General features: G+C 47.4%; 5 protein-coding genes across 9 annotated transcripts; 2 read left to right on the forward strand and 3 right to left on the reverse strand.

The window, feature by feature from the left end:
- Positions 1–5,544: 5,544 nt before the first annotated feature.
- On the reverse strand, positions 5,545–15,660 carry CD8B (CD8b molecule). Its single transcript, XM_008501899.2, is given in 8 exon segments — positions 5,545–5,819; positions 6,726–6,827; positions 9,184–9,534; positions 11,924–12,033; positions 12,035–12,103; positions 12,564–12,612; positions 13,721–13,880; positions 15,589–15,660. Coding segments are annotated over 8 exon segments (1,188 nt in total).
- Positions 15,661–28,079: 12,419 nt separating this feature from the next.
- On the reverse strand, positions 28,080–36,232 carry KRCC1 (lysine rich coiled-coil 1). The gene is made up of 7 exons (XM_030450893.1): positions 36,229–36,232; positions 35,238–35,344; positions 33,125–33,226; positions 32,876–33,047; positions 31,882–32,130; positions 30,229–30,343; positions 28,080–28,845 (listed from the first exon to the last, which is right to left on the reverse strand). The coding sequence occupies exons 1-7, from the start codon at positions 36,230–36,232 to the stop codon at positions 28,080–28,082; spliced, it is 1,515 nt and encodes a 504-aa protein (XP_030306753.1).
- Positions 36,233–44,190: 7,958 nt separating this feature from the next.
- On the forward strand, positions 44,191–66,245 carry SMYD1 (SET and MYND domain containing 1). 2 transcript variants are annotated; one of them, XM_008501863.2, is made up of 10 exons: positions 44,191–44,613; positions 52,180–52,356; positions 52,954–53,167; positions 54,666–54,796; positions 56,710–56,748; positions 59,622–59,814; positions 61,939–62,031; positions 62,706–62,869; positions 64,119–64,287; positions 65,726–66,245. In XM_008501863.2, exons 1-10 carry the CDS (start codon positions 44,477–44,479, stop codon positions 65,882–65,884), a joined length of 1,476 nt encoding a protein of 491 aa, XP_008500085.1. In that variant the 5' UTR covers positions 44,191–44,476; the 3' UTR covers positions 65,885–66,245. The 2 variants fall into 2 exon arrangements, with proteins under 2 accessions (XP_008500085.1, XP_008500086.1); XM_008501864.2 differs by lacking the exon at positions 56,710–56,748.
- A 755-nt stretch (positions 66,246–67,000) lies between these two features.
- Positions 67,001–71,034, reverse strand: FABP1 (fatty acid binding protein 1). The gene is made up of 4 exons (XM_008501865.2): positions 70,766–71,034; positions 69,579–69,751; positions 67,681–67,773; positions 67,001–67,156 (listed from the first exon to the last, which is right to left on the reverse strand). Exons 1-4 carry the CDS (start codon positions 70,830–70,832, stop codon positions 67,106–67,108), a joined length of 384 nt encoding a protein of 127 aa, XP_008500087.1. The 5' UTR covers positions 70,833–71,034; the 3' UTR covers positions 67,001–67,105.
- A 5,578-nt stretch (positions 71,035–76,612) lies between these two features.
- Positions 76,613–85,434, forward strand: THNSL2 (threonine synthase like 2). 4 transcript variants are annotated; one of them, XM_030450568.1, is made up of 10 exons: positions 76,613–76,718; positions 76,969–77,054; positions 77,325–77,552; positions 78,506–78,700; positions 78,994–79,146; positions 79,811–80,041; positions 81,100–81,248; positions 83,764–83,889; positions 84,813–84,952; positions 85,071–85,434. In XM_030450568.1, exons 3-10 carry the CDS (start codon positions 77,330–77,332, stop codon positions 85,297–85,299), a joined length of 1,446 nt encoding a protein of 481 aa, XP_030306428.1. In that variant the 5' UTR covers positions 76,613–76,718; positions 76,969–77,054; positions 77,325–77,329; the 3' UTR covers positions 85,300–85,434. The 4 variants fall into 4 exon arrangements, with proteins under 4 accessions (XP_030306428.1, XP_030306430.1, XP_030306431.1 ...); XM_030450570.1 differs by having other exon boundaries at positions 83,875–83,889; XM_030450571.1 differs by lacking the exon at positions 78,506–78,700.
- Positions 85,435–141,357: the final 55,923 nt, after the last annotated feature.

The following is a 141,357-nucleotide window of genomic DNA, read 5'->3' on the forward strand; positions in this document are numbered from 1 at the left end:
GTTATAGGAATGTGGCAAGATGTGGACCAAAAACTCCAGTATAATGTGAAAATGGTTGATAAATCAGGATAAAATGATTGAAAACGATGAGGAAAAAAGCTGTAGAAGTGGTACAACGAGGCAGTGGTGTTGTTACCTTGTGTAAACTGTTCTGTTGAAATGCTTTATGAATTAAGGCCTTTAAAGTGAAAACTTCTAGCTCAAATTAAGCCAACAGGAGACAGCAGGAGGAACTGATCATAAAATCAGTGTTCACAGGAGAGAGAGAACAGGTCTGAGCTTTTCTTTTGCATGGTTAGGACTGGCTGTGGGGTGAGGTTGGTCTGGTTTAGGTAAACATAACTTATTAAAATAGTTCTAAGGTTGGTCCTACTCTGCCTAGAAAGAGCTTGGTGTGTGGATCTGCTTCATGTTGTAAAAATGCAGCTGATTATTTTATTAAGTATTAAAAAAACCTTAAATTTGGAAGAACTTTGTTTCTCAGGGAATTTCTCTTTCCCAACCTCTTTGCAGAGGAGGGGAACAGCAAAGTGTTTCTCCCATTCATTTTTTCCTCCCAGGTTTTTTAATCAGCCCCTTGGCAAAAATACCAGAGATACTCCTGAGTCTTTATCTCACAGCTCCCCCTTGGAATGGGGGAGTGTGACAGTTCCCATCTGGAAGGTCTCTGGGGAAAATCCTTGGAGAGATGATTTTAGGCTGTGAGAAGCTGGAAGCTGAACTCTGGCACCCCAAAACTCAGGCTGATCTGTAAATCATTACCTTTTCCCTTACCCAAGACCTCCTCAGACCCTCATTTTTATCTTCAGGAAGGATTTTCACTTTCCTGAGACAAGGAACTGGAGAAAAAACCCTAAATGTTATTTAATCTGACTAGAAACATCGTTTTATTGGTTCCTCAGTTCTCCATTGCAAATGGGGTAAGGATACATTTACATCAAATACAGACTCAATCAACATCCCTCAGGTTAATATGCTAAAAGTCCTGCTTAACCAAAGCAGGTGACAAAGAGTTTTGTTCTTTCTTGCCTTTGTTCCTTAGCCACTCAAAGATTTCTTCCTGAAAGCAAGAAACCCCCACCTTCCTTGCTCAGGCAAAACTCCTGCTGAAACTTGGGCTAACAGGAGAATAAGGATAGCGAGAGGGAAATGGTGAACTTTATAGCCCCCAGAACTGTACAGATTTAGAAAGCAAGGCCCTTGTACCCAAATTTACCTTCTCAGTGTGGCCTTGTGTTAGATTTAACAATAAAATCTCCTAAGAGATACAGGGCACGATAAAAGAGGGTGTGTTGAGTGAGGGCTTTTATTTCTAAGTCATTTTGCAGCAAATTCCAATTTTGGCTGCATTTTTAAAATAATTATTACACACCCTTGAGCAAAGATCTGGCTAATATCCTTATTTCTCATCAGCTTATCGCTGATCCATGCCAAGGGACCAACCTGTTTTGTTTTTTTTTTTGCTTAAACCTCAGAGCTCCATCACAGGGAACAGAGATGGTGTTTGGCCTAGGGAATTAATTTGAAAGATTCAGGTTTTGGAAAGAGCTGTGCTTTAGGCTGAAGTTCACAGAATTAGTGCCTGCTTGCTGTCTGGGTGTCTCTGCTCCATCTTGTCTTCTCAAACCTTGCCAGGGTAGAATGCATGAGTAGGAGCATCACAGAGAATGCAGAGGATGGGTTTATCCTGTGACAGCTCCCAGAAGATGGTCCAGAAGGTGCAGTTCTCTATATGTGTTGGTTTAGCAGGCTGGGTTTCATGTTGGGCTTCTCTTTTGCAGGTCTAGAGGGAGGAAAGGTTTTGGTTTGCTTGGTTATGCAAGGAACAAGAAGGCAATTAATGAATATCTACTGGTTTGGCTCATTAAGCCTTGGTGTACAGGCAGGGACCTCCAAAAGCAGGCTGCAAAGTGTCCCTAAATCCTCTTCAAACTGGTGGAGGACCTGCAGCATTTCAACTAGAGGCAGCCAGAACTTTCTTAAGATGCACTGTTAATTGTTACACTAATATAAAAAAGAAGAAAAGGCTTTTCAAAGCTTTGCCTCCTTCTGCACACTCCTGTCTTCTGATCAGGCTTTTTTCCACGCTCAGAAATGAGAAGGAGCTCAGGGCTTTTTTGGAAGCTGTTATTAATTAATAAAGACTTTTTCTTGTTGCAAAACAGTTTCCTGCAGAGGAGTTTAAAGGAAGCTTTCTAGGCTACCAGTGTATTCCTAAAATGATCAAAATTACTGGTCTCCAGCAACTGATAGTTTTATGCTGATTTAATGAGTTGGGGATTTGGCACCTGTTTTCACTGAAGTTTAATTTGTGGTGGAAAATGAATCCTTCAGCTGCCAGCAAGAATCCCAGGCCAGCTCCTGAGGCACTCTTTAATTGAGTGAATTGCACTATTAACTTCCAAGGAGCTTCGTTTCAGTAAGTGGGAACAGCTCAGAGCAGCAGGAATTTCCTTGCTAAATAAAACCTAAAATGTGCTACAATTGCTCAGCCCAGCACTGTGTCACCCTAATGCTGCCCAAGGAAAGGTGTCCTGGATGAGATGATTTCCTGAGGCTCTTGTAACCCAGCTGCAGCATCCCTGCAAAATGGAAGGGCTCTGCAGCCTGGTTTTCCCCTTAGGGACAGAAAATCTTTGCACAGGGCTGGCAAGAGGCAGGGAGATAAGTGAAGAATGCGAAGCCCCGTCCTAAACAAGGCTGCAAAAAGAGCTCTTTGTTATCACTCAGCCCTTGGAAAGCCAGGGGAAGATCAGAAGAGCTCTGAGTATAATAAATATCCATTGTAAGGACAATAAATATCCATTCCAGACAGGTAGAAGAAAAAGCAGGTCTGTAGGAGTGGTTGTATTCTGACATATACACAGAGAAAGATTGCAGCCGAAGGACAGAAGTTCCTCTGTGCCTCTTTTCCTCAGTCTTATTATTCCAGCACCCATTTCTAATCTTTTTTTCTTAAAAAAAATAAAACAAAATTGTAGGGGTCCATTTTCTGTTAATGTAGGATGAGGGAGACATTGCCAGCTCATCGTTTCCTTCTGAGTGATCATGTTAAAGTTCAACTTAGAAACTGTTAACTCTTTTCCTATGAAACCCACGTACATAGAAGAAGAAATTTGAATTTATTCCATTTTAGAGACACTTGATTTGCAAAAACAGAGGCTGCAAAGTTGGAACAATACCAAAACTTGCTTGCAACCCAGGTTTTACAAGTGCTAGCCCAGTGCTGGCACTTGCTTGCCACAGGCACTCCCTGCACCCCCTCCCAGAACTGCAGAGTTTGGTTCCTGCAGAGCAGGTGAGGTGAAGGAACCAGCCCCAAGGAAGTCACTTTGCAGCAGCAAAATGTGTGCTACTTGCTGGCAAAAGGATTTCTTGTTTTAAGCTGGCAAATTGCAATTCTTATTCTGATAGTGTTGTCCTGGTGACTCAGGATGATGAGTGGGTTGGGGAGGCAGGAGGAGAAGCATAAAAAAGGATTCCTGTCAGCCCTGGAAAATAGCTTTAACTCTTAAGCTATATGTGTCTGCATTGCTGTTTCTTAGGATTGTCACCTGAGGCTGCATCAGCCTCTCTGCTGCTGTTACTTGGTGCCTGGGGGTGAAACAGAGGTGTAAAGCCATGGGGCTTTTGGTCCAAAACTGTGCAGAAGGGGGACTGGGATGCAATAGCCTGCAGCTAACCCATTGGCTTGGGCTGAAGGTCCAGTAATGAAATCAAATGAAGGGATGAAATTTGGTCACCCCCGGGCTCCAGTTGGAGCAGTGCACTGGGAATGCTCAAATGTGGTGTTAGTTATGAGCATCATGTGATACACAAAGATTTTAGGCTGCCACAAACACCTCCTGTCCTCCTACTTAGTACTTACTGCAGTGTCAGTGCTCAGTGATTTGAATTACACAAAATTAAACAAACAAAACAAAATTAGAAGAGATTCTGATCTCTCTTCCTTGCTCTTAATTCATTACACATCCCCTCCTACCCACTGTATATCAGGTTTTTAGGATTTTTAGGTCACTTTTTGGCACTTGCTTGCTTTATCACTTGAGGGCAAGATGCTGCTGAGGTTTAAGGAAAAAAAAATCAACAACTATCACTTGCTAACCTTTTACATCTGCATCTTTGTCTTCTGGATTCTAAGATAAAAGAGAAAATGTTTTTAGTTCAAAGAGACTGAGTCACAGCTTGGAAATGAAACCCTGTGGCAGGGTAGGGCTGGCATTCCCTACCAGCTTGAATGAAATTTTCATGTGAGAAGCAGCAGCAGGGTCAGCCTGGGAACACTGAGTTATTTTTCCTGCTCTCTCCAGTAACTTTGGCATTTTGCTGAAATTCCACTGGCAGCAATTAATTTCTACACCAAGCTGAACCCTGCTCTTCCCCATTTTAGCATCTCTGCTCTTCCTTTGGGATGTATTCAGCAAAATACAATGTCCAGACATTAATTTTAGCACAAAGTAAAAAATAAAAAAATAAAAAATCTTTCCTTGAGGGCTCAGGCAGAAATTAATTGCAGTTAATGGCTTTTCATTGGTAATTCACAGCAGCATTAAAAGGCAGAAAAAAAATCACTGAGGGGCATTTGTAGGTTAACAATATTGCAGGTCAGCAGGGGATGGTGCTGCAGATGGAGGGCTCTTGGCTCCTGGTGACCTCAGAGGGAATTTGGGCTAACTCTGGGTGCTTTGCTGCATCATCAGCTCTTTCCCTTGGGGAAGAATGATTTCTGGCTGTGCTCGTGGGTGCTTTTTCAGGTTTTCCTTCTTATTGCTGCAGACTGCATTAGTATCTTTCAAGGCAGGAAGATGCTGAAAAATTATACCTTTTAAAAGTGGGTCAGCTGGTAAATTTGTCTCGCATCAGCTGCAGGTGGTGGGGTCAGGGAGGATTTAGTTAGTTAGGGTAATTTGGCAGCAAAACTCTTTGGTGTCCCAGGCAAATGAGCTGAGCCAATTTAATGACAGGAGTGGAACTTCTGGGGGTTCTGAGCACTCCCCAAAGGAAAGTTAAACTGATTTCTGCAAGCATTAAATTGATCTAAGTGCAGCTGTGCTTGCTGCTTGCTGCTTGCTCAGGGTAATTTAAAGACATTTCAGACATGAAATTTCACCGAAGGACTTTTTGCCTGCTTGGAGATTTTGCATTCCTGCTTTAACCAGAGCAGTTTCCCAGCCTGTGAAATTCAGCTGCTTGTTTGGTTACAGCTCAAGCTGTTCACAGGAGTTTCAGCAGTTGAATTTGCAAACCCTTTCTTGCCCCCTGATGCATCAATTTAAGAACAGTAGAGCCAATGCAGTTGGAGAGGGTAAATTCTCTCTATTTATAATCTTTTTTTTTTTTTTTTTTCTTCCTTCTAGTGTAGGAATTTATACTTACTTCTCAGGCTAAGCCTGCTGATGAAGAAAACAGGGACTTTGATTTTTTTTTTTTTTCACAGTGGTCCTTGGATTGACTGATTGATCCTGACCTAAAGGGGTGGCCAGAAGATCCATTCCCCTCAAAGACAGGGCTGTGGTTTGGAGCTGGAGGAATAACTATGGGGGTTTATGGGTGAGTCTTACACTGGCACAGTGTGATGGTGATGAGGAGCAGGAGGGAGATGTCCTCTCCTTCTCCTTGGAGGTGGTCCAGGACAGGAAAGTGATGAAGAAAACAAAGTGAACCATCATTGTCCTGGTGGACCCAGAATACACCAGTGTTCTCCTTGTCAGTCAGACTCTCCAGCTCCAGCCATTGTCCCTCCCGGGGGGGTGTGATGATGCTGCTGTCACAAAACTTGGTTCTCAACTTGTCCTTCTGGCCATGGATCCCAGGGCAGCCTGTTGGGAGAGACATCCTCATGGGAACAGCTCAGGAACAGCCACATCCATGGGGTTCTGAGTCAGAAGCACAGGGATGCCATGCTGGCCAGGGGATCTGAAGGTTTTATTGGGGTCCTTGCTGGGATTGAGTATGGAGGGTGCTCAGCAATCAGCCACCCAGGTTTTAAAGATGGGTGCTGCCCTCCAGAAAAGCCTCTCAGCTGCTTTCTCAGGGATGTTGCCTCCTCCCAGCTTATCTGAAGTGACTCCCAAAAAACACAGGCTGCTAAGCCCCCTTTCTCCTCTTTCCCCTTCCCTCCAGAACCACTTTTCTGACTGGGTTCCCTTCCCGGAGTGCATGAAGCTGCAGCCACCCCTCTGGCAGCCCCACGCTGGCTGAAGTGATGTCACCTTTGCCTCCACAATTACTGAGCAAACCTCAAAGCTGACCTTTTAAATTTTCTTTTGATTTTATCTTTGACTATTTAGCCCAGTTCCTTGGATTCAGTGGAAGGGCTTTGCTTGCCCCTCTCAGTGAAGGTGATGTGCAGCCCTGTGTCCAAACTCACAGAGCCACAGAGTGAGCAGAAAGAGCAGGGCAGGAGACCTGGACATCTTCTCCAAAGGGATGAAGGGATGTCCCTGGGATGCCACCATCCAAAGGTACAGGATGGTGCAAAGGAACAGAGAGGATCCTTCTCACTTGACCTGGGAGGCAGCATTGCTGTGTGGAGAGGATGTGGTGTCATCAGGACCCTCTTGGGTAAAGAGACCCTGTTTTGTTTGTGGCAAAATGAAAGGGGAAAAAAAAGCCCTATTTTTTTGAAGAAAATTAGTTCTAATCCAGAATTTGGGCTAATTTATGGTTCAGGGTTCTTAATGGCACCTCGAGGATTTTGCTTTTACAGAGCACCATGAGCCAACCTGGTTCTGTCCCTTTCTTGCTGGCAGCTTTGCTTTTGGTGATGCACCACATGGGTTTTGGGGAGCTTGGTGCCAGAGTGGTCTTCAGAGGCAAAACATCAACTGCCCCTGTACTCAGCTCTGGTGAGGCCACAGCTCGAGTCCTGTGTCCAGTTCTGGGCCCCTCAGTTCAGGAAGGAGATTGAGGTCCTGGAGCAGGTCCAAAGGAGGGCAACCAGGATGGTGAAGGGACTCGAGCACAGATCCTATGAAGAAAGGCTGAGGGAGCTGGGGGTGTTCAGCCTGGAGAAGAGGAGGCTCAGGGGAGACCTCATCACTCTCTACAACTCCCTGAAAGGAGGTTGGAGCCAGGGGGGGGTTGGTCTCTTTTCCCAGGCAACTCTCAACAAGACAAGAGGGCACGGTCTCAAGTTGTGCCAGGGGAGGTTTAGGTTGGATATTAGAAAGAATTTCTTTACCAAGAGGGTGATCAGGCATTGGAATGGGCTGCCCAGGGAAGGAGTGGATTCTCCATCCCTGGAGATATTTAAAAAGAGCCTGGATGTGGCACTGAGTGCCATGGGCTGGGAACTGCAGCAGTAGTGGATCAAGGGTTGGACTTGATCTCTGAGGTCCCTTCCAACCCAGCCAATTCTATGATTCTATGATAAGGAGGAGAAGAGGATGTTCAGGATGGCACTGGCTGCAGGGAAGCTGTCAAACAGCAAGCAGGAAGGGCTGGAAATTTTGGCTTTAAAAATAGCCCCATCTGGGATGCCTCACAAAGTTCTGGGTCATCTGGGGGGAGTGGGGGCCTGACCTGAACCTTACAGTGGCCACAGAAGTTACCAAGAGTTTGTACAAGTGTTAATAAAACAAAGTACCAGGCAAACAAGAGCAGAAGCCTGAGGAAAGGAAAAGGAAACTTTCCTTCATCTGCTTTTACTGCCAGGCACCATCTCATCAGCATTGCAGGAGATCGTGGGTAGCAAGAGATTTTTAGTAGCAGTGGAGAGGTTTTAAGGCATCTCTGGTACTGTTCCATATTCAGGTTGCTCTATTCTTTGCTCAAAATTGGATTTTTTTCCCCTGGTAACATGAAGGTAAGATTTATTAGGGTGTATCTGAATTGTAATGGAGAGCATTCATCTCCCTGTAAAGTTGGAAAATATCCCAGTCATGCCTTTAGATAGCTGCACATCCAACTGCTCAAACACCACTTATTCATAATTTTTGGTGATTCAGAAATGCATTTTTTTCCTGTTTCTTTTCAGGATAGAAGTTCCTATGGAAACTTCCATTTTACCAGAAAAGGTGAGATTCCAGGAGTCTGGGATTTTTCCAGACAATTTCTCCCTTTACATTCTAATGGACTTGAAGACAAGGAATGTGTCTTATCTTGTGTACTAAAGGAAAAAAGGAAAACACCCAGCAAAGCCCTCCCTGAGCACCTTCTGGAGTTCAGTTTTAATTGGAGTGTCCTTGGTGGTGTTGTTTTTCAAGCCTGTTTTTCATGCTTTGCTTTGCACGTAGATATGAGCCCTGTTGATCAAAACCAGTTCTCCTTTATCTTAACTTTTTGTTGAGCCGCTGAGAATCCAAAAGTGATTTCTCAGGCAGCTCGAGGTGCAGGGCACATTTGTACAAAATAAAACAACAGAAAGCTCAGGGCATTGGGGCTGCTTTAGATCCAGCAGCCATAGCTGCATCTGGGTTAAATAAGTTATTTTTTCCCCCTAAAAACCTGCAATGAAAGAGCTGAATCCTATTTCCAGCACTTTATTTTTTCTCCATCACCTCCTGCTCTATGACCAAGGGGGAAATAGGCTGAAAAGAGCAGCTGGATGGCCTGGGGTCTGTAAAGCATCATTTCCCCCAGTGCCACCTGCAGACAGCTCTGATTTCTGGTTGGAGCTCCCCAGTGGTGGTGGGGTGTGAGCTTGGAGAAGTAAATCCCATTTCCATCCTTTATTTGAAGGACAGGCTTAAAACTTGCAGTCAGACCCACCAAAGAGGTGCCAGGGGTGATGTCCTCTGGCCTTGATGCTGCTCTTGCCACTTGGAGGGAGGGCAAGGATGAACCAGGGCATGGAAGGAGCTGGGAGCTGAGCAAGGAACATGTCCAACCTCTCACCCTAAGTGCCACAGGGGATGAGAAGAACACAGGGCACATGGCAACACCAGGGCCTGGGGGGCTTTCCCACAGAAATCCTAAAACACCAATGCAGTGCTCAAGGCTCGACCACAGCAAAGCAAATGCTGGTGGAAAAAACCTGCCACTTGCAGCTGACCTAAAATCTCTCTGTTTTCTGTGTTTTCTGCCTTACCCAGTCTCATAGGTCTCTGCAGAAAAACTCCAGAGCCCCAACCCTGCATCTCAAAATGGCAAAGAGCCAACCAACACACATCACCCCTTGCCCAGGGGACCTCTTTTCAGCCTGCTGGTGGCACATTTTTGAGCCCTGGGGGTGATGTTTACCTACAACAAGTCGTGTCCCAGTGCCCAGGAGGAGCTGGGAGGACTGGGAGATGGAGCAGTAGTAGGTGCCATTGTCTGAGGTGTGGAGGTGGCTGATGTGCAGCCTGTAAGAGGTGCTGGGACTCACCCTGGGGACTCCAAGCTTGTTCTGGTTGGTGTCTGTGCCATATGTGGCTTTGCCCAAGGGGCTGGAAAATAGCAAGAACTCACAATTTTGTCTCTCCTGGCTCCAGCAGTACCAGTACACCCCAGCAGACCCCTTTTTCAGCTCACAGAGGATTTCTGTTCTGTTGTTGGCTTGTGCTAAAATATGCTCTGGAGTCTGGGATAAAAATAGATTCATACAGAAGCCTAACTAAAAGGAGACAGGAATAGAGAGCTATTATTTTCTTGTCATTATTTTCTTCCATGCTGAGCACAGATTTTCTTTGTGGGCTTAAGAAGATCAAATAGTCACAGACCAGGGGGATCATACAAGCAAGACACAGCAGCTTCAATCAGGATGCTCCCCATACTTCTCCAGAGGCTTTTTGGGTGCCTGAGCTATTTTTTTGTCAAACCTACTTCTATAGGTAGAGTTTGCATAGTAAGCAGTGATTTAGGGAGGGGGCTCAGTGGCAGAGGGATGAAGGGAGGATTAAGAGGTGTCCTCTGGGCTGGGAAGGGCATCCCCACTTGCTCCCTCCTGCCCTCTTTTTCTCTTACATTTTTGGTGACATTTCACCTCTCTTTCAGCAGATTTGTTTTGAACCTCTTCTCTTATTGGCCAGATTTTTATTCTAACAGATGCAACACTGATAAATGTCATCTCAGGTGCATAAAAAGACAAAAACTGTGCAAAGCATCTCAAAACGATCCAAATTTATATTACTTTTCAGATGACATTATTTTTTATGAAGTTTCAGACATGGGAAAAGAGAGGGAGGAAGGGAGGGGTTGTGGTGGGGTTGAAAGCCTTGGGCTGGCATTGTGTTGCCCTGTTTGGGTTTGCAGCTTTTGTGGAAATTATCTGAGATGTCTTTGGCCCAGGCAGATGTGAGCAGTGTCTGTGTGTGAGTGAGGATGTGTCCTTGTGAAAATGATAGCAGGTAACTCGTGATCCTTTCTGCTCAGCAAACAGTCCCACAAAGATGAAGATATTCCAAAACCACTTGAAAAACAGCCCTCTGAAGATAAGGATTCTCTTGCATCCCCTGACTGTTTCCCAGGCCTGTTTTTAAGCTGTGCAAAAAGCTCCACAAAACAAAGGTTTGGCCTTTTCTCTTTTTTTACCTTAAAATGTCCCTATTCCTTCAAAATCCCGAAGCTTTTTACAGTAGTGGTAGCAAGCAGCCTTGTACAGCCCTGCAAACTCAGTCGTGTGGGAATGGATTTGCACGAGCACAAGAGTAGCTGAAGGCTCATGGCCCTGATGTCTCCCATGTCCCTTTTGGGGACAGGCAGAGAGGGGGGATCTGGTGACTGACACAGGTCCAAAGCCTTCCCCTGTCCCTGCACTGGTGACTCCCTGGCTGCAGAGGAGCAGGCTTCAGCCCTAACATTGCAATGCTGAAATTCAGGTGTTGTACAGCAGCAGCTGCAGCATTTTCACCACATCCTCTGGTTCTGCCCCAATGTAAATGTCTCCTTATCACTAAAATCAATAATTTTCAAGTTTCAGGCTTCAAGCCTCTCAATCCCTACCTTTTGCTCTGGCAAACACCAGGGTGGCTTTTTAGGGGATGAAATGTATGCAGCTGTGGGGTGTGGTGGTTTCACTGTCCCCTGAGGTCTGACTGCTGGATATAGGAAAATCAACCCCCCCCATGAAAACCTTTTTCTTGAGCTGCTTGAGACATTACTAGATGAATAAGAAGGCACGAGAGGGGATCCTGGAAAACACTCAGCTCAGCTGTGAGCCAATGTCCAAGCTCCAGCTGGGTGAGTTAGGAAGGAGCCAGAGCAGAAAAGCTCATCCTCAGCCAAACCCCCCAGAAACCTCCCTGTTCACTTTCCTGATGTCCCCCTGCAACATCCTCGAGGGGACAACTTGAGCTGGCAGCCCCATAGAGACATTTAGCAGGTGTTTCACACTCTCAACACTTTCCATTTGTCCTGTACAGTGTAATTCTACCACTTTGTTGAGACATTGCCTGCATATATCCAGCCCAGAACCCCTTTAACCTGTCTGCAATAAGCAGAAGGCAGCAGAGTGTTACAAGACACCAATTTTTTTCTATGTCTCTTGGGAAACATTGGGTTCCTGGGTAGGTTTAGATATAAATTTGATGGGATGTCAATCACCTTTGCATTACACAGACAGCTGCAACTTTAACTTCTCCATCAGCAGCTTCCCACAGTCCATCTGCACTAAGAGGGTGCAGTAAAAGCAAACTCTGTGGTGTCTGTGCCATTGTATATTGCTTTAGAATAGAATGGAGTAGAATAGTGTAGAATAGTACAGAATAGAAGAGTACAGAACAGAATGTACTATTTCAGTTGGAAAGGATCTACAGTGATCAGTTAGTCCAACTTCCTGACCACTTCAGTCTCACAAAAAAACCTAAATCATAGTATTTACCAAAAGGTAAAGCATTGTGTCTGAAGTTCTGCTCTGATAGGTAAGAATATCCTGTAGATCTATACTACTCCTGTATATTTAAACTTGCATCATCTGGATGCTGCATTCCACATGCTGGAGCAGAAAGGAGGAGAGGCTCCTGCATGATTTCAGCTGCCTTAAGAGATTTGTCCCTCTTACCTGGGATCTGGAGGCAGATGCAGAGATGGAGCCATGGCTGGGCCATGGTGATGGAGTCAATGATGGGGTTTAGTGCCAGGTCCCCCCTTCCACAGTCACTTCTTGATTCCTTCACCCCAGGACGTTCTTCCCCAGCTCAGTGCAGATGCCTCAACAGCTGCCAAACAGCATCTGCCACATCTGCACCCAGAGCCTCAACCTACAGCTTCTTCTGTCCAGGTGTGCATCAGGGTAGCAGCCCCATGGGTTTCTCCAGCACCATACAAGATCCCCCCTAAATCCACCTTAGGAATTAAAAAAGCCATATGGTTGTTTTCTTCAGCAGAATCTTTAGCAGGAGGTATTTTTTCTTTGGGCCTGGAAAATGCTGAATGCCAAACTAGTTCACCATAAAGCAGAGGCATCACAGGAAACTTTGAAGCCAAGAACAAGTAGCCTCAAACAAATTTGGTGGTGAAAAGCCACAAAATGAAGGAAATTCTGCTGGGGCTCCCCATCTTGCTGCTTTGATAGTTGCAACAGTGCATGGCTCATATGCAGTGATGCTTAAATGAGAGATAAATATCAGAGTGGTTTTGAAATGTCTTTGGGAAGGAGAGGTTTGAAACACTCAGGGTGTGGGATCCAAAGAGTGAAATACATGATGTGAACTTCCATGGGTGAACTGGTGTCAGCAGCCTGCAGCATTCCTGTGTTCAGGGAGAAAATAAGAAGATAAATTTTTTGTAATCTTTATTTTTTCACTACCCCTTGGCTGCTAAGCAGAGTTCAGTGCTGTTTTATTCCCACCTTGTGCAGATACTCTTGGTCCTCACAAAGCCTCAACATCTCCCAGCAAAGGGGGATTGCCCAGGGGGTCTTAAGTGACACTGAGAAACCTCCCCTGTGGTTTGAGCTGAGCTGGCAGATGGACAGGAAAAACGATATTGAATCTTGTACAGTGACATTTTTTTGTCCGTTTCATCCCAGATTTTTCCATGCTGCTCTAACACGTCCCCTCCCCATGTGTTTAAAATAATTTCCTGCTTGAAGAGGGTTGTTAACCACCAAAAGCCTTGCCACCAAGGGCTCAGCTGCCAAAATTTATGGTGGGCTGAAGTGCTCCTTAACTCCTTCCTGACAGGAAAAAGTAATTTTGGTGTTTTCAAACACACTGCAATGCTTTTAAGCTCTTGTTTTCAGAGCTGAGTCCCTGGCTGGGGGGTGCAGCAGCAGCAACCTGCCTCTGCCCTGCTTACCTCCTGCTCACCTTTCCTCTTTTGCTTCACACCACTCCCGAATCTGGATCTGGACCTCCCCAGAATGGGGTGTAGGCACCTCTATTTTTTTTTTTTTTTTTTTTTAGGTGAATGTTTCCTTGATGAGCTGAGCTTGATATCCCTGGCAATGGCTTCATCTCCCTTTTCTAGCTGCTGCTGTCACCTGGAGCATCTTCTGGCCTCCTGGCCAGGACCAAAGTGCTCCCAGAGGTGGCTTTCACCACCATTACAACCTGGGACACTGGGTATGTTACACTGGGCACCAAATACTGTTGTAATGCTGGTAACACTGGGTTGCCTAAGCAGATATATTGCTTTTCCTAAGCAATTTTCTCTCAGGAGGATTCTGTGGGACATTATAGCAGCCTTAGAGATGATTTACTGCAGTGTTTTTACCTACAGGATGTCTTCTCTAGAAAGAAAAAGGAATATTTGTGATGTAAAAGCAGTGTGTGTGTGCAGAAACAGGGATTCTTTTTAAATTTTTTTTGGTGGTGTTGTTTTGAAGCTGCTGTTTATGTGCAGTTGAGATATTTACCAGTAGCCAAACTGTTCTCAGGGCTTGAAGGTGGAAAACATTTTGGAGGTGGGATGGCTTTGTCTGGCTGCCTATCTCCAACAAAAATAAAAGCACTGTGGGAATGTGCAGACGTGCAGCTGCTGTTTATAACATCCCCACACTGTTTGGGGCTGCTGGCCTGGGAAGAAAATTAGGGAGGAAAAAAGGGTTTAAGTTGAACTAATCTGTTAATACAAGCAAGATCTGTTGGTGACCTTGTTGGGGTACAGGAGCTCCTAATCAAAAGGAGCTAGATTAGGGCAAGATGGAGGGGACTGCTGAATATTAGTGTATTAATGTCATTAGGCTGCAATTTAATAAATTTCTAAGGGGATTTTACTCTTTTTCTGAACTAAAAGACAAACACTTTGTCCCTAGCCCAACTATCTCCCTGCACCACATTCATGGTTTTCTTGTGGGTCTCCTCCTTGCCCATCCCAGGGGGAAACATTCCCCCCTCTTCTTTCAGCCCACAACCCAAGAACCCCATCACACCAACACTAATTTGCTGCTCTTTCACCACCTTCATTATGTTTTCAACAACTTTATATTTTCTCCCCGTGATGATTTTCTTACAACAAAGTATTTGCTCTCAGGAGCAAAGCTTTTGGGTAGAAGGGAAGGGCCTGCAGACAAGAAGCAGGACCTGGCTGGGGTTTCATCTCTGCTCTGTTCTCACCTCACAGCAGAGGTAATTGCAGCTGGGCTGTAAATGCCAGGCTGGGGAATGGTTTCCATAAAAACAATGAAAAATCCATTCCCTCTGTGCTTCCTGGGATACAAGGGTTGAATTTTGGAACTGATGAGGGCTGCTCAGCCTCAAACTCAACCAGTACCAGCTCAGCCAGTACTCAGTACTCAGTACCAGTACTCAGCCAGTACCAGCAGAAACTGGAGGTAAGGGCTTGCTGGGGATAAAGGGCTGCTGGATGGAAACTCCTCAGGACTCACACAGCCACAAATGAACTTTTATTTTTTTTTTTTGCATTTAAGTTTCTGGAGTATTTAAGGGAGGGGAAAAGCAGCAATGAGGAGGACAGCATTTTCACTGAGTAACATGAGTACTGCCTTTTTTCTTAGTGTAATGGCAGGAGAAAAATCAAACAGGTCGAGTTTTCTTTTCTAAACTGCCCCAAGCTATAAGATGTGGTTTGTAGGATGAGGTTGGGGGGGTTCACCTGCCTTTCCAGGTGAAGATTTCCAGCTGTTTTCCAGCTGGTACAATACCAGAGTCAAGGTTCCTGACACATCATGGGGTACCCCCGAGGTGGACACGAGTGTGCATTTGGCTGTTTTGTGGCATGGAAAAATGCTGCTTCTAAAGTCCAGAAGCCAAAATGGGATTAAACTACAAATTCTATAAATTTTCCTGCCATCTCATCTCCCTCCAGCAACTGATATGTACTTGGAGGGGCAATCTGGAGGGACCACACTTGTTTCAGGTGTCAACTGTGATGTCCCCCCAAAACCCAGGTACTAACCATAAAGTGAGGAGATCATGGGGGGGCTTAGAGACGATGGATGCCGAGGGCCCAGGCTCCAGGTCTCCCTCTTCAGGGCACCTGGTGCAAGCAGCAGTTAGACCAAGCAAGTAGTGACTAATCTGGGGCCCCCCTGAAACTGATAAGGGGCAGAGCAGCTGCTCCCATGTGATTTTTGCCTCCCTAATCAGTGCCAAACAGGATAAGAGAAGACAAGGTCAGTGTCCCTGGGAAGACAGGAGGAGGGATGCAGCACCTGCAGGAAAAAAGCCACCGAAGAAGTAAGCAAAAGTGTTATCAGTCACAAACAACGTTCTGCCATGACTATAAAAGGCCACCGGGACGAGACCTCTCCAACACCTTTACCTCGAAGGTGCTGAACCTGCCAGACCTCTTCGCTGACCGTCTCCAGGCTCTCGGGACCATCAGGACATCCATCCAAGGATTGGTGAGATCTTATTCCCGGGCTCTTACTTCTCCTCTACGTCTCTTCACCCTTTCCCTCGTCCCTTCTCCTTCCCCTCCCCGGGAGCCACCGGGTCGCTGCGGCTGCCCGCTCGGCTGCAGCTACCTGTCCCTACCTTCCCTTTCCCTTGCTACCAGGCTCAGCATCCCCCCGGGGGGACTTTTTCGGAGGGGTGGGTTGCGGGGTTGCAGCCTTCCTCTACGGGTGGTTGGGTGGTGCTGTGTTATGGTAGTTTTGCCCTGAGACGGAGCCGTTCTGTGTCTCGTTCCCCTGATGATGATGAGCGACATCGTTAGCAACTGGAAGCTGGAGCAGTTTGTGCTCCAGAAATGTCTCCCTCCAATTTGGTCTCCCGGGTCTTTCCAAGGCCCGGAAGCGTACCAGCAGCTGTGCCAACAGTGGGAGAGCTGGGCGGAGGAGGCCAAAAAGCCCAAACCCACAAATAAGTGCAAGAAACGTGCGGCTTTGCAGGGTTTGTTGATGGTGAGCAGGGAGTTGTCTAAATTGCTGAAGGAGGCTCTCCAGAATGTGCAGACTTTGGAGCAGGCCAAGGTTGAGCTAAAAATGGAGGTAGACAACTTGCGGGCTGAGGTGCAGGGTTTGTGTGGGGACTCTCTGAGGAGTGCGGTGGAGATCACCCGGCTGGAGAGCAAGCTGGGCTATGAGAAGCAGAAAACGGAGGAGCTGGAGAAGGAGGTGGGGAAGTGGATCGGGGAGACCCACGATGCGCAGAGTGCGGTGCGGGCGGTCCTGCAGGACGTCCATCGGGACCGGGGTACTGGCCCGGATCATAAGGTGTGTCATGCCAAGATCCAGGAGCTGCAGGCAGAGCTGGGGGTGTCCAGGGGTATCGTGGCTGCCATCCAAGGCAAGCGGAGCCGGTTCGGGAATGGGGAGGGGGAGGATTCCCTGGACCCGCACCCGCCTCACTATGACTATGAGGATGATGTGTGGGGTGCCAACGGCCCCACCAGGCCATCCCCCTATGCTCCTCTGCGGGAGGAGGTGTGCCAGCTGCAGGGAGGGGAGGTGGAGGCTTCCAAAGCTAAAAAGAGCCCCCCTGATGAGCCGGCCAGCCATGGCCCTCTCCAGGCCATAGATACTAACAGGGCTGTGCTCTGGTTCACCCCTGAGCAGCTCAAAACAGTGGGGAAGATGCTGGGGCCGTTGACAAAGGAGACAGCAGTGAGCTGGCTGTCCAGGGCACAGCGGCTGCCCAGGTGCCAGAGTGGCAACTCAGTGAGTGACCTGATAGACGTGGTGAGGAAGTGCATGAAACCAGATGATTTTGCTGCTCTGCCGGGGGACGTGCAGATGGAAATGTCCAGGACATTGGGCACGTCTTGTCGGCCGTGTTGAAGGTGTTTTTCCCGGAGGTTAACCCCTTAGTGCTCTTCCACCAGGAGAAGCAAAACCCAGAGGAGCGTCCGGATGCTTACGTTAACCGTAAAAAGATGCTCTACCAGATGGCGGGGCTGCCCGGCTCCAAGGAGTCCCCCCTTGATTTTGACCGTCCCGAATTCAAGGAGCCACTGGTGGTGGGGCTGACCCCCCCGCTGCGGGTAATCGCGGGTGGGGATGCAGCCAGGAAGCCGTTGTCAGAGCTGGAGCAGATCCTGACCCAGAACTTTGAGCTGCAAAAGCAGGCGTTCCCGGGGTACATGTTGGGGGGAAGAAAGGGAAAACCTCAGCCATGCCCTTCCAAAATGGGGGGGTGAGAAAAATGCAAGGAGACAACCGAAAAGATTCTGATGGCAAGGGTGGTCTGGGCAAGGAGAATCAGCAAGGGCTGAGGTTTCAAAAGTCAAACCCTTGGCGGGCCGAGCTGAGGAAGCGTTTGATAAAATACGAGAAGCAGGAGGATATCGATGGGTTGCCGGACGCGGAGCTGTTCCGAAAGCTGGCCTTGCATGAGGCCAAAAAGCACAGCAGCTCCAACCCGATGACCCGGGGTCTAAGGCTCAGCAATAGGGCTGCCAGGCACCTGCACCGCCCTTTTTGTGGCACCGATTAAGACCGATTCATGGGGGCGCCCGATAGTTTGATGTGACTATCGAGGAGGGGTGCTTGGACAAGTGATGTTGATTGACACTGGTGCCTCTTATTCAATTTTGAACGTGGCCCCCGGCAAAGCCGGGCTCTTCCAAACCTGTGAAATCATTGAACTGCCAGGGCCAACAGGCCAAAAATCCTCAGTGCCCTCACAGGGCCATACCCTTTGAAATTGGCACTGCCAAAGGGTCTGAAAAATTTGGGAAAATGGAAATGAAGGGTAAGCCAGGAATTTTAGCCATCTCTGCCCTGACAAAGATGGGGTGGTGGTGGACCTGGCAAACCAATCGCTGTTACACTGCCCTCAAAGTGCTGTGCCTGTCATCCCCGCGAGCCACAGGGTGATGTCCGTGAAAGCCCCTGAGCTCCTGGTCCACCCTGAGTGGGAACCTCGGGTGAAACGGGTCACAGGAAACGGTTCCGTCAGGTCTGGGCAAGGAGCAAACTGGACCTGCGGGGCAGATCGATGCTCTCGTGACAGTCAAGGGGCCGGATCCCCTCCTCAGCCACAGCCCCAGTACCCGGCTGAGGCTGAGGATGGTTTGTGGCACACAGTTAAGGCTTTGCTGGAAGCAGGGAGTGGTGGTGAGGCAGCAGAGCACCTGCAATGCCCTGGTGTGGCCCCTGAGGAAAGCTGATGGGAAAACATGGAGGCTGATGGTCAACTTCAGTACCCTGAACTGCATCACCCCCTTGCGGACCTCTGCCATGGCCAAGTACCCCGACATCATGGCTGCCATCTCCCAGGGGTCAGAGTGGTTCTCGGTGCTCTGCCTGACCAGCCCATCCTTTGCCATCCCCTTGCACCCAGACTGCTGGCACAAGTTTGCCTTCACCCTTCAAGGGCAGCAATTTGCCTTCACCAGGGTCCCCCCAGGCCTCCACAACACCCCTGCCATCTGCCACGCACACATCACCAGGATGTGGGAGAAGCTCAGACACCGGGGGAGCGTGGTGTCCTGTGCTGGTGACATCCTCATCCACACCCGCACCAAGGAGGAGAACCTGGAGGTGCTGGCAGAGGTGCTGGAGGCTGTCCACAAGACGGGCTTCAGGATCAGCCCCACAAAGGCCCAGCTGTGCTGGAAGGAGGTCTCCTACCTGGGGGTGACCCTAAGGGAGGACGGGCGCTCGCTGGAGAAGCGGAGGGTTGAGCTAATACAGAAGGTGTCAGCACCAGCTGATACCACTACCCTGAGAGCCTTTCTGGCTCTCCTGAGGTTCTCCCGTGATTTTGTTGAGGGCTACGCAGAGAAAGCTGCTCCCCTCTGCCATCTCCTGCGTAAGGACGCCCCATGGGAATGGGGGCCAGAGCAGGATGAGGCAGTCAAGGCTTTAAAGGAGAGTGTGGCACAAGCCCCCATGCTGGCACGTCCCCAAGGGGACAGACCCTATGTCCTGCAGCTGGCCACCACAGGGAGGGGACTGCAGGCCACCCTGGGCCAGCAGCATGGTGCCACCCTCCTCCCTGTGGCCCATGCCTCACGCCTCCTGACACCAGCAGAGCAGGAGTTCAGCGACTATGAGAGGGAGGCATTAGCACTGACCTGGGCTGTGCAGCACTGGGACTACCTGGTGGGGTCAGCCCCGGTGGTGCTGAGGACCTCCCGCACCCCGGTGAGGTACCTCTTGTCAGGCAAGAGGGACAAATGTCCCCTGCGCTGTCCCAGAATGGCCAACTGGGCTTTGGCGTTTACTGACAAGGGGGTTCGTGGGGAGGCGGGGGACCCATCACCTGGGGCTTACAGGGTGATAGTCACTGGAGAGAGGGATGGGGAGGAGCCAGGGGGACCCCTGGCCGAGCCCAAGCTGCAGCGGGCACCCCTGTTTGAGAGCAGCCTCAGCCTGGAGGAGGCCAAGGAGAGAGGTTATGTGGTGTGGTTCGTAGACGGGTCCAACTACTACGAGGGAGGGGTGCCCTACACGGGCTACGCCGCCGTCAACCGGGCCACTGGGGAGGTGGTGAAAGGGAAGTGCCTGCCACACTCCATCCAGGCTGCCGAGCTGGTGGCTGTGACAGCCGCCCTGGAAAACACGCCGGCAGACCAACCTCTGGCCATATTTACCGACTCGGGTTGGGTGGTGAGGGCAGTGCTGGAGTGGCTGCCCCTCTGGAGGGACAGGGGCATGCAGTGTGCTGATGGCAAACCTGTCACCTATGCCAAAAAGCTGCTGTACCTTGCCAGGCTGGCAGAGCAGAGGGAGAGGCCAGCACAGATCATTAAGGTCAAGGCCCACAAGAAGGGAACGGAGGAGGCCAAGTGGAACAAGGAGGCTGATGCCAAAGCCAAGCAAGGTGCAAAGGAAGGGCTGATGTGGAAAGCCAGCAGGCCCTCGGAGAATGGCCCTGTGTTGGTGGCTCCCAGTAGGAACTGGGAGAACGTGGACCTGCTGGGCTTGCAGGCTCAAGACCCCAGCATCTGGGAGTTAGCAAAAGGGAGGGAGTACAAAGGGTGCAAGGTGTGGAAGGACATCTCAGGGCTGGTCCTGGCACGGAGGGAGGGGTCAGACTTCCCAGTCTGGGTGGTGCCTGAACTCCTCCGGACTGAGCTGGTGGCCCTGGCTCATGAGCAGGGGCATTTGGGAACAGACAAGACCATGGTGAGGCTGCAGGGTGCTGGGTGGTGGCCCGAAATGAGAGAGGATGTGGAGAGGTATGTCAGCAACTGCCTGACCTGTGTGGCAAACAATCCTGATGCCAAACCAACCAAAGATATCCTGGGCCACCAGAGGATTTCTGGGCCGTGGAGCAAGTTACAGATGGAATTTATTGGCCCCTTGCCCCAGACAGCCCAAGGGAACAGGTATTGCCTGGTGATCAGTGATAGCTTCACCAAGTGGGTGGAAGCGTTCCCGGCTCGAAGCAACACAGCCAGCGCAACTGCCAAGATCCTGGTAGAGAATGTCTTCTCACGGTGGGGTGTCCCAAAGGAGATTGACTCAGATCATGGCCAACGTTTCATTGGAGAAGTCACAAAAGGAGTGTGCCAAGCCCTGGGTATCAAGCAAAAGCTTCACATCACGGGGCATTTCCAGAAGCCCAGCTCAGCAGAAGGTACCAACCAGCCAGTGAAGACAGCGCTGAGGAAGCTCGTGAACCAGCAAAGGAAAGATTGGGATCAGAAGCTCCCTCTCATCCTTCTGGCATTACGGGGGGCCATGGCATCTCTAGCACCTTCTCCCAAAAAGATGTCTCCTGCAAGAGATCTGAAGCTGCTGGGACACTGGTGGCAAAGAGGGGAGCCGCCGGATGAACTGCAGCCCCGCGTCCTGATGGACAGGTGGGTCCAGGATGTGCTGAGGACGGTGCTGGCTATGTACCACCACCTGGCCTCGGTGCAGGAGACCAACATTCCCAAGATGGACAAGCAGCTGGGAGTGCTGCTACGTCCCATGGAGTGGAACACGGGGGATCTGGTAACGTATAGGGGGGTCAGAGAGAGAAACCAGGTGCTGGCACCCCAATGGCTGGGGCCCGTTAGGGTTGTGAACAAGGCCAGCTCCTCCATGTACCAGGTAGAAATCAGAAAGGGGTCAAAAATGCAGGAAAAATGGCTCCATTCTTCACAGTTAAAAGCATGGAAGGGAAATTAACGGGGCTGGAGAGCCCGTCTTTTGCTTATGTTTTGCAGATAAAAGAAAATGGAAGGCGATTGTGACCGGCGGGAAGGGAGAACTTCGTGGCATCACCAGCCCTGTTTGTGCTGCGGGGAAATTGCTTTGAAATCTGTGATTGCAGGATTTGCTTTGCTTTATGGTATGTGCATAGTGCTGAGTCCCCTGCGTGCCCAACCCACCCACCAGCACCTCAGGCAAAAAGCCAGTCGTTCCCACTTTGAGAGACACCCTGATACATGGGCCATGGCCCAGCACAGGGTCAGGAGGTACACAAAAACTGAGACTGATTGGCCCTGGTCTCAAGCTCACATAAAATACACGGGAAGCATGGGATTGAATTCTAACAAAGGTTTAAATTTATCAACGGTGGTTATACACGGGACAAAGGTGTTCCAGGAGAACGAGTGGAGCTGGGACAGTGTAAACAGAGTTCCACTGCTGCTGGGGAGGGTGGGACAAGAGATCAAGGTAGGGTGCAGGGTTATTAATGGATCCACTCACCAGCGGGTAACTCAAATCTCTGTAACCGAAGTAAAAACTAAAAAGAATCAGAAAAAAACCTGTGCTATGGAAAAATTGGATTGTTGGTGCAATTTTACTCTGGTCCAGCCAGTCTTTGTGGTCTGTCTCTGGGCACAAAACAGTGTGGGGCTCTCCTTTAAATTTATGATTAGCACCACAACACTCTCCCTTGCTGCCTTTAAGATCTCAAAGTGCCATTTTTTGGCCTGGCACGCAGCCCAATATGCTGAAGTTGGCAACCAGGTAAAATTGGAAATCAAATACTCCCAAGAAAGTGTAACTGACCCTTCGCTAATCAATGACACCACCGTGATCATCTCGGCCCCTAATGGCCACAAGTGGGTTGTGCCAGTAAAGTGCCTCCGTGAGACCAGAACTCTTAACAGATCTGAATTAAGCTCAGAGGCTGCATGGTATAATCAGGATTATGGACACTGCCAAAACCTAGTCATAAACCTCCAGGTTTTGTGTCGAGGAGATTTGAGCATAGAAATGTCCTCCGAGCTTGGTGGAAAGTGGTGGATAGGAGGCCCTGGAGGATTTAAACAAGAGTTTACCATCATTGCTGTCTTGCGCCCTTTTGTTTCCAAAATAGGCCCTTATGTGGTCAAGAAAAATCACATCCAAGAGCTGTTGACCGGGCCCGTCCGGTCACTGAAAAAAGTGGTGTTGTCCCTCTCCACTGTTAACATTTCATCTGTCAGACCACACTGTTCCCCCTTCCTCTCCACCCTCCACACAGGCTGGCTGGCGTGGCTCCACAGCCGCTCCATCCAGGGGTCCCGGGACAGAAGAGACCTTATGGCCACGGCGCTGGGAGGAGGAGGTGCCGGGCTGGGAGTCCTCAATAGCATGAATGTTGAGGTCTTGGCCAACAAATTGGAGGCTGTCACTTCGGGTGTGCAGAGCCTCATCAATCCCCTGAATTCATCCCTGGCTGGCCTCGGGATGGGCCAGTGGCTTGTGGCAGAGGTGTTGCCCACCTGGGAACAAATGACTGAGAAAGACCACCAGGTGCTGTTGCGAGCACTGGGCGTAGAGCAAAATAACATCTCCCTTGCTCTTAGCTGCATCCAGGCCCAGATGTGGGTGCAGAGTGTTGTTGCAGGTATCCTGAGAGATGGTGACAACGGTGTCCTCCCCACCGAGATTCGAAAGATCGTGTGGGACGCGGCCACGGAGAAGGAGCGGCAGCTCCAAGCCTGGTGGAGGCTTGTCAACTTCACCCACGACCAGGCCCACAATGCAGTCATCGCCCACGTCCTAACTGTGGCAGAGGCTCACATCGAAAAGGTTTACCCCATCGTGGCCCTGGGGGTTAACACCAATGGGTCTGTGGTCTACCCCCTGGACCACCGTATGTGGGCGAGGGTGTCTGGTGGGAAGTGGCAGTCGGTAGATTTGGAAGCCTGCATTTTGGAAAGGGGGCTGGGATTCATCTGTGAAGACGATGCCCTTAAGGCAAGCGACGTTTGCTTTGACACCAAAGAAGGGGTTTGCCACTTTGAGATCAACCCCCAGAGCAGCAACAAAACCGTGTTGGTGTATGTAGGGAAAGGGTGTGTGTGCTTTAGAACCATGTGCAAACATGTGCAAATTAACGAAGCTTATAATCAGACCGTGTTTAATGACTCGAATATGTGTGCTTGCAATGTAGCTATTATTAGAGGCTGTGATTTTGTGTATAAGCCACCTGTGTTTACTAGCCAGTTACTAATCAGAAACTACACCCTGTATCGTAGTATCACCCCGACCCCCATCGGTATGGATTTATCTCTTGTGAAAGAAATGTTAGAGCATGCCAGTTTACAGCAGCTGTTAGAAAATGCTAAGGCAGAAGCCAAAAAGATCCTAATAACTGTACATCATGATGGCAATGTTATAAAACAGGTAATGGAACGAATTAAGAGGGTGGGAGAACACCACTGGTGGGAAATTTTCTTTGGCTGGTCCCCCACGGCCACTGGCATTTTCAACACGCTGCTGCACCCCGTTGTAGTTATACTGCTGACCCAAATCTGTGTGTGCTTTGCCATGGTAGGGACTTGTTACTGGATGAGGCAGGTGAAGCTCTGCATTGACAGCCAGGTGCAAGGACTGGGGCTGGCCAAACGCCTCCTACCATAGTCAAGGGCAAGACTGGGTTGGCCTCTGTGTTTGCCACCAAGAAGAACCTCTAGCTCCGCTGTTGGTTGCAACCCAGTAGGCGTTGAGCGGTGGGGACACATGCCATGCCAGACCTTGATGTGTGGGATGGCTTCCTCTGTATAAGAGGGCCATCCAGGAGGGGAGGACAGGCCAAAAAGCCTGCAGTTGGCATGAATCAGAGAATGGTTGAGGTTGCAAAGAACCTCTTGAGATTATCTAGTCCAAACTCCTTACTCAAGCAGGGTCACCCAGAGCAGATAGCCCAGGACTGTATCCAGTTGAGTTTTGACTGTCTCCACAGATGGAGACTCCACAACTTCTCTGGGCAAGCCTTTTCCAGTGTTTGATCACCCTCAAAGTAAAAAAAGCAAGAGTTAGAATAAGTAATTTGTCTTTGAACTTATGTGAAGAAGTTGCTCTTGTGTGATTTAAGACTCCTGAAGCAGAGGAGAAAGGGAGAAGGAAAGCCAAGGACAGTGTCTTTGGAAGAAAAGAGAAGGGAATGTGATGCCTGAGTGTGGAAAAGCACCCAGTGAAGATGGCAGAGGTGTTACCAGCCTCAGAGACTTGGAAAGATGGTAGAAGATGAGCAGAATGAAAGACTCTGTAATCACCTTGGACTTACAGGAGCTGAATCCACATGAACCTTTGTAACAACCATCTCTAGGTTCCCAAGACTCCCAGAATATCTGGCCAATATTTTGGTGAGATCTTGTTTTTGGAGCCTGGACATTACCATTTTGTTTTGCTTAGGTGTGCATATACTCAATAAAAGTTGTCTGTTAGAGAATGAAGTGTCTGTTCAATCACCTCCTGCTCCCCTGCTCACTGCTCAGGCTTGTAAGTTTGGCTATGCTAGTTAAAAGAAATTCTGGTAAAAAGAAAACAGGTGGGTTTTTTTCCACATTTATAGGCCAATTTTTCTCACTTGCAGGATATTCACTTAAGCACAAAGATTTCTGCCTTGAGATGAAGAGTGAGGCTCTGGGCTGGTGCACAAACCTGCTCCCCTTTTTCATCACCCCCTGCCTCTGGATCCAGGAGGAGCTTTTAAATATACAGAGGGGGGTCTCAAACAATTCAAAAACATTGGCAATTTAAAAAACTACATTAGCCACCTTGTTTCCAGCTCATGTGTCTCATCTCATATCAAGGTGCTGCTCTCTCTAGAGATGTGTGTGTGTGTGTGTGTGTGTGTGTGTGTGTGTGTGTTATACAGGCAATAAAACCCTCTGTAGCCCAGGCTGAAATAAAAAGATTAGAGTCCTGGCCTTTAGCCCAACAGGCAACTACTGGGCTAGCTCAAGAAATGAGATAAAAGTTTCTCACAAATGCTGGGCTGTGAAGCAAAAAGAATCCCTATTTTGGCCCAGCAGACCTTTTTTTAAAAGAGTTAAATATATGGGTTTCATTAAGACACTTTCCCTAAACAAAGCACACATGATAACTGAGCTAATGAAAATGTGAATAAATAAATCACTGTCTAAAACACAGAAATCCTTTTTTCACCCTCCAAGCACCACAGAAACAGCTCCTTCACCCTTGGGTTAAAGGGTTGAACTCTCCCCCAGCCCTCCAACCCAATTCACCTGGGAAAGAACCAGTGCCTGGTACCCTCTACACTCTGCTGCTCCCCATAACGAAACCTCACAGAAAAAAAAAGTGGTTATTTTGGTTAAAGCACCTCTCTTACTCTCAAACCTCGTATGTTCCATGGGAATTAATTTCCCTGTGAATAATTACCCTTTAATAGAAAGCCTTTCCCCTGACATCTGTTTTGGGAGCCTGGAGAGAAAAAAGGAATCACAAAAAATTCACATTATCCACCCTTCAACCCCAGACAGTGTGGGCAGGGGGGGGGGTTACCCCCAGGATGATGGTTGAGCCATAGGGAAAGGGGTTCCTACCCCTATACCCAGGTTGTAGCTGAACAACATCCATGTGGCTGCTGGATGTGGCAGCAGCATCTTTTGCAGCTGCAATGAGCTGCTGCCCTCTGCAGAGCCCACACATGGCTGGAAAGTATGCAAAAGTATAAAGTCCCCCCCCCCCTCTTTTAGTGTCATTTCTTTGTCACCACAAAGCAGGAAGGGCTGTGTTCATGGTAGCAGCAGTATTGCTGTGGCTGAGATCAGGTGCAGCCTGGGGGAAGGACCTCATCTGCTTCTCCAGATGTTTCAGGAGATGCCATGAAAAGTTTTACCCAAACTTCCCTGCTTTTCTGAGCCAAACGAGTAACACAATGTGATTTATTCCCTCGGTGGGTTTTGAGAGTTGGTTTGACAGCTAAAATGCTTTGGATGTGGGACAGATTCTGGCTGATGTTGATTTTTCTTGAGCTTGTAGAGTCCCAGAGAGATTCTGTGATGTGCCAGAGCTCAGCATGAAGGGAGATGCTTGATTTATTCTGCAGAGCAGACTCAGGAAGGGATCAGACATAAATCAGCCTGGCTGAGCAGGGAACATGAATAACCCAGGAGGGAGCTGGTTTACTCTTGTTAGTGGTGAAATGACTGAAGTTATATCCCACAGAGGGAAATGCAGGGAGTTCTTATGGCTTCCTCATTTTTCTTGAAAAATGAAAGACAATAGAAACAATTTACCATTTTGAGAGAAATCTATCATTGGCATGACTTGAGTTTGGCAAAGCTAACACAAGACTGTAATTAGGCCTTCAAAATACCCTTGTTCCTCCAGCTGCTCTCACCAGGGCACCAGAGTCACAGCTACCTGAAGGAGACCAAAAAGACACAAGGTTGCTTGGAATAGTGCAAGCTTGAAGGTTCAGGGAAAAACACCTCCCTCCCTTAAGCTTTCAACTACATTTTCCTCTTTCCCAGCATCTCTAGAAATAATGCAAAGGCCACCCTACATATCCTACGTATGTCCCCCTTTCCATCCTTCAAGATGAAGGCTTGTCCAGTATGACAATGAACATCCTGGCTGATGCCAGCCCAGTAAGAACGGAAAATGGGAGTAAAAATTCCCTGTAATTGGCAATATGCAATCAGTACTTTAATATAACCCTTTGCTTGGCTTTTTCTTGCAACTCCAGCAAATTCTTCTATTTGCTAATACTATTCTAGCCTTCCAAATGCATTCAGAGGACACAGACATGCTTGCATGGCAATATTCTCTGCACTTAGTGTGTTTTCTGCAAGACAAAGGTGTTTTGGCTGTGATACAGGACTGGTAATATTTTCAGAAACCTGTATGTGGTCAGGCATTACTGGGAAGAGGAAAGAATTCCTGGCACACATTCACATTTGAGCACTACATGCTACACAGGAGCAAAAGGTTCCTTCCCAAAGGGCCCTGAGGCCTCTGCATCACAGACACCACTTGACACGAGCTACTTGGCCCAGGAACCTCATTGCAAGCACAGATGTTGCTGCACCTTTTCTGAGTTTCCTAAATTAAACTAAATCTCAGGATTACAAGGAGAAAGATCCACTAGACAATGTATATTTGACAACCAGTTGCATGTTTAATATTTTAATACTTTTATTATTTTAATATTTTACACTCATAACTGGGTGACAACCCCAAACTGAACCAAACCTCAAAAACCCCAATAGCAAATAAGATCTGGAATCAGCAGCTTTTTCACATTCTCCTTTTAAGTCTGTCATAGAAATGGTTACAGACGTGGCTGGGAACACTGCAGTGACCTCATTTACCTGGCTTGTTTATGTACTTTCCTAGAAGAATAATAGAAAACTCAAAAGGAGGCACCATGAATACCAGAAAGGATCTACACATTTTGGGTGAAATTTCAACAGGATTCTGTGAGCCACTGACCCTTATTTATGGCATATTTCATAAGAGATTACAGACTTTGAAACTCACAGAACTGCAGTGGCTGCTGTACAGCCATGTAAGAGGAATAAAACCTGATGCCTACCTACTGCCCCAGAATTTCAGAAAACAGGCTTTTTTTTTTTAATGTACTAGACTGGAACAAGAACTTCTCTTAAAAACCCCAAAAAAGTCACAATATAACACAAAATGCTTACTAACAGAATCAACTTCTTAAAGCTAAGCAAAACCTTTAGCAATATCCTAAGACAGATTCATCCCAAAGCAGCTCCTCTTCTCTTTTGACATTTATCTGTGACTTTTTACCCTTTTTTTGCTGCTTCATCTCTTTCTCAGCAGGGTTTTCTTTAGATCTTCTATAAGGTCTTGATGTCTTATCATTTACCAAGTCTATCTCAACTTTAACTCTCTTTAGCTTCTCACTTTCTTTTCCAAAATCTGCACCTTCAATATTTTTCTTTCTTTTCTGCTTTGTGGTTTCTTTCTCATGCTTCAGCTCTTTATTGGTGAATTTTGTGTCCTCAGAATGATTTACCTGAAATTTCTCTTCCTTTCTGAAGAAGGTGGTAGAAGTTTCAGCAACCATACATTCAGATTGTGCAACTGATAGGCTGAAGCTCTTCTCTCTGATGGTGGCCACCTCAGAAGCTTGCTCTTCTTTACAGCATCCCGTGTTGTACTGACAATCAGGAGTATTTTCTGGAGCAGATGGCCAGCTTGGAGATTTTTTTTCACCAGTATTTGTAGGTGACTGGGTTTCTGAGAAAAGGTTGTAGTGCTGCACTTGGTCACACTTAAAGTCTGAAGATATAACCTCACCAAGGTCACTCCCTCCTTCAGTGCTTTTGTCTTGAAACTCTTTCTCTTCTGGCTTTCCTAGATACCCTCCTGGCTGTAGATATCTGGCTTTCTGAACACTAAAGTAATCTGTTATGTCACCTTGGAAGGAGTAATTTGTTTTCTTTGGTTCCTTCCTGAATCTGGCAAGCACTGCTTCTCTGCATAATTTGGATAGAAAGTGTTAGTTAATAATACAGAGCAATTTGCTTAGCATCTGTTGACTAAAAAAAAAAAAAAAAAAAAAAGTCATATTTCCTAAGTTAGAGAAAGAACACATTCCAGGTGTGCTGTTCTGCAATTGCTTGGATCCTGCTACACACAATTGTATCTGTAAAGCTGGAGTTACAGGGAACAGACTCTGCTCTTTGTCACAATTGAAAATCTGGATTAAATCAATGAAGAACAAATGTGACATAGGCTGCTCCAAGAGTAGGACGTTTTTAAAGTGACTGCAGACATTTTTAACACTACTTTTTTAGAAAGAAAATTCAAGATTGTCTCTCATTAACTAATCTCAGTTAGCAGCAGATAAGCAGCAGTTGCATTACATACCGACAGTCAAACAATAAACTGTGCAACTCCACAGCAGACACAACCCAGAATAAAGACAACCAACCTGGGGACTGAAAAACCCCAGACAAGATAAATGTGCTCCCCAGTCAAAACCACCTATCTGTTTTTATTCTGTGCTCCCTTCCCTCAGCAAAGTAGTTAGGTGACAAAGATATCCCCTGTGGAAGGGGAGCTCTGAAGACACTTAAGTATATCTTGTTCTGTCTTAATTCACCAGCTTTACACATTCATTTTGTTAAACTAATAGACAGGCCTAAACTGTTGACTAAACAAAACATTTAAAATCGTCAGTCTCTTGTGGTTATATTATTATTGCACCTTCATTTAAAACTTGTCTCATCACAAGGCTTCCCACGTAAGCACTTCTGATATTTTGCCGACCTGCAGAACAGTTTGGAACAAAGTGAATCTGAAACCCCCGCAGCATCCACTCTGCAATTGGCAGGGTCTGCGAGCCCTCTAGTGGGTGAGAGGGAAAGCACAGGAGCTGCTCTCTAACCCCAAAATAATCTCCTGCCAAGGGTGAGATGCACGTTGAGGAATCCTGAAAGCATCACGGTGGAGGGCGACTTGGAACTTTGGGGGATTAATATTTTCTTTGCACTGTCAGTAGGAAACTTTCAGTTCAGATCAGTTCCTTCTAGGTTGAGCATGGAAGATTCTGTACCAAACTAAGTGCTTCCAACCCCCTGAGATCAAAGTAGGAAAACTGTAGAGGTTTCAGGGTCTTTCTCTTGTGGGAACACCAAGACTGAATTCCAGCCACAAGTATGATGTGTAAATGGACAGTGCCCCTTTGAACCAGTAAACCAAACAACAAGGAAACCCCCTGACCAAAAACCAAAACCATACAAACCCCCCCAGAACCCCACGAACCAGTTAAAGTCACTTAGCAGACAACAGGGCTAATGAAGAAGTTTGAAAGTACAAATGGCAGTGGAATGATAACAAAAGATTTTCTGACTTACTTTTTTCTGTGTTTAAATCCTTGCATGTGGGACTGGTAGGTTTCTATAGATGCAAGTATGATGTTACAAACAGGGCACAGGTAATAACCAGCCCCAATTGCTGCAAAGAAGGAACCTGCAGGTTAGAGGGACTGCAAATGAAAGGCAAAACACAAAGCACATCACAGTCCCTGCCCACACAACTATCCCAGCATAATGTTCCCATAAACAGCATTTGCAGACAGATGTAAAGTCTCTGCTGCTATTTTACACTGGAAGAATGTTCATGAAGGGGCTGGCAAGGTGTGCAGTTGCAGTGCAGCCATGGTTTAAACATTAACAAAGAGTATTTCAGGTGAGTGAGGCAATCCAAGGGAATTCTGGTAAACTATTGTCCAGTGATGATGAGAATGAACTGTACTGAAAAATTAAATACTGTTTTTAATACCTTTCCCAAAGCAAGCACCACCTGACACCAGCCAAGCCAGTCCAGATTTAATTAAAATAAGAGCAGCTTAAACATTACCTGCTCAAATGTTCATGCAGTGTTGGTTCAGCCCTGCAAAGATGTTGAGTTGTCAATACTGTACTTTATGAATATGGTATACAGAGTTTTGGGCAACTATAAGGTGAGGTCAGATGGGGAAAACCTCTGTGTTTTCTAGGCTGTCCTTTTCTCCTCTCCTACAATCTCTGTCATTCACAGACCTAAGTGTTCTGAAAGTGGTGAATAACCATTCCCTGTGGAAACCCAAGAGCTTTTTTGTTTTTTTTTTTTTTCCAATGGGCTATTTCTTTGCACCAGGACTATTATTTTGCTAAAATTATAGCATGAATTAAGGAGAGCTGTTTTATAGTGACAGTGACTTCTGACTCTCAGGTAAGATTCTGAATTCCTTGCTAAAGAAATGATTGACAGCTCTTTTGCAGAGGACCTCAACATTAAAGGAAGTTACACAGCAAGAGGGCCTTGGCTTTGGACTCAGTCTATGAGCTGGACACAATCCTGATGGAAGGATAGAGAGCAGTAACTTTAGGAAACAAATTTCCTTTTGTGGGAAATGTGTGAAATGATTACAACCATCTTAATGAATAAAAGATCAAGGGAAGGAATTTTACCAGTTTTCAATTATTTAAAGAATGCAACAAAAAGGAAACAAATGATTCGATTCTTGTGTCTGCTGCTTGTTCTGTGCACAGTGAAGAAATACATTGTGGTCAGAGAGAGCTGAATTCAATGTTAGTAGAAGGTTTTAAGATCAAAAGTATAAAGATCAAAAGTCTTGGGATTTGATCCTTATGGGGGTTATGCTTCCAGCAGAGATGGTCTGTCAGAACAGGGTGGATGACCATCTTAAGAGCCACACAGGTACAACTGATCATGGCTTTGGCCTTAGGGGACTGGGCTATTTTCTATGATACTTTGTATTTGACTGCAGAACTTGTTAAGGACTGGATTGGGTCCCCAAATCAATGAGAAACAGTTTCCAATCTACTGATGTCAGAATTTTAGCAGTTCATAGGCAAAACAGAAAGGAAGAAATACGTTTATTTTGAAACACAAGAGAAGACTATAATTTGCTTGCACACACCAGAGCAGTTCCTTGGACAAATGGGAACCAAGCCCTTGAGCTACATTCAAGAGACTGTAACATTTGCTCATGTTCTGCTTACCATTTGTGCCAGATTCCACAGGGATGGCTTTGTCTCCCAGTTCCTCCACCAGCTTCTTCCGTGCTTCATTTCTTCTGTGTTTCTTCCCAGTATAATGCTCTTGAGCCACAAATGGATTATTGAAGGGAGCACAGCAGAGCCCACAGAACTTTTCTGGATCATTTAGGTTCAGCCTTGTGTTGGAGGATGATGAAGCTTCATCAGCTTTTGAAGGCAGCAAAGGTTTCTCAGCCCATGGCTTCTGCAAAGCTGGAGATGTGGAAGCAGAGGATAAATCTTCTGACAGGACAGCAAAGGAAAGGCTAAAATAATTCCATAGAGCAAAACAGGTGACTGCAAAACTACAGAGCTGGAAAGAATAACAGTCTGCTGGGTGAGGAACTACTTGCAAAAGATGACAAAACATCTTGGTCCTTGAGAGGATTTGAAACTACAGCCAAGGTAAGGAGGACAACCCTGGAATACTCAGAAACCCTACCATTAGATACCTCAAAATCAGCTGTGGGTGATGGCTGGTCACCCTAGATCTTTATAGAGTCCAAAAAAGAGACATTTACCCTGCTGCAGATGATTCAGAACATGTACACAATGCTACACTTCTAAATACAGGTCAGCACTTGTACAAGATAAATGCCAGTTAAATGCTGCTTGTAGACAAATAGTTTTTTAATTTCTTATCATGTTAATTTGTCAGAGCAACGTCTTGTTGGGACTGCACTGAATTCTCAGAACTACAATAAACACGTTTCATTAATCAAAACAATCAGAAATACTTGCTTTTAGTTTCAATGAAAGACAGGCAATTTGAAAGCAAGGTTCCATGGCTTGCACAGGGTAGTAGTGTCTTTGTGTATTCAGCTAAGGAGTTGCCACAAGACAGCTCCACAGCTTTGGCAGAGCAGAAAAGACATGGCAAGTGTAGGAAGATACTTCTCTATGTGCCTTTCAAAAAGTGACAGAAAAGCATATGCAAAGCAAGCCAGTCAGTTCTTACCAGGAACAGGCTGCATGCCCTGGCTCTGTGCCAGCATGTTGGCTTGCTCTCCTGATAGCTGCTTCAGCTTCTTAGCATGGATCCTTCCCAAGTAGTGAGACAAAGCAACAATTGGGGAAGTAAAAAACTTATTGCAGAGATTGCAGTATTTGTTTTTGTCCACTATTTCTGTCTGAAACCAAGCAAGGAGAAGCTCAGTTACAAGCACTCACTGAAGGACACAAGGAATCATTTTATTTTATTTCTCACCTGAGAACTGATGCAATCCATTTCTCTCTGTTTGCCATGCCTCTCACTTTTCTCCCCATGGGTCTGGATGTAATGCTGAACTTTCTGAGCATGCTTTTTGCCCTGGGAAGAGATTGCAATGATTGCTGTTCAGCCTGAGGAAGAGGAGGTTCAGGGGAGACCTCATTGCTCTCTACAACTACCTGAAAGGAGGATGGAGCCAGGCAGGGGTTGGTCTCTTTTCCCAGGCAACTCTCAATAAGACAAGAGGGCATGGTCTTAAATTGTGCCGGGGGAAGTTCAGATTGGCTATTAGAAAGAATTTTTTTTCACGGAAAGGGTGATCAGACATTGGAACGGGCTGCCTGGGGAGGTGGTGGACTCTTCGTCCCTGGAGACATTTAAAAAGCGACTTGATATGGCACTCAGTGCCATGGTCTAGTGACTGTGGCGGTAGCTGATCAAGGGTTGGACTCGATGATCTCTGAGGTCCCTTCCAACCCAGCCTATTCTATGATTCTATGATTCTATGATTCTCTTCCAGTGCCAAGCAGTGGTATATCCAGTCACTGGGAGGGACTTCATTCATCAAAAATGCTGCTTTCAACACCAGCCAAGTTGTAATTGTATTAAGCAGATCCACAAGCAGACAAATGTCAGCTCATGTAACAATACTATGCTTTAATCAATAATAGGGTACTTAGCATTACTCACAAGATTTTGCCTCAGGCAGACCTCAGATTCATTTACCCTCAGCTCTCTGGGGAATCAAAAATCCTGACACATTGTCTTAAAAACAGGGATGCTAAAATAGGGAAAGGAAGGAATGCAGCCATGCTACAGAGCAAGTCTGTTGTGCTTCTTCACCACTAAGCCTGGAGGCTTGACATCAAGGCCATCCAGTGTCCTGACACAGAAGAATGACAGGCAGCACGACTCAAGTTACCTTCCTAAATAAGAAATATTGTCTCCCCAGACAGACAGTGGAGAGAAACAGGTTCCCCTGGAAGTTGTGTTGAAATATTTCCAGCTTGTAGTCAGTCTGTAGAGATTTCTACACCCTTCTGTTGAGGATACACAATGGTCCAGGTAACTAAAATTGGATGTTAATGAATGCTTCCCTCAGATACAACTATTTTTAAAGTTTTAGGTGTGCTCTCCACCCCTGACCTTCAAACTCTTGCACTTGTAATGCACTTACCCACATGCCACACTAAACAGTGGTAACCTATAAAGCAAAAGAAGTAACTTGCCTTCTCTGACCTGAAGCTTTTCAGCTGTGTCTTAAGGATTCTGAGGAGCAGAGCAGGATATTATAACAATATTATCAAAGAGAAAGGGGTTCTATCACACTTGGCTAGATAATACAACTAAGAAAAACAAAAAGAGTTATTCCAACAATTTGATTTGTAGTGAAGTCAGGTAGCAGCATCTATCATCCTCAACTAGATTTGGATCCAAGAATCAGGAAATCAAACTGAAGGCCTGAACTCTGTGAAGTTCTGACAGCACAAATACTGCTGAAGTTAAACTGAAGTAAGTAAATACAACATCTTGAAAGACCCAAGTCTTAATAATGTGACTAGCAAGAAAGATTTATGAGAGCAAATGATATTTTGAACTTCAACTTTTTTTCAAGATGAGAAGAAAGCCTTCAAGATTCAAAATGAAGTTTCAAAATTAAGCATGCTTGCCAATGTCTTCAAGAGTATTGCAAGGCACACAGTTGTTCCAGCAAATGCCTTCAGCACAATTCAGACAACCTGCCTCAAGCAGACACTGGTGCCCAGAGCAGTATGTGTGTGTTTCACTGCATCACCTCCTTCCTCCAGCTCTGCCCTGGTGCCACACACATGTTCTGGCTCATGTGGTGCAGTTCTGCTTCAAGTCCCATAGGCAGCATGACCCAAACATGCTCAGTTCCTTCTAAGATCATGCTGCAATATGCAGATGTTTGCCTTTCACTATCACTGAACCCATAACTATCACAGCATTCAAGTCTGCTTAATGTCTATGCCTAGCATAAGCCTTGAGAAACACACTATCACAGTGTTTCACAACACTGAGTAGAAACCTCAGATGAATAAACCAAAGCCCCAGTGCTTCCTAAGAGAAATTCTCCTTCCCAGCCTACCTGATAGTGGGACATCCTTTGGGACTCAAACTGCAGCACTGCCTTGCAAACCTTGCAGAAAGTGTCAGTGAAAAGGTCCCTTCTTGTTGCCTCATCTAAAATGTCATCTAAACATAAAGAGGCAAAAATCAGTCAGTAGTTAAGTGACATATACTCTCATGTGTTTGCCTACACAAAACATCAGCCACTTATATTTTCACACACAACACAAGAGGAAGGAACTGATGTCCATCCACTGAACTGCACTGTGCCTTGCTGGGGCTTCAAAGCAATGCTGTAAAGCCACCTGGTCCTCACACAAGCACTGCTCTCCTCACTTGGAAAGTTCTATTACAGAAGCATCTACTTAAAACAAAGAAGACAAAGGCTCTTCATTAAGTTTTCAGTCCATTCAATGAGGGTACAATGTCAAAAATACAGCCTAAAAAGAAGGATTTTAACTGGACTAGATCACAGTTAGTTAAATGTAGGAATATTCCTTGAGGAAGAGATTTAAAGAGAGTCTGGGAGTAGCTCAGTACATGAGACAAGCTGAGACCTCCTGGCCTAAGAAAGTTGTACCTGTGTCCCATGTACTGATTTACCCAGTTCAGTTATATGGGAAAAAAACAGCTCCAGTGCCTTGTTTCAGTTTTCTTTGCCCTGTTCCCAATTAACTCATGGGCTGTATACACTTCAATTCACAGTAAAATTGGCCCAGGCTTGAAGCAATTCCTCAATAATTGTATGTTCAGACACATTTCACCTGGGGAGGAAGGACAGCCTAATTAAGCACTCCCAAGCAGTGCCAACATTATGTCAATTAAGAGAATTAAACACATCCTTCAGAATAGCACAGCAGTGCTAACAAAACTTTACAAAGATAAAGCTACATCATCACCCCTGTTCCTTCTCCTCTTAATACACTTTCATTCATTAGGAAAACCAGTTTAAGTCATATTGCTTTAAGCTCATCTCTACTACAGGCTGAATTTTCAGGGAGCAAGTTTACCCATGCTGTTATACCACCAAATCTTTTTCTGTGCTGACAGACTCTAAAACTACCTGTTTCTTTTTCATCCCCAGCATGTCTCACTTTAATTCTAATTAAGCCAGAAGTTCACTTTTTCGCATCACCCTGCTCTTGAAAATAAGCCAACATTAAAGAAGTGTAAAGAAAACATAAAGGTAGATGCATAACTAGGCAGTTCAACTAAAATGTGCCCTTCAAAGTTAAAGGGAAAGCACTGGGGAGAGATTTATGATGTCTTAAGTGAGCTTAAACCCTCTAAGTTTACCCAGTGGTCCATCCTGGATGCCACAGGTGGAGCAGATGGCTTTTTGTGAGCTTTGCACACAGAGAGGTTGTGGGCAAGGAAAACATTGCTGCCTGGGGTCTCAAGGCTTCCTGAAACCCCTAAAGGCAATCAGCCTTCACTGCTAATTCTAATCAGTTCTCCCTTGGCCCCTTTCCAAAGCAAAGCCCATGGGAATGTGGAAAAGCAGAATCAAATACTGTGTAGTGTGAGCTGCAACTCCAAGTAACAGTGCTAAGCTGTGGGATGAGCAGTTCACAGATGATGAAGGAAGAACTAGAAGCTACTGAATCCCTCGTGTGCCCTGGACAGCACATTGCTGGCATCACTGCACTAGTAAAAAGCTTCTTAAAAAAATGTGCATGAATTTCAGTGCAAGCTGAATGACATGTGCATTAACTGAGCCAGGAGTGTGGCTCCAGTGGATGTTTGAAACAAGGACTGCTTTGACAACCCAACAGTAGCACAGGCATCCAGCTGGAAATCCATCAGCAGCTTGATGGGCACTGAGAAAACCCAAGGAGTGGCAGATGCAGAGACCTTTCTCAGGTTGTCCATGGCTATCATGTCTTATTGCTTTAGAAGTTCAAGGATGTCTTTTCAACTTGAAACCTTTGCTACCTCTTTCCTTACTATGATTAGGTTAATTGTAGAAGAATCTTTATGGCATACAATGTAAGAAAGACAGAGAAAAAGTATTTCCTCAGGGCAGTATAAAGGTGGCAGGAAAAATACTAACATTAATTAAAATGTCAGAGAACAGGTAATTTAAAAAAGCTTGTTCAGCCCAGGACTTTATACCACTTGATTAAAAAGGAAATGCTCCCAGCTTTAGCCTATTATTAATTTTTCTTTCCCAATTCTTGGGGGTAGAGAAGACAGAAAAAAAGCAGAATAATGTAGTAAAGAAAAAGCCTAGGCTAGACAAAGCCCTTAAGGCAAAGGTATAAAGTTTCAAGTTCAAGGTACTGAACCCACAAAATGACACAGCCAAATTCTTCCAGTGCCAACAGCAAGCATCACATTTTTATGAGAAATGGATGGATATCCATGAATCATGTTCAACAACTGCAGGTCCTCAGGAGCAAATATTAACCCACATCTTCTCATTTTACAAACCCTTTCACATGGCTGTCTCTCAAGACACACCAGGACCACCACAAGCAATGGGGTTAGTGAATTTTACCAGACTACCGCCTGTCAGCCCCACAGAAACTGAGGCTGCATGCTGCAGCCTGTTCCAGCTGCAAAATAAACCAGGTTAATTTACATCACCTGCACCACATCATTAATTTGCTTTACTCTGCAAACAAGAGAGGCAGGAGCTTGCACAGAGTCAGTTACCTCATCCTAGTTGAGTGGCTGGAACTCTACATGATGTGCAAACCCTATTGTTTGTCATCAGGAAATCATATTCCAGCTCAGGAACAGGATGAAAGATGAACAAAACCTTGAATGCTTGGAGTATCAGCTCTCAGCTGCAGGCAAACAGCATCCCTGAAATCCAGTCACTTTTGGTTGAGGGAAGCACAGCCACAGTACAGTGAGAGGCAGAAAACAGTCTTGGAAATAAGCTCAGATATCCACCTCTATCCATCTTAGAAAGGGGAGGTAAACATAACAGACTTTAAAATCCTTATAAAACACACTGAACTCTGGTATTACAGCTCTGGATTCCTATACGAGGAACAGACATGTTTCAATTCCTCTAGCTGGGTGAAAGGCATTCCTCCAAGGAAACAACACTGTGGTAGCATTAAATTCCAATTTTCTCAGTGAGTTTAGTCATTGAATCTCCTTTCAGATTACTTTTTGTTTTGTTTTCAAAGCTCAGGAGATTGTAAAAAGATGAAATGCCAAACTGGACTCTGTTGTTAAGAAATTAATATTGTTAATGCCAGGACTGCATGTTTTATCACTCAAAGAGTAAATTTTTTTCCCCACATAATTCTATAACAAGTTGACTTTCAAGCATTTACCTGCACCTTAGAACACTACATATTATCACAGATTTGATTAAGACACATAACCAAGCCTGAACACATGGGGGATGCCTTTGATGCCTACAACTACGCCTGGGAAACAGGGGTTAAACCTGGCCCAAACCTTCTCACATGCACAAACTAATCCAAAAAAACTGCTAAAAGCCCTGATGGCCAATTGAGATTCTCCCTGACACAAAACAGAAGCAGCCTACAATTGCTGTGAAACACAAGCTTCCTTTTGCCCAGAGTGAGCAGTAACAAGACACTTAGCCTGTTCTTAGTGCAGAGGAAATGTTTTAAAGCATTAAGACTGAAAGGATAGGATATCAATCAATACCAATAAATTCCAGATGTCCCCTTTTTGTAACATAGTTCCTTGCATCTCTTCATTCTTCTCCCCTTTGGTCCATGTCCTCTTTTTTACACCACTCTGTCTGCTCATCATCACACTGACCTCTGCTCCCTGCATCCTCTCACACCCACAAGGGTTGGGCCAGCCTCTCACAGCTCAAGCAGACTGAAATCAGCCATTCTGTTTTTACCAGAAGAAAAGTTGCAGTTTTTTTTTTTCTTTAAAGTGTCCAATCAATTTCTCTGGATTTCAGAAGAGAGATCTGATTTTTAAGAAATTTCTCTGAGCATAGTTTGATCCAGCTGTGCTTTACTTCTGGGAAGAAACTATCAAAAATATGAACAGGGGGCAACAGAAAGCTGATTAAGGTACTTGGTTCCTTCTGAAGAAGAATCTAATATATTAGACTTCTTAAAAACTGCAGCATAAGATGCAGTTCTTAAGAAGACCTCCTTGCCAGGCATTAAGCTATTTCTTTAAAATAAAAGACCCTTTCCCACTCTGTCATGGTTTATCCCTCCTTGGGTTTTAAGAATAGATAAGAAATACAACTTCCAATCCCCACTTTGTAAACTCTCAGGTTAAGACAAGCTACTTACCCTTCTTCCTGCTCTCTTCTGAACCATAAAAGCTCTCATACAACTGTATGATAGGAGTTTGTGCAATGTTACTTCTCAGCCTGCTCTCAGTGCTATTTGAGACAGGCTCCTGGAACAGTGGGTGAAGAACCTGATAGTGAATTGGTACCTGACTTCCCCCCCCTGCCTCTGGTAAGTGAAGATGTGTAGAATAGAAAAGGAAAGAGAGGGGAAAATTAGTAATTTATAACATGGGAGAGCTACATACTGAGCCTTGGAAAAGGCTAACTCCAGATAAACTACACTTTTATAGGTACCAAGGGTTTTTATCCTGTTGCCACAGAGCTAAAAGAAACCCCTTAGGGTAAACCAAAGAAACAAAATCCCCAAGGGGTAAATGTGTGTGGAGAAATTAGCAGGAAGTGTTGCCACAAAGTTCCAAAATCAAAAGTTAGAGCTAATTTTGTATATAAAAAAAGAAAACCCCCTCTTCTGAGCAGGCTATCAAACCAGAAATTGCCCAGAATTCCCAATTCTATAGCTCTGTTTGACACAGCTATGAACTGACAAGCATGACCAGCAATCCTTGTTGTGTTTGGCTCATGACAAAAACCTGTACTGGCTATGCACTAAAAATAAAGGGGTGAGCTACCTCTAAAGACTGAGAATTTAGGAAAAACAACCTTCAGAACCTTGAAATCTCCTGAAATTCCCAGGAGGTCAAAGTGCTTTTAAAGGCTAATGTACCACAACACATTTTGGAGTTCAGGAATGGGACAATTCAAGAAATGTGTGGGGAAAAAAATGGATTTTAAACCTAAACATAGCAAGACCACATTCCTAATGTATTCCTTTGATGAGCATACATACTCACATTGCTTTTTTCCTCCAGAAAGCTGACTGCTTAAAATAGCTGTCAGCTTTTTGAACAGAATGATCAATTCCACTGGGGCTATTTCTGTTCAATAGGACTACTAAATTTAACTGAAATGGGGAAATCTGCCAGCAATGGATGTTTCAAGTATGTAGCAAAAGCCCATATTTATGCATTGCTGAGTGTGTGTCTTGCCTTTTTTAAAAAAAAACAAACAAAATAAACCCCTTGATTTTTATTATACAGCTTAACAGTCAATGCTTACAAACCACTGACCAAAGCCTTGCAACATACAAGTACTGTATACCCTTTTTGAAGGGCTTGGAAGCCCAACAGTTTGTTGGTTGAGTGGTGGATTTTTTTGGTGTGGGGGTTTTTTTTGGTGTTTTTTGTTTTGGTTTGGTTTTGTTGTTGTTGTTGTTGTTTTGTGTGTGTGTGTGTTTTATTACATTTCATGAGAGATTCAGCAGAGGACAAGGGGAGTTCCCATCATTTCTCAGCCACAGCCTTAAGATTCAATCCCAGGGCTCTCTATATAACGTGTTTGGTGTATAATAGCAACCTGCTTGTCATCTTGCTGTCCCAGAAAGAAGAGATGAAGCTAGTGAAAGACTTACTTGCACCGAAGAATTAAACACAAACCTTTTACGAGCTGCCCATCAAGCTGCTCGGACCCATTCCGGATTCCCTGCCTTCTCTTTCCACACTGCCAACTTTCTCACCTCATTTCTCACTTCATTTCTCTCCCTCTTGTGTTCCCGCATTTTTATCTCAATTTTGGTCTCCCCTGCTCCTTTTTCCACACCGGCATCACTGAGAACCGACTTCAGTTTGGCGAAGGGAACAGCACCACGGCTCCTCCCGCCGATTCCTCCCGGACCCTCTCGCCACCTTCCCTCCCTCACAGCCCCGCGGTCCCCGGTGGCTCGAGGTGTCCGGTCCCCACTCACCTTCACAAAGGCCACCAGCGAGCAGAGGAGCCGGGGAAGCCTCTCCAAAGGCTTCGGCAGCCGCTATGGCCCCGGTTCTGCCCTTAGGGAGCAGCCCCCGCTCCTCAAGCCCCTTAAGGGCACCGAAACGCGGGGCCCTGAGGGCCGGGACACCTCAGAGAGCCCCGGCGGCCGATAGCTCTCCCGTAACGAGCTCCTCGGGCGGCTTCAACCCTAATCCTCTCGGAAAGACCCCGAGGGATTCACTGGAACCCCTAGACCCAGCCCAACTGGACCCAGCCCGCCCTCACGGCAGCTCTGCCGCCGGACCCGCCTCCACCTCAGGCGCCCGCATCCCGCCAAACTGAGGAGGGACCCCAGGAACCGCCTCGGAGCTACCAGCTACTGCCTCCTGACTGCCCAGTATCTATCAGGTACCCATATCACACTAGCATTTACCTCAGAACTACTAGTCATTACCTCAGAACTACTAGTCATTGCCTCAGAACTGCTAGTCATTGCCTCAGAACTGCTAGTCATTGCCTCACAACTTGCCTCAGAACTTCTAGGAACTGCCTAGCACAGATTGCCCCCCCCATATTTTTTTTATTTTAATTTTTCTCCCCAGTGCATGGCTTGTCTGAATGATGCTCACCGCAGGAAAGGTTAAATTTGCTTTGGGTAACTTTTCAGAGGGCAGCAGAGGGTGCTGTTTGCTCTCCTGTTGGGCACTTACCCCTCCAGCCCAATATCCAGATAGACTCAAAGTGCAAATTTTTTTTTTTAAATTATTTTTTCTTCTTCTTCTTTGTTTTGTTGTGAGCTTTTTCTGTAATCTAAAAGGGTGAGTGATACATTGTATTGGTGCACCACTGCTGTCTGATTCTGTAGACACCTTCTCTGCTCTAATTCAGTAACCTGTTGGGTATAGTTGGCCACTTTGAAAAGATATATTGTTTGCTTTATTTCTCAATTTATTTTACTATATTTTTGTTATCATTTCCTCTTCATCCTTCCCTTCTTTATTCTTTGCTAACTCGGAATCAGAAACAGTGTTCAGTGTGATCAGCGTCTGAGTTCAGTACAGTCACACTCCAAATCAGTTGGGGTTTTTTTGAAAAAAAAAAAAAACAATAAAAAATTCAGCACCTAATTTTGAGATGCTTAGATACTGCTGGCAAATATAGGTGTCTAAAATGCACTTACACACAGGGGAGTTAAACATGATCTCACAGGTGGGATCTCACAGAGCATCCTGACAACATACATCACTCGCATAGAGCTTCTCAATTAAAATTGTAATTCCTTTTAGTGACTGATTGCCTGTAGTGACTTTTCTATGCTGTGCAGTGTAAAGGCTGGGAGGTTCGTGCTTACAGCTCTGCAATGGCTCTGGACTTCCTCAGGATGAGCAGAGGAGCCAGGTTGTTTGGGGAACTTGGCTCATAATCACATGAGCTCCTGGATCACCCTGAATTTATAGAGATGTGGACTGATAACCTTTGTGCTTGGCACACGCAGGCAAAGTATAACACAGGATGTTTGTGCTGAAGTGTGTTTCTGTACCTCATTCACAGGCAAGGAAAACTTCCTGGAGCTTTTAGCAGAGTATGCTGAGCTGTTCTGTGACTGTCTTGGACAGCATGACTTCCCACTGCCTTGGCAAAGTAAAGCATTTCTTTTACAGTCCAGGGATGCATAGGGATTGCCCTCTTCATTTCTCTGTACCTCACTTTCCCTGTGCAGAGTCCCTAAATCAATGTTTGTCTCAAAACATCCTCTCTGGCAAAATGGATGTTGTTCTTGGGTGGGGTTCTCATTCAATCCACCACCTGGGATCTGTTCTTTCAAGGAGAGAACCTCATTTGGGTACCCACCCTGATAAACTGGACCCTGGTCTCTCAAGAGCAGCCCCTCCTTCAGTGGTCATCCTGTTAAGCAGGACACTCCCCTTATCTGATAAGGGACAGGGGCAGGCCAGCTGTTCCCTGCAGAATGCCATCCTGTGAGCCATGGTCACTTTGTGAGATGTGACAGTGCCATACCCACCTTGTGAGTCGTGACACCCTGTTAAATCAGACAGGTTTTCCTGTTCAGCAATGAGGTGTGGCTGAGGTTTGCCAAAACTGATATCTGCCCAGTGCTTAGAGATCCAGGAGGAAAATATCACCGGTTCTCTTAGAAGTGGGGAGGTGAAATTATCAGGAACCAGCCCCATGAAGTGCTACTAAATGATAAAAAAACGCTGAACAGTAATCTGGGCTGGGTTCAAGTTCTACAGCGGGGTTCACTTTATACTTGGACATCTGAACTGCATCACCCTGAGCTTGCCCTGACTGCTGGGGTAGAGAGCAAAGGCTTCTCATGGGCTTGGTCACCCTGGTGCACCCTCCTTGTCTACCGAGGTGGCTCAGATTCCCCCATTCCCTCCCCAGGTGAGCACTGGAGGTGGAGAGAGCCCTCAAAATGTGTTGCTGTGTCCAACAGTTTTAGAGCATCCAAATTCGTGTGAATATCTAGGGTGTCCTGCTTGCTTCTGCAACCTGCACTGAGCCACTTCTGTCTTTCCAGCTCCTTCCCTGCTGCTCCGTGTGCCCTCTGCCACCAACAATTGGGAAGTGACCTCCCCTTTTCCAGGCTCTGGTGGTGACAGAGGATGCAGACAGATTTAGGGGGTGTGTTTCTCTGTTATCCCAGCCTCTAAATATGCCATCCATCTCCTAGAGGGTAAAAATAACACAGCATTGTTTAATTTCTGGAAAAAGCCAGATGACTGTGGAAGAGGTCAGAGATATGCGTACCAACCCTTCTTGTCCCACTGTCTCAGCTGTTGCTTCCTGAGAGACAGAAGCATGTGGCTGCTAAAAATATCCTTGCAAAGAGAGTACATTCTCTCTCCAATGGGAGAGTATAAATTAATCTGAGTCGTAACATACACAACTGCCTGTGGCTGGGGGAAACTATTCCAAACGTTGGTTTCAGAGAGGGGTTTCCTAATGAAGCAGGAAAAGCCCCAATCCTGTGCTCTCCCTGCATAGGTTGGTGACACTGAGTAGGGGATTTTCACCTCCTGCCTCTCCTGCTCCCACCCCCTCTCCCTCCTATGGGAAACGGTGTGGCCAGGGGTGGGGGGAGGACAGCCCTTTTATAAGTTGAAGTTGACAGGAGTAAGAGGAGATTTGGGTGGCTCTGACATACCCACCTCCCAAGCCTTGAGGTCCCTGGGATGACCAAAGGAGGAATGGAATCAGTTGAAGTGTTCACCTCTGAAGGCAAAGGAAGGGGCTTGAAAGCCCAGAAGGAATTCTTGCCTGGGGATGTCATCTTTGCGGAGCCAGCCTATGCTGCAGTGGTCTTTGATAGGTAAGAGATAAGCACTTCTGAAACACAGAATTAAAGCCATCTCAATGCAAAGTTTCATCTGGTCAGGTGGGTAAAAGTTTCTGAGTGTCTGGACAGCATCAGAGAATTGTGCAAAGGGAAGCCAGGAGCACTTCTGTGAAGATTCATTCGCAGCTTAAGGTGAATCTTCTTCCCAGGGCTCGGATCAGCTTTTAAGATTTTAATCTGGTGCAATCTGCTTCCAGGCTGGGATCTTGCAAAGTTCTTGGTGCCATCAGCTTTTACTGAATGAGGTGAAAGTTGCCTGGATTCAGTGCCTTACAAAAGTGGACCCATGTTGTATTCTGCTGAACTGCCAGGAGTAAATGTCATTCAGGTACAGAAATCTCAGGCTGATTTTACTGAAGGGTCCCATGTATAGTTCAGGATAAAAGTGAGTTATATTATGCATTGCTCACATGTTCCACCTCCCAGCTGTACATGCAGCTTCATCAGCTGCTGCCTTCAAACTAGAAGTTAGTGGGGATTTGCAAGTGATACTGTTTCAGTTAAAGAGATTTTAAATTTATAGCTAGCTGAGTGAACTGGAGACAAATTTCTGCTTTAACCCTTGCACGAGGCCAGTTTTAAATTTTTGTTTACACTGATATAGCCAGAAACTGAATTCTGGTGCAAAAACACTTTTCTTTTCTGCTGCTTTTTTCAAGGGAGAACAATATTTGTTCAGCCTGTGCTGCTTGGTGTGCCCACTTCTGCCCTTCAGGTTGGCAGAAGATTCGTTGGAAGTTGAAAAGACACAAAGAACAAATTTCTATGTTAATCTCCCATGGGATAATTTTAGAATAAAGCTTCAGATATGAATGGAAGTTGTTCAACCTTCTAATGTGCTGAGAACAGAATTTGGCCTGAACTTTTAAACCAAGGAGCTAAATGTGAGCTGAAGGTTCTTCTAACAAAGTCTGGGCTGCAAGCAGACCTTGTGCTGCTGTTTTAATTCAGGTTATCTTGCAGCTAAAGTTGATTCATACTACTGTGTGATCTGGCAACAGCACAGAACTAGGGATGAAATGGACAGCTCAGGAAAATAGGTTGTTTTTTTGTGTGTTTCATTCACTTTTTCCTTGCCCTTTTACTTTCAGTAAATGAACATATTTATGAATATTTGCAGTAGCAGCAATGACACCTTTTAGTTTTTGTTTAAATATGTCATTGCAAAAGCTCACTTTAAAAATTCCCTTTTTTATTTTAATATGTTTAAGTCTTGACTTCCTAAGTTTAGTTACAGTAGTTGGTGACAAAACCATCTCTCCTTGACATGTCCTTTTAGGTCTTGTACTTCAGTTTCAGTAGCTGGAATCTTGCTGTGATACTATATTTGCTTCAGAAGTGAGACTTCAGTCATCCTTACCTCTCTGCTTCTTCTTCATGCTGCTGTGCAATAATGAACTCTTACCCTCCTGTGGCACAAAGGTTTAGTGTCATTTGAGATGTCCCAGAGTGTCTGTGACATCCTCTTAGGGCTGACAGGTACAGAACAGGATTTATGAGAATCAAACCTCCTCTCAGACCAGATGGCTGTCCCTGCAGAGCCTAAAATAACAGCAGGCTCCTATCTCCAGGCAAGTGAATCCAGCTCTGAGAGCCCATTAGAGACAATGGAGCATTATAAAGTGCACTGAACACAGACACCTGACTGGGTGAGCTGAATGCTTTTCTAGATCCCACTGAGCGTTTTGCTGGGATCTCTACTTTGACGCTAGGGCACACCTAGGTGTCTAAATCTGCAGACTGCATCCAAGCCTGGAAGCCCCTGGAGATCCCTGAAGTCATTCAGACAGGTGAGGGGTTGTACTCTTCAATGCAGTGATAATCATCTGAGCAGCAGTTCCTCACCTGGTCCCAGAGACTCCTGGAGTTCATAAAACCCAAAGTGAAGCTAAAAAAGGTTCCTACAGACATCAGCCAGCTCATAGTTTCTTAGATTTCCCTGCCAGGGTCTGACTCACAGGGCTGACCCTGCTTATTGCAGGAGAGTTGGATTAGATGACCTTGAAGGTTCCCTTCCAACACAACCCCTTCCATGATTCTGTACAACCTTTTGCTTAACAGAGTGGACACCTAGCACTGACTGCTTGTTCCACCTGAACTAGAGGTGGTTGCTTAGGGAGAGGTTGAATACTGACTGAAAGGAGCTGCAGAACTCAGTGGGATGTCTGGTATTTTGCTGTTTGGATAAAGTACAGACATGCTCTCTGGTCTGTGTTTGAATCAGCTTTGCTGCTATCAGCTGAAAGAGCACTCAAAAAACATCAGTGTCAGGGCCACTTCGCCTTAAAGTAGGTGCAGCAAGTTGGCAACATATCTTCCCAAGGAATTCTTTGTCTTTGTTGTGGTCAGTTTTTGATTTGCAAAGCTCTGGTGTGGCATTTAATGGCCTGAAACTGCACCAGGGGAGGTTTAGAAATTAGGAAGAATTTTTTTACTGAAAGAGCAGTCAGGTGCTGACCCAGGCTGCCCAGGGAGGTGGTGGAGTCGCCATCCCTGGAGGTATTTAAAAGCTGTGTAGATGAGGCACTTCAGGACATGCTCTAGTGGGATGATGATATATGTAAATTTTTGTTTATTTTGGTTTGGTTTGGTTTTTTTTGTTTGCTTGGGTTTTTTTTTTGTTTTTTTTTTTTTTTTTTTTTTTTTTTTTTTTTTGTTTTTTTTTTGTTTGTTTTTTTTTTTTTTTGTTTGATGTTTGGACTTGGTAACCTTAGAGGTCTTTTCCAACCATGACAATTCTGTAATACAGTGATTCTCAGATTACCTCTCACTGCAGCTTTCTCTAGCGCTTCACTTACATGCTGGGGTTTCATCCTTCCCTCCCTCTTCACTTATTCTTTCAAGAGCCCAGAACTCTTTTTTTCACTGCCACTTTCTGGGATGATGATGTTCCCATCCCCTGGGCTCAGTGTACAGCATGTGACCTTCTCCTCTGGCATCTCAGTTGGCTCTCAAGCCTGTCAGTTTTTATTTCCTACAGGCCTGGAGATGCCTGATATAGCTCTGTCAGCCTTCATCAAGAAATGGTTTGCCAGTGGAGTTTGAGAGACACTCATCAAGGCAAAGAGTGTCATGTGGCAGAAAGCCAGGATCACCTGAAGATCTGCTTGATGAGTGATGTGCAAGCTGCTAAAAACCTGAAGTCATGCAATTTTTTGCCCTTCTTTTTGATGTGTGAAGCAGGCTTGAAATGTTTTCCAAGGGAAATGTGGAGAACTCTGTTGTTCTAGCTGAGAAGACCTAGGGAGGTAAGAAAAGCAAACTTTTCCATAACAATATGGCTATGAAAAGATTATGGAAACAAATCCTTTGGGTTGACACTAATAAAAACTGAGAGCTAATAGGATCATATTCACATGGTTTAAAATTTTCTGGGGGTTGATTTTTTTATTATAATTTCATTTGTTCAAAAGCTTAAGTAAAATCTGAGTGAAAACCTGGCTTTTGTAAAGGAAGCCACACCCACACCTCTTTAAAAAGAGGCTGAAAAAGCTTGTAATGAAAGACTGAAATAGAATAGTCTAGCATTTATCTAAAATAAATCCTGCACTCAAAGCAGGCAAACTAAGATGTGTCATACCTGACATTTTAAAGATAAAAGTACTAAGCTCCAATCCTCTAAGGTCCAGTCCTCTTTGCAAAGGGAGCAAAACTGTTCTTGTGCTAATAATTCACCATTATAAGCATCCTTGGCAGAAGCCAGCCACCAAATATCTCCCTTTCCTTTCACTGCTGAGAGGGGTGGGTGTGTTTCCTTAGGCTGTTGTGTTTAATGAAGTCTTCCAGCCTCTGCTGGGAAAGCCAAGTGGACTTTGCCTACATCTGAGGCTATTCTTATGCCATCCCCTGTTGGACACGAGGTGAGAACTGCCCAGCCAGACAGTAATATTTATGAAGCAGGTGGACTTAGGTGTAAGTCAGGTCACTTGTGTGTGTCATCTGTCATGGACAGAGTAGAATAAGCTCACATCAATCAGTCTGTGAGCTTCTCACCATCTCCATTAGCTCTTCAGGGAAATCTTCCTTTCATTCCTTTGCACAACAGCCATCTCCCCTTGCTTTTTCAGATCAGTGCATGGGATGTTGTGGGTGATGGGTGGGAAGTGGTTGGGCAGATGTTCAGTTATGCATGTTTTAGGGATGAGGTTAATGTATTCCTGTCCCTTCTGTCCTGGAAGGTCCAACAGATCTTAATCCATCTGAATCCAGTACAAGCAGTCACAAGAGAATTTGTTTCTTATGCTTTCACCAAGAGCCATGCTTGCTGGGCCATGGTTTAGTTGACAGTGCTCTGTCACCTCTTGCAAGTGTTGGCTGGCACATTGAATTATGGCTTTTGTGACTGTAGCTATGCCCAGGATTAGCAGTGGTTGTGCTCTTCATCTATGTCAAACCAGAGGTTCTGAGCCCCTGAGAGTTCAGAGCAGTTGACACTCGGATGAGAAGCCAAGGAAACCTGAGGCTCCCAAAAAAGCCATTTATTGAGTCAATCAGTGGCACCTGCCCACCAAGTCAGTCCTAAATCACTGACCTGGTGGGGTTGGATGGACAGGAGACATCACTATGTATGAAAGCTGGCCAGAGCTCACCTGTGTACATAGACACAGCAGAAAGCAGTTGTGTTGTCCCCATGTAAAAGCAAAGGAAGCCAGTCCCTGGGTCTGTAATGTCCAGACCTCTAGGGCTCTGGGGAAGGTGCCCTATGTCACCCCAGAAACCTTCAGTGCTGCCTTGCCATGCAGCATCCTGATCCTATGGGCATGGACTGCTCTCTCTGCAGGGAGATAAACATCCACCCAGGCCACCTGGAGCCATTTTGTCTTGTAATTAGGACTTTCTGGGCCAGATCAGGGATTTCCATAGGTTGGGAGATTTAGTAACCTCTTGTTGCTCCCCAATTCTTGGAGGACTTTAAGCATTGCTGAGAGGATGACAGGGGTGACTGTGGACTGTTGCAAGTCTGTGGTGTCCTCAGTGTTGTTTAACCTCTGGGAGAGGTGATACCAGAGTCTGCTGTAAGGTCCAGTCCTGGAACCATGGGAAAACCAGGGGAAAGCCCCACTTTGCCAACCCCATGTAGGGTTCTGGCTCTGGGACAGCAGGAATTTACACAACTGCCCAGAGGCACCTGCAGGATTTAATCTGAGATATGGAATGATTTTCAAAGAGAAGCAGGGTCAGGCAGTGCTCCAGCAAAGCTTGTTGAAGATTTAGGCAATAAATCTCAAATACCTGTGTTTTCTGATTTTTTTTTTAACATGCCAAGAGTTGAGCCCAAGCCTCCAGAGCCTTTGTAACCCACATTATCAATAAATCCAGTCTTCTTTCAAACCATTTCTGAGCACAGAGAATCCCTCAAGGGTTTTGTGAGAGACATGATATTTCTTGTACCTGCCAGTCAGATTTCCTAGGAGTAATTGTGTCTGCAGTTTCAATACCATGTTACCTGCTCCTTCACCTCCTCAGAAACTCTCACAAAGCTTTTTTTTTTTGGTGCAGTTCTGCCTTTCCTCAGGGCCAGTGGGGAGTTCCACCAGCTGGGTTTGCTTTGGAAACTCTGGGCACTCTATGAGATGAACAGCAAAATGCAAAGCAAAGCCTTCAGTGTTTTTCTGTTTTCAGAGAGTGACTGGGGGGTGGTGACAAGCCCCTGTTTTAGGTCCTGGGTTTTGCTGTACCATATTCCCCTCTGACCTGTCATTTCTCTGAACAGGGAAACTTCTTTAACTGTCTTTTCACTTTGTGACTGCTCCTAAAGCAAGCAGGGCAGCAGAAGGGAGTCCCATTCCCTGCACACAATCTCTCCCCATGCTTCCCAGCACACTGTAACCACACTGGTTTTATCTGCTCTCTGGCTCTCCTTTACCTTACAAGGAGTGTAATCTCCTTGCACTTCTCTGCCCCTCTCACTTGACAGCTGACAGAGCACAGCCTCACATTTCTCACCAGCTCCCAGCAATTTCATTTGGCTTAATGAAGCTGGCTGCATCCCCCTTCCCAGACATGTGCTCCTCCCTGCTCCATCCTGGATGCTTCCCCTGTGCTGGCTGCCTCCCATGCACCATCACTGCTCACTGTTATTTTCCAAACTTCATTTTCACAACATGGTTTTGTCTACTATGGGTCATCCTGCTTTACAGCAATGGACTTTTCACCCTGCAGGAGTCAAGGCACAGGCAGAATTGTACCAGCAGCTCACACAATACTGCCAGAGGAATGAAAATACATTTAAGTTTACTGAGATAGGCATAAATATGCAAATATATGTTTATATAAATCTGCATAATGAAGAGGCAGGACAGTGTTGTGTCCGGGAACTCTGTGGCTCTGACTCCTACCTGCACCACATGGTCTCCTTATGTGGTCATCAAAATATTTTTTATTTCCTTGTGCCTCAGTTTCCTCACTATGAGCTGTGGGTGATGACAATATTCCCAGGTGCCTCAGACCTTCACTAATCCATGCTAAACCTCTGTGTGGAGGCACTGGGACCAGGAGAGCCCCAAACCCACCTGGTCTGGGTATCTCCTGATAGTGGAGAGCCAGGAGACATGTACAGTGACCAAAGGAAGGAGGAAAAGGCATAATCCACTTTGTGATGAGATCTACCTTGAAGGAGGCAGTTTTCTTGGTTTCCTCATGTTATTTCCAGCACAGTTCCAACATTGCCAAGTGCAATACCTCCAGTACACCTCCTTTGGCCCAGTGACAAAAAGAAAAGCCGAGCAAAGCTGCTTTGTAATCCATGGAAACATATCTTGGTTTCCAGCAGGTCAGACACAGGTTTCCCTGTGCAGCCTCTTTGATCTATCACCCATCTTCACATGAGGTCTGCTCACTGGCAGATTATTTCTGATGTATATTTTTATCCCCACAACTTGCCTGTGCCTCAGGAAAGCTTGGGAGAGCAATCAGGACTGCTCAGAGCCAGCTTCCCATTTGGTCCCTCTCACCCAATGTTTTCCTAAGCCTGTCAGCCCATGGTTGATGGCCACTGCTCTATTTTGTGACCTGGCTCATGCAAAGCCCAGAAAAACATCAGTGTTCAGGAGGGGTTTCATTTCAGCCAAAGTGGGAGATTTTTTAGGTGGCTGAAGCTCTCAGCCTGGCTCTTTGCCTTCACATTCTTCTTCATGCTCACCAGAGCTACAAACTCATTAGGTGTCTGCTTTCTGCTCAGCAAAATGTGTGGCTGGTTCTTCAGCACGGGCCAGGCAGAAAACAAAGCCAGGTAGAAAATCCTATAAACAGTGGTGTTGGTGAGGAGGAGGAGCAGATGAGCTGCAGACAAGAGGGCTGAGAGCTGGGGAATGCTTTATTCCTGCCCACCTACAGCCAAACAGAAAAGCAACAGCACAGGGCAAGTGTAGGAGGATGAAGTTGGGTGGGATGTTTCTCTGTCCTCTGAAAAATCCTTGGGGGGGTCCATCCTTAGTGGGTGTGGGGAGACCAGGGGTGCAAAGCTGGCAGAAGAAGCCTTGCTGGGTGGAGCTGTCCCTTCACCAAGGCATGACTCAATGGGTCCTTCTGTCCTTCCAGCCTGACACAGGTCATCTGCCACACCTGCTTCAAACGTCAGGAGAAGCTCCACCGCTGCGGCCAGTGCAAGTTCGCCTATTACTGCGACAGGACCTGTCAGAGAGCAGCTTGGCTGAACCACAAAAATGAGTGCTCTGCCATCAAGAGGCATGGCAAAGCACCCACTGAAAACATCAGGTGAGAGCTGGTCCCCCCCCACCTCCCCTGGGGCTGAGCTGGCAACCTGGAGACAGTGGGAGAGGACACGGCACCCTCCAGAGGGTGGTGAGGAAGAGGTAGGTGAAAGGATTTGGATGGGGTGGAGGAAAAAGCCAGGAGCATCCCTGATGGGATGGGGACCTGGAGAAGCACCTGGAACATGAAGGGGTTGCATGCCTGCTTGGTGAGGCAGACCTGCCTGGGGCAGCTCAGGAGGTGTGGGAAAACAGGGAGGGGTGATGGGGTGTTCCCCAGTTTGCCTACAGGATGCAGTAGTTTGGATTCACATCCTGGCTCCATCACAAGAAAATGAGAGGAATCCCCAAGGACATGGGGAGGGCTGTAGAGGAGGGCTGGGGACCTGGGGTCTGTAGCACTTCTCCAGATGGAAACATAGATGTTGAGGCAAAGCTCTGCATCTCATTTTCCTTCAAAAACCTCTGGATGGTGCTCAGCCATCAGCCACCCGATGCTGAGCCTCTCTCACCCTGCCTGCACGCAATTTCCCACCCATGAAACGAGTTCTGATGGTCCTTTGGGGGGTGGTGCTAACAGCTGGGGGTCTCTCCTGGCCAGGCTGGCTGCACGCATCATGTGGAAGATAGAGAGGGAAGGCAGTGGGCTGTCAGAGGGCTGCATGGTCTCCATCGATGACCTCCAGAACCACGTGAACAGCTTTGATGAGGAGGAGAAGAAGGAGCTCCGGATCGATGTGGAGAACTTCCTCGAGTTTTGGCCACCCCAGTGCCAGCAGTTTGGAGTGCAGTTCATCTCCCACATATTTGGAGTGGTACGTTGGAGGGGTTGGGGAGCAAAGAGGGGGCTGATTTTAGTGCCAGCTCCCCAGAGAAAGTCTCCCACTGGCCTGAGCTGAGGATGCCTGAGTTCATCCCTCTCTTGCCAGTAAGAGGCCATAGGATTTGGGGTGGCTGAGACCAGCATTTGCTGCAGGTGGTTGGAAAACTGCCACATTCCCCATCTGCATCACTTCTGCACTGACACTGGGAAACTGAGGCATGGCAAAGACAAAGTCTGAAACATTTTATCTGTCTAAAGATGCAGGCAAGTGGCTTGCTGAACTATGGGTGCTGCATTGTCATCACAAGTCCCACTGTGCACCTGAGGGAGCTAAGGAAATCAAACTGAAGATATTTTTAGTAATTGTATATTGAATGTATTTGACTGTAACAGAACAGTTTTAATATATGCATTAATGCCCAGAAGCCAGTTCAGGCTGAGCTGTTCTGCCCCCAGTGTATCTTGGGCTGCACTGACCCCTCAGCTGAGAGGCCAGGGAGAGCTGAGCTGAGATGCACAACCTGCTCTCACCTCTGCTGATGGTTGTTGGGGCAAAGAAGTTGTCCTTGCCAGCACAGGGAGGGGACACAGCATCCCTTGGTACCCACTGGGTACCAAATCCAGTCCACTGGGTGCAGGGAGACTTAGGTACTAGTGACCAACAGAACTTGTCCATGGAGATGTAAGGGAGTATAAGTAAAGTACAGAATCAGTTAAGAAAGGAAATAAAATAATTAAAATGTAAAATAATTGGCAGCTGAGTTAATGATTTCCTTTGGTTTATCATATCACACTTTCTTGTTGCAAATATTTCCTTTGTTTATGTTTGCAACTAAAAAACCTGGCCCATTCATATATGATAAAAATGTTCTATGTAGAAAACTACAGTAATTTATTCTTGGCACACATACCACCCAAAACCAGTCATTCTGAAAATCATGTGGGACTCATAACAAACAGTAGTAATTGGGTTTTGTAAGCTCTGTGGGCTACCCAGTGTATGTGACCAGGATGAATGCAGCTCTCAAGGTTAATTTCTGATACCTGTTTTAGTAAGTGTGAACTTTGGTTTTCTGCCTGGCCTCTGCTTAAATTGCCTCAAATTCACTTTCCTTTGACCTTTTTCTGAATTATTTGCAGGAAGTGAGTTTAAGGAAATTAATGTCAAACCAAAATTATCTTAGACATCCCAAGTGAATAAAAACAGCAAATATTCTGCAGGATTTGCTCAGCTTTGCTCTGAGTTGGTCCATCTGCATGGGTCCTGCATTGCTTTTCTTCTGATGTTTTACCCCAACTCAAGTTGCAGTTTCTTCAATTACTCTCTGCAATAGTCTTGTAGGAACTCCTCCTTTCTCCTCAAACTTTGGAGATGGGATGCTGCAGATTAACCTCTTCCAGAGCATCAGTGGGAACTGAGAAATCCTGACTGTAGCCAGGTTCAGCTGCTTCTCTCTTAATGATTTTTCCTGCCTGTGTTTTGGGACTAGATCAGCTGCAATGGGTTCACCCTCAGTGACCAAAGAGGACTGCAAGCTGTTGGTGTGGGAATCTTCCCCAACCTCTGCCAGGCCAACCACGACTGCTGGCCCAACTGTACTGTCATCTTCAACAATGGCAAGTGAGTGGATGTTTCTTTCCTCAGGTGCAGTGGGGGTTGCATGAAAAAGGGCAACTTGGCAGACTCTGTTGACCCCACAGTGTCAGATCCCAGCCCTAGAAAATCTATTTATTCTTTTCCTTCTCTAGCCCAGAAAAAAGTAAAAAGAAAAAAAAAAATCAGGATTTTCTTTCTGTAGAGGAGCTGTTATCTTTCTCATTATTGTTGTCTTAAAGATTATTTTCTGATGCACAAGAAATAAATAAATACATGAGTTGTGACCCCAAACTCAGGAAAGAAAAAAAGGATTTTTCCCTGGTTTCTGTGGGTTTTGAAATCAGACTCAAAATAGGTAGAAAAAGTACTAAGCAGCTGCCTACATCTCCCCCTGTAGTGTGGCTTTATTTATAAATAGTTAAGGAACAACTATGGTTAAAAAATTTTTTTTCCTAAGTCCACAGTCCAAGAGTTTCTCATAACTAAAGCTTGCAATCAGCTGCACATCACCAACTGCTGAAGTGTTTTTAACTATCCCTAACACACTCCCTTTGTGAGCAGGTACCATCTCTATTAATCACTGATTAACTCTCTAGCAATGGTATCTTAATGACTGTTATCTGCAAACCAAGTCATGTGCAGGTGCAGGATGCTCTAACCTGCTGTGCATCCCCCATTCTCAAGCCCTATAAGAAAATTTCTGTGGGATGTGTGAGATGGAAAGAGATTAAGTTGGAAATGCAGGGATGTTTCAGCAGAGCTGAGAGGAGAAGCTGCTGCTCTCTGTGCTTGGGGCAGCCTGTGGGAGTGATGTTCTGCTCTGCTTTTCCCAGCCTTCTCCCATACCAGAATGGATAGAACTGCTGATCCAGCAAGTTGCATTGTTTGCAAGACATTAACTGAGGGAAACTGCTTGCCAAAAACTTCACAGCTACAGGATTTTACCCTAATTTTCCACCAGGTCTTAAGATTTTATAAATTCCTTTGTTCACCAAACTTTAATGCTCCAGCCTCCCCTTCTTTAACACATTGCTTCTGCACTCCAGTTCTTGCTGCTGGTTTTACCTGATAAAATTATGCCAGTGTTTATCAAGCAGCTGGTAAATGAGCAAAGAGAAAATGAAACTGCATTAGGATGATTGCCTTGGTGGGAAACTGGAGTCAGATCCAAAGTCAGATTGGAGTCTGTGCTCTGATACCCAGTTGCCCTGGATCAGATCCATAGTGGGATGATGGAGATCCTCCAACCAGCCTGAGAAGTGGAGGAGGTGACTAGCAGTGACTGCAGCCCTGAGTTTCTGGGTGGTTAAGTAGAGGGATGACATTTTGTCAGCCTGGCAGCTTGGTGGAGGTCTCATAGGTATCCTGTAACTGAGTTTGAACTTGACCATCTGGTTACTGGCCAGGTAGGCTATGAAGGTTTCTTGTCTTTCTGTGGAAACGTAATAATCAACTCCTGTTGTTGGAACTGAGCTCTCCATCAGTGCTCAAGGCACAACACAGGACTTGAGGACCCACTGAACTCACCACAGAGCCCAGTCCTTGTTGCTGATATCCCAGTATGATTTTCACTTCAAGTTGTGTTTTATAAAACATGATACTCACGTTAGTGGAGTCATTGCTGTGCAGGACAACCAACCCTATTGCACCTGCCCAATGGTAGAAGCAGGTTTGGTTCATCCTCTGGATGAGACCACCCTTAGAATCATGGAGCCAGGAGAGTTCTCACCCAAATCCATCCATGGACAATTTGATTGTGGTAACTTGATTACGGTAGCTGCATGGCAAACGTGAAGCTCTACATGAACCAGGCACCAGGAGCCCCCTTGCCCCCTGTCAGGATGGTGTCCTGATGCCCTACACCAGCACCCAGTGTTTTGTTTTTTTTTGTTATACTTGCACCTGTGTAAACTGGAGATGTTTGTTTTGTCTTTCAGTCATGAGGCTGTAAGATCAATGTTCCACACACAGATGAGGTGGGTCAGTCTTGAAAGCATTCTCCTCCCCCTTGCCCTGTACCCCTCATGCCCCATATTAATAGAAAAGCTGCAAACAGCCCAAGGGGCTCCCTCCATTTGCAGAAAATTTGACTTTCCCTATTTTATCAACTTCTACTCCTCCCCTGTGTAAAAACCCCACTAAACCCAAACCTCACTTAACTTTGCATTTTGTAGTAAATTAAAACAATAGTGTAGTAAATTAATTTTGTAGTTAATTAATACTGTAACTATGTCTCCCACTCTAAATTCCCTCCCTGACTTCCCACCCTCTCCCTTTGTTTCCTCCCTGTCAGTATCTCCTTTTTCCACTTCTCATTTCTTCTCCCCTGACTATGGCAAGAGCCATGAAAGTCAGAAGGTCTCACCAATCTCGTGCAGCCCAAAATAAAACCTTGCATATTAGGAGATGAGAAATGATTGCATTACTGACACACTAAATAGTCCACGTTTCTTTTGCAACCAGCGGTGCCCATTGAGTGTGTTTAGCACAGTAGCCATACCCTGAGATGTAGGTTTTATCTTTTTGTATCATAATACGTGATTGATGTTTTAACCCTTTAATGATGCCACCATTACCTGATCCCAACTAAAGAATGTATGCAAAAAATAAGATGTATGGAAAAAAAAAAAAGGATAAATTCTCTGCTTAGCTCACTCTGCTTGGTATATAGTTTGTCCTGTTAAAGGAACACTGTTGTCTTTAAACTCTAATTTCAAGTAATCACTCAATTTCCTCAAATAAGATGTGAAATACTTCTGAAACTCTCTTTTTCTCTATTGACCTTACTCTGTGCATAAACAGAACCATAAAACCAAGGAAATAAATTCCAATTCTGATTAAATTTGCTTTTTTGGGGCAACCTGAGTTTTGGGCTATAGGGAGTGTGTGTTTTGAGGTCCTTGGTGCTTGGGGCAGACACTGGGGGAAGAGCAGGAGACAAGCTTGATGGGCTGCTCTCAGCTGATGGTGTCTCTTTAACTGTAGCATTTGGAGTATGCTGTGTGTTTCCTGTCTTATCCCAAATGCTTTCCATTCCCTCCACACAAGGGATGGCTGCTTAAAATATCCCAACAGTGCTTAGTCTGTCGGGGGCATCATAAAAGTCAGAGACTGGGTTTTACTTCTCTGGTTGCATGGCTCACTTTAATGAGGGTCTCGTTAAGTATGAACAGGAATGTTTACACATTTAAACCTTTCTGATGGGAACTGCTCTTTTTCATGCACTCTCTCCCAGAGTAATGGGTTGCACATTTCTCTGACTGGCATTTTCCCATGTTTGTGACATTAATAGCTGCCTGTCATGATGCTGGCATGTTTAGTGATAATTTTTTTTTGAAATATGTTCTTGATATGATCTAAAACCCAGAGAAGGTCAAGACCAGCCCTGGGGAGTAGTTTTCACAACATTTTGGCACAGCCATAAGGCTCAGAGCTATGCCCTTGGTGCTGAGAACTTGTCATGGGAATTACAAGGAAATTACAATCCCTTTGCACCTGAAAAAGTCATGTTCTCCCCAGAAAGCTTTTAATGCCCCTGGTGAGACCTCTGGGTTCTATGCCACTTGTGCTTTTGGTGAGCCTTTCCTTGAGTCCCATCTGAAGCCCCACATGTTCAGGTGGAAGTCAGCAGCTCTGTCCCAGGTCCATCTCATACATCAAAGATGCTGTTGGGCTCAGGAGAAGGATCAAGGCACACACTGCCCATGGTGGGGGGATCCCAGGACAGATGCACCACACTACAGTGAGATGGTAGGGTGGGAGATCAGCCCCTGGGAATGGCTTCATTTTAATAACTCATGAATATTCCCAGCTGCAAAAATATGTTTAACCAACTAACTGGTCTGAGCAGAAACCCCAGGGTCAGTGGTCTTATTTCTAACAGTGACAGAATCACTAGTAGGTGGGGGAGTAGATGGGCACAGAAACATCACCTTGGAATTGGCATTTGGTGGAACTTTTTCCTGCTCTGGCCAAATTTTTCAGCCAGTTGTGCCTGTGCAGCTTCCACGACAGAGATGTCCCAGAGTAACTGGAGATTTAGCTTGTAGACTGAAAGAGCAAGGGAATAGTTTTGACTCTCCGTGTTATTTAAGACCTTTTGCAGGGAAAGACATGAGAGAAAAGCAGGTGCAGAGATCTGCCTTTCCAAAGGGATGTCATTATGGATTTGCTGTGGATTCTGGTTTAGTAACAGAGAAAGGTGGTTTCCTTGGGGTTTTTATTAGCAATATCAGAGTAAATGGGCTACACAAAATCCTGAGAATTGTTTCTAAGCATTTATTTACACGGGAGAGTGAAGAGGATGAGGACACCTCTTACCCAGCACCCAGAGGGAATTTGCCTTAAGTTTTCAGAGTGAAAGTGATTCTGAAAGCAGCACAGCCTGGGAGCTGGGAATCTAGCCAGGGCTGTGTGAGTGGCGTGCAGAGCAGTACTTAAAAAAGTGACCCAAAGTCCAAACTCAGCATTTTGCAAGGCTTGCTGGGTGTTTCTCATGGCAGAGCTTTCCTCTGGCAAGATCTGCTGCGACATAATAAAAGTTTATGTCTGTGTTTATCCCATCCAGATAGAGATGGAGCTGTAATTTGATTATAGCTCTGCCCTTCCCTATCCCTGCCAGGGACTTGCAGAAGGGCAGGACAAGCTGCTCTGACTGGGTTTTTATTCTGTATTCAGTGAACCAGACAGCTGCCCACTGCTTCATTGCCTCCCTGAAGAGCTAAAGCAGTCCCCAGGGCTGAGGGCTCACCTCTGCAAGGCAGGGGCAGGATTATCCCTGATGGATCTACAGCTGCACTTTTCCTTCTGCTTCTTCTCCATGACCCCATCTCATCTTGTTTGCATGCAGGATCGAGCTGCGGGCACTGAACAAGATTTCTCCAGGTGATGAGCTGACTGTTTCCTATGTGGATTTCCTCAACCTGAGCGAGGAGAGGAGAAAGCAGCTGAAGAAGCAGTATTACTTTGATTGCACCTGTGAGCACTGCAAAAAACAGACCAAGGATGACCTGATGCTGGCAGTGAAGGAAGGGGAAAACAAGGTATGCTTTGTCCTGCTGTCTCCAAACCTAGAGGCGTTTGTGTCTCCTCCACCAAGACATCTGTGTTCCTGTGACCATGGTTCCTCCACCTGGGGACACTCTTAATAGCAACACAGATTTTGGCAGAAGCCTGCCTGACAAATGTGAAAAATGAAAACCTGAACCTTGATTGAGCACAACACCATTTGGAGCCCATCATGGAAGGGCAGTTTAATCCCTATCATGCTACAAACATGCAGTTTTTAATTTAAAAATGCCTTCCAAAGTTGCCTTTAAATCTAACCTAGCAGTCCATCAACAGGCAGAATGCTAAAACTAGTCCTAGAAAATTACAGCTAGAGATAAGAAAAATGCTGGTGTTCAGATTGTGAAGGTGTTTTTTGAGGAACTGAAAGGGAATCAAAGTTCTGAAAAGAAGAAATGAAAATTCATTGCATGTGATTCAGTGATACAGACTTTCTGTAGAAGTCTTTTTGAACCCCTCCTCTAGTGGATGGCATAAAAAAAATCTCAGCTCTCATTCAACACCTCTCATTGATCTGTGACTGAGCAGTGAGATGCACCCTCCCCTTTTCATGGGAGATGAGGAATGGGGCCAGTCTTTCTTCAGTGGTGTCCAGTGACAGAGAAGAGGTAATGGGCACAAACTTGAACATAGGAAATTAGATCTAAACGTGAGGAAAAACTTCATAAGTGGGAGGGTGGCAGAGCACTGGAACAGGCAGCCCAGAGAGGTGGTGGAATCTCCATTTCTGGAGACATTCAAAACCCACCTGGATGCCATCCTGTTCAACCTGCTCTAGGTGAACCTGGCCAGGCAGGGGGGTTGGTTTAAATGATCTCCAGAGGTTTCTTCCAGCCTCTCCCATTCTACAATTGTGTGATTCTGTGTGATTCATGGGGTGCTCTGCAGCACCCAGTGGGAAGGTGTTCACTTTCAGATAAATATCCTCCACAAGCTGAAGTGCCTTTGTATAAAAAGCCTGTAACCATGCAAAGTGCATGATCTCCGCTATTAAAAATCCATTCCATCCACAGACAATGTGTTCAGCCTGACCTCACCCACAGAGCATGTCTGCTGGCCACTGGCTCTATCACATTCTCTGAATTCAGGTTCTCTTGCCTGAGAGCAGCAATGCTCACAGCTGCCTGGAAAAAGTGCTATGAATACATGCCAGATTGACAGCTTACATCCTCAACAGCTGCTCCAACCTTCAGTTTTTACCCCTTCCAAAGAGTAGCAAAGTTCCCAGTGTTGATACTGGCAACAGGCTGAGGGGACTGATAAATGCAAGAGAGGATTTTTATTAGACAAATCTGCTGTGGAAGTGCTGGTTAATGTATCTATTCTGGGAGTCTTTACTCAGAGTGATGTGATTTACCCTGATGGTAACATTGCCTTTGGATGAGCTCTGTGCACTGGGACACCCTGTGTGCTGCTCAGAGAGCTGCCAGAATCTGGTTAGCTGTGATAATTTCTGTCTAATAATATAGAACAATAAATCATGACACATTTATAGGGCCCATGGGGGGTATGTGGCTCTGGAAAGCTACTGGTTACCCTTCCATACTATGCTTTCAAAAGCTTCTCCCAGCTAGCTGGATTTCACAAATTCCTCAAAAATCTGCTAGACCAGGTGTGGGAAAAAAGGCAACAGGACAGTCCCATGGTCCTGACTGCAAATCTTTAGGACCTTTGTTGCAATGCTGGGTCTCTCCTTCTGATCTGCACCCAGAGGTCCTGCCTGCCTGCTGGGCACATGCCAGTGCTCTGGCTCTGTCATGCACCTTCAGACCAGGCTCTCTCTGCAGGCTCCTGGAATCATAAAGTTGTAGGCAGATTTCAGATTTCCCATTAATGACAAAGAAGGTGATGGATTCCTGGGCTAGACTAGTTTGCAAATGTGAATTTGGAAGGCTCAGAAAAGTGGAAGATGAATGATGGGGTTGGATAAAACAAAGTTATATTTCAGCATCAGATGGAGGAGGCATCTAAATTAAACACTAACCACTAAAGCTGGTTAGTGTTTTGCCAGGCATGCCTAAATGAGCCTCCTGCCCTCAGATACATGTGTGCATCAGACAATGTGTTCTCCTCACTGGTTTTCTTAACATTGTCCCCAGCCCTCTGCAGAGACAGTGAAGGAGGTCATCCAGTTCTCCAAGGACACTCTGGAGAAGATCACCAAGGCCCGCATGGAGGGACTTTATCATGAAGTGAGTCCTGGTACCATTTCTCTCTTGCTGTAGATGCACTGCCAGGGAAAGCAGGTCTTATCCCTCCTTATTTCAATGATTTAAGGATGAAACAACCCCCCCCCATTACTGTAATCTGAATATCTTCACCTGCCTCCTGCTCTCTTGGCACTCAAATTGCAAAAGCTAACAGAGGTTTCTGCCCCCTGTAAAGCATGATGGTGTCTGAGACAACATCCCAGCCTGGTTTTGTTCATAGTGACAATATAAAGAGATTCAAGGGGTGTCCAACACCTCTGATTGACACAGGTGCTGGACCAAGGGCCTCCTGGGCACAAAACATGAGTTTGCAAACAGTTGACTCTGCCAGGCAGCCTCATAATACTGAGCACAGTGAGTCTGGGAGGGGGACACAACATTCAGGACACTTGCCCCATGCATTGAGCTGTGGGCTCTGTTTGCCTCTAGGCTTGAATTTGCTTTGGGAAAAGGCTGCAGCCCCCCAGAGCAGAGATCTTGGTGCAGCCATGAGACAGCCAAGCAGGCAGGCATGGGACAGTACAGCTGGGTGACTCCAGGCTGACTTGTTTCCAGGACTGGTATGGACCCTGTGACCCACAGGGCTTTGGTGTGGCAGATTTGGGCCTAAATGTGCTCTGACTTTCCCTTCCTCCCTCTGCCTCCCCTGGGCACAGGTTGTGAAGATGTGCCGTGAGTGCCTGAAGAAACAGGAGCCAGTGCTGGGGGACACCAACATCTACCTCCTGAGGATCCTCAGCATTGCCTCCGAGGTGCTCTCCTACCTCCAGATGTTTGAGGAAGCAGCTGACTATGCCAAGAGGATGGTGGATGGCTACATGTATGTCTGTGCCCTCTTTTTGGCAGCTCTCTGTGGTTAGGCAATGTGTTATGGGAAGAACTTTCTTAGTCTGCTCCCATCAAGGCAGTGATGCTGTCAGACTGGGACCAAGTTATATCACCAGGGAGAGTGAGATCTCTTACTAAATGCACAAGAGGGTCCAAACACCTTGACTTACTAAACTGTAAGAGGCAAATTGTTTGGGTACAACTTTTATTAGCCTTTTGATTTTGTCTCAGAAGCATCTCAGGGCTGTCCTGGTAGCAAGACACAGAACCTGAGTGTAGGACAGAGAAGCTGTCACTGCAGGAGATGGTCTGTTCCCCTGCACCCTGCAGGAAGGAGAAGTTACAGAGAAAATGGAAAACAGTGTCAAATGGTTGTCACTCAAGAAATCCCTTCCCTCTGGAATAAGACATGGATTTTTGTCTTAGCTAGTTACTATGCACAGATCCTGTAGTAAAAGCTCAGTGAGAATAAATCTGTGTAGGGTTAGTTCACATTGATCCAGGACAAACCTCACAGTAAAAGTGATGTACTTTATTATTGTTGAGGTTTTACTACAGGACTGATGAGTATCAAAATTACTGCAGTATTTTTCTTCTTTGTTTTAAGATCTGCCAATTCAAAATGCCAACAATGCCTTTAAAGGCAGGTTTTCAGGTAGATGCAAGCAGCTTCTAATCTGCCTGAGCTTCTAAAGTTGGGTGTAGAGGCCAGGATTCATTTTGCTCCCCTTGGGTGACTGGCCATAGGGGAGTGATCTTACTGTCTTTGGAGATGAGGATGCATCTCCAAGGACTGTAGTGAACATTTCTGGAGTTTCTGGAACCACCTGTTTCTGTCCTCACTTCGAATGAGAAGCTGGTGGTTTTTTACATTCTTGATTTAGGCACTTTAATGAGCACCTCAATGAGCTGTCTGCACTTCAGGGTCTTGTTTGGTTTTGGTTTTGTTTTTTTGTGCCAAAATAATGACATTGTCCAACCCAGGTGTCCAGCTTTCCCTGTCTGCAAGTGGTTCATCCCTTTTCACACCAACTCATGTCCTTGTATAACTCATGCCCTTGTGCAGCTCCTGCCTGCCTCTTTCTAAGCAGGGCTGCCCATTTTGGTGGCACTGAATGCAATAGGCTCTTCACTTTAGTCAACAACCTGCTCTTTGGCAAACATAATCCCTGAAAAACACTTGGGAACTCAGATCTTTCCTGAACTAAAATTACTCAATGCTTTTTTTTTTTTTCCCCTAGGAAAATTTACCACCCCAACAACGCGCAGCTGGGGATGGCCATGATGCGGGCAGGAGTGACTCACTGGCATGCTGGTCTCATTGAACTTGGGCATGGCTTGATCTGTAAAGCCTATGGCATTCTCCTGATAACCCATGGACCTTCCCACCCAATCACCAAAGACCTGGAGGTAGGTGTCAACTCCTGTGTCATCTCTGCTCTCTGTTGGGGCAAAATTCCACTCAAGCTGGAGAAACAACCCACCCATGAGAGCTAAGAGAAGCATCAAGTACCAACTGCTTCTCACAAGCATGGTGATTTTCTTCTCTAGATTGGCACAGTCTGCTGGGAAAAATGCATGTCTCTTCCTATGGGAAATTTTCATCCCTGAAACACAGCTTTATCCTGCATCAGGGAATACACTAGGAATGGCCACTGAGCCTCTGAATCTTCTTTAAAAATGCTGTTTCCCAGAACAGAGCCTCCCAATCTTCCAACAACTTGGCTGCTCTGCTCTCAAATGGATGGCATTACAGTCTGACATCAACTTATATATGGTGGATGTTCCCTGGTTACCAGCTAATTGTCTTTATCAGTGTCCATTCCTCTTTATTTACCACCCCCCCACACCTTCTAATATTCAATGTATATTTCCTCAACAGACTTCTGGGTGTATTACCTAGCTTAGGGTCCAGAGCTGCAGATCCCAGGGAACTGCTCACCTGTGTTGAACTCTTTACAGTTCCATCTGGAGATCTAGAATTTCTTTAGCTTTTAATTCACCTATTATGACCTGTTGTATTTGCAGCATTCTCCTTTAGTAGCTAAAAAAAATTACAAGATACCAAATGAAATCCTTTACTGATGCCTTAGTGCCCATTATAACAGAGCTGTAACCTTTTAATTTTATATGATCAGAAAAATTATCACCTAGTACCTCAAGCCAACCTGTCTATTGACTGTTCCCCTATATATAGCAGAGAGTGAGACCCCAGCACCTCTGTTTCTGGGTTTCCCTTCCCCCTTAACATTAAGAAGAATATAGGGGATATATGGCATATGCTTATCTCTGTGCTCCTAATCCAAGGGTGTAACAAACAGGCAGGTATAAAAAGGCTTCCTAGAATCCCTTCTGAGCCCCTGCAGCACTGGGGATGACTCTGCTCACCATGAATCCTGGGATGCAACTATGACATGGTTGAAGAGGGGCTGAGCATCCCTCTCCCCTTCTCCTGCCTTCTCCCAGGTGAGGTGACCCCCATCCTGGTGATGGATGACACCAGGGGACAGGCCCAGGATGTGAATGGGAAGCTCCCTCACTCCCTGGCTCTGTACAGCATCACCTCTGTGATCCCAAACCTGCATCAGGTTTGGGAGCATGAGGCTTCTCAGCAGCCTGTGGAACAGCTCAGGTGCAGGAGATGCTTTCTTTATAGAGATAGAAAACCAGGTCTGAGAAAGCAACTGGGTATCTGTGTCCAGTCAGCTTTCTTCCTGCTAGTGGGACACCTTGGTTAAGTCATAGATGGCCTAGAAGATCCCTGAAGGGTTGTCTGCATTTTCAGGCAGTTGTTTTTCACTTGCTTTGAGAATCCCTTGTGTCACAGGTTTTGTGATGTGTCCCTCAGGTCATGCGTGTCCAGACGGAGATGGAGCTGCGCATGTTCAAGCAGAATGAGTTCATGTATTACAAGATGAGGGAAGCTGCCCTCAAAAACCAAAAGATTCAAGTCATGCCTGAACCCAGCAATGAGACCTCACCAAGCCTCTTCCACAAGAAGGAGTAAACCTTGAGCCTGACACAAATTCATGCCTGTGGGATAATATCGCACCTGTGGCACCTCCAGATGTGGGAATGTGATATAGGAATGTCATATATCCATAAGGATTTTTCACAGTAGCACCAGTCTGGAAGCATGGACCTGCTGGGGCAGAGTCCTGAAAAATCTTCTGAGGGCTCAAATCAGAAGAGATCTTGGAGCAAACAAGATCCTTTTTCTACCACTAACATTAAAAATTGAAGCAAAAAACCATGTTATAATATCATCCACATTCTTACTGGAAGCCTGATTCTCTTTACAGAAATCCTGATCCTGAAGTCTATGGTTAAATTTTGATTGATTCTTCAAAGTGTTTTTTTCCCCATCACTTCCTTGTGATGATTTCTCTTGCTGGTGATGCCTATGGGTGGTGGAGTGGTTGACCAAGGGGCTGTGGGAGTGGGAAGCTGGTTCCACAAAGTGTCATGGACACCTGTGGGCATTGAGTGCAAACTGAATAAGACCCACAGAGGATGTTTTGTGTGAAGTGATGTTTTGCTGATGAATAACAGGTGAAAAATTACTCTGCAGCTGACACGGGTGCAGCATCTAATGATGGGAGCTTTGGAAGCATGACTAAACAGTGTTCCTACATCAGGGTAAACTAATTAGGGTAAATCAGTCTCCTTAGTTAAAAATCAGAAAATGTCTGCAGCAACGGCAGCAGATGGACATGAGAGGAGTCCCTGCCATCACTGACATTTCACTGAGCCCACCTAAACCTCCCTATCCTCTGGCCTTGCCAATCACCTTGTGGGCACTGTGGCCATGGTGAAAGGGAAACAGAGACCTTTCCCTGCCCAGTTCTCCTCTTTCCACCCAGCCAGGGCAGCTGTGGGTGCACAACACACCAGGACATCCCCAGAAGGATGCTGGCACCCATCCCCAGGGAGGGGTTGGAACAGTGCTCATCAGCATGGAGCACATCTGAGAGGTCACTCGTGGCTCTGAACCTGCTCCCAATCCCAGCTCTGTCCATTGACCTCAGCATAGCCTTGGCTCAGCCTACTGCCCAGTTTCTGCCTGGGCTTGGCAGGAGTTTTTGGAGGCTTGCTTGAGTTTTGGAGGCTTGCACCTCTTCACAGCAACAGTGTAGAGGTTGATGATAACAATGAAGAGGCATTTAATACAAATTTTACTTTAATGATTACATTTTACACAGTAAAATGATTGGTGTGTGCAGGGTCTCTAGATTCTCTTGCTGATTCTCTTGTAGGAGATGTCTCCCATGGTCACTGTCTGAAAAACAAATGGAAAGCATTAGCTCTTCATGGTGCATGCCTCCCAGCCCTACTTGGAAAGGATCTGGTTTTGCAAATGAAAACAAGACTGGTCTCCAGTCTGTGTCATATAAACTGGATAACTAAAGCTTGGATTTCTTCATGAATAGCCCCAAACAGGTAGAGATAATCTGACAGCACTCAGCTGGGATCACACTGCTGCATCTCTCTTCTTTAAAAGTGCCAGGCCCACCTACAAACTTACACATATGAGAGGGTGAGAACATGCCCTCGTTGCATGAAGCTTTGATCAGAAATGCCTGCTGAGGTTTCAGACAATACTTTTTGCACCAGACTATAATAAAAAACTGCCTTCAGTGCCTGGCCAACTGACCATCTTTGGCTACAAAGCCAGAGTGTGCCCATGTGCTTGCCTCCAGCACCTCTCTAAGGTCCCCCAGCATCTCTGTAGGATTTGTAGGGCCCCTGAAGGCAGCTGTAGGCACTGTTTCTTCAACCATTACTCCTCTCTTCTGCACTTACATTGGTGATGATGTCTCCATTGAGTTCAGTGACAGATTTCAGCCCTTTCAGGTTTGCCACCAGCTTGTTGTTACCCTCCATCTGAACAACAGCCTGGAGAGAGGGGAGGAGACAGAGAGATTCCTGTTAAACCATAGCAACCCTGACAACTGAGTTCCTGTCCCTTCTGCAAGCTGTTTGGAGCAAGCTGCTCCCCTTGGACCTTTCCTGAGAGGAGGAGACTTGTGCTGGTGGTGACTACCACACGGAAAGGGTATGGATGCTTACTTTGGGCTGCCATACCTATATCTTTCCCCTCCAGAGGGTGGCTCCTGCACTGTTAGATGCCACAGCAGGGATCCTTGGCATTACACCAACATGAGCCTGGGGGAGAAGAAGGCTTTTCACCCTGCCTATGTTGATGCCTCCCTGCAGCCTTGATGATCCTGGGTGCAGCTCCAAGGATCAAGAGGATCTGCATTCCTCCAAGGAGAGGACAGTAGAATCACCTGAGCTGGACCAGGACATGACATTGTCTCCTCTCCAACCATCCACCATTTCAGCCTCCTTCAGGTTGGGGTGATGGGAGCTGGGAAACAATGTGGGCCTAGGGGGAGTTTCAGTCAAGGTGGGAAAGAGTTTAAAGGAGCTTTCAGAAACACAAAAGCTCATGGTTGGAAAGCTCTCAGGGGGATGGGCACATCTGGTGTGTCTCTGACCCCCCAAGGAGCTCCACATCTAAAAAAGCTCCAGGCAAATCAACACCCCCAGGGCAGCTGTCACTGATCACTGAAATTACTCAGATAAATAACCCAGCAAAACCCACTTCTGTTCATCTGTTGTCCAGCTGTTAGACAGGTTCACCTGCCCTTGAGCTGCTGATTTATGGAGGGTGAAGCTCTTCTAATTGCCATTTCCCCCCCATAGTTTATCCAGAAAGGACTTCAGTGATGCTGGAAATTGTGATGCAGCCAGCATGGCTATCAGAGCCCCAATCAGGGACATTCTTTGAAGTGATCACTTCTCCTGCTTTCAAAAATCCTTTCAATACCACCTTCTCCAGAGGCAGAGGAGAGACAAGGTATTTGCCAGTGGTGCTGTCTTGGTGTTTTATGAGCCATTAGAAACTAATGTCCAGGAACAGGAGCTCAGCTCACCCAATTTCAAGGGTGATAAATCCTCACCTTGCCAAATTATCTCACCCAGTGTAAACAGAAGCAGTGGATGAAGCTAGAAGGGAAGTTAACAGCCTCTGGGACTTAAAAGGAGATTTATTGGTCTAGAATTCATTGGCTCACTTCCCTGTACTACCTTCAAGTCAACAAAATGAAGATGGGGCATATTTTGTGTTGCAACATGACAGAAACTCAACCCTTTACCACCCCAAATCTTTCCTTTTTGCTTCCTTTTGCTATCAGAAGGATTTATCAAAGCATCACTACTCCTTTCTCTAAAGAGGCTATTGAAATGCTGGCCTCCAGTGTTTTCCCAATTGGCTATTAAAATAGTTTTAAAAATGCAAAGCTTCATCTGCTGGCTGGGGAGCTTGTGTGGTGTTTTGTAATGATGAAGAGGGGAAGGTGGGAACTTCAGAGTCCCAGACTCTGAGTTTCTCAGGAAGGTGGCTCAGAAATGGAGTGTCATTTCCAGAAATGTGTCCCTAGGAGCCTTCCTGGGGACCCGCAGGGAGCAAGGCAGCAGGTCTCACATCTGCAGACTTGGTGCCAGCCCTTCCCATTAAATGAAATCATGCATACAAACAGAGAGACTGGGGAATCACTCAGGTCTTTTCCCTGTGTCAGCTCTAACACCTGTGGTCTGACCATTCCCTTTGAATCAAGTGCAGAAGGAATGGTTGAAAAGGAAATTTAATGTCCCTAGACCCTGAAACCCTGGCAGAAGAGGAGCTGATCCCTCACCTTGACTTTCTCCCCTGTCAGCATCTCCATGTCACACTCCTCCCCAATGGTGAACTCGTTGTGCAGCACTTTGGTGCCAGTTGTCACGGTGACCTTGAACTTTTTCCCATCCTGTACAATTTCTGAGATGCTCTTGATATCCTTGCCCTTCTGGATCTGGTCATCAGGAAGCCCTGCTCAGGAAAAAGAGACATTAGGTGGGCCTTGAAGCCATGGGTGAGCAGATTGTTGCTGCCAAATGGATGTGGTGGGGTTTGAGCACCCACAGCTGGGAGGATTTCTATTCTGGTAGGAAAAAGCCTCACAAGGATTATGGTCCCTTGAAGACCACATGGCCCAGAGTCTGCTAGGGAGAAAGAATAACAAATACTTCATCCTGGGGTCTGTGTGGGAAGTAAATTTCTTTTTTGTTCCACTGCTCTGGCTAGGAGCAGAACAAGCATCAGAGGGAAAGAAGAAACCTTCTTTTGCTTCCTTCATTGAGAGGCAAGCAGAGAAAATAGAGTAAATCAAGGTAGGAGGAAGGAATCAAGTGGGGTTTTGATGAGACTTACAGTCCCTCAGACCCAGTTCACTAAAGTCTTCTAAAGCCTGAAGCTTATCTGACAGGTAAAGCCCCCACAGCACAAGACTGTGCAGAAGCAGAGCAAAGCCTCCTGAATCCCTGTAGAACCATCCTCCCTGGCAGGGATGCAGGTGTAAACCTGGGTGGACACATCCATCATTAAGCACATAAACAACTCGATCATTTTTCTGATAAATGGTGGAACTGGGGGCTCTGCAGCAGTGCTGAGCAGCAGCCCAGTGGGCTGAGTGAGCCATGTCCTGCTTGCCCTCAGATTTCACAGCCTGATGGAGCAGATCAAGGTCCTGCAGGCTCATCACGTGTGTGCAGCACTCCTGCTCTGGCCCAGGGCTGCAGGACCTGCTGGGATTGTGCTCCTGCAAACCACAAAGTTTCCCTCAGCATCTCTTGACCTCCAGCCACCAGCCAGAGAGCTGCTTCCCCTTCCACTTCGAGACCACAGCTCCAAGCACCTGCATTTGTAACACACAAACAACTGCAAGGTGACAGAAGTAAGGAAGCTGAGAGGTGTTTTCAATCAACAGCATCTGCACAGCTGGACTCCCATATATCAGTGGGATGTGAGCAGGTAAAGCAGCACACAGCACAGGGAGGCACTTACCAATGGCTTTCATGAAAGACTCAAAGTTTTCCTGGGACTGGAGCTCATACTTTCCAGTGAAGCTCATGATGGAAAAGATCTCTGTGCTTCCAACACAAGAGAAGGTGCCTTGCTGGCAAACAAAGCTTGGTTTTATAAGGGTTGTTTTTCCTTAGAAGTTGGTCAGAGGTAAGATGTTGTAATTCTTTTATGGCCATGTTCAAATATTAACATAAAACTGGGCAATGGTCAGTGATAAATTTCTCTCCATTTGACAGAACTCAGTTTACAACGTGGGGGCTGGGGAAAAATAATCCCATAAATCCATTTTATGTAGGAAGCAACGTGGCATCCATAATCAAATGATAAAAATATAATTATGCAGAGATATTAATTATCAGGAGAACAAGCCAGTTTATCTCATTGGCTTGCAGTCTGGAAGTGCACATCTGGAAGAGGAGAAGATGGTGGAAGATCATGGTGTTCCTTGGAGATGACACTGGTGGGGTTTCTTCTCACCAGTGTGTCCAGACTGGGTGTTTAGCACTGATATGAAGAGTGGAGGCTGAGCACAGGCAGGGACTGACTTGTTCCCTCCTTCAGATGCCCTGTGGTCCTCTGTAATGGTGGGATTTGGTGTGAGCCAGATGTAGCAGTAGTCACTAAATCATCATTTTCCCTTAAGGAAAAGGCATGGCTCAAAATAAAATCCTGGGATTGAACTGGCCCAACCTGAAGACTGCAGTTTAATTCAAACTCCACCAGTGTGGTTTTGCCTTCAGACAGGGATTTGTGTGGGTAGATGGACCAGTGACTCATTTTGGAGCCCAGTGCTCCTGATGCACCAAGGACTGATGGATGTGGGAAAGCTCCAGCTCTCCATGGTTCAGTTTTCCCCTCCCATCATCAACCAGAGGAGCCTGGAGTTGAGGTTTTTGTTCATTTTCCAGTGAAATTCACTCCTGGACCAAGCACATCTGACCACATCCCATAGCTGGGATGATGCCCAGTTCTCAGGTGCAGTCTAGGGAGAAGGGGTGGCTGCTAAATCAGGAGATCAGGAGGGAGAGACCTTTCCCAAGTGACCTCAGGCACTTGCAGTACCCTGAATGCCTCTGAGCTGATGTCTAGATGAACCAAAGGAGAGAAACAGGAGAAACATCTCATGAGTAGTGTCCCAGGGCTGCCTGCCCTCCTCCAGCTTCTCCAGAAACAGCCTTCTTGACTAAGGTATTTATAAATACTTTCTATTAGCCAAGAGGAATCCCAACTGAAGTGCTGGAAGGAGCACCTGGTATTTTCCCTGACTTCCCCATCTCAGCCACTGCAGACTTCCCAGGACCACAAACTCCACATGAGCTTGAAATGAGCTAAACCCACCATGTAAAGAGACCTGAGGCTAAGATAGCAGTTGGAAAAAGCTCACCAGGTTTTTCCCAGAAAATTCTAAATGGTTCTCATGCCTAATCTGGGCAGCTGACCCACTTAGAAAACCACCAGAAATGGGGTGAGAATTCCCTCTGGGTTGGACAGGCTCCTAAGGTCTGGATGCCACCCACCAAATGCTAAAAGGAGAATATGGACCCAGGTTATTTTCTGTGGGTATCTCCCCCCCTCCTTGCTTACAGGGGACAGATACACCCCTGCTCCCAGATTCTATGCACTGGATATATGGGAACTACAGATCACTGCGGGCAGGTTTGGGAATGCAACCAACTGATTTTTGTCCAGTGATCAAAAATAAAACCTCTTTGTTTCATCTGCAGCTATTCTGCTAGACTTGTGTTCATTTATCTCCCATAGTAAAGAAATGCAGAAGTTCTTTATTTATATATATATATAATATATGTATTATATATTTGTATATTATACTTTTTATATTTATTATATATCACACATATATATATATATTTGTATCTCTCTCTTTCTATCTATCTATCTATACATAAAGCAGCCTTGCAGGATGAAATTTGGCCAGGATAATTATTATCCATCTAGACCTGCTGAGCAAACAGCAGGTGAGATTAAGTTTATCTCAATAGCAAAGTTCAGAACACTTGTACATCTCCCCATCATAATACAGGATCTTTTAAAACATAATACAGCACTTTCCAGGACCAAGAAAATGCACTTGATGTGCATTAACACAAGGGAGAGTCAGCTTACCATTGAAACTGAATGCATACCATAGCCTAAAATCTGGACTTGGTTTGTAGAAAGAGGAAAGACATGGATCATTTGCAGAAATTATAGAGGAGGCTGCTCCTCATTGGAAGCCAGCAGGTGCATCCGTGCTGAAACTGTTTTGAAGATAAAGCAGAGCATCTTAGAAGCTTGTCAGAAAAAAGGACACAAGTGTTTGACTTCTGACTTTTGCACCTGACTCAAAGACTGGGACATGCAAAACCTCTCAGCTTCCTCCTAGCCGTGGAGGTATCTGACTGCTTTGTGTCCTGATGAGATGAATGAAACACAGCACCTTTCCCTGATTTTTCTCTTTCTTAGAACATCTCTGGCAGTCTGCTGGAGGCTGTCTGCAACTTCCAAGCTGCAGACATGCAAGCACCAGTTCATATTGGTTCAGATTAGATATGCCACTATCAGAGCCTTGATAAGGCTGCCCAAAGCAGCAACTTACACTGAGCTCTGCCATTGATCAAGCTTCTACTTCATGCTGAAATTCAGCAAAGGGCAGCCCTCGGCCCTTGTCATCTTACTTCAAAGGTCCCAAAGGGAGGAAAGGCTCAGTATTGCTTCTCTAGGGTCAAGACTCAGTTTCCCTGATAGCATGAGACCTATTGCTGCCTTAGCTTTGCTCACCAATGATGCCTGTGGAGCAGAGCTTTCTATCAGATTTAGAAAGAAAGCCACATTTGCAGTCACAGTAGGGCAGCTTCATGCACTGAAATTAATTTACAGTTGTAGGTTTCTACCTTGTATCTCCTTGATGTGAGGCTCAAACAAATTATCCTGAGTGTTCATTTGCCTGTGCAGCTGCAGACACTCTCTGCAATCTTTCTACCCCCTTCCTGCTGTGGTTCTGAACCTCACTGATGTGTGGGTTTGCCTCTGAGAATGGCAGAACCAAAGTAGTTTTATTTCTGGCCAAGACTGTAAAGTTTTTACACAGATTTCACTATTTCTCTGTGCAAGTTGATGCTTCTGTGCAGCAGAGTGGAGAGGGACACGTTAACTCCTTCATCCACTCCCAGCAACAAGCTTATATATTTTTATTCAGATGACAAGACATGCATAAAATTGGCACTGCGAAACCCCAGAAATCCTTATTACCCCCTTACTGGCCCTGCCTGGTGTTGCTTGGGTCACTTAGAGCTCTGACAACTTTTGTTTGTGTATGGTTTGTAGGCACTACCCAGCTCATGGGAAGGGTCAGGACTGAGAAGACAAAGGGGACATTTTTTTGTGCTTTCCAGGCTTATGTGATATTTTAAAATTAAATTTGACACATTCTGGTCCTGGTTGTGAATTAGGGTCTTTCCATGTGCCCCCCATTCCAAGTCCCTCCCTGGGTGTAAGCTCCCCAGACCTTCAGGAGAGGTGGGACAGGGATGGAAGGAGGGTGATGAAACTCCAGGATGGATTCCAGAAGATGGGGTGAAGGTGAAAAACCTCTTTCCTCCTTCCATGAACCCCGGAGTTGGCTCAGCCCACCCACCTTCATCACCTGGCACCCTGCTGCAGGACATTGTCCATGCCTCCTCTTCAAAAGGGGGATATTTGGAGGGGTGCTTCCTCTTGAAAGGTGTCGCTTGAAATCCCGGTGGGATGGTTGAGGGTCCGCGGCCTGAAAGGTGAAGGGGGAGGCAGTTTCGTGCCTCTCCTCGGCAGATGAAGGGCATTGCTGCCATCTAGTGACACGGGGACTGATGGTGGCTTTGGCACAGCCTGTGGTCCCCAGTGCGCCCGGGCCTGGGGATGCCCCAGGTGCTGCTGTGATTACCTTCGAGTGCTGCAGCCCTCTGGGGAGAGCCCCGGAACTTGTTTTGAGGAAAAAAACCCAAAACAAATTGGCTTCTCACTGCTGTTCGTGCTCTTCTGCTTCCTTCTTCCTCGCCGGGCTTTGGTGGGTGGAGAGGCTGAAGAAATTGTTTCTGGAGGGATGAAAAGTGATGCAGTATGAAAACCCAAAAGCAGCCTGAGCTGGGGTGTGCACATGGACAGCTGGGTCCAAAGAGCAGGAACTGCTTGGAACCTCCAAAGTCGAAGTGCAAATCCCAGCAGGAATATGGAGGCAGAAGGTAAAATCAGATTAATTAAAAGCTGTTATGTTTTCCAGCTCTTGGTCTGTTGCTACAGTGGTTAACTCGAGGTGATGTGTGGGGATAACATTAAAGAAATGGCTCTTTAAACATGAATCCATGGAGCCTGCAAGGCCAAGCATGAGAAAAGCCCTCCCAATAAATGGCATTGCCACCCCAGGGCATGTCCCAGGTGCTCTCCCTGTGCTCACCCAGGACTGCCACATAAGCAGCCCCCACCATCAGCATTAACTAAAGATCTCATTAGTGAGGCCACCACCACTGACAGACCCCAGGCACAGATAAAGCTTCTGCAACAGCCTTGATGCTATTTCTGTCTGGGAGCCCAGAGCAGCAGGTATCCTGGTATAAGCCTTTTTTAATTTTTTTTTTCCCCCAGGGTTTCTGGATACACACTAGAGGGACATAATGCTGAAGCCCCATCCAGCCTGGCCTTGAACACTTCCAGGAATGGGGCAGCCACAGCTTCCCTGGGCAACCTGGGCCACTGTCTCACCACTCTCACACTAAAGAATTTCTGAGATCTGATTTAAATCTACCCTCTTCCAGTTTAAAGCCATTTAAAGCCAAGATACACGATTAAAAAGCTGCTCTTTGTTTACTGCTCTGCTACAGCAGCCCCCTTCCACCTTCTGCAACACCATCATGGGCAGCTCTGCCCAGAGCCTGAAATTTAACTTCTCCTTCCCACTGAGGACCTTGCAGGATCTATCCCTGTTCAATGCTGGGTGCAGAAAAGCCCTTTTCCATGGTGCTGCTCAGGGCAAGAACGGGATCACTCTCCACCACTGACTTTTCTCATGGCTCCAGTTACTTGCTGGAGTTAGAGACAACCCAAGCTGGGTCAGACACTGATGCTTGGGCAGGTGACGTGTCCCTTCCTGCAGATGTGAGCTTCCTGACCCACAGCTGGCTGTAATCACCCATCCTTTGTACCCTGCACCCAGCCTTCCTGGGCTGAAGTCCCCACACATGCCCCAGCAGCACACCCTGCACTGCACCCTGGGCTCCAAGAAGCCATCAGCCCTTTGCTGACCTTGCCCTTCAAAAAACTTACTATTTAATAAATTAAAAAGTAAGGAAAGAGGTCATGGCTCTTCCCTGCAAAGGAGAGCTGAGGTTTTTTTGCACAGCACCGTGCATGTTCCCACTCCCTCCCGTGCCTCAGTTTCCCCACCAGTAGGACAGGGCTGTTCTGAGGTCCCAGACTGAAAATGTGGCTTTGCACAGCTGAATTACAGACTGCTTTTTGTTGAAAATTTCTCACCCAAACCCTGCTTTAAATCTCAGACACAACCCCAACCTCACCCTTAGATCTGGTGGCTCAATGCCTTCCTTAATCGAATTCTGAATTTCTGCAGGGTTTTACTGGAGACAACAATATGCCCCGTGCCTGATCACCCTAAAAGCTTTCTCCTGATCTTTAACTCACTCTCTCCCCAGCTGCAGCCCATGCCTGAGGACATCAGGAGGAGCTCAGCTCCCTCTTTCCCGCATATTCCCACTGGCGGGATGGCTGCCGGGCGGAACATTGGCTGCTTGGTACGGGGAGAAGTTTTCCGAGAGCACAAGTGCAAAGGGTGCCCGGGCTGGAAGTGGCTTTGGAGCTGCTTGGACACTTCCCTGCCTTCTGCCTGGGGCCGGGAGACCCGAGGCCGCGCCGAGGGGCTGCAGCGTTGGTCGGAGTGCCCGAGGTGGGGAAAGCCGGGGGGGTTTCAGGGTTTAAGGGTGAGAAGGGACCTGTCCGGGCAGCAACTGCGGCTGCTCGGTGGGATTGGCAGGAATCCGGCGGATTTAGCTCTGTGCTTCCGACACGGAGTTAAACCCTGGCTGTACTTTAACCCCTTCGTAGAAAATCAACCAGATGGGGGGAAAAAACCAAACCATAGCTACTATTATTATTTATATATATATTTATAATCTAAAACTCCAGCTTTTGCATAGAGCCTGGAAGGGACGTGACGTGGCTGCGCAGAGACTTCTGCATCCGCAGGGATTTTGCTCAGCCCGGGAAGCGTCTCCGGGGCAGGGTGGGAAGGGCGCAGGCAAAGTGGGAACTCGGGAACTCGGTGCAAACCTCGGGCAGGATTTCCCCTCCCTGCAGGGGACTCTGCCTTCCCTACCTTTTTTTTTGGGGGGGGGAGTGGGGGCTGGATGGGGAGGTATGAAGTGGTTTCCTCCCTGAGAAGCCTCCCTGTGTCCACATGGGAACTTTCTGGGAGAGCCAGGTTGGGATGTGGGGTTGCTCCCAGCAGGGGGAATGCTCCGGGGTGCTGGCAGTGACTGTGGTGTCTCCTCAGCACCCATGGAGTACATCAGCACCCGGGGGGGCGTGGGGGCCGTCGACTTCGAAGGAGCCCTGTTCTCTGGCTATGCACCCGATGGGGGCCTCTTCATGCCCCGGAGCATCCCCTCGCTGGACAGGGACACCCTGCAGAGATGGAGCAGTCTTTCCTACCGGGAGCTGGTGAAGGAGCTGTGCTCCCTCTTCATCCCAGCCGAGCTGGTCCCACGGAACACGCTCAACGGTGAGCCTGAAACACGGGGGGAGATGCTGGCAGGGTTAGGGATAAGGATTTTGGGGTGTCAGATGCACCTCCCCACCTTCTATAGAATGCCTTGGGTTGGAAAGGACTTTTAAAGGCCCTCTAGTCCAGTCCTCCCCCTGCAGGGAGCAGGGACATCTTTAGCTAGATCAGGTTTGCCAGAGCCCCATCCAGGTGCTCCCCCCCTGACCTTAAATATCTCCAGGAATGGGGCCTCCCCCACCTCCCTATGCCATCTTTCATCACCCTCATTGTAAAGAACTTCTTAATGTCCCCACCTTCACCCCCTCCTCTTCACAGCCCCCTGAGGATGGAGCTTACAGCACCATTGCCTGCACCTTCCTCTGCCCCATTCCCCTCTGTCACCTTGCTGGGACTTGTCACATTCTGGAGAAGGTGCCAGGACGTGCAAACAGGGATTCTGGTGTCTGAAGAAGTGATGGCTGCTGCCCTGGTGCTGTCACTGCTGGGGCATCTCCTGCTCTGCCGGGCTGCAGACCTGCACTCCCACCAGGGCTTTCTGTTTCTCCATGTTCTCCCTAAGAGGTTTTTAATGTTTTTAACATTTAGCAGCTATCACTTCCACCAGAGGGCAGCTGTAACCTCTGTCTCAGCATCTCCTTGTGATAAAATTCGAGTTTCCTCTATGCTGTATTTTAAACACAGTTTGCTCTGATTATGTTGAATGTCCCCTGGGGTTAATTACCATAGGGCTATCAAAGGCAATAAGGCTGGGCTGGTTTACTCCTAGTAACTAAGAATAAATTGCTGGGTTTTCTGTCACTCCTCCAGCAACTGAGCATCTTTGGTTCTGCAGAAAAATTCCCAGGAGCATGAGGAGCACAGATGCAGGAATCAGAATGGGTGTCAGAATGCAGGTCAGAATAATATTCTTCTCCCTAATCTAACAGCCCTTTTCACCATTTTTCCTCCAGACCTGATCAACAGGGCCTTCAGCAGGTTCAGACACAAGGATGTTGTCCATCTGTCCAGGCTGAAGGATGGGCTGAATGTTTTGGAGCTCTGGCATGGGGTTACTTATGCATTTAAGGATCTGTCCTTGTCCTGCACAGGGCAGTTTTTACAGTATTTCTTGGAGAAAAAGCAGAAGCATGTCACTATTCTGGTGGGTGAGTATGTCTGTGTGTGTGCTTGGAGAATTTCTGGGCAGGTCTTTACACTGAAAACCATCATCCCATGACTGTCCCAATAGATGCTTTAGGGTCGTATTGCTTTGTGGGTGGCTGTGGTTTATCTCCTGGCAATGCCAGGGTGGCTGTTCTAACCAAAAGCACCTCATGGAGCATCTCTGCATCTTTCTCTTGAAGTGCAGTGATGCAGGTTTGATTGATGCAATTGATGCAATTGTTTGATTGACTCAACAATTGTTTGCTTTTCTTGGTTCTCCCTCTCTTTGAAACAGGGACTTCAGGGGACACGGGGAGCTCAGCCATTGAGAGTGTGAGAGGACAGAAGAACATGGACATCTTTGTTCTGCTGCCCAAGGGGTTCTGCACCCAGATACAGGAACTTCAGATGACCACTGTCATTGAAGACAACGTACACGTCTTTGCTGGTTGGCACTGCTGTTAGTCTGTCCACTTATGGCCCTTCTGTGTCAAAACTGTGACCATGAAAGTCTCAAGATGCTGATGCTTTAGCAGCTTAAGCCAGCCACGTCACTGCCATCATGGTCACCAGACATCTGGCTAGCAGGAGCCCATAACAAACATCCCTAGTCCTTTGACCAAGGGGCTCATGGCTTCCTTTATTCCTCAGATCAGAAGCTGCCTCCATGCAGGTGTTGAGCTTCACTGAATTCAGCACCATTTCTTGGCACTAAGAGGATCAAGAGTCACCCTTTCCCTTTGTCCCCTCACATGGGTAGTCCATCCTGTACTGCTGTGCTGTCCTCATGGTTAGGAATCACCACTGGGTCCTCTGTGCAGCCAGGTCTCAGCATGGCATCTCACAGGGGATGCAGGTGTTTGCTTTCCAGGCAAATACACACTTGGCATGAGCAAGGCTCCAGAGTGCACTGTCTGCAGAAAGCACCCAGTACCCACATGGTGCTCCTCAACCCTGGGCTTGTTCAGCCCCTGAGGCAGATGGGCAGCTCAGGATATCCTTGGCCACAGCAAACTCCAGGCCTTGAGATTGACCCTAATTTTGAGCAAAAATACCCAGTGCCTGGTGTGCTGATGAGGGCAGATCTAACCCTTCCTCTCTCCTTTTGACAGCTCGTGGGAACAGTGATGAAATCGATGAGCCCATCAAGGAACTGTTTGCTGATGTTGATTTTGCCCAAAAATACAACCTGATGAGCTTGAATTCAGTCAACTGGTCGAGGATTATGGTGCAGATTGCTCACCACTTCTATGCTTACTTTCAGTGTGCCCCATCCCTGGATATCAACCCACTACCAGTGGTGGAGATTGTTGTGCCAACAGGAGGAGGAGGAAATATTACAGGTGAAGGGGAAAAAAGGTTAGATAAGGAAAGATACGGAATGCTGTGACCTATGGACTAAAAGCACTTTGCAGATAATGGTACTGCTATTTATTAAAACACCCACTCTCTGGTAGGATTTCTTCAGAACCTGCTGTATTCTATTACTCATGCATGGTTATTACTCATTCAGGTGTCACTGGTGATTTGCAAGGTGCACAAAATCCCAAACCACCCCTTTGATGCTGACTGTAGCTATCTTGAGGATGGGGACGTTAGAAGGACAGCATGTACTTGATGCAGAAAAGGGAAAATCCTGTAGCTCTGATTTCCTAAGTGAGACATTAACAGAGGTGTGGAGTCCTGCCTGGTCCTACTCTGGTTTGTACAGTGAAGAGAATCCCTCTTAATTGCATTATGACCTTCTAAATGTGAGTCCTTGATTGCCTCAACCCCAAAATAGTTTTATGAAAGCAGTAGAGGATTTGATGCACTCAGCTGCATTCACTGCACTGCTGCACTGCCCATCTGAGGGCATTAATAAGTTCCAGAGGCCCAAAAGCTTCTCTCTTGCTTGAACAGCAGCTGCCTGACCATGGGTTCCCTGCCCATCCATCTTCAAATGTGCAGATGCTCAAAGGTCAGTGTTTGATGGCAGATGGAGCATTGCATCTCTAGATTTTACAATTATAGAATCATTGAATGGTTCAGGTTGGAAGGGACCTTAAAGATCATCCAGTTCCAACCCCCCTGCATGGGCAGGGACACCTCCCACCAGACCAGGTTGCTCCAAGCCCCTTCCAACTTGGAACACTTCCAGGAATGGGTCATCCTCAGCTTCCCTGGGCAACCTGTGCCAATGTCTCACCACCCTCACAATGAAGAATTTCTTCCTAAGATCTGATCAAAATCTCCCAGCTTAAAACCATTCCCCTCATCCTATCAGAGAGTCCATGTGGGAATGTCATTTGTATCTGCTTCTGAACTCTATGGTCAATAAGTTTGTAATACAACTTCTCTGCCAAATTTCAATATTTCTTCATGAAACGTGTGGGGTTTTTACTTGGTTTTTTTTTTCCAGCTGGCTGCATTGCCCAGAAAATGGGTCTCCCAATTCAACTTGTTACTGTGGTTAACAGCAATGACATCATTCACAGGACTGTTCAGCATGGAGATTTCTCACTGTCAGAGAGTGTGAAGCCTACATTAGCATCAGCCATGGATATTCAGGTATGTCATGAATTGGCCAAAATGGGTAAATACAAAATAACATCCCTTTAATATTTTTTTTCCTTTGTGCTCTGTTTTAGCCAGTTCATGGGAGCAGAATTCTGCCACTGGCCATACCTCTCAGCAATGCATTCAGAGGTGTGACTCATATTGAGCATTTCTGCTGCAGACTGAGAGCTGAGATAGATCAAACACCTTCTGCCTCACTTTTCAGGGCATGACTTTGCCATCTTAATTGTTGAATGTTGGGTTTCTGGGGCTTCGTTGTGTGCAAGGTTAGCAAGGGGGGGACATGTTCACAAAATGTGACACTTGGAAAATGATAAATCCCATCATGTCTCAAGGGCTCTGTTGATGCTTCTGAAAGGCTTCACCAAGAGCAAGAGAAAAGACCAGGAAGGTAGGGAAGCCCAGAAGAAATGCTTCATCTGTGGCCATCTGCAGCTTGCTCAGAGCAAAACAAGTCTCAGCAGGCAAGCAAAGGCCTCAGAAAATGAAAAGTCATGGAGGTACAGAAACCAGACACCTGAAAGCAAATACCTCCCATTTCATACCTACCCTGTGATTGACAGTGACTGAGTCTGCTTCCAAGCAAGTGACCAAACAGTGAAACACTTGGTGCTTTATCACCTGGTTTATTAAGCTACTTAATGTTCCAGAAGCTGTCCAAACACATTGAGAGGACCCAGGACCTCAGAGGAGCTACCATGTTTTGCAGTCAGGAAGTCATCGTGCCCCTGTAACCAGGCTGCTGTTCTCTGCAGCTTGGCTTTGCTCCCAAGTCATGAATTTGGGAATCCCCTCAGAGTTCAGATGGTAGCTGGGCTTCTCTCTTGACCTGTGTCCTTCTGCTAGCACTGGTCTGCTGAGGAATCTAAGCGTGTGCCAGACTTGGGGATCATGAGGATGGGCAACCAGGTGGGGTTTTGTCCAACTGGATTGGTGTGTCCCTCTATAGCTGCATGGGGACATCGTTGTTCAGCTCACATCTGAAAGATCCATGCAAATATTTCTCAGATCATTCATGCTGGAGGGGAGTTCAGGAGGTCTCTAGTTGGGACCTGCTCAAATCAGGGTCATCCTTGAGGTCAGACTGAGCTGCTCAGGGCTTTGTCCAATTGGAAAACCTCAAGGTTGGAGAGCACACAACTTCTTTGGGTTGCCTCTTCTAAGCTTAACAGAAAAACCTTTCCAGTTAGGCACTAACTGAGGAGTTGAAGATGAAGAAGAAAGTCTTGTGTGGATGAGCCCTGTTTGGGGCATTCCCCAGATGTGACTGGAGAGTGAAGGGGAAGGTCTGGATGTGGGAGCAGTGGAAGGAAGGTCAGGAGAGAGGGTGTCAGGAGGATGGTGCTGGGGACACATCTAGCAAGTCATCAACATCCAGACGTGCCAGCATGGAGCTTGTCAGGACAGCCAGGTTGGGAAGCAGTGGACAGCCTAAAACAGGGGACAGCCTAAAGCAAAGGGCAGGCTACACCCAGACCAGACTGCAGATTACAGGCTTTAGGCTTTGGGATATGATGGTGGGAAGATGAAGAGCAGGACTGGGGCCATAAGCCAACCAGATAAGGACACAAAAGGCTGAGTAAGTTCTTATGAGTCACCAAGGTAGGACAGGATGGTGAGACAAAAGGTCACAGGCACTGTCAGCTGCTGCAAAGTATAAAGAGCTCATCCAATCTCATCCCTTGAACCCAAGAAAAGTGAAGAGAACTCTCTAGTTTGTGTCCCTTGACCTGTCCCCCTCTACAAAGTATCTTGGCCAAACCACCTGGATGAGTGTTTCTTGGTGCTTGTGAGCATGCAGGAATGAGACAGTGAAGAGTGAAATGGGTTTGGGACCCCTCCCTGGATGGTCTTGCACCAAGTTTTGCTGCAGTGTTGCAACACTGATTGCCACACAGCCCTAGAAGCCAGCCAGGCCCAAGATGTGCCTGGCATGTTCATAAAGGTCAGCCCTGCAGGGATGTCTCGTGAAGTCAGGCTGGAGATGGGTGACTCAGAGCAGCATCTGCAGCACTCAGTAAACAGCTGGATGTTTCTGGTTCTGGGGTGTTATTAGCCCAAGTTCCTCAAGGTGATTGTACAGGTGTGGTCACAACGTTCATGCATCAGTTGTCCCTTCATTAGTTTTGTGGTTTTTTTTTCTAATCTGATGGTCATTGCCAGACTGCTCTGACAGCTCAGAGGTCTGAAAGACATCGTGTTCTTGGGATGTAAGTGTAGGAAGGTTGAGTCTCCATCCCTGAATATGTTTAAAAATCACCTGGATGTGGTGCTTGGGTGCAGAGTTTAGTGGTGAGTCATCAGAAACTGAGTTATAGGGTTAGGATGAGGTTGGACTTCATGATCTTGAAGGGCTTTTCCAACCTGAAGACATCAAACCCACCCCAGCTTCCACCAAGACAAATGCAGCAACCCTGCTTAGACACCAGAGAATCCACATGGGCGCTCTCCTCCTGAGCCAGAGGCTCCCATTTCCAGTGCTCACCTGTTGTCCTTGTTATCCCAGGAGCCTTACAACATGGAGAGGATCCTCTGGCTGCTCTCGGGCTCCGACAGCCGCCTGATGAAAACGCTGATGGAGCGATTCAGGGCATTGAAAAGCCTGAAGCTGCCAGAGGATTTGCACAGAAAGGTCAGTTCCTCACACACACAGCACCGTGTGTGGGCCTGTGCAAGGAGATTTACCACTACCTATTGTTTTAAAATCAATTTTGTAGTTAGTAAAAAAAATCACAGAGAGTTTCCAACCAAAAGTTGAAGCATGAGGCCAGTTTTTATATCAATGTGTGTGCACAGAGATTAGAAAAAACCCTTTTAAATTATGCTTTTTTAAAAGAAACACCTTTTTTTCTTTGCAAAACTAATTAAAAAATGCCTATAATTATTTAAGTAGGATATGAAACCATCCTTGGCTGCTCCAGTGCCAGCACAGGCTGTAGCCCAGGGCATCATGCAGCAGGTGCTGGCGCAGGTTGAGTGCGGACTTTGGGAGTGGGGCTGCTGGGTTTGGTGCTGAGATTCATCCTCAGTGTTCCAGCAAATGGGAGCATGAACACAAAGCTGAGAGAATTCAAGAGCAAACCAAATGTTTGTGTTGTGAGGCTCTTGGGGCCAGATGTCCCACCTCTTCCCATCCAACATGTGCTGCCCCCACAGGGCATCCTTCGCCCAGCGCTCGCTCCTGCTGGCACAGCAGTAAAATACTGAAAAAAACTGCATTATAAAAGAATAAAGAGCTGTTACACTGAGGTGAGTTTTACAAGCCCACAGAAACTCCCAAGGAGCGTGCAAAAAGCAGCACAGAGCTGAGGAGTTGGGTTGTGAGCTCCTCTCCACCCACACTCCCAGCACCTGGGGATGGAAATCCCGCACTTGCACCCCAGCCCCGTGGCCATTTCCAGCACTTCCCCCAGCTGCAGGAGCAACCCCTGTTCTTCTAACCCCTGGAGAACCTCCTCCTCCAGCCTCCCTGTATGGAACTCTCTTGCTGAGTGCCTGGCTGGGATGGTGTTTGGTGGTGACCCCTTGTGCAAACCTCCCCATATCTCCCTGCAGCTCTCCCAGACACTACGCTCATGCTCAGCCTCTGATGAGGACATCGTGAGAGCCATGCAGCACTGCTGGGAGGAAAACCACTACCTGCTGTGCCCTCACTCTGCTGTGGCTGCTCACTACCACTACTCACAGCCAGAAGGGTAAGGACAGCCATGGTTGGGAGCATTAGGGAGCAGAGCATCACTTCTCCCTTTGCTCCCACAGGATCTCCAGCCTGGGTCATGCTTCAATTCCAAGTTTCCTTGTTTTCCTTTCCAGCACACCCCGGTGCTGCTTAGCTCCAGCCTCTGCAGCCAAATTTCAGGATGCATTGCTCCGAGCTGGCCTGGATCCCCAGCTCCCCCCTGACATCTCTGCTTTGACAGTGATGGAGACCAGGTCCACTCCGCTGGAGAGAGGCCAGGACTGGGCAGAGGTGCTCCGGGAGAGGATCCAAGCCAGGGCACAGCAGTGGGAGATGTCAGGGCAGGGAATCACTCAGAGCTGAGCTGCCAGGGCATGGCTGGCTGCTGCCTCCCATGGCTTGTTTTCCAGGCACAGAAGAGCCCCAGGTATTGCTGAGAGACGAGCTGATGCTCTCCATGCAATGAATTATTTGGAAGAACACACTTTGCTCTTGACTTAAGTAGACTGTTTCCTAACATTTTCAGTAAAGATTTCTGCAATTCTACCCCCTTTTTCCTACCAATTCATAAAAAATGATTGAAACTCTGAATAAGCCTGCCTGTTCCATCATTACCAGCTGTTACCATAGAATCCTGGAATGCTTTTGGTTGGGAGGGACCTTTCTGATCATCCAATTCCAACCCCCTGCCATGGGCAGGAACACCTCCCACCTGGTTGCTCCAAGCCCCATCCAACCTGGACTTGAACACTTCTAGGGATGGGGCAGCCACAGCTTCTCTGGGCAACCTGTGCCAGTGTCTCACCACTCTCATGGTGAAAAATTTATTTCTCATGTCTAACCTAAATCTACCTTCTTCCAGCTTAAAACCATTACCCTTTTTCATATCACTGCATGACCTTGTGAGAAGTCCCTCCACAGCTTTCTTGTAACCCCTTCAGGTACAGGAAGGCCTCTGTAAGGTCTCCCCTCTGTAAGGTCTCTCCTTCTTTATTACAGAAAACTGTCTTAGCACCACCCACAGGCAATAACTTCCAGGTTCATCCAGGGATTCCAGTCCTGTGCTGGGATGTTCAGCCCAGCTATCACAATTACACCTGAGATGCTCAATGGAGAATGAATGCAGGGCATTTAATTTAATTTAATTTAATTTAGTTTAATTAATTTAATGTAAGTGTCAATAATCATTCCCAGGCATCAAAACTTGCCTAGTGATAGTATTAAATATCAGATGCTTTCCTTGGACATTTTTATTTTAAGCTGCTTTCTAGTGCCATATCTCACAGCTTTTGGTCCTAGTCCTAATGAAGGCTCTTCCCAGGCAACTTCCACTGAAACAAATAGGAAATGGGAAATTCCCCTGAAACTTCAGGTCTTTCAATACCACATTCCCATCATATACATATAAATATATAAATACCTCATGTGGGAGCTGCCTCCGCAAGCCATGCATCTGGCAGGAATCTCTTGTGTCTAAAAAAGGGAAAAAAGAATAATTACACCAGGGGGGAGGAAAAATCCCCCTTTGCCATAAAAAAAAATTCCCCCTTTGACATCAAAGGAAATCCCATAATGGGAGGATTAATTTGAAGGTTTAGTGGCGTTTAGCGGGGTAAAAGTAAATTCTGTGAAGTGAATCAGCATGGGATGCTGCAGAATGTGTGGGAAGAGCAGGAAGCTTTCCCTGGGCTGCAAGCACCTTGCTGGCAGTGGGGCAAACTTTTCCTCAGCTCATCCCCAGCACAGCTAGCCCTGTGCCACCTCCTTCCATCCCACCAAATCCCTGCAGAACAGGAGGGACCTGTGATTGTGCTGAAGGTCAGGTTGGGTGGGGCTTGGAGCACCCTGGTCCAGTGGGAGGTGTCCTAGAATGGGCTGTGTTGGAGGGGAACCTTCAAGATCATCAAGCTCCAATCCCCTGCCATGGGCAGGGACACCTCCCACCAGACCAGGTTGTTCCAAGCCCCATCCAACCTGGCCTTGAACAATTCCAGGGATGGGGCAGCCACAGCTTCTCTGGGCAACCTGTGCCAGCGTCTCACCACCCTCACAGTGAAGAATTTCTTCCTAATGGCTAATCTAAGTATTCCCCTCTTCCAGTTTAAAGCCATTACCCCTTGTCCTGTCACTACATACCCTTGTAAAAAGTCCCTCCCTAACTTTCCTCAGTCATTGGAATGCCATGAGTGGAGTGGTCCATCCCTCCCTCTTGCTTGGCTATTACGTCCATTTCCATCTTCCAGCTCTGGGCCAACCACCCCATGCCTCCCATCCAAGGAACTGATTTTGAGGCATTTCCTCTGCTGACCCCGGTGCTCCTCCTGCTCCAGAGTTACTTTTGTGGAGTGGGAGAAGGAGTTTGCAACATGCTGAATTATAAACCAATGCTTTAAAACATTGTTCTGAAGGTTAGAGAGTTGAATTATTATTTATAATGCCCTGGGGGTGCCATGTAATTTATGGACAGGTATGAAGACAAGTAAGCACTTAGACATGGGGGTGAGCCCAGTGGAAATGCCAAGATAGAAGGATAGATAGATGGATAGATGAAGATAAGATTCCTGGCCAGGAGAGCTGAAGGTTGAAAAGCCTGCTCTTATAGATATCTGCTGTCCTAGGGTAATGCCTACTATCCCAGTACTCCCACTCCATAAAAAGTCACCTCAAATCTGGTGCAAATGGTTTGTTTACTCTTTTTTAAAATTAATTTATCCCAAGTGCAGAGAAAAAAAAAAAAAAAAAAAAAAAGAGTTGCTTTGTTGTTGCAATTTGCTGCTAGGCATTCCTATGTGTGCTAATGATAAGTATTAATTAAATAGCTGGCTGTTGTCTTTTAAATGCAGTTCTTTCAGGCTGTAATTAAACACAGACACCCAGCCCTTTCTGTCTGCATAGAAAGAGGCAGGCAGGCCTCCGGAGCTCTGCACTTCTTTCCTTGTAGCAGGAGAGAGGTGGAAAATGAGGCAAAACCAGTTCCCATTGAAAACTCACCACCCTGTACATGTCCTTCACGGGGAAAGAAAGCTCAAGGAAATTAAAAGGAACGCGACTTCCAAGATCCCAGCCCTGCAATCAAAGTAAGTTTATATGCCCTTAAGATTTTGCAGCTTCAAACATTTTAAAGGCAGAGGGGATCACTTTGTTTGATCTCCAGCACAAGGCAGGCTGGTGAACATCACTGCTGCTTTCATCCAGCCCAGCAATCTTCTTGGCTTCTGAATATCTCAATCTGAAGAGAGGAACCCATCCTTCTCACTTGCATCTTAGTTTCCAAAGTTTTGTTTTGTTTTCACCCTGGCTGTGAAAAACCAGGCACTGCTCTAAATCCCTGTCCCCCTGCTTCTCCTGTGGTCAATATTAATCTCCCAGCTTCCCAGGAAGCTCCCACCTTCTGCTGCCCTTTCTCCTCTGAGGCTTCAAATAGACACTCAGCACTGAAGCCCTCTACAAGTGCTAATAAAAAAAAGTCAGATGCTTACATGACAGAAGGCAACCCCTAAATAAAGTTTGCCAGACATTTGTGGTGCAGGATGGCACCTACAGCCAGTGTTATTCCTGCCCTCTGAGGCAAATGGGCTTCATTTCTCCCAGCTGGTGCTGGTAATCAATAAATACCTGAGGTGACATTGGCCATGGGCTTCATCACTTAGAAGAGAATCTGGGGAAAATGCAGCTCACCTGGAGGATGCCCTGGTTGGTCCTGGGCTGTGAGGTTTCTCCTGCAGCTGCTGTGAGGGGTGTGTGGGAGGAGAAGAGGTGCAGGGGGAATGGATCCCACTTCATCTGGTTACCCCAAATCTGCATGTCAGCCCTGCTCCTCCACAGATGGCAACAGTGAAGAGCCTCAGTGCAGCACTTTAATTTTTAAATGAAAACATTTAAAGATGTATTTTTGTCATTTATAACCTGAGATCTACAGAGTGTGCATGATAAATACACAGGGAATACAGGACAGCCACATTGTGAGGGGGTCCTTGATTTGGGGCAGTGCAGCCCTTCAAGCCCCACGGGGTGATGCTTCTCTGGCTTGATGCTCCCCACCCATTCCAGAAAACAGCCTTGACCCTTTTGGGGTAATTCAGGACAAGGCTGGGTTGGTCATGGGCTTTTCTGTCCCCGTGACTGGGATCCGTCCTGTGGGTTGGGTGCAGCCTGATGGGTGCCCATGGGGAGTGAGAGGAGGTGGTCCGGGCTCCTTCCCTGGTGATGGGAGCACAGGGCTGGGAGCATCCTTTGGGGCTGTTGGTGTTAGCAGCATCAGAAATGGCTCAGAAGATGATTTTCCTCATTAATTTTTGTTTTAGAAATGAGGAAGAGGAGGAAATGAAAAGGAAAAAGAAAAAAAAAAAAGAAAAGATAGCTTGCATTCAGAATTTAAATATTTAATTGAGGAGGAATTTGGATTTGTTTAGATTGTAAAAAAAAAAAAAAAAAAAAAGGCTTTGTTTCACCAAAATAGAGCTGATGTTAAGCAAAAACTTCAAAAAAAGTTACTCTGAGCTTAAAAAAGATGAGCCAAAAGGACTAATTTCTAGTCCAAATGGTAAAATTGTGTGTGGTTTTGGGAAAGGAAACAGATTTAGACATTTTAGAAATCTTTATGATACTGTATCACAACAAAAGTGATATGGGGGTAGAAAAAGTGCTGCTTTCCTGGAGCAAAAGGGCTAAAGAAGAGAGGAAACAGCAGCTGCCCTCCATGGTCCTGTCCTTGCCCTGACACCCCTGAGATCACCCCAAGCACTTTAAGATCACAAGATACTGAAAACAAAGAGTTTGTGTTATCTTTTTTTTTATTTTTCTCAAGTTCCCTGCCTTTTGGGGTTCCCAAAGCCAAACAGTGTTTTTAGAGCAGGTTAGAAAACATTTGTTACAGAAAGCAGCAGAGAATCACTTACTATGTGGCTCCAGGAGGGCGATGCTTTCAGAAAAATGGCAAAAATAATGATTCCTGGGGGAAAAAAATAAATTAAGAAGTGGTCAGCACAGGAGGAGAGTGATATTCCATGCAGTTCTTTGCTATCCATCTCCTTGTTCCTGTTTTGGGCCTCCTTGAGCAGAAATCATGGTGGGTGCTGGCACAGCCCCTTGCACATTGAGTGTGCAGTGGATGCTGCAGCCAAGGATGGGGAAGGCAGGAGGGGCTGTGCATCAACACAGCATGATTTTGGGATCTGACACATGGAAGGGGCAAAGACCTGCTGTGCTAGGTCCTGGACCAGCATGGAAAAAGGAAGATGACATTTTTCCTGTTGAAGTTTGCAATCAGAGCTTTAAGCCAACAAGTAGCTTTTGGGGATGGGGTCTTTCCCATCACTGACTTTCTATAGGACCCTGGGGAGTATCAAGATGGGGTGAGAACTGGGGAGACCCTCACGTTGTTGCTGCCACATGGGTGAGCCCTGAGGTCCCACACTGGTTGGGACCTCACCCCAAGCCTGGTCCTCTGCAGCCCCATCTGTTCCCTACCTGCCCAGCAAAGCACCAGCATCCAGCCCCAGGGAGTTCCTTGCTTCCGCTCCTTTGGGATGCTTGTGGGGATTAGCCAAGCTATGCTCCCTAAACCCATCACATGAGTTTCAATAGTTTTAATTGTTGCCTTTAAGATAATTACAGGCTGGAGAGAGCGGACAGGAAGAGCCCTGTGGATTTGCACCAGGGCTTGGGAGCACCGTTGGGTACACTATGGGAGTTTTGCTGCTGAGTCGTGTTTGCCTGATTGGGAGAGAGGTTTGCAAGCTGCAGGGAAGGAAGGACCACAGGTCCCTGTTCCCCACAGATGGAAAAATGAAAGCAAGGGCCCCTAGAACCCCATTCCACCCTTCCAGGTGCTGACTCTTGCTCATTTAAGCCATGGCTTTTTTCCATCTTCCCATGTCCATTCAGAGGGGAACACACACCTAAAGTGAGCAGGACACCAGAAACCAGGCTTACAGCAGGGCAGGGGGCACTCAGGGCTCCCTTTGCCCGGAGATAAGGTTTCACCTTCACCCAGCCCTGGCACTCTCCTTGGCTCTTAGCCAGGTGGGCCATACTTGGTTCTTTTTAGTATACTGTGGCTTGTCCTGGTCTCTCACTGGCTATCCATATTCCATCACCAGAGAAAACACTTTTCTGATTTTAAAGGGAGATATCTCAGCCCCTCCCATAGCCTGGAATGACTCAATATTGAGTGAGAGGAGTGCAGTGACTGCTTTTCCCCTGTTTGCACCTTCCTTGCAATTATCCTGTTGGAGCTCCCTGCTGGGGAGCAGGACAGGCTGGCTCTCAGGGCTAACATGACTTCCCAGCCTGCCCCAGAGGAGCCAAAGCAGTGCTGAGGACCTGTCTGAGGGCACAGACCTTCCCCAGGGCTAACCACACACACCAGGCCCCTCTTTTAAAAAATTCTGCAGCCTCTTGCAGTCCCCTAAGGAAGCACATCTGGAGTGTATGACATTACAGCATCCAAGTGAAGCATTACAGCCTCCCAAGCCTGTGGGCACTAATGTGATTTCCTCTATGGGCTTTGCCATGGTTTAAGCTGTTGCTGCTGCTCATGAGTTGCTCATTCCCATCCCTCCAATGGATGGCAGCAGCCCAGCAGCTGAGAAGCAATAGTGAGGTGTGATGCTGAGCCTGGGGGCTGTCAGATGGCTGGCTGCACTGAAGCAGCTGAGGAGCACATCCCACCTTGTCCCAGCCCCTTCCCCAGCAGGAGATGACAATGACAAACTCTTTTGCTCTCCAATATTTCCTGCCCCAGTGAAAAAAAGACCCCAAGCTCCAGTTTTTCTTGAGATCTTCTCCAACCTGGTGTGTCAGCATGAAAACCCAGCAAGGGGTTCTCGCCTCTGCCTTGGTCACTGCCTCTATCACTGATGCATTTTGAAATGAAGACAAGATTTCATCTAAATACAAGAAATAACTCTGGCTCACCCTGCTGATTGTGGGATGTCTCATGGCTGGGATGGTTCAGAGAAGCAGGCTGATCACTCACAGACATCAAACCCAGCAGTTAATGAGGGGTAATGTGGGGCCCAGCACCCTGGGATTTGGTTTAGTACTTAATCCATAGAAACCCATTCAGTAGTTCTTCCCCTAAATTGCTCCCCATTTTTCACTCTTAACTCCTAACCTGGAAATAACTCCAGCAGGTAAAAAAGGAAACATCTCCAGTATGAAAAGAGTGGTAAAGGTGAGCTGGCTCCTGGGTGCAGGCAGAGGAGATGGGTCCTATCACTGATGTCAAGGTGAGTTTTTGGGACCTGCTGTGCCCTATTTGTGGGCTTCAGACCTCCATTTGCAGGCAGTGGCTTAGGATGTCAAAGCCACCCCGAAACCAGAGCTGAGCATTCCCAGGAGCTCCTGAAGATACTCCCCTTCAGGAGCTGCCAGCTTTGCAGCAGCAGTCCTTCCCATCCCAGCCCTCCTCTCCCCTTCCCCTGTGATATGACACATTGGCAGAAAAATAAAATCATCAGCTATTGCTTTATTACTTTCCACCCGTACTTTCCTCACGGGCATCTGTATTTCTGCAAATGTTTTTAATATTTCCTAATAAAAGCAGCTCCAGTAATGACATGCTCACTCCCCAAGACAAAATTGCCGGGACTGGTGTTATCTAACAAACCAGTTTTGGCACAAGCCCTTCTGCTTACCAACCATTTCTGCCCATTCACGGGATTATCAGCCATCTCTGCAGCCAGCCCCAGCCCTCCTCTCTCATTCCTAGTTAATTGGTGTGAAATTGGAGCAAGTTCTCAGGTGATAATGTGTTTGCATTTACTGCTTCACTGAACCACCCTAGCCACTCAATCCCAGCTTCATTAAATCCTCAATCTCAGTTTTTGCTCCTGGCTGTGAGCTTCAAACCCTATTTCCTGCGTGGCAGACATACAGCCTAACACATGTCAGGAAGACAGCTTGAGCAGAGCTGCTGGGAACAAGCAAAACTACAGCCTGGGCACCGCTCCGGGAAAATCACGTTCACGGTGGGAGGGATGCTCTGAGTCCCCACGATGGCTTCACGCTGTGTTGGTTGGCTCCCTGCTCTTGAAAAAGGCATATTTTGTGCCCTTTAATTATCTCTGATTAATGAATTAATTTTTTTTTTTTCTGCAGCACTTTGAAGATAAAAAGCCTTCATCTGAATTCTGTGATTAGTATTTAAAGGCTCAGGTGAAATATTTGTAGGCAGAAAAACCTAACCGAGGAATGCCTGTGCTCAAACATTCAATAGGGCCTATTCACAGGATAGGATTCCAGGGTTATTATTAGCAATAAGGTTATCTTTGGCATAATCTTTTTATGCACAACATGCTATTGGATTCCACCCTCCTGTTTCGCTCAGCCCCTGGGGCAGAAGCTATACAAATTAGACCTGGTTCAAGCTTTGCAAGTGTTTTTCATGCAGCCAGAGCTGAAGCCTGGTAAGATCTGCCATGGTTATATTTAGGACCAACTGCAAGGTTTTTTTGTTTTCCTTTTTAGTGCAAAATTCACACCCTGGGATGCTTCTGTGCAGGGGAGAAGCACATTACCCCCAGGGGAGTTCCAACCCCACCGTGCACTCAGGAGATGTGTGACATCCCATGGGGTGGCCCTGCAAACCAGGAGTGGATTGGGCTGGTCCTATACCCACAAGTCATGGAGGCAGCTCTGAGCATCTCCCCAGCACGTGAGATTTCACAAGTCTGGATGAAGGTCTGGGCTTGGACAGGCCTGGACACAGCAGTGGAGAGAGAATGAAGCCCTGCCAGCTGCACTGCTGGGGAAATCTCTTTTTTTTTTGGGAACAGAAAGTACCTTTCTGCTGGGGTCGATGTACACAGGGAGTCCTGCCTGACCCAGCCCCAGCTGGGAGAGCTGAGACAGGAGAGGGGCTATGTATGCTGCAGTCATGGGAATGGTGGGAATGGTGCAGTCATGGGGTTGGTGTTGGTTATTAATTGAAATAAGTTAAATCTGGGCATGACAGCAGAGAGCAGCTGCTGCCTGCCTCTTCATTTGGGTGTATTTGTAGCTCTTGGTGAGCTGCTTCAAGTAGGAGTTGGGGCTTTGCTGTTGTTGTGGGGGGTTTTTTGTTGGTTGGTTTCTTTTTTTGTTTGTTTTCGTTTTGGGTTTTTTGCTGTTTTTTTTTTTTTTTTTCTCCTGGGATTTTTGGTGTTGGTATTTATTTTTTTTTTAAATGGATGGTGGGTGTGATTTTCAAACATGCTCCCCTTTGGCACGTCTCTGCCAGCGACGTCAGCAGGATGTTTCCTCTGAAACCTACCCTATGCATCTCCCCAAATCCAGCCCCTGAGCATTGCAGGGGGCAGGAGGAGGCAAGGCCATGTTGGGCAGCCATCCATCACCCCAAATGGCTCCACTGCTCAGCAGAATCACTGCAAAACCACCTCCAAAAATCCATTTGGGCTGTTCGTCCAGCTGGGGTCCATTGCCTGGATGCAGAAATACAGAGGGGCTCATTTGGACTGAATGATTTTAGAGGTTGCTTCCAACCCTAATGATTCTGTGATTCAGAAAAATAGTCAGTGTGGCTTCAAAACAGTTCAGCAATCCCCTGTAGCCTAGTTTTTAGAGAAAGTATTTTGTAGCTGGTTTTTCTCTTTGTGACTAAACAGGGTTATTAGGCCCCGAGTGCATCATTAAACCTGTTATTAAAAGCAAACATGTTAAGGAGAACATACTGGTGTGCAGCAAGCTCTTCCAGGGCACTGGACCCTCTGGAAAAGTCATTAACATTTGTATTTAAAGGGAACATAGTTAAGAACATATTGGACTAATTCAGGGCCTTAGAGCTATTAAAATGACTGTCATTAAAAATAAATATGTTAGGCAGAATATGTTGCATAAGTAGAAATTATTACAGTGTTTGCTCTGTTTTTCATTTCTCATTTAAGAAGCTATCTGTATGTATATAAAATATATGTGTTTTATATATATATACATACACAATGATGTTTCTAACTATATATATTTCTCTACCTGTTATGCTAAAATGACTCTGAAGGATAAATTTGACTTCCTCGTTGCAGGATGAGACAGAGCCCTGGCAGGATGAAATCTTGGATAAAACCATGGGGAAAAATACTAAATAAATCTTGGCTACATCTGAGCGTTGTGGCTGTGGTCCAGTGTCCGTTGAGTTCAGTGGGAACTTTTCCTTGACTTTCCCGTGCTGGGTCAGACCTCAGGAATGCTCCTCCTGCTTTGATGGCTTTGCTCTTGGTAGGGCAGCTTGGAAAATCAGAAAATCAGCAGCTTTGTTTTCCACAGGCCATTCCCAGGCTGAGCTCCACCAGGCTTGGGAGACTCAGCACAGCTCACACTTTCTCTTTTTCCACCTGGGCTTCTGCAGTTGTCCCCATGTCCCAGGCAAAGTGGTGGGGTGGGATCCTCTCCCTGTCACAGAGTCCTCCCCACTGGGGTCTTAGTGCCTCCCTGCATGAGAATGGATGCTCCCAAGGAAGTTTTTCCTGTGATTTTTGTCTTGCCAACCCTGGAAACTGGTGATGTGACTCCTGCTGTGGTGCCTCACAGGGAAGGTGACCTCAGTGCCAAACCATGTAAGTGGGGATGGATTTTCCTGTAGCACATGTGTAATCAATGTAGCTTAACTATATACATATATACCCATGCACAGAGCATCATGCTGAATGCTGGTACCTCCCAGGGCCTGGCGTGGGACCTGAGGCTTTCATGAGGCTGGGAAAGACCATGGAAAAACATCTCAGCCCTCACCATACCAGCCAAAGGACTTTTTCCAGTAACTCGTCCAGGAGGAACATTTAGCTTTGTTCATCAATTACAGTGAAGGGGACAAAACCTTAATTAAATCCCGTGGGGTGGCAGCAACCAGCAGCACCTTCTTCTTCAGCTCTTCTCCTGGGGTTCCTCAGGGATTGCATCCCTGGTACCGAGGCTGTCCCAACCATGGGTCTGCTCTGGATCTCCATGGGTATCTCAGGCTGTCTGGATCCCTCAGCCCTGTTCGTGGGCCACTCCTGGGGCTGCCCCACCAGCCTAGCCGGGTGTGGGTGTTTCTCAGGCTGGCATGACCCCAAACACCCGTCAGCATAAGGAAGATAAGCATCCGCCCCTCGCTTTCTAGGAATCCAGTTTGTAATGTCAGTAGATGGCACTATTTCTTCTGCGATAAATGCAGGTGGTTCCCACCACTTCTCTGAGCTGGACCTGACAGGAGAAGCACCAGGCTGAGGGCAAACTGCTTCCCAGGAGCCCCATCAGTCCTGGGTGCCAGAGGTGAGATCTATGGAGGGGCTGATGCTGGGAGCTGGGCAAAGGGTCTCCAAGTTCCTTGCAGAGACTCCAGGGAGTCGTTCCTTCCCATGGGCTTCAGAACCCAGCACTGAGTCAGTGATCACCAACCCAAACCTCAAGCAGCACTGCCAAACCACGGTGCTGCTTGTTTTGTATCGGTTCTTTTTTTTTTTTTTTTTTTTTTAAGGGTTGAAATTCAACGTTTGTTGATGATTCTTCAGGTGGAAAGGGAGGAGAAGACAGCTTCTTCACCCCTCCCTGCTCCCCTTTGCCTGCACCCAGCTCTGGGTGACACCCCTGTGGCCACTGTCCCCAGATGCTCCCAGCTGGAGATATGCCTACAGTCAGGGGACCTCATCTGGACAAGTCCCAAGGTGGGGCTCAACACCTTCATAGTCTCTACAAGCTTCTCATATCAGCTGGAAAACCCCTTGCCCAACCCTGCTCCAACCCTTGGGGAACCCCAGGACCCTGGGCTGCTGCACCCTGAACTATCCTTGTGTTCACCAGCACCAGGGCTGCTCCTGTGGCTGGCAGCAGGTGTTGAAATGCCCCTTGGTCATCTGTGGTGGCTGCTGGTGGGGTCACTCTCCAGCTCACAGAAACAAACCCCATCCTCCGAGAGGTGCTACCAGGCGTAACTGAATATTTAAATAATAAACGAAGCCCTACTGGTGGGAGTACAGCTGCTATTACACTTATTATTTAATTGTGGCGGTGTTTCAGAGCCCTAGGCGTGCACCTGGACCCCTCGTGCTTGGTGCTGTACAAACAGGATGGAGGAGAAGACTTTGGCGTTTGAAAGGCACTGAGTCATTCCTTCGCCCTCTCATCTGAAACCTCAGCTTCATCTCAAACCTTGAGGATTTCGTTTCATGGGTGCAGCTAATGGTGAGGTAATCAGGGAGCCTTTCGACACGATCAGTGGGTTGGATGCCTTTTGATCTCCCTGCGAGGAGATGTCGTGTGGTGGGGTACCAGGAGATGCTGGGAGAGTGGGTGGCCCAGCCCAGCCTGGGCCTGCATCTCCCAGCCCCTTGGCTGAGGATCTGGATCAGGACCAGCACCCTCATGCCGTGTCCTGGTGCACACTGGGTTCCTATGGGTATGTCCCCAGCAGTGCTTAGATGCCTTGCAAGAGAAGATGGGGACCAGCGGGCTTGACTGTCCCTCTCACAGAATCATAGAATCAGCTGGGTTGGAAAGGACCTCTGAGATCAGCAAGTCCAACCCCTAACCCACTCCCACTGTGGTTCAGACCATGGCACTCAGTGCCACATTCAGTATCTTCTTAAAAACCTCGAGGGACAGAGAATCCACCACCTCCCTGGCCAGCCCATTCCAATGCCTGATCACCCTCCCTGTAAAATTTTTTTTCCTAATATCCAACCTAAACCTCCCCTGGCAGAGCTTAAGCCCATGCCCTCTTGTCTTACTGAGAGCTGCCTGGGAGAAGAGACTGACCCTAACCTGGCTCCAACCTTTCAGGGAGCTGTAGAGAGTGACAAGGTCTCCCCTGAGCCTCCTCTTCTCCAGACTGAACACCCCCAGCTCCCTCAGCCCTTCCTCACAGGACTTGTGCTGGATCCCTTCACAGCCTCCTTGCTCTTCTCTGGACCTGCTCCAGCACCTCAATCTCCTTCCTGAGCTGAGGGGTCTATCACTTGCACATGTCTATGCCAAAATTGCTGCTGGCAGGACGCCATTTTTGACTTCTTCTCCATGAACTGCCTTCCCCAGGTTGCTGGATGCCCTGCTTATGTCTGGCCAGATCCACAGCTTTGCTTCCCACAGGAAAACCATGGAAACAGGAGCAGGTCTCCAGCAGGTTTCCTCAGAGAAAAAAGCAGATGATGGATGCCCTGGGGGCAGGGGGTGCTCTCTGCCAGAGTGGTCAAGCTGAGGAGCCTGGGCTGTCCTCCTTGTGGCTGTGTGAACCATGCACAGCCAGACCAGACCAGAAGTCTTCTTGGCTTCTCCTTTCCTGAGGGTGACTTCATCCAAAATCTTTGCAGTGTGGCAACATCTGGCAGGAGTATGAGCTGGGGCAATAGTTCTGCAATGACCTCAAAGTAGATGCATAAAGTTGTTGCAGGTACATTCTTTCCCACTGATCTTTTGCCTGGCAAGCTGGCACAAGCTACCCCTGCAGGACTCCTTCCCCTTCCTGCTGGTGTGAGCTGGGGGTACCCCAGAAGGTTGATGGTGGCACAAGGAGAATGATGGGGGGCACACCAGGGTGGTGTTGCTCCTCTCCCATCATCTGAAACAGATGTTGTACAGGTTCAAGAGTCATGTTTGCAGTCCCCTGAGGTCCCAATCTTGTAGAAACAGCCCCTTTCATCTTGGTATAAGTAGGACCAAGCTCTGGCAGGTTAGCTTTCAGCTGGATGAGACATTGCATGGTCACCAGGAAGTGGACAAGGAACATAAACATATGACAGGGGACAAGGAACATTTAGATATGACAGGGGACAAGATGGGCTTGGATTGAGCACACAACCTCCTCCTCAAGGCTGCTGCTAAGGTGGCATCTTTTGAAAGTACCTTAAAGGAGTATGTTTAGAGCTGTTACGTTAGAAGCAGCAGGATTGAAGGGTGTCCCCATCCTCCTCATGGAGTGGGGTGAAAGAGATGAGTGGGGGTAGATCTGCTCCTGCTGGTGTCAGATGAGGAGGCATGGGTCTGTTTAGGAGGTGTGATATAAAGAATAACCTCCTCTACCGTTATCACACTTGACTCACAACCAAGCATATATGATAAAACAGATAAATGATAATTTTATCATAAGGAAATGGAATGAAGAGGGTCACGGAGAGGATAATCCAACTGATGATTGCAGCTATAGCTATAGCTGAGCACAAGAGCATCCTGTTCATCACCAGGAGAAAGATTTGCTTCTCTGCTTTGCAGTAAGCATCCTGCAACAGGGAGATGTCAGGCTGGGAGACCAAGCCACTCACAAAGCCACTTCTCCAGCAACTGTTGTGGTAGTCCTCAAAAAAATGACATCTTCCTTGGGTTGGCACCAGCATGGTGGGTTGGATCTCTGGTAGGCTTGCTAGGTTAGGCTAAAGACAGAAGCTGCTCTGTCTCACTCTGTCTCAGCATGGCAGAGCTGGGAGCCCAGGGATATGCTACTCATCCCACAAACTGGTTTTAGGTAGAGTGAGATGGGACCAAATACCCTCTCAGTTCTAGGAGGCATCCGTCAGGTCCTCTCTCCCCTGAGCAGTCATCAGCAGAGATCCCATCCAAACAACCATACCCCTGTGGGAGAGATCCAATTTTTTCATCCTCAAGCCCATTTTGCTGCTCTTTCTCCTTGCTCCAGCCATGGGGGACCTCACCTACTCTGTTTTCTCCTCCATTTATGCAAATCCTCATCTCACCCAGCTTCAGTCACCAAGGGTGGCAACCATAGTACTAAATGCAGACAGGTAAAAGGCCCAGAGGTCTTGCTGTGTTCCCTTTATAGTTGGTGAAGATCTAATCTGTACAGCCAGGGGAATTTAGGGTGCTGTTCATCTTGTCTTAAAGCTGTTGCAGACAGGCTGGGTGAATTGCACCTCCAGAGGGCCTTTGGTGACTACAAAGGGAGCTGAGGTCCAGAAGTCAGCCCTGCAGAAGCTGACAGGTGGGTGATGTGAACACCTTCCCACCTGGCTACCTGGGCTCCAGGAGTGAGGGGAGCAAAATAGACATGTCCAGAGGGCAGCTCAGCCTACCTGCCCTAGATACATCTGAGAAGATGGAGATGTCTCTTCATGTGGATGTGCCACAGGCATGTTCTAGGAGGCAAGCTAGGAGATGAGCATGCTTCCATCTTTTAGTCTAAGCTAACTGCCTCCTTCCAGGCTGCTGGAGAGCTTGTGAGTGTGGCCCCACCACTCTGGCTGCAAGAAGATGACTGCAGGGCAGAACAGCCCAGAGCTGTGTGCTGGCTGCTCCACTGCAGGACATTCCTGTGCCCCACCAACACACCCAGAGACTCCTGAATGGGGCCGAAATATTTCTGGCCTGAAATGTTGTGGGCCATGAGAGAACCCATCTATAGAAATGGAGCTTGTGGCTTGGACAAGGGTGTGAATGTGGACAGAAACCCTATTATGCTGGGAGGTGACTCCAGCAGGGTCCAAACCCTCCAATAGGGAAACCTTGGGGACCAGAGCATGCTTGTAGAGGAAAGCATCTCATGGGGTTTTCCCATGTGCTTCTTCTCTCTGGATCCAACCAGGTTACACTTGAGAAATTTCTAGGATCTACCATCACCCTCTACTTCCACGCTGGTGTGGTCATGGTGTTGGTGTCCATGACTGAGACCTTCCAGAGCACTGAACTCATCCTTGGCTTTTATGGACACCCGTGGGCTTGGGCCAGCCCTCAACAACGGGACAAAACCAGAGACCTCCAGAACATCCCAGCAAGGGAGAAAAGCCCCAGCAGGACCTGAGGCAAGGTGAGATGCTTCTCCCTACATCCCACTGTCTCTCTTGGTCCCAGCATCTCCCATGGGGCTCTGAGGGTGAGTGTCCCTGCATTGGGGTGCTGCTCTCCCTCCCTTTATCTGCCCATCAGGCTATGGTAAGGAGGCACACGTAGAGTGTTTGTGTGTGCATGTGAGAGACAGGGGGCTGACTCCTGGCCAAGTGAGAAAAATCATTAGTTACGGGCTCTGCAGGACTCAACTTGACGAGGAACTCAGGGCTTTGCCCCGACAGCTCTCAGTGCTGGTGCATTATTCAGTTTGTGGCTATGTTGATTTGCAGATCTAATCGCTCCAACAACACATACAGAAAATTAATTTGGACCCAGGCCTGGTTTCTAGAGAAAGTTGGACCTGAAGGCGGGAGGTTGGTTGTGTGGCTGAGGCAAAGGCCTAGGCAGGGGAATATCTCCTTCCCAGCTCTTGAGCCTCACAGAGGAGAAGGGATGGGGATGAAGCAGCAAGGAGCCACAGAAATCAGTGGTGCTGGAATGTGTGATAAATGAGACTTTGTCCCCTTTGTGTTCTCCTAAACTGAAACCTTGATCTTCATACCTCTTGGGCTGGTGGGAGATGAGTTAGGTGAAGGGAGGGATGATCTCTCTCCCACCAAGGGATGGTCCCCAAGGGGGATTGGTTCAACACATTGATTCAAGAGATGTCTAAAAATGCACCTGGTTAGAAAAAAATTGTTATTAACACTCCAACCTATTCCTGGACTGCCTGATCCTTCATCCCCTTTCCCTCTCCTCACCTGACAGCTCCTGCCCCATCAGAAATCTCCTCTCGGTGGAGAAATGAGTGGCCCCCAAGACTGGAGATTCCTTCATGGAGAAGAATCCATGGGTTTGGGGTTGCCCTCAGCTGCAGGGGGATGCTGCCTGCCCTCTTGTCCATCCCATGGGAGCTGATGCCATGAGAGCATCCTAGCACCCTGGCCTTCTTGAATTACCTGATGAACTCTCTCCCTCTTTTTGATCCTGGACCCCTTAACTGTTGTCTTCAGACAGCCCTGGGTATGCTGAATTGTTCCCTTTTAAAATGGGATTTAAGAGGGCATTAGAGTCTAATTAGGCCTAATCAACAGCAGTGGCTGTTTCAGACCTGGTGCCTCCAGTTGACATCAAAGGGTGGAGGGGATGGAGTGAATTCCAAGTGTTATCAGCAGTGGGAAAGATTTAGGCCCTGCAAAATCCCCCCCTGGAAGGGCTTTTGTGTCCCTAATCCCTCTGTGCCCAGAAGGCAGGGAGGTGGTGTGGTCCTTTCCCACTGGAGACAGGTGGGATGGAGAAGTCTTGGTGGGAACCCACCATCACAGTCACCTGGGGACCACCTCCTCCACCACTCCAGCCTGTGAATGGCTGCTGATGGGTTTGGGGGGATCTGGGGGCACCCCAAGGATTGGACACCAGGATGGGGTGCCTGAGGAAGGAAGTGAGGAATAGGGGGATAGGAAGAGCTGTAGTAGAGGGATGAGGTGGAAGGGGACATGGGGACATGTTCAGACCTGGAGGAAGAAGGGAGGCAGCTATTTGCCTCCCCTGAGGCCTTCCTGGGATTCAGGCAAGGGTGAGTCAGGGCTGCTCTTGCATGAAGCTGCTCATTAGCAATGTGAAGCATGTCAAATGCAGGACCCTGAGCCAAGTATGGTTTGTTTATTGGGGGGGTTCATGCAGAGGGGTCAGAACTAGATGATTTAAGGTCCTTTCCAACCAACACCCTTCAATTGGCCTAGGGTGCAGTGACAGCACCTGATTTACACTCAACTTACTCAAAACCTAGAAGTTCCTCACCATTTCCTGCACATCAGAGGGACTTTTACTCTCAGGTCCCACACCACCTAAACCCTACAGCGTGGTCTGAGGGCACAGGTGCTGTACAAACCCAGCAGCACCTGCCTCCCCTTCAAAGCATCACCAGATCTCTCTCTTCCAAGCACTGCAATGACTCGGGTGGTTTCACTGGGAAGTCAGGGGTCAGGCTCAGCACCACTGGAGACATTTTCTGCCCTCTGATGAAGCCGATGGTCCGGGAGGAGAAAGATGGGAGTTTGCTGACAGCCATCCTGCCCCCCCCTTCAGTTTCCATGGTGGTATCGAACAGCGGTTTAGTCCCGGGGGGGGATGTTGCAGGTATCAAATCCTTTTCATGGAAAGTCAGATCTGGGCAGACAACATTTTGGAGAGCTCACAGAAAACAACAACTATTTACAGGGTTATGGACGCAAATGCCCTTGAATGATACAAACCATCTTAAGGGGAATTTTTGCGGCTGATTAAGCCTAACCACAAAGCTTCAAGAAAACATGTGTTTATTTTAAGTAAGTAATGTTGATTACTAATGAGAATACTTAGTAGATATGATCAAAGGTAGCTGAAGTGCCGTCATGATATCAAAGACTGGGATGGAACGCTTAATTTAGATGTTGAAAAGCCAATCTAAGGTGAGTGTCTTGAAAGTAAATATCATTAACAGTATCTAGATTAGACCAAGGTATAAAAAGAGTTGGAGGTAACAGGCAGTATAAACAGGCAGGTGATGCTGTAGCTGGGGGAGGTGAGTCGGACAGGGAGCTGGGGGTAGGGGATGGAGCACGCATCTGGCGCACGCAGCCCCTGGCCGGGCTCCCGGCTCTGCCCGTCGGCATCTCGAGGGAGTTGGTTCTCTGGAGCCGGGGTGGCTCCTTTCTGCTCCAGCTTACCCAGGGGGAAAGGGTGGAAATGGGTCCCCCCTGCCCCGAGCATCTCCAGCTGGCTCTGGTTGGGTAAGGAAGACTGGAAAGGGGTGTCCTGCCTGCCAGCTTGCCCGGGGATGGTCACCATTGTCAGGAAGTCAGACAGATGGATGGGGCCAGCAGGGTGCTGGATGCTTCATTGCTCAGTGTCCAGGTGTCTTCACCTTCTGATTCTCAAGCCTGTTTTCCTCTCTCACCCCTGTATTGCTCTATAAGCCAGGAGATGTCCAGGCAAAGGGCTTGACATGTCCACAGTGCCACCAGCCCTGCTCCTGGGTGTAAGGTCCCTGCAGCGAAGCACTGGTGGGATCTGGGGCAGGCAGAAACTTATATCCTCCCCTCTTGCCATTCTAGGAGTGGTATATTAATAATTTACTGTGTATTCTTCCCAAGCACATGGGCTAGAAAATCACCCACCATTAACTGGAAAAAAAAAAAAAAAGAGGGACATGGCTGAGACCAGGCTGTTCTCTGCTAAAAATCTTTGCCAGGTCCTTGGTCTGAGCACCTCCTTGGTGGCTTCAGGAGACTCCATCTCTACTGCAACCAATACCATCTCCATCCCTGCTCCCACCTGGCACCAAGGAAGACAGAGCTTGGTTTTGCCCAACATTAGCAGGGCTAAATGCCCCACTGATGGCCACCACCCCCTGTTTCACTCTCATGTTCCCTGAGAGCCACCTTGGGCCTATGCTCCTCTCCGCACGTTTCCCTGGACGGAGCCCCTTTGATCGAGCGCTGCGGGGCAGTGGGAGGGTGCCAGATTTTTGCCTTGCCTTGTGTGGGTTGGGAGAGCTTTGCCTTCCTATTTGGGGCCCAGGGAGGGCAGAGGGAAAGTGGAGACACCACCTACAGCTCCAGGTCTGTTGGGCACCCTGGCCAGGTGGTGGACAACCCTTCCCATCACCCCGTCCCCACACGCACTGATGGTCTCGCATGGTGCTGGGAATACTGGAACCTATGAGAGGTGTTTCCCAGGGAAATGTCTCAGGAGGATTAAAGGAGTATGGCTTTGGAGGTAGATAATGAAGACAGATACCATTTGAGTTGATGGGAGGGCTGAGTGCTGGTCCCACACAGGCTGACACTTTGCCAAGTTATTGAAAATGAGTTTAAAAAGGTGCTTTCCAGAAAAATAAATTCGAAGCCTCCATGTGCTGCGTTCAAACACGGACTCAGACTCAAACCCCAGCCTCACAGAGGTGCTGCAGTTAAAGAGCAACAAAAGTTTTTCACAGCCCTGGTGTCCCTGTGCAGCTCTGGCACCTCCAGGCACACCAGCTCCAACATCTCAGCTGGGGATGCAGCATCTCAGCTCTGCTCAGTGGTGTGGGTGCTCTGCCATGGTTTTAGCAGGAGTGTCTTTGCTCCCAAGGGTTTTGCAGGCTTTTAAGCTGTGTCAACAACAACAACAACAGGAAAGTACAAAAGGCAGTGATTTAAGTAGCTTGAGAACAAATCACTCCCCTTGCTGCTCCAGTGTCACCTGCTCAGGATCTGCCCCATGATATGGATGTACTGTTTTCTCTTGAGCAATGAAGATCTGCATTTCTAATACCTTAAAAGAAAAAAAAAAAAAACAACAAAAAAACCCTAACATGAACAAAGTGATTCCTGGCCTTCTTTGCATATTACAAAGGAGCAAGATGGGCACAGACCCAATTCCTTTGTTCTTTTCAGATCTCTGCTACTGCGAGCAATATTTGTCAAGAGATTTGAGGCTGCAGATGAAAAGTGCTACCTACGGACTGAGTATTATTACTTCTTTAAACTCGCACCCTTCCAGCCAGCTGGCTGTCCCTGTTTAAAGGGAGGTGTGTGGCCAAACAGGTAGGACAGACAGTGGCTGCCAGGATGCCTTGGGTCCTCTGCTTGTCCTCACTGCTAACTGTTGGATGGCCGTGGGCACATGCTATGTGCCAGCCAGCACGGACCCCCACCACTGCCAGCACCGGGGGGTCAATATGGAATGCAAACCTGGGCTGAGGAGCTACTGAACAGCCTCTTTTTAAGAGCTAGAACACAAGCTGGAGTCAAGCAAGCTGCCCTGGTCCTGGGGGGTTTAACACCAGCATGGTGCACAAGTGGGCTTTGGTGAGCTAGTGGTTGGTGTGGAGCAGAAGAAACCCCGAGGAACACACAGGGGGGGAAGATCTCTGCTGTCACACCAACATTTTTTTAAAAAATCTGGGACTATTTTACCACAGCTCTCCATGGCCACAGTGCAAGAGCTTGGGGAGGAGGGATTTAGTTTAATTTTTCAGAGGATACATCCCCAGTGATAAAACCCTGCTATGCAACAGCAGCCAGGAGGTCATCCACCCCGTTCTGCTGTCACACAGGGCTGTGAGTGGGGATCCATCCCCACATCTCCAGCACTAACAAAGAGAAACCCATCTATGACATTACCTTCTGCACAACAGCAGCAGGGATTAAGAAGGGTTTTCTTGTGCTGGAAACTCCATGAATAAGAATGTTAGGAATTGGCTCAAGCCACCAGTGACATAATTAGAAGGCTTTTGATATGCCAATTTGGCTGATCTCAGTTACTTCCCCCTGGTGCTGGGGAGTGTCAGAAGAGGGATTAGCCTCCAGTCACTTCCTGACACTCTGCTAAATCTTCTCCCTCTTTGTTCTTCATCCAAGACAGGGGAAAAAAGGAAAAACAGGGAAGCAGCTCAGGAGATACTGAAGTGAAGCAGTGTGCACCGAATCCCTGACCTGCCTTCAGTTACACTATGGGCTCTCCTTAGGGGTGTAATGCAATTACAACTATAACTGGGTGCTATACATTTTAATCCCATTAGAAACAGCCCTTTAACAGCTCCCGACTGACTATAATATGTAATCTCATTAGAGACACTACCTTTATACCTTGAACAAGAACATCCAAGCAGAAATCAAAGGCAGGGATAAGGCTAACATGGTTTTCTTCTTTTAAAACACTGTCTGCTTTCTTGCTTGTGTTTGGGATGCTGGTGCACAAGGAGGATGTGAAAAGTTTGCTGGGACCAGGCTGGATGGGGATCTGGGGTCAGCCTAACCTCATGTCTCCTCCAGCACCCATCCTGTCCTGTGGGGATGGGGAGCACAGCCCTTGTACTTACCCAGCTCTCCTGGCACGGCACATGTGGGGCTGTGAAGTCATTTTCACCAGTCTTGGTGCTTTCTCTTGGGAAACTCAGGACAAATATTGACCAAGGCTGGGCCAATGCTGCAAGAAATCCTCCTGCTGGAGCGTGTTTACCTCCCACGATAACGCTGACCAAAGCCCTTGCATGCGGGTACAGCTGTGTCTACACCACGTCTGCTTGTGTTGCTCTGCCAAAGGGGAAGGAGAAAGGGAGGGGTGATTTTTAAATCTTTTTGTAGCTCTTTTGCTCAAGTATCAATCAGCTCTCAGCCCTCTCCTTCAGCAGAAATCTTAGAGGCTTTGGGACAACTGTGACAATTTTACGGGGGAGGAATGCAGACTTGAGGACATTCGGTTCCTACATCGTACATGAAAATAGACTCTTGGGCAATTTCCAGGTAGGTTTGACCTTGATAAGAGATCAGCACCCACACAAGACAGTGACAGTGTGAATGTCCCAACCATGGGCCCAACTTGGTGGACTCATACTGTCTATCAGACACCCGAGAATCCAAACTCTCAGCTGACAATCTAAGCACAGCTGGATGGGGAGCCACATGTTACCCTGTCCCTAATATCCCCTGTCCCATCAGCTCATGATGATGAAATATCAGCTCAGCCTTAAGCCAAACTAAAACAACATGAGAGGAAGAGCACAAGGCTCGGACAGAGCAGCAAAGGTCACGCAAGGAGGACAGGAGCACAGGACAGACCTGTTGCACGGGGACTGCAGGGCGATCCCTTCCCCACTGCCAAAAAAATGAGATATTACAGCCAAGGGAAGACAGGACCCAGCCCTGGTCCCTTGCTGAAGGGAAAACAGCTGTCCCTGGCTTCGTCTGAACCGTGGTATGAGTTTACACAGACCAGGATGGCAACCGATTACTTGGGCACAAATTTATTAAAAAGAGGAGGAAAACGGTGCTGTTGAGCTGAGCCTCACATCAGTCCAGTGTTTATGGGTCACTGTGCTTGTCTTTCTGACAGGACTTCAGAGATCTTGATCTCTGAGATTGTTAAAGACTGCAAAGACACTTATTTTTGCAAGAGGGGGATGTTAATCCCAGCAGATTCAAAGGGGTGATAAAGCACTTTGTTTCTTGCTCTACAGTAATTGCAACTTCTGACAACTCTGATAAACTAAAATGAGGTTCTCGAAAGCATCCACCCAAGGCTTTGTGGGGCTGCAGTCAGGGTTGTATTTAAATGCTCCTAATGAGTACCTACAGCAAATGGGAAAGACATGCAAATCAGATGTTTAATTGAATGGCCCCTTTGAAGGAATATCCCAAGCCGCTGGGTAATTGATGGGTTATCTTTCCACTGCCTTGCCTTGATTTCATCTTCTTCCGCATTAGTCTTTCCTAGGAGTCTGGTTTAGCAGGAAAACTGGTGCACCAGGCTTAAATGCAGATCTCCTGCACAGAGGGAATGAGGACATTTGCTGCCCAACCGTACGACACTTTCGCATGGCAGTCATTATTAAAATCTCTCTAGACAGGTGTTTCTTCCAGGCATGGAAGTGCCTTATCATGCTGCATCTGAACATCACACTCAATAAACTGCCTTGCGACCAGCTTGGCAAAGTGAAGCCATGACAGATGAAACAGCTTTCCTATCAAGTTTCTTCAGGCCCACTTCTCCAGCAGGTGTGAATCGATGTGACTGCCCTTGTTTGGATGCAGGGAAGCTGATTTACGCCATATGGAAATGTGACCTGTCTGACCCACTGACTCCCTTGTTGTCTCGTGAGGGTTTATCAGCCTTGGGTGTGTGAATTTTGTTTTGCTTAAGAACCTCGTGTCTTGCTCATGCAAGAGCCAATTGTTAGCAGCCACCATTATGGCCAAGAAAGCTTGTGGCTAAGTAATGAGCAGGAAAAAGATTCCCCAGCTGGAGCATGGAGTTAATCTGAAGCTGTTTGGAGCATAAATCACTAAATCTGAGGGTGTTGCCCTAAATAAAGTTTTCTGGGACATGTGTACTCTCTCCAACATCTCTACTGACTCTGAGGGCTGAATTTTTCAACCATATGTGATTCTTGAGGCCATTTGAGGGGTGGCTGGAGTGTCTGAGATATCCTCCTGTGTCCACAGGAAGCTGGTGCTCTTCTGGAATACCAGCTGGGGCTCGGGGGGATACCTAAATGCACCTCAGCACCTCCCTTTCTTAAGATAGATTTATAGCCAGAGTCTGCTTCTTAGCTGAGGCTAAAATTACTTTCCTGTAGTCCCTGACAATGATGGGGGGACAGATTTTAGCCACAGCTTCAACTTTCCCTACGTGTGTTTCTACCATTTTAAGAGCAGAGTCTTGGGGATGCTGGGTCAGGACTGTCCCAACACCAAGCCCATTGCTTGATTTATCTTCAATCCTTACAGGCAGAGAAAGCCCCAGTTCAGTGTTCCCACAGCCCAGCATCACCCTCAAGCTCCCCACAGAAAACCAGCATCAGGATTCCAGCTGTGGCTTTTTGCATTTGAAGGGCACAAAGACATTTGCAAACACGCAGCTCAGCCCTGGCTTTATTTTACAGTCCTCTTTCTGCTGCTCAGCCCAGACCCATAGCTTTCACGTGCCTTTGTCCACACTTGGCTTTGTCATAGCAAATCAAGCAGCTCCTGGCTACATTCTTGCCCATTATTTACTGTTCCTTTCTAATCTATGCATAAATACCATGCTTTGCTCTTTGTCTTTAATTTTCCAGCCCAAACAAAAATATTAATGCCAATGACCATAGAATCATAGAATATTGGAATGGTTTGGGTTGGAAGGGACCATAAAGATCATCTAATTGCAACCCCCCCGAATGGGCAGGATCACCTCCCACTTGACTAGGGTGCTCCAAGCCTCATCCAACCTGGCCTTGAACACTCCCAACAATGGGGCAGCCACAGCTTCCCTGGGCAACCTGTGTCAATGTCTGGGATGAATCAGTGTGTTGGGATGAGGCAGGTTTGCAAAGCCCACACAGGGGCAGAAGGCAAGCTATGGCCCCCCTCTTGCTGGCATCTGAATGCTGTGATTGTCCTGCCTGCTGCTGGGTTTGTCCCCATGCCAGCAGGGGTTGGCATTGCCACAGCATCACCTCCATCTGGTGCAGTGCAGGGGCTTGGGTCACAGCGAGCCTCCTCACAGCCATCCCTGTGCAAGATCTCAGACCTGCTTCCTGCCTGGTGGCCCCAGTGTGGGGCCACTTCTGTTCTCACCATTTGCTGGCCAGCATTTACCACTCAGCTACCCTGCAGCCTCTGCCCCACCAGCCCTTTCCTGAGGGTCACGCTTCCCACGCGGCTTTGACTCTTCCACCAAAGCTTTCACCCAGACTGTCCACACACAAGCCCTGAGCCAGGGTTAATGCGTGGTGTGAGCCTGGCTGAGTGCCTGCCTGGGCATACAGCTTACAGCCTAGGTTTCACTTCAAAGCAGGCTTTGACCTGTCTACTGTGCTGCAAGGATGGAGTTAAAACCTGGAGAGAGAGAAACTCTTGATTTGTGTATATCGCCAACGGTGGCCACAGGTCACTGGGTCTGTATTTCTGAACTCTGTACCCATTTCCCTGCTTCCCAGACATCAGAAATCACTTGCTGTTTTCTTCTGCTAGCCCAGGGCTCCTTTTGGAGGTAGGTCTCAACATGAACAGATGCACATGGTTGAACACCAAACTGCAGAGGTCTCTCCCAACATCTCTCCTCTCCTACGAGGACACCTTCAGCCCAGCAGCAGCAGGTTCCCCAGGTCAGAACCAAGGTGACCCTAATCCGGGGTGTCATGGATGGCCTTCATTTCATTTCCTTTTGAACTCTTCATACCCCGTAAGATAAAGATGGAGAACTGGGGGGAAGGAAGGGAAATGCATCCTGTTGATGGAGTTGAAATCCTTCCTGGCGGGACGGATGAAGTGGAGTTACAGTATTACATGAGGTGCAGAGGCCTTGGAAGACTCATTCCCTCTTCCGGATTTCCCAGGAAATAAATGTTCCTCAGACTTTACAGCAGAACTGATAGGAAGCCCGAGGATGGATTTATCACCGCTCTGTCCCAATTGGACTCAATGTTGAACTCAAAATCCCTTCTGCTGGGGATGGGCCAGCAGCCAACCATGCTGGTTAGCCATCTCCTGATCCACATGGGTAGCCAGCTCCTTGCTGTGTTGGCTGTGGTATCCTGCACTTCCATATCCCAGTGCTGGCAAGAACCTTTGTGTGACCAACTCCTCCTAAAGTAGATGTTCCAGAGGCACTGGCCTTCCTCAGGGTTCCAATGTCTTTGTGATTGCCATCCTGCTATGTGCCCTGTCCTCATCTCCTGTGATCTCCTAGGGAAACCACACATAAGAGCAAGCATCATCTTTTTTTCCTTCTGCATTGACTTGCATGAGCTCTCATATGTTGGTGGGGAGACAGTTCTAGACGAAGGCCACAAGATGCTCAAGGGGTGTAAAACCTCTCCTATGAAGACAGCTGAGACACTTGGTTGTGCAGCTTGGAGAAGAGAAGGTTCTTAGATAGAGACCTTAGAGCACCTTTCATACCTGAAGGGCTAAGAAATCCGGTGAGGGACTTTTACAAGGGCCTGGAATGACCAGGCATGAAGAACAGTTCAAACTGAAAGAGGTTTATTTAGATTAGATATTAGGAAGAAACTTCAGTGTGATGGTGGTGGCCTGCACAGGTTGCCCAGGAGCCTGTAGCTGCTCCCTCCCTAGAATGTTCAAGACCAGGTTGGATGGGGCTCGAGACAACCTGCTTAGTGGGAGGGTGTCCCTGTGCATGGCAGGTAGGTGGAACTGGATGATCTTTAAGGTCTGTTCAACACAAACCAGTCTAGGATTATGTGTGTGTGCTCAGCAACAGTTATCACTGCTTCTTCCTACTGAAAAGCTTCATTTGTACCATGAATTGCAACCATGGAAAAGTCAGACACAGGTGGAGAAAACTACCCCTGTGGATGGTCTGTATGTGCTGGGTTTGGATTACTTTCAGACAACTGGCACAAGGTCAGATGAATGCCCACCTAATTTGTTCAGCTTACCCCTGTGCTCTTCAGTGCCACCTGAATGTCTGGTGTCCCAGTTGTTGGGGTCAGACAGTTCTTCTGTACTGCAACTATACTATTTCCAGACTGGTGATGCCTTACCTTGTCCCCCCGTTCTTTGGGAATCAGTTGATTTATCAATAGATTGCTGCTTTTGTGCTGAAGTCGCCAGGGAGGATGGGAAATGGTCTCTAGCACTGAGTCTTAGGAAGCCCATTGATGGTCTCCCTTCCCTTCATCTGACCTTTCCCCTGCTCGTTTCTCTTCAGCTGGTCCTCTGCTCCCCTCCCTCTCCTCCTGAGGAACTTGCATGTCCCTGTGTGACACTCAAAGTCTTCCAAAGTTTCTTTCAAGTCTTCAGAACATTTACACTGGAAAAAATGTGCCATCTCTCCTGGTGTCTCGGAGATGTTCTGGCACTAGCTGTGCTCTTGACCAGAGGGCTTAGCTGGACAGATTGTGTTCTTTCCTTCTCAAATATAGGGAGATTGGGCTGTTCTTCAATTGGGAGGTGCTCTTCAACCTGTGCCTTACCTCCCTTGTCAGCTTTTGCACATTGAAACCATCTGCTTTTTAAGCACCTGAGCACTTCACCCTGGTCCCTTAACTGCAGCCACTGTCTGCCCCAGTGTTCCTTTCTCCTTGCCCAATATCTGCTCCTTGGAAGGACTTGAATCAGAGCCACCAGATTCCTTGGGATGACTTGAACAAACTCCCCTTTACCTGCCCTCACTTTGGCACTTCTTTCCTTTTCTTTTTATTTAAATAGATTAAAAAAAAACCCCAAAATGTTGCTGGTTGTTCTCTTTCCAGCAGCTTTTTTTTTTTTTTTTTTTGTGTGCTTCTTTCTTCCTTTTGTTCCTTTAAGCTGTACTTTTCTTTGTTGACCTCTCTCCTTTTTCTTCCTCCCCTTCCTTCCTGTCTCTGCTTAGTATCCCATTTCTCCTAAAGTCCCCAGCACCTGCCCATGGGTTCCTGCAGCACCCGGGGAAGAGCAGCATTGAGCCTGCTTTTGTTTGAAGGTGAAATGAAGCACCATTTCACCAATAAAAACTTCTGACTGTCAAGCAGCGTGTTATTCAGGGCTGATGAATAACTTTAGAAGAGATCAAAAGATATTAAGCTAAAAGAATTATTATACAGGAGCCTACGGGACCACACAGATCTCCCGTTCCAGCTAAAAAAGTCCCAGATTAACCCCCCACACCTCTCTCCCTGAACAAAAAAAAAAGTAAAAAAAAAAAAAAAAAAAAAAGCGTGTGTGGTCTTGAACAGCCAAAGAATCAAGCCATTATTTGTAAGTCTGCTATATAAAGCATAATTATTATCCTTTTATCATCCAAGTTATGGGGCAGGCTTTTCCATCTTTACTCACGCCAAGTAGCACCTCGTGTCAGAAATAGCCTCCTCGCTGGTTTTGAAGGGGATGAGTCATCCCACAATCAGGTAGGAGGAGAACAAAGATAGACACGACTTCCCGGACTGGATCATCCCAGTGCTCCCTCTCCCCTGATCCACCATCTCCTCCACGGCACCTATCAAAGAGCAACCACCGGGAGGGGTGGTGCAGGCGCGCCTTCCCCATGGCCTGCAGGCTGGAGACAGCCCCACGGGGGCAATGCATCTGGTCCTCAGCTCCCTCCTTCTTGCTCACCTTCCCAACAGCTCCTCAGATGTGGGCAGGAGCACGCTGTGGGCTGTATGAACTCTTCTGGCAGCCCGGAGGTCCAACTCTCCCACTCGCCTCCTTTCCCATAGAGCCACACAGCCATCATGTGACTGTCGCGTACTGGGAGGACTCCAGTTGGGTTACTTGACAAAGAGGATCCTCTACAGTCATCAGGGGGGCCCTGATGCCATCCCACTCTGCCTGAGAGAGCAGGAACAACTCTCTTGGAGGAAGGTGAACATAAAAATAAAAAAATATATACACTAAGAGAAATAATTCTTCTTCCTGACCACCGCCAGTGGCCAGGAGGTGCCCAAGGCCAAGTCTCTGCTTCTCTCAAGGGCTCAGTTTTGCTCCAGCTCACAGCTTGCACACACCCTCTGGAACCAGAATTTAGACTTTCACCACTTTTTGGCCGTTTGTTTAATGAACAAAGGAATTCCAAGGGGGAAAAAGGGCTGGTTGTTTCCTCTCGCTTGCCCTGGCTGTTACAATTCGAAACCCGCATCTGGCATCCAAAGTGTTGAGAATAACTCAGAGGGAATGGATTGGGCTGGTGAACCGCCCTGGGTTTCGGGGGAATTAGCTCTTTGCCCAGATGCTCTGGGGTAGTTCTTTAATATCCCAGTGGGAATAACACTACTAAAAAAGGAAAACCCATTAGTACACGTCTGCTCTTGCAGAGGCTCCTCTGTTCCTGTAAGGGTGAGACCTTACAGAAGGTTCCCGAGTTGTTATGGGTCTCACCTTGAATGGCTCTGACAATGAGCAATTTTGGGGCAATTTTATTCCCAGCTACCCCCAAAAAATGCTTCCCCAGCCCTCACAGTCTCTACCATTGACGATCAGAAGAAGTGACTCTAATTTAATCAACCGGTCTGTTCACTGTGGTGAGCGCTTGCGCTTTGAAGATGCGTTAGAGCACACGTAGGGAAACACTGAGTAATGTAGGAAGATAAGCAGCTGTGTTTGAAGCTGAGAATCCAAGGAGCCATGGAGGAGAGCAGAAGGCACACGAAAAAGGTGGCGTCATCCCGGCTTCCCGCAGGAGACCTGAGGGCCCAGATCTTTGCCCTCAGGTGTGTTGGTTGCTTCATGCTCAGCATCCAGCCCGACGTTACATGCAGCGGCTTTTGTCCCTCTTCTCAGCCCTCTTCTCTTTTGATGGTCCTCTGCTCCACAGTAGAGACCAAAGCCAGTGGTCACCATGGTGTCTCATGGCTAGTTTGGCTGGAGGAATGTGTTAGAAAATGCATCTGTTTTCTTCTCTCATGTAGTCCCTGCCTCTTCTTGCTTGCTCCCTCTGGTTCATTTCTCAGCAGTAATAACTTTACGAGTAAAAAGCCAACAGCACAGTGAGGCCACCCCAGGCTGGCTCCAATAGGAATAGAGTTGGGCACCAAACCCTTGTCTCATGCTTGTGGAAGCTCATACACCTCTGAGGGACACTTGGACCCTATAGGGATGTACAGCTATGGAGGCAGCCTGCCAAACTTCCCAAAAGTCATACCTTAACCTAGTGACTGGGTAAGGACCAACAATGGGAACAGCTCTATAGACCCCCTTAAAAGAGGGATGATCAGCTTATCTTTAGCAATTGTGATCCCTGGGCTCCTTCTGAGGTCACTGTTGGCCATGGGTAGCTGCTGCCACTGGTAACTAGACTGGCAAGGAAGAAAAAGCTTAGTTTTGAGCACATCTTCTGCTCAGTCCTTATTTTAGGGCAAGAGGAATAGGAAAGATTGAGAATTCTGGGCTAAGAAGGAGCAGGGCTCTCAGCTTCTTTCTGTAAGCCCATTTTACCAGCTGTAAACCATCACTGAACCACCTCAAAAAGCAAACTGTGAAGATCGTCTTCATCTGGAGACACTCAGGTAGCAGTTTGTCTTGCAGCACATCTCAGAGATCACATAGGAGTGATGGATGGTTGCCCCAAAGCAGGCAACCAGGACATCTCTGAGAAGTTCCCCGATGGAATAAACATCCCAAAACTCATGAAAGGCAAATGGCCTCCTCTAATACCTGGGTGCTTTTTCCATGTGAGCAGGTGCAGATGTTTTCTGGCTTGTGCCTGCCACTGGGCGTAGGTTCTGCAGAGCTCTTATCTCTCTCATCAGATGATACAAGTTCGCAGGCTCATCTCCTTCAAGAATGCAACTGACTTTAAAGAGTTCAAAGAAGATTAGGTTTCAAGGTAACTGGAAGCTATTCAGTCAAAGCCAAGCTGCATAAAGCAAGGGGAATCCTCCTTCTACCTCCATGGCTGTGCAGGGCAAGTGGGAACATGAGGAGGGAGCTGAGAAAGTGTGTCTTCTTCACAGACACAAACAGGGCTGCAAATTGGAGACAACCGCTACAAATTTAGCTAAAGATGCTTGAGAAATTGCAGCTTGCCAATGTTTTGCTTATCAAGCTGCAGTGTTTGCTGGCAATTATCTCGGTGAAGATAAAGATACAGGATCCTGTCAGCGGGGAAGGTGACTCTGTAGGTGCCACCGGTGGACACAGTGGCTTCAGCAGTGTGAGCAGGTGGGTGCTCAGTCAGTGAAAAGCCAGTGAAAAGCCCTCAGCCTGCAGCAGCAGGGTCTGTGCTGTTGTGCTGATAGCAGGTGTGAACCCTGCCTTGGCCTCTTCCCATAGCTGGAATGAACACCTTCAACTCACCTCATCCTCTGGACAGTTTTGGTTGCCCAGCTGAGATGCACTGCATGAGGCCTCGTGATGGAAATGATCTGGAGCAAGAGCCAACAAATTAGGTGACACCAGCCTAAGTGGAAATCAACACCCAAAGGTGGCATTGGCCATTGATGGAGCCTGGTTTGAAGGCCAGATACTGCATGGGATGGCTCTGAGGAGAGCTGTGTGGTGTCCTCCTGGATGTCGTGGGACCAGGTTGGCCCATGCCTGTATCTCCATACCTGGAGATACAACGGTGCCTGACTCCCTTCCATGGATCTGGGCATTAACTCTCCAGCATCTCCATCAGGTAACGTTTGTTTTAGAGCTGGATCCTGTTGGACTGGCTGGGGCAGTGGTGTCATCATAGCAAGAGACTGACTGTATGACCCAAGCCCTGTCTGAAGGAGTTTTGAGTACAGCTTCGTTACCAAGCATCATACGATGTGTCTCTATCTGCTCTTGCAGTCATAGGGAAAATCCTGGGATCTTGGAACAATTCAGGTGTAAAGGGACCTTTGGAGGTCATCTAGTTCAGCCTCAGGTCTCCAAGGCCTGGAAGCAAGCCAACAGCCTGACCCAAAGCCTTGATATTTGGAGACATGCAAAGGATGGCTTTGCCATGTGCTGTGGGAGAGTGTTGGTCCTTCACAAGCCTCTGAGGCTTGGCCATGATTAGGGCACCTGCAGCTGACTCCACCACCGCAGAGGTACCCACCATCAAGGGCTGAAGATACCCAGCACATACCTGTTTGGGCAAGCCAGGCCCTTTTATAACATGACTGCCAAAGAGATGTCCACACCCTGGGTTATTTTAAAGCTCTCTCGCCCACCACCACCCAGCCTCTCCAAGCCCTGCCCCAACCACAGAGCACCTGGCAGAGGAAAGTTTAATCCCACAGGGATGGACAGGAGGAGAAAGTGCACTCTGTGGCCAAAAGCCAAGTGGTGCTGCAAAGCTGCTGGTCCAGCTGCAGGACCCCACAGAGCTGCTCCACACCTTGCTCTTGGCAGGGGATTTCAATGGCTGCTGTGCATCCCTGAAGGTCTCATGATGTTTCACAGCCAGATGTGATCCCCATCCCTCCCCCAAGTCCTGACACCAAGGTGCTGGGTGGCCAAGACAGGCCAAAGGGACTGGTAGGGATGAAAGCCCCAAGAAAGGTCGTAGAGGTGTCGTGTGACTGAAGGGACGATCCACAGAATACCCTCCACACCCCTCTGCTGTGTGAAGCAGAGCACTCCTCTCCTCTCAGAGAGCCTCCTCCTGTCCTTGCTTTGTCACTCACTGGGTGCTCAGGGTGGTGGGTGGGCACCCATTTGCCCTCTCCAGGGTTGGATGCAGCTCCACCCTGCTCCACCTTCCTCATCCCTAAGAATGGCCTTTTTCTTCCTTTCCTCCCTCCTCTCCCCACCCAGTCCGGAGCAGAACTTTCCATCCCACCACAGCTCCCTCAGGACTGCTTTTTAGGACCCTGCATGCAGGACCAGGGGGTCCTGAGGTGGGCAGCTTGAGTAAAAACTCTGCCCATGTGAGGGAGCTGCAGTCTGGTACCTTCAGCAGTAACTTTCATACTCACTGAACCTGTCATCCCAGTCTGTATTTTCTTTTAATAATCAGACAGGACTAAATGATTCACCTATTGCTCATCTCAAGTTTGTTTTTCCCCTCCTGGAAACCAGTGTTTCAGGAGGGATGGACACTGCCAGACGGCCCTGAGTTGCCCCCATTTCCCAGCGCTCCTCATTGCTGACCGTGCCAGCAGAGGAGCTGGACGTGCCCAGGCACAGGATGGACAGAGCAAATCCTTCATCACCTCTGCGTGAAAACCAGCTCTGTAAAATCAGGTCCTCCTATTTCACCATTTCCAGCCTCCTCAGCCCATTTTTACTCGGATTATTTCAGAGATCTCTTTCCACCACCACCACCCCCAAAACAAAACAAAACAAAACAAAAAAGAGGATTTTGCAGCCTTTGTTCTTGGGCAGGGCACCTCCTCTCCCAGAGGAGCAGAGAGGGTTAGGAAAAGGATTGCACCCACTACTTGTTTCTGTTTATTTACAGCATAAGCAGCTTCTGTGCTGGAGCTCTGAAGAGGCGCGCACATTTGTACACCGAGATCTCTCCATGCTCTGTGTGGTTTCCCCACGTGATCCAAACTCTTTGCATCCATCCCAGAAAGGATGGGGAGAGCCCTGAGGAGGAGTGGCAACTTCATCATGGGAGATTTGGGATGAATTCTGCTGTTTATGGTAACATTAGTACTTCTGAATTGGTAAATCCCCATTAGGATGTAGACTAGGAGCCCTAAAGTGGGTCTCAGGATGTTGTGGCACTCACCAGACTCAGATGAATGTCAGCAGCAGAAAGTTATTCACTTGGACTGAGTACTAGTTTTGGCCAAAATAAATAAAAATAGATATAAAAAAACAGATAAGAAGATATGTGGGTAGATAATAGACAAAAATAGTCAATATCTCCCAGAACTGTCTCCCAAAAGAGTCACATGACAGTGATTTGAGATGCTGTGGGGATTGCTACCTGCTTGCAGGGAGTTATCACCACTGCAATATCAATCTTTCCTGAACTCGAGAAAGCCTTTTAACAAAGTGAAACCACGACAACTTCTTATCATGCTCACAACCTCTTGGGTTTGACAGAAGCAATGATGGATGTCAGAAATCTTATCTTAGCAAAACAGCTCTTAACAATACTCTAACCCCTGAACGTGATTGTTATCCGTTAAGCTGCCTGCCTTACCTATTTACTGTAAGCTATGAGTATGACCGTGTGCCCCAAAATAAACTTAGGATCCTTCATGCTGTTGGTTAAGTATTAGATTTATATCCCTATAAAATTGGGAGTGGGATTTAGGTCACCCCACGTGTAATTACCAAAATTTGTTCTTGTGTCTTGAAATATTTGGCATCAACACAACTGAGCTCCAAGGAGACCTGGTGCTCAAATGGTTTTTACTTATTAGATGCTCAGCATGCTGGTGGCACTGCTTCATTTTCCCCTTAAAATGGTCCAGGGGTCATGGTCCAGGGTCTGACACTACTTCATGCATCCTCAAACAACTCCTTTCTATCCACCTGAGCTGCTTTTCCTGCCATCTTTCCAAGCTTTAAAATAGATCATGTTTACCAGCTGCTGAAGAGGAAAAACGGGTGTATTCCCAAATCCCAAGTCCATTGGTGCACTTGCTCCTTCTCTCCTTCATGCTCCACCATCCCTTGTGGGACTTTTAGTGGTTCTGGGGCAGCTGCAGCCCCACCCCCAGCATGGCTGGTCACCCCTGGGGCCCCATCCCAACACAGTTCATCTGTCCCTGGGGCTGCTGGGCATAGAGGGATGGGCCCACCAGTGGGCACCATTGGGGTTTCACACTGGAGGAGTATGTCTCTGGGGCAAATCATCCCTTTTCTGTAGCCTTGCCTGCCCCAAGGCCTCATCTATGCTGGCCAATGTCTCTGCTACAGTCCAACTCTTAGCCCTGAAAAGTCTAAACATTGCCCAGGGGAGTTGTGGATGCCCTATCCCTGGAAGTGTTCAAGTACAGGTTGGATGGGGCTTGGAGCAACCTGGTCTAGTGGGAGGTGTCCCTGCCCATGGCAGAGGGATTGGAACTGGCTGATCTTTAAGGTCCCTTCCAGCCCCAACCCGTCTGGGATTCTATGATTCTAATATTACCAAAAGAGTTCTGTTTATGTGCCCCTGTGTCACTTATGGTAAAAACACCCAATAGCTTCTCTGCTAGCAGGAGAAACCCTTCAGGAGAAGGAGACTGAAGTGGGGACACATTCATACATCAGCCTTGCAGAGCTTCAACCCTTGATGCCAAACCCTGGATTGAATCACAGGTGCTCCAACAAAGCAGCCCCTTCCTCACCTTGAACTCTGCTGTGGGGCAGAGGGGCTGGGCACAGCTGGCATCCCCCTCTGCCCCCATCAGCTTCACCATGCCCTTCCAGTGGGATAGGGCAGGCAATGCAGAACTTTTGGGATCAAGGGTGACAGCTGCTCTGTGTGGGTGAGGCTGCCTCAGCCTGGAGAGACAGTGGTTAATCTGTTTGTTTCCTTTCTCTATGGGATATTGTTACCAAAAAAAGAAAAAGGGGAGGGGAAGGAGAAGAAAGAAAGAAAGAAAGAAAAAAAAAATAGAAAAAAGAAAAAAAAAAAGGGAAAAAAAAGGGAAAAAAAAAATAAATTTTGAGGCCAAATGATGAAAAGCCCTTTCTCCTTGCAGCTATGAAATCTCACCCGGAAGGCGGTGAGGGGAAGTGTCTTCCAGTGGGGTACAAAGTCAGCAGCAGAGCTTTGAACTCAGGGGAACTCCGGGGCGGTGCAGAGCTCTGCCAGCACAGACCCCAGCACAGCCCCAGCTGTGCATACCTCAGCCACAGCTGAAGGCAGCCAGGGCTGCACCCTGCACCCTGCATCCTGCTGGGATGAGCCCATAGTGGGGCTGCTGCTGGATGGACCTCCTGTGAAGAGCTGGGAGAGCTGGGCTTGTTCAGCCCGGGGAAGAGAAGGCTCCAGGGAGACCTCAGAGCACCTTCCAGTACCTGAAGAGGCTCCAGGAAAGCTGGGGAAGGACTTTGGACAAGGACACAAAGGGATGGGATAAGGGGTAAAGGCTTTAAACTGGAGCAGGGAAGATTTAGTTTAGACATTAGGAAGAAATTCTTTCCTGTCAGGGTGGTGTTTTTCCAGGGAAGCTGTGGATGCCCCATCCCTGGAAGTGTTCAAGGCCAGGTTGGATGGGGCTTGGAGCAACCTGGTCTAGTGGGAGGTGTCCCTGCCTATGGTGATGTGTTGGAAGTGGATCTTTAAGGTCCCTTCCAGCACAAACCAGTCTGATTCTGTGAAAAGGGGAATTTGTCAGAGGGGGAGGAGAACATCGTGTTTCCTCATCCAAAAACAGAGCCACCTTGAAGCCCTGCCTGGTTTTGGGGTGCCCTGAGCTGCTGCTGCTGGGGTGGGATCCTAGTTCTAGAGTCTGGTGTATTGCCAGCACCTTCCTCTGGCCCAGATGGGGCTTTGCTGTCACCTCACCTGTCCCCTGGCAGTTCAGGTGTCCCTCCTCCGCTCCTCCATCATTGCCATCCTACTCTTAATTCCCCACTGCCTTTGCCACAGGTGCTCTGAATACACCAACCAGGAGAAGGTTTTACTCAAATATGGTAACCAGAAATCCGGGGTTTGGAAGGGATCCCAAGCTACTTGAGGGAATTTGGGCAATTATCCCACCATATGTTTTTTTTTAATTTTAATTTCACTCTAATGATTTCAGAGGTACCTTTTCCCCACCTCATTTCCAAGTGAAATGCTCAGTTACTGAACCCAGGAAGGAGTTTAAAAATGGGTTTAGTTGCCTCAAAATGCATGTAAACTTTGGGGTAAGTACCATGCTCTGGGTGGAGCTGGAAGCCAGGTGGAGGTGCTACTTCTGTGTTTTGGATTTGGCTGAGGTGTCCCTCACCTTGCTGTCAGGCCTGGTTGTGTGTCTGGGGAAATATGTATCTGTGGCCCCATTTTTTGGGGGTAGATCACAGATGGGTCAAGTGGGAGAAGAACAACACTGTGAGCATCCAGGTGAGCTGTGAAGCTGCACAATGTCAGGCTTGGAGCCACTTCTCCAAACTACTCCCAATATCCTCATCATCAGCCTTGCTTCAAGGAGCCGCCAGCTGCCATGCCTCTTCTCCCTCAGCAGCAGCTAATCCTGCAAGCAGACATCTGAAGGAGATTTTTTTTGTGGTATTTGCCTCTGAAACAACTCCCAGATTTGCTATTTTCTCAATGGCTTACAGCCACTGCTCCAAGGGATCCAGTGGCAGGCACACCTCCAGCCCTGGCAAAACACTGCCCAGCCCAAAATGAACGAGATGCTGAAACATAAGTCTCCATGTTGCAGGCAGAGTGGCTTTCCAGTATCTGAATGGGGCCTACAAGAAAGCTGGAGAGGGAATTTTTATATGGGCATGTAATGGCTTTAAATAGTAAAGAAGTTCTTCAATATGAGGATGGTGAAGCTGCCCACGGAGCTGTGGCTGCCCCATCACTGGAAGTGTTGAAGACCAGGTTGAATTGGGCTTGGAGAACCCTGGTCTAGCGGGAGGTGTCTCTACCCATGGCAGGATTGGAACTAGATGATCTTTAAGGCCTTTTCCAGCCCAAACCATTCTATGGTTCTATGATATATCTCCTCTGTAATCCCTGAGTAAACATCCTGCCCCTTGTGCATTGCATGATGGTCACCATCCCCAGCAAAGATGTTGTGACAAACTGCCCTCAGTGCAGGGACAGGAGGATGGAGGTTATGAGCAGAGTTTTTGGCTGTTTTGGTGTTGATGGTTTGTCTGGGACTAAACATGTTCCAGTGCCAATGACTGGTGCCATCAGGTGAGGGAGGCTGGAGAAGTGGTGCCATGATTCCTGGGTTACCTGCACTTAGACCCAGCACACAAAGAGTTCTGTTCTTTGAGCTGAGGAAAGAAGTTTGGAAGGTTTGTGAGAGCTGGGCAAAGGAACCTCCCTATCCTTGCACCACTGAAGGGATACAAACCATTTCACCTCAATTGCCCCTCTCGAGGTTGGTTGGGGCAAACCCCAACTCCATGCACAGAAGAAGGTGGAAAGCATCTGTCTGACAGAATTGTGTGGGGACACACTCAGAGCACCTTTGAGCCACCTGGGGATGTCCTCAGGACACACACCACACCAGAGCTTCCATCTTCTCCCTTTCATTGATGGTGAAACAATGCCATCATTTGAACAGAGTGGTGTTTAATTAGCTTTCATTTGAAGGAAAAGGAGATGGGGTGGATGGAAGGAGGTGTGTGAGGGGGAGTGAAGAAAAAAACCAAGAGAAAATCCTCTTTTCTCAGTGTGGAAGAGGGACATAGCCTGGGTTCTGTGGACCAAAACACCTGCTGCCCGGAGGGAAAGCGAGTTCCCAGGAAATGCAAGAAAGGCACTTTCCAACGTGGAATATGTTGAAAAGCAAAGAAGAGGAGCAGAGGAGGGGTGTGTGTGTGTATGTGTGTGTGTAATGGCTGTGGAGATGCATGAATATTAAAACGATTACAGCACTTAATAAAGCACAGTGCTGGGGAGGAACAATAACAGGTATTGTTGGCAAGCCTGACGCTCAGCTTCCCCTTGATTTGATGGGGTGATAACCATCACAGTATCTCTTTCATGATCCCTGGCTCCCTATCTCTCACAGCCCGGTAGAGCCACACACATTCCAGGAGAGACTTTGATGTCTCAGCAAGGTGCAGCCCTGCCAGCCCCAGGTTGGTTGTGCCGAGCAGCAGCTCCCAAGGCAAAGGGCCGTGGGTGGGGGGAGGTTAAGAGGGGGCTGCTGAGGGCAGGAAGGTGGTGAGGGGAAGTAACTGATTCCTTTCAATCCATGGGTTTGCTTCCCTTCCCCCCAGGGTGGTCTGAAATCTCCGTTTCTCTCTTTAAGGATGTTGTCCCCAAGAGACGGGGTTGTTGGACGCTGTGGTCCTATGAGTGTCTGCTTAGGAACTGCCCAAGGGAGAGAAGAGGATATTTTCCATTCCTCCATTTCTTCAGAAAGGCCAGGATTTGGGATGGGCAGAGAGACCTAGTAAAAAACAAAACGAAAAAAAAAATGTAGAGATTTTTTTAAGCTTGCATGCTGTCAGGTGACCATCGTGGTGGGTGAGCAAGGGGATGGTCTCAAGAACAGACCAGTCCTGGGCTCCCAGGTTTTATCCCCAGGGAGAAGGTCTGGACCCAGTGATGCATTCTTGGGCCCAATCCTCTCTGTCTACCCCTTCAGAGAGGAGTAAATGTGCCTGATGTGGCAGAGGAATTCATCAGTGCCAAAGGAAAAAAACTGGTGGCTGTGGCACAGAAAGCCAGAGCTGCATGTTGGTGGGACCCTTGGTTTGGGCTGACTTAGTGGCCAGAACCAAAAAGACACCAAACTTTCCCCAAGAGATGAGGAGGACAAACGGGCAGGAACAAGAAGGGACAGTGGGATTTTATTCCTGGAGAAAAAGATGCCCCAATAAGATACTTAGTGGGGATGTGTGGTACGATGGCATCCATGAATGTAGTTTCTCCCATGAATTTCTCCCTGACCTTTTGGGTCTGTGATTTTGGGGCAAGGTTGCCTTGTTTGGGGCAAGATTTTGAGCAGCCTGTGCATGCTGGAGCATGAGCCAGTACCCCTCAGCCACAGCCTCCTGAATGTTCCTTTGGTGCAAACCAAGAAGGGGAGAATGGGGCCATAAGCCCCAGCATCTCCAGAGGGTCGGGTGCCATCTGTGGGTCACACCCCAGGCTCGCTGGGTTTTCTCACCAGTGTTCCCTCCATCCCTCACTCTCTCTGACTCTGACCATTCATACAAGATAAACCATCAGGGCTCCCAAGCAGAAGTGCTTTCTATGCTGTTTTCGAATCAAACTTCAACTGCTCCCTTAGACCTCACACTTAATTTGCTTTAATTGTTGTCGGGTTATTATTTTTTTTTTAAATTTAATTATTGGTTTCAGAATGCAAGAGAAAAAATATTAAATAATTTCCAGCCTTTTTTTTTTTTTTTTTTGGTGTGTGTGTGTGTCTGTCTGTGTGTGTTTTCTTTCTCGTGGGAGGCAGCCTCAGAAGGATCATCCCTCTCTGTGGGTCCAGCTGGAGAAGTGGGGTTCTGAGAGCTGGGAGGGAGAGCTCCACGCTCCCCGGGATGGCATCCCAGGGCTGTGGCAAAGCCAGATTTGGGAGCAGAGGCCGTGATGCCTTTGATGCCTGCTCTTCCCCCACCAGACCGTGCTGATAGCTCTGCCTGTCTCGAGCCTTGGCTCTGCCTTTGAGATTTGCCCCTGGTCATTTCTGCTGGGAGGGAGCTGAGGTTGGTGCTCTGATGTGGGTGGCCCAGAGTTTGTTACCTGAGGACAGCTGGCTTACCTCTGAACTCCTGCCTTCCCAACGGTTGTTTCTCTGCTTGTGCCTGCTTGTATTTTTGCTGTGTGTCTTGCTGGTGCATCTTGACCAAGCTAAGGCAAGATGCTGCCCAGGGAAGGGGCTCGGGTCAGGACACTAGGGGGATGGTGGTGGGAGCATCTCCCACCCCAGGGCTTCCACCCTTCAGGCACACGTAGCGTGTTTAGTTGAATCCGGTTGAATCCATAGTTTAGTTTGGTTGAATCTAGCCCCCAAAGGCATTTAGAGTTGAAAAGGAAGTACCTAAAGGCAGAAAACTCCCATTGTGCCATGGAGGAAGAAGAGGAGAGCTGAGAGAGACGATCAAAAACCCTGAGAATGAAGGCAGCCCCATGCTGGTCCAACAGAGTATAGCAGTTCCCCCAGCCCCTTGTGCTGTGGGTGCTTATGAGGATCTTCCTCACGGACCATATAAGCACCTTCCCTTTCCTCTGTTATTTTTCACAGCTATGCAACATGGCAAAACAAAATGAAAAAAAAAAAAAAAGGAGAAAGAAAAGGAAAAACAAACAAACAAACAAAAAACCCCCAAAACCCGAGAGTTCTAAGAACCAGACATGTTTTTTGAGGTGAGGCTCAAACTGTGCTGATGCTGAGCAGCCTCCAAGCCCAGGAGAGGAGGGAGGGCAAAATTCCTCCCTGACCCTGCAGGCAACCAGCTTATGCCTTGGAGCAGAAGATTTGATTGCCTTTTACCATTAGCTCTGCTTGCCTTGGTACAAAGAGTTATAAAAATGATCCCCCCCAGCTCCCAAAGCACAAAGGCAGGGAAGCAGCAGTGCTCAGCCCTCCCCATGGCCGGTGACCTGTAGTGGGGGGAAGGATAGGGATGGGGAGGTGGGGGGAAAACACAGCAGAAGAGAAAAAGATTGACCCAATATCACTGAAGCTGGAAGAGGCGTCGTTATTCCATTTAAAACCCACTGAACAGTGCCACAGCAGGGAATCTGTCTGTCTTGGTTAAAGGTCTTGCTGCCAGCCCAGCCTTGGAAATGCCAACATTAATCTGCAAATTGTTGCAAACCCTAAAGAGCTGACGAGCTGGGAACCTTCCTCCAGCCCAGACCCCCATGGACTGGGATGCCCTTCCCCATTAACATCCCACTCCCCGCTGCCCCCAGGCAGCCTCGGTCAGGCACCACTCACTCCAGACAGGATGGAGTAAAACTCCTGGGCATTAAAATACCAAGTCTTGCCATCAGTGGGAATGGGATGTTTGCCACCAACAGAGGTTAGATTCAGCCTGGGGAAAACTTGCCTGCTCTCTAGACGAAATTTGTGCACATCTTTCTGATTAGTGACTTCAGGCAGGTCCCCAAATAGAGGATGATTCCCTTGTCCTCCTCTGACCCCATGGATCACTGCAGAGCCTGTAGCTTTTGCTGAAATGCCTGGTTTTTGGCCTGGAAATAGCTGGTGTAACCTCTGGTGTTGGCCAGGAAAAAGGGTTGTCACATGTGCTCTTAGACTAACAAACAACACTGTTCTTCTAAGACCATGGGTAGCAATAATTCAGGGTCAGTGAAAAGGGCATATCAAATAAGAGGGCCTGGTCTAGAGGATAAAAAAAAAAAAAAAAAAAAAAGGAAAAAGCAGCTAAAAATTCCTGGCTAGCACCACAGAAGGAGATGGATGGGGAAACCTGGATTTGGAGCTGGTAACAGGCAGCACTGGGGAAAACAAAGTGATTCGTGGAGAGAGACTGGGGACTGGGAAAGCCTGGGATGAGCCATGTAAGGCATAGCACCTCTGAGATACCAGGCAGGTAGAGGCTGCAGCACCCCAGCACCAGGGCTGGCCCCTTGCTGCACAGCTTAAGGACACCAAACACCATGCTGGGAGGGTCCCCACAGAAGCTTTGTGTGGGGCTGATTTTTGTTGAAGACAAAGAATTAACCCAAGGATGAGATCTGAGTCCAAACAAAAGAGTGGAGCTGACAGAGGTGAGAAAGAGCTATTCTTAGTAACCATATTTATTATTAAAAATATCAGTTGGAATGAGAAATGTGAACAGCAAATTTAGAGGAGCATGAATTCCTTTTGGCAGGAGCTTTAGAAGCAGCCAGGGCTTTAGTCAGGTTTTTTGAGGTATGGAAGAAGATGCCAAAAAAAGCACAAACATTCTTTAGAACACTTAAGAAAAACAAAACTGAACAAAACCTCCAGTCAATCACAAAAGATGAAAAAAAAACAATGTTACTATTAAAAAAAAAAATTGCACAAAGCGGGAAAAAAAAAAAAGGCTCCTGGAGCACTATTCTTAAGTCATGTAAAAATCAAAAAACCACTATGCAAAAAATAACCTGTCTGTGCACAGACTTGCTTATGCATATGACTGCAGCGTGTGCCTTTGCTTGTAGTAAACATGCCCTTTGCCTTCCACTGATGACATGACACTGGCATGTCACAGCTGATTCATAAACACAATTGGATTTTTTCAGTCTTCAGGTCTAAATTCATTGCAGCAGACCCCAGCAGGCAATGTATCTCTGTTTATCTGTAAATACTGGTTACTGTGCTTTCCTGGATAGAGGCAGGTACAGTAGGATGTTGTTTATTTTTACTTGCTTGCAAGGAGAGGAAACGGTGTTTGGTATCAGTCGTCATCACGAGCTGAGTGGCTGCAGGGCTCTTTCGAGGGTTCTGAAATGCATCATCCAAAAATGCAAGAAATGTTCCCCAGTGAATCCTTCAGCTGTCACTGAGGGACTCACCTTGCAGCTCAGTGAGACCAAGGAAGAGGAGGAGTGAGAAAGGCTTAGAAAATACAGTAGTGATGGAGACTGGAGTGTGTGCTGCAGATATTTCCAAGCTGTAGACAAACTGGATTTGGTGGGAGATGTGGTGCCTGGGCACTGAGATTCCCAAACAGTGATGGTTCACATGGGGTGGCTTGGGTGAGGGTTTTGGATTCAGCTCCTGGAGGTCCCTGCAAGGGTGGATGCTACATAGGTTCATACAGGGGATCCAGGTTAATTTGGTGCCTCCAGCTCAGGATCTCAACAGCCACAGCCACAGGACACTGCAGTGGAGCACTGTAGGAACATGCCAAATTATTCATCCTCAGATATTCCCTCTGTGAGGAAGATCTGGGCTTCAACAAGCTTTCATGGACCAGAAGAAGAAGTCTAGGCTTGTAGGTTAAGGGTGGAGAGGTAAACCTACCTCTAGGCTTTCAGCCTCTCTGTTGCAAGCCAAGAGCCAAAAATACCTTGGGACCCTCCTCTCCCATCCCACAATTATTTCCCTGGGAAGCTACCAGGCCACCAGTTCCAGAGTTGCCTCTGATGGCAGACATCCCAGGATGGACTCATAGGATCCTGCACACCCTGATGTGGGTTTCGGGAACCTTGGACACCTGGGTCTGGCAGCTCTCTTTGGGCTTGCAGCATGTCCTGGGCTCCCCTGGGAGGCAACCAGCTCACCTCATAGCCTGCAAATCCTGAAAGCTCCAGTCCACATGGGGAAGCTGAGAGATGCTCAAGCAAATGGTCATCCTGGCTAGAGTTCCTACAGCTAAAGGTTGGAAAGCAAAAAGTTCATGTGGCCACCAAGGAGGTCCTTGGTCTGCAGAGAGGCTTATCAGAGTTGAGAGGATCTTTCACTGTAGGCAATATTCTGGCCACTTGGCAAGAACAGAAAGGGTGAAAATGAACAATGATTTAAAGGTGTTTGAGAGAGACTGAGCACAAGGAGAAGCAAAGCTGAGAAATAGTTTTTGATGATTACTTAGCTATTTAAAAGGGGCTTAAAGGAAATTGGTAAAAAACCCCAAAACAACAGATTAGAAATAAAATAAAATCAAATAAGAGTAGCTGGATCTAGCCCTGTGTGGCTGAATAAGCTTGAGCATCAGAGATGATCAAGTTCTAGGGTGGCTTGATTTTGGCAGAGGAAGAAGAGGACAAAACAGGGAGGAGACAGTGGAAGAGGTGTTGCTGAGTTTGATTTTCAGATTGCCCATGGAGGGGTTCATTCTCCTTTTGGGACATGGGTAGGTCCAGAATGAGAGCAGAGCCTTGGGTTACACAGAACTTCTGCCTGCGTGTGTCCCTGGAGGCATTCAGGCTGTGCCAAGGGCTGATGTCCCCAGCAGCCCTGCTCTTCCCTAGCTCTGCAATCTGACAGACAACACCAATTGCAAATTGAACCTACCACCTGCCCGTGGTGCCTGTCTGTCTGTCAGTCTGTATTTTTGCAGAGGTGAATGGTTCTCACCACCTCCAGCATTGCATCGAATTGTGAGGACCAGGCCCTTCCTCTGGATGTGATCACAAACTGGGACTCTATGGGCTCTGAAAGGAGCTGGGGTGGGAAAGGGAGATCCTGTAGAATTTCCTCTTCTGCCTGTGAGGAAGAGCCTTCCCAGACCCCATGACATAACACCAGCCTACCAGGGGGAGGACACCAAACCACTGTTTAGATAAGAGAAGCCTTTATCAAGCAGAATGGAATTTTTAATGAGATCCCCCCAACCAGTGGCTCCACATTAACAAGATTTTCCCATAAGTGGCGATGTTTTACATCTAAATGCTTTCTAATATGGTAATATTCCCAGAAAAGACATTTAGAAAGAGCCATAGATCCTCAAAGCCTTTCCAGATGGAACATAACAGCAATAACTGCTTTGGTCTAAGAAAAACTTCAAAGCCTTGGTGTCTTCTTGTCTATCTCACATCAAATTAGGAATGTGCATGCAGGAGGGTGTGAAAACACAGCCTGAGTCAGTGCATCACAGAGCTTGGTCCTTTCCTGAGGAACATCATGAATGGCACAGTGTGGCTTGATGGAGAGATGATAGGACTATTCCTCATTCTTTCCCTGTTTTATCCTGGATACATGGTTGGTGTCCTGTGTTCTGAGATGGTCTGTCTAGATCACCCAATGGATGCAGGTTTCAAATTCCAGTCTTAAGTGTCTCCTGAGATGGACTCAATATCAAGAGGCTTTCCTGGATTATTTCCATGTGGATTTAGGTCTCCTTAGGTGACATCCATAAGTAAATCAGTGTAATGAGGTGCTTCCACACATTGTGTGCTGATACCATTACACCTTGTTCTTTTCCTACCAGAAAACCAGACCTTTTTTATTTCAGAGTTTGGTGATGAGGATTACAGCTTGTAGAGAAGCTCTCTGGGATCTGTGTTGAGAGCTAAGGATGCTCCAAGACCCTCAGTTTACCATGCTGCAGTAGCTCTGGCCATGCTGGGGGCTTGCTCATAGGCTGAGTGATGGAGGCCAGAAAAGTTGGGCTGCTTCTGTAGGCTTGCAACCAAGTGAGATGATATAGCAGAGCAGAGCAGGCTGGCCCATGTACTGAATGCAGGCAGAGAAAAGCTCAGCAGGCAAGCTGCAGACAGACAGCCTGCATGGCAAACAAACAAACAAGTGGAGCACAGGCTGTGTGAGCAAGCCAGGAATCACTGCTCAGTGCAAAGGGCGCTTGGACCAAGGGCTTGGACATGTGGGAGAAGAGCATCTGCCCTCTATGACTGTGGCTGGACTGCAACTGAGTGTAGCTGGGTGTAGGGACAATGCAGATGCTGACATCTCTAGGTGGGCATGTGAGACAGGTTGGGTGTGTGAATGTCTTTGTGCAAGCATCCTCAGCAGTGTATCCTTAGCATGAGCCTCCTGCAGCTGACCCCACTCCTCATCAAGGGATCAAATAATTTGGTCATTGGGTCATTGAAGAGCATGAAGATTCTACAGAGCAGCAAGTCAAAGCCCCATGTGCAACCTGTTCCACCTTGGAGCAAGGCTCTTCTTGGAGAGGGAAGGTGTTATTGTTAGCCAGGTCCCAAGGTGTCCACCCAGTGGTACAAGAGAGTTTGACTCAGTTGGGCTAAACCTGGTGGGGCTTCCCTGGGCTTGCTGTGCCCTTCGTGCTACTTAACCCTGGAGGAAGCCTGGTTTGGGGGTGAGGGGCAGGCAGTGATGGATGGGACGTGCCTCTTGATCAAGTTGCGAGGGCGGGAAGCCCGAGAGAGGAGGGCTCTGAGATCACAAAAGCCTTTTCAACATTGGGAGAGGGGAATTTTCAAAAACCACCTCGAGCAGAGGGAACGTGTGCTGTTTGGGTGTAGGACTGGATCTCCAGCACGTTCACCTCTGGCGTTTGTTTTGGGCCCATCTCTTCTCCCTGGGGCCTTGAGGCAAGCAGGAGTGCCATAAGAGGGAGTCAAGAGGAGAGTGGAGCCAGCCAGCGGCAAGGATTTTGTTAGCATTTGGAGGAGAAAACAGGGAATTTCCACATATGGAAAAATGTTCCTTTAAACTGTGATTATGTAAAAATACAAAGCCGCAACTGATACTATCTCTCACTCTGGGGAATGATGGAGAGTGTTTGTTTCTTTAATTGCATTTAATACTCATGAAAGTTTCCAGCTTGCCACCACTGCAAGCGAAGCTCGTTTGCTGGATTGCAGCATGCACAACACCAGCTTCCTTTCCCTGCTCCTTCAGCAACATATTTCACCCTCGTTATTAAAAGGCAGCTCCTAATTTGCTGTGTACGTTTGATCGCCAGTGTTTTGCCTGCAAATTGCCTCTAGAGGTGTGAACTAAAATTAGGTGTGTGATGAGTTTCTAAATGAGGACCCTTGACTACTCAAAGGTGGGGTGAGTCCTATTAGGCAGGAGCAGAGCCACGAGCCGGGCTCCAATGCCTGCCCTGGGCACACAACCCATGCTTCAGATGGCTTCAAAAGTTGTTATCCTTCCCAATGGTCATCAGTTTCTTGAATCCCACACATTTTTTTGGTCTCAAGTTTAACAATTAACTTAAACAGGTCCTGGGTGGCAAAATATTTCCCCCAGTGCCACTTTGGGATTTTGCTTTGATGGCCAATCAGAAGCTCCTCATCCCCCTTCCCCCAATATGCTTTAATCCCATCCTCTCCCATCTGCCTCCTCACTAAGGTAAAGGATTTGGGCTAAGGTATAAAGGGATGTGGAGGAAATTCATGGCGTGGGCAGGAGCCTCTGAGAGCTCCTGTTGCTGCTTTAATTCATCAGCATTGGAGCATGTAAAACCAGGACAGTCACTGAAGCTGCAGCTCATGAATCACCCTTTGAAGGAAACGTGTCTCTGCGTGCTCCAACAAGCCCTTCTTTTCAAAGTGCCATTGACAAACCTGGCTTGCTGAGAGCGTGGATTTAAAAAAAGCTCTCCCTGCAAAGGTAAATTATACACTGATCCCTGCCTGGAGTTTGGGGCTGTGCCAAAGAGGTGCCAAAACCTCCCAGTGCGTCATATAAATCACAACCCCCCCCACCAAAAAAAAAAAAAAAAAAAAAAAAGCAAAACCCCCAAGGGAACTGGATTAATACCAGATCAATGTGAACGTGCCACGGAGTTACTTGATGGCTACAATGCTGGTATTGACAGTTATACACCTGTTGTATCATTAGGGATTACATCTGTTGTAAACACGCTGTTTGATGTTGCAGGCTGCTCTAACCACATGCACCATAATCATGGCTTGTAGCTGCTGTGGTGGCCTCAACATGCCCAAATGATGCTAATTTTCTTGTTATGTGGGGTGGCCTGACAAAAGAGGCTTGTTCAGGGTGAGCCTGTGCAGAGGGATCACGGGGTGCTGGGGGGGGGAGGTGGGAGAAGAGATGGGGCAGCAGTCTGCCTTGTGATGGAGGTGAGTGGGGAGGAAGGTGGGAATAAAAATAGCAGCAGACCACGATGGATACCTGCTGAAAGACACTCTCATGGTGCTGAGTGAGGTTTATGACCAGGGTAAGATCTCAGAGGACAGAAAAATCAAATAAGGATGGAGACGGACAACTAGCTGGATAGGCATAGGGCAGGCTTTAGCTGAGAAGGGGCTGTTGGTGGTGGAAAGGAAAGAAATTATAGTGCTGTTCTGCTGGGGTTCCACACTGTGGTGGGTGATGAAGCGGACTTGCTTATGGTCCAGTGCCACTAATGGCAGTAGCAGCCTCCACAGTCCCTCCTTCAAGAGTGTGGGTCTGCAATCTGGCACTTTAATGGAGCAATTCTGAGTCCAAGCCAGTGGTTCCTGACAGTATCAAACCCTTTCTTGCTGGGTGTATTACTGTGATCTCTGTTTTGGCAACCTGACACTTTCTTAAGCCTGAGATATGAGATACCTCATAGCAGTAACCTTCCTAATCCTCAGTTTTCCCATCCCAGATGCCAGGTTTCTCCCCTTTACATCTCTGCTTCCTCCCCCAGAGAAGAGCACAGCTTTTTTCAGAAATCATCCCCACAACATCCTTTGATGGACATGCTGACAGAAGGACTGGGAAACAACTTAGGGTTGCTCTTCCAGCTGAGCATCCAGCACAGGTGGAGAACCTGAACTAAATCAGCATTCATATTAGCTGTGTCACATCACCCCAGGAAACCATGAGCCAAGGTTGGGGACTGCTCTGAGAGCTGTGGGACTGGACTGCTCCTTACTGAGGTTCCTTCCACCCCTCCATCCACCTCCTCCTGCACTCTTTTCCAATGTATCAAGAGAATATGTGTGGGTCCAGGCTGCTTTTTCTGAACCTTACCTGGGAATTCCCAGCGAACAGATGCCCCACAACCATCCCAGTGCCCTGGAAGTACCACCACAGCCCTCCAACCCGTGACAAGGTTTTCCACTGAGCTCTTCCCCAAAACAACAGACAGCCAAAGCTGCATCTTTTGGCTTTTTACCCAGCATCTGCCCAGCCAGTACAAACCCAAAGGCTTCTCTTTTAACTCACCTTGCTGTGGTCAGAAGGAAAGTGAGGAGCAGTGTCTCCCAAACTTTGGTGTGGAAAATGAGGCTGTGAATCCAGTGGCACCTACTCCTGCTCTTGTCCTGAGGTGCTCAGGCAAGGCAAAATATCTGGGGCATGTCCACCTCAGCCCTGGGCCTGACTGAAGCAGTTAGGAAGCTGTTGGAGTGGGCAGTGAAGGGAGCCCTGGCAGCAGAACCATCCACGCTTTGGTGATCACCTGCATCTCTTCTGGACCAGGCTCTGTCCGCACTCTATGAGGGTTACCAGCCAAGCACAGTACTGGCAAAGTTAACTCACAACCAGAGGTTATCAAAGCCATGATCACAACAGCCAGTCCACACTGACCCCGCTGTGTCAGTGCAACTTTCAGCCTTCATCACCCAAACTATTACTCGAATCAAAACTGAACTGTTGGGCAAATTCTGCAGCCTTTTCTCCTTGTCCAGGATGTGCAGAAATACTCTGAGACACCTTCCCAGTGTGCCCTGGGTTCTTCCTTAATCTGGGTCCTGACACATGGGGAGTATGCTGCTGCATGTGTAGATGTGGAGAAGCCACCCCAAAGCAGGTGCCCAGATTAGCTGCTTCAGGAAAGGCACAGATGGGCCATCACTTTCTAGGGGCACTGACTTATCATTTGAGGCAGTATCCTCCTCCTTCCATGCCCAGACCTTACCACAGAGCTCCCCATCCACCCTGGCACCCCAGCAGCCCCTTTCCTCCTCCAATGCCTCTTTCCACCCTTTGTGCACCTGGGCCCTCCCTATATTGCAAATATGACCGTGGCCCAAAAAACCACATTCCTGTGTCCCCTGTCCTCCCTCTCCCCTTCTCCTCACTCCCCTCCCCCCCACCAGGGGATGAATGAGACACTGGCTGTGGCTGCAATATATCATTCTTACTATTTGTTATGAGGTTTTAATGAGTGTGGAAGATTAGGATGTTTGCAACAGCGTAACAATAAAATACATATCTCGCTCATTCCTTGCCAAAAAGTACTTACAAATAATAAAAGTGAGGCTAGCTGAATGCATAAATCTCCTTTCACAAGCCCCCACCCACTGTGCAATAATTAGTACAAAGTGCAGCGCTAATAGATCATCTTACTTGTGTGGGAAACTTGACATTATGCTTTGTTTATATTATCCCTTTGGCAAGAATCTGCATGGCAAATCCTGGCAGCCAGCAAACAAGAGGCTCTCAAGAAAGGTTTCCAGACTGTCGTGCAGAAAAGCAAGCCACAGGATTGCGTGCTGGTCAGGATGCCCAAACCAGCTGGGGAGCTGGAGCGTTAGATCCAGCTTTTATGGAGCTGAGCTACCAAGTTTCCAGCTGACTAGGAGCAACATCCTGCGACTGATTTGCAAAGGGCTGTTCCCACCCCAGCCACAACAAATCAGTGTGAACCCTGGCTTCAAGATGGTGCCCTTTGCTTAATTATATATTCAGGGCCCAATTTACTGCCTGGGCCTCCTAATGGGAACGGACGGGGTTGCCCAGACTGAGACAAGCACCATGTACGGCCCCTGCGGTCTCTGGCTGTGCAAGTTGAGGGTTTTCAGCCTGTGCCCAAATAGCTCCAGCTCCCAGGACCCCTCTCCTCCCCTCAGCCCCTATGGAGACCTTGGCTGATGTGGGAATCACCTCCACTGGGATGTCTGGCTCTGTCCCATGGTCCAAGGTTCCTGCAGCACAGCTTGTCCAGGGCATCAGGGGTCTCAAAACACTGCTGGTAGACACAAGGGCTGTCTTCAACAAGCAGTGGGTCAAAGTGCTGTGTGGAAAGCCATTCTTCACTCAACTTCCCTTTTGCTCTTCATCCCACAGCCTCACTCCCTCTGGTTGGGCTCCTGTTCCTTCCATTCTCTTGTTTCTTCAGCCCAGGGAGCAGTGAGAAAACCAGAGCCCAGTTCTTGGATGTAGAGTTGCATTCCCACCCAGTGAATCACAAACCACGAGCACCACAGGTCCAGGTATATTCACAGGAGGGCACATTTCTAGAGAGGTTAAAAAAGAGGCTTCTTGCCAATTGGGAGAATGGGGAGAGAAAGTTTTCATTTTTTCCCTGAGAAACACCAGAGCCATCTGCAAGCTGCCTAGCCTGGGAGTTCAGCAAGGGAGTGCCAACAGACTGGACCTTGTCCTGAGGACACATCCCAACAGTGACAGCTTGTGTTTGTAAAGATCTTACAGTCTGCCACCCAGAATTCTCCTCTGCTGAGGATCTTCCCAGACTTGTCCCAGTGCTCCTAATCCCTCAGGAGGCTTTTTCCCCACATGCTGTGGGTCTGGACAGTAACAGAAAGCTGATGATGCTAAGCTACATGCTTCAGTTGCACAGTGAACTCCACCAGGTCCCTTTGTGCTGCCATGTGTGGAACTGGAGCATCTATGCCTGAGCAGGCATTGAGGTGTGCTGAATGTGGTGTCCTCAATACCTTCCATCCCCTTTCTTCTGACAGAAGTTTGGAAGGATACCTTGTGAGATGAGCTGATCTTCCAGACAAGCCCCAGCAGCCTTCACAGCACCAGGTGTGGTGTGGTGTCCACTTTCAAACAGGCTTTAGCTGTTCTTTTCCAGGTTGAATCCTGCTTCAGCAAAGTCTTCTTGGTGTGCTCTGTATCTCCCACTTACATTCTGGACCTCTCCTCTTTACACCCCACTCCTGTTCCTGCCCAAGGCTGACCTTCCAAATGCCCTGGGGAATGGAGACAAGGTGCTGTATCCAGACGGAGAATTGACTCATCCTCCTGGAAACACTCAGGGCAGGTTACCCTTTGCCCTTCTCCAACTCTGAGTGGTGCAGTGAAATCACCTGGAAAGGGAGAAGACATTTGCCCTTGGGCCTAGTGGCCATGTTAATTTGCAAATTTAAAACCTGCTTGTAGCTTTTAACTTGGGTGTGCATTCTCCCATGGGTTCGCAGCAGAGTACTCTGCCGCTACTGGAAGAAACCTGGAACCAAATCCCAGTGTTTAAAGCTTTCAAATAAGAGTTGGCATCTGTGGGCCCACATGGGTATGACAAAGAGCTTGCTTTGTAAGGCATTGGCCAACGGGGAAGAGCATTGCAAACCCATTTTCTCCTATTCCAGACCCAGCTTTCTACAACCACATCAGATATTTTTATTTTCTTTCTGCCAACGGGCTCAGGGAATCCTGGTAACGTGCGAGTAATCCTGAACAAAGTGTGAAGCACAGAGGCAGCATCGCTGTGCTGATGAGGTTAGTTCAGGCAGGAGGAATTGGGCAAAGCCCTGACATTTGGGTGACTGGTGAGGTTATCTGAGGGGAAAGCTTTGGGAGCCTGGAGTCCAGCAGTCAGTGCCGGCAGCAGCCTCTGCCGCTGCCCGTGTTGACTCCACTGGCTCAGGACAATGGCAAATGGGATGAAGCACTGACAGTTTCCCTGCAAACTCTTCCCAGAGTTACTAAAATTAACCTTTTTATTCCCCCCCACTGGAGAAAGATAAAGCTTTTCCTTCCCTTAACCTCACTTTCCCACCCAGTGGGCAAAGAGTTTGTCAGATCTACAGTTAAAATAATATATTAAGGATTTCCAATGGTGCAAGTCAAACTTCACATTTCCTAATGATTCCAGATGCCTTTTTTGTCTTCAGACATTTCGAGTAAAACCTCTATGAAACTGACCTTTTGGCTTGTCAGTCTCTGTAAGGACCCCAAAGATGAAACACTTCTTTCAGTCTGTCACTACTGTCTGTAGACCTCCCCCCCTTATCCACTCCTCTTCTATTTTATCAGCAAGAACCCATAATTGAGCCCCTTGACAATAGCAGGACTGTGCATTTCTTTGTGAACAACAATGGGCCGTCCAAGTTCATTACTGGAGATTGTTTAAAAATTGATTCATGGGCCAGTAGTAGTAGCTTATTATATAGCATAAGTGACAGTGTGATCTGGATGGAGGCCGAGTCATTCTTGACCAGTCATGTCCAATTAGAAAGAACATTGCACACATTCCTGTTGGAGCCACATTAATGAATTAGTCCTACCACAAACTGAGAGAAGCTTGCAGGACCCTAATGCCTTTTGTTCCTAAGGATAATTCAGTAATTTATAAAGAGAACTGTGCAGAGCACATTAGCAAAAGAATAGGAATCACAGGACTCTGACAGTCCTTACAATCGCCCTTCCTTGCATTGCTAGGGGAGAAATTCCTCCAGGTTTCTGGTGAGCCTTGATCCCTCCCAGACCTATCTTTTCCCATGGAGCATGAACCTCCTGTGGCCACCCCCATGGGCTGTGACTGCAGTGCTGCTAGTGACCAGGGCTCTTTGGGCTTGTGTGCACCTGAACTTGGACCAACATCTGGCACTCACGTTCTGCTTCTCAGGATGACAGGACAGCCTGGGCAGATGGTGTGTTGTCACCATGCAAAAGTCACATCCAAATGCATTGTGTGTCTTGGTGCTTTCTCCTTGCTCTGCAATGTGGTACTGGTGTGAGCCCATTCTGCTGGCAGAGTTACATCCAGATAGCACCTTGTGAAAAAGGAGAGAGAATCATTCAAGGCATAGTTTTCAAGCTGAGAAAAACAGAACTGGTTGTTTAAGCTCTGAAATTCCACAGCTGATCTTTAGGCATCATTGTCACTGGCAGGGAGCAGCACCTGGAACAGGGACACTTTGGTGGTTTTGGGGACTGTGCATCAGGCACCCCGTGTTGAGGGTGTGCACAAAGTCCTTGCAAAGGCTTTGTTAGGGAGAAAGATGGCAAGAGCTGAATGAGTCCTGCTTGCCAGGTGCTGATGAAGTCCATGAGTGGAAGGTGGGAAGCTATCAGCTGATAGTGGAAGGATGCTGAGGAGCTTCTTGTGTAGGTGTAAACAAATACAATCCATGGATTGAATTATTTCAGCAGAAAACACCTCTACTTTGCCATGGGAATTGCAGAAAGGGATAATGTCAGAGTATAAACTCCCAAGAGAACTGATGAGTAATCTCCAGACCCTGTGAGGAGTTTCTCTCCCCTGGGATTTTTAGAAGTTAACAGCACAAAACATGTTTTAATGCTATGTACTCAGTGGTCACAAATGGTTACTGCCACCACTGCTGATATGAAACCATCTTTAATGTGAAGCATATTCTGCCCATTTGTCAGTAAATGTCCTTCATCAAGAACCAGAAAAACTCATTCTTGGTTGGCCCACATGCCCTGAAGTAGCATGAGTGGTAATAGTAGTAGTAGCAATACAGTAATGTTGTCTTCCTAATGCCATAAGAATATTTGGACTTCTAAAATCCACCTGTGCAGATGACAAGTAAGTAATTCACAGGCAGAGATATCAAACTACAATATTTTAATGAGAATTGTTGTGTGTCATCAGGCTGTTCTTGTTGTGGTTATAATGTTCATGTACTGTCACTCAACAGCCTGTCAAATTTTAGTGTTTACAACTTCAAAGACCTCTGAATGTTTGTAGTTAGTAATCATTGATCTCCTTTTTCCCTGTTTAGAGAAGCTTTTAAAAATAGGAAGTTTTCCAAATAGGCTACATCATACATGTCTAGGTAATTAATAAAGCTTTAAGTTTGTGTAAGTAGAAATGTCATGAAATAACATGTAAATGATTCTGAGATTTGCCAGTATCTCAAAACCCAGAAGAAATAACATATAACTTGTCTCTGATGTTAACACAATCACAACTAAAAATATATAGTTAAAAGTTCAGTGCTATGCTACTGAAAGGTGTTTACAATTCTATTCTGAATGGAGCCTGCATTCAGAATAAATTAATATGCTTAAATACTCACTTTTAAATGAGAACAATATGTAGAGAGACATTGTCAACCAGGTGCCTTGAGTTGCCAAAGAGTGGGTGTGAGTCCACCTGTGCCTGATTAGGACAGGCCCCTATTGGGCATGAGCAAGACCAGGGGGCCAATAAAGGTGGGACACACACCACCAGAAGGTAGCTCAGCTCACTCTGGTGCAAGGCATGGAGAGGCCAGCAGCTCGTTGAGCCCCTGGAGCAAGAAAGGCTCTTCCCACTACACTTCTACCCTGGAAGTGCTGTGTGGTGGCTGGAGTCCTGGAAGAGACCAGCAGCTCGTCGAGCTTCAGGAGCAAGAATGGCTCCTCCCACTACAACAATATTTGTCAGGAAACAGATTCCACTCTCCACTCAGCATTGCACCATCAGTATGGTAAAAATACATCTGAGAAAGAGGGAGTATACAAATGCACATTTATTCATAGTAGAGGCCTGAGTCCACATGCCTGCTGAAGGCTCACTGAGCTGCAGGATTATGTTCTTACTCACCATTTTGATAAGACAAGGTTAGAACAGAGGGCTTTGGCTCCTCTTCAGACTCAGGAATTTTTGGGTTTATATTGTGGTTTTATAACTTAACATCTTTTATATCCTAGCCTAGCAAACTGTGGTGCACAGGAAATGCTAATGCTGTCGCCTTTCTTCTCTTATTAAGGTTATCTGTGCAGGGACATGAATTCTACAATCCCCTATTTGAACATTATAGGGAAAAAACTGTGCAGAGATATTAGAAATCCACTTCTCTAGTTGATGCCTCAGTTTTTGACATCATCCTTGGATTGTATGAGAACTCAAAGAGTCTGTCTCCACACTTCAAGGCTGTTCCACAGGTTGGGTACACTTTCTTCAGGTGGTCAGTGATACAGGCATCCCAACCTGCTCAGCAAAACTACCCCTCTCCTTACTGACCTGACTGCTGGAAGCATATCATAAAGGCTAGGATGAATTCAGAGACCATCACTGCTGTGTTTGTCTGTGGACATGGAGAACAGACAATTGCCCTCTCCACAGCAGCCTTTTACATATTTAAATCCCATCAGCCTGTTCCCACTCTGATTTCTAAACAGTCCCGTTTGTCCTCTCTTTGTAGGTTGTGATTGAAAAAAATGATTTATCTATGTATTTATTTTGTTAACAACTTTTTAGTCTTTCTCCAGAGGCTCACATCTTTGGATGGTTATGCTGAGAAACTGAAATCTTGTTTCAGCAAACTCCCTCTGGTGCTGAAAGGTCTGAAGGATAGGTTGGTGTTGGTGTTTGCACATCCCCAGCTGCTCTTTGCCCTTTTCACAATGCACCAACTTCCATTCAGCTCTTCAACCATCCTCATCCTCAGGTCCTGTGACAAACTCTATTATACAACCAGGCATCCTAGATCTGTGCAACTGAAGTACCAATGTTGTGCTTTCTCCAGGCTGAATCTTTGGCTTGGCAAGCTCATCCTCAATCCCATTCCACCAATGATCCCTCACACTAACTCCTCAGTGGTGGATCCCCAGCACTGTTGCCTGGCACATCATCCCCTGTGTTGTAGGGAGAGCAGACACTGCTGAAAACCTGTGTGTCAAGTAAAAGTCACTCTTTTGGCAATCTTCTGTGCCATGCACATACTCAGTCTCTTCTGCAATCTCCTGTCCTTGTGATTCAGGAAGGTCCCTTTGAAGCCTTTGCTTGAAGAATGATCTGCAGGACTGAATCCCTCCTAGCAGGTTTCTGCTGCTTGACTGAGCCATGTAAACTCACCCCTCAGAGTACCTAAGCCTATTTATTTTTGAAGGAAATGCTGACTTTGCCAAAGATCTTCCAACCTCCATAATCCAGGGCTCAGTTCCAAAATGCATCCGCTCGTTCCTCTGTGCCTGGATTCAGACTTGCAATTAGAGCTTCCTCC

The sequence above is a fragment of the Calypte anna genome, chromosome 4B, assembly GCF_003957555.1.
Source record: "Calypte anna isolate BGI_N300 chromosome 4B, bCalAnn1_v1.p, whole genome shotgun sequence".
NCBI lineage: Eukaryota > Metazoa > Chordata > Aves > Apodiformes > Trochilidae > Calypte > Calypte anna.

Excerpts from the sequence above, each read along its gene's own strand:
- KRCC1 (XM_030450893.1), bottom strand. Across the intron at positions 30,344-31,881 it reads TGTGGAATCTGGCACAAATG|GTTCCTTCTTTGCAGCAATT; the intron begins GTAAGCAGAACA and ends TCTAACCTGCAG. Across the intron at positions 28,846-30,228 it reads GGATTTAAACACAGAAAAAA|AGAAGCAGTGCTTGCCAGAT; the intron begins GTAAGTCAGAAA and ends CAAATTATGCAG.
- SMYD1 (XM_008501863.2), top strand. The coding sequence starts at position 44,477 with ATGACCAAAGGAGGAATGGAATCAGTTGAAGTGTTCACCTCTGAAGGC. Across the intron at positions 59,815-61,938 it reads TGAAGGAAGGGGAAAACAAG|CCCTCTGCAGAGACAGTGAA; the intron begins GTATGCTTTGTC and ends CATTGTCCCCAG. Across the intron at positions 64,288-65,725 it reads CAATCACCAAAGACCTGGAG|GTCATGCGTGTCCAGACGGA; the intron begins GTAGGTGTCAAC and ends TGTGTCCCTCAG.
- FABP1 (XM_008501865.2), bottom strand. The coding sequence starts at position 70,832 with ATGAGCTTCACTGGAAAGTATGAGCTCCAGTCCCAGGAAAACTTTGAG. Across the intron at positions 69,752-70,765 it reads GTCTTTCATGAAAGCCATTG|GGCTTCCTGATGACCAGATC; the intron begins GTAAGTGCCTCC and ends TTTCCTGAGCAG. Across the intron at positions 67,157-67,680 it reads ATGGAGACATCATCACCAAT|ACAGTGACCATGGGAGACAT; the intron begins GTAAGTGCAGAA and ends TTTGTTTTTCAG.
- THNSL2 (XM_030450568.1), top strand. The coding sequence starts at position 77,330 with ATGGAGTACATCAGCACCCGGGGGGGCGTGGGGGCCGTCGACTTCGAA. Across the intron at positions 79,147-79,810 it reads CAACGTACACGTCTTTGCTG|CTCGTGGGAACAGTGATGAA; the intron begins GTTGGCACTGCT and ends TCCTTTTGACAG. Across the intron at positions 84,953-85,070 it reads CACTACTCACAGCCAGAAGG|CACACCCCGGTGCTGCTTAG; the intron begins GTAAGGACAGCC and ends TTTCCTTTCCAG.